This window comes from Spermophilus citellus, assembly GCF_964194105.1.
Source record: "Spermophilus citellus genome assembly, chromosome: 1".
In the NCBI taxonomy this organism is placed as follows: Eukaryota; Metazoa; Chordata; class Mammalia; order Rodentia; family Sciuridae; genus Spermophilus; species Spermophilus citellus.
The window spans coordinates 232,523,589-232,645,484 of NC_138182.1; the positions used below are offsets into that span (position 1 = coordinate 232,523,589).

General features: G+C 38.6%; 1 protein-coding gene across 4 annotated transcripts; it reads right to left on the reverse strand.

The window, feature by feature from the left end:
- Window positions 1–36,500: 36,500 nt before the first annotated feature.
- PIK3R1 (phosphoinositide-3-kinase regulatory subunit 1) lies at window positions 36,501–121,469 on the reverse strand. 4 transcript variants are annotated; one of them, XM_081289003.1, is made up of 17 exons: window positions 121,329–121,469; window positions 114,850–114,911; window positions 110,785–111,491; window positions 65,640–65,732; window positions 65,095–65,169; window positions 59,469–59,600; window positions 58,492–58,693; window positions 58,220–58,299; window positions 46,229–46,331; window positions 44,880–44,978; window positions 44,598–44,778; window positions 44,237–44,362; window positions 43,301–43,443; window positions 42,892–43,068; window positions 42,725–42,793; window positions 41,854–42,024; window positions 36,501–40,525 (listed from the first exon to the last, which is right to left on the reverse strand). In XM_081289003.1, exons 3-17 carry the CDS (start codon window positions 111,116–111,118, stop codon window positions 40,336–40,338), a joined length of 2,175 nt encoding a protein of 724 aa, XP_081145129.1. In that variant the 5' UTR covers window positions 111,119–111,491; window positions 114,850–114,911; window positions 121,329–121,469; the 3' UTR covers window positions 36,501–40,335. The 4 variants fall into 4 exon arrangements, with proteins under 4 accessions (XP_081145129.1, XP_081145128.1, XP_081145131.1 ...); XM_081289002.1 differs by lacking the exon at window positions 114,850–114,911; XM_081289005.1 differs by lacking the exons at window positions 58,220–58,299; window positions 58,492–58,693; window positions 59,469–59,600; ... (3 more) ...; window positions 114,850–114,911; window positions 121,329–121,469 and adding an exon at window positions 49,917–50,441.
- Between the last annotated feature and the right edge of the window lie 427 nt (window positions 121,470–121,896).

Sequence of the window (121,896 nt, forward strand, 5' to 3'; positions counted from 1 at the left end):
AGCACAGATGATTCAACTTTTCAAGAAGCCCATTATTAACGGATTGCTTCTGTTTAACAAGGATGCATGTACATTCCTGTGTGAATATGTATTGTTGACCTGAGAGTCATCATTAGACACTTGGAATCTCATTTTCTTAGTCTTAATGACCTCTGGTGAAGAGTCCTTAACAGCATTTCCCCACACAACTGACCAAAACCATAACACATTAACACCTGTTGTAAAAGAATATAGTTTTCCATTTTAAGTATTACTAATAGAAGGTCTGCCTAAATGGTACCTGACTTGGATGAAAAGAAGCAGGATGCTATGGACAGTATTTCCTTAAGGTATATTTCTCATTATTCTTGACAAGTATAATTAATGTTAATGCAACATTTTTTAGTTAAAAAAAGGGTGATGATGACTCCTCTATATATCCATTTAGAGAATGCTAAAATTCTCTAGATTAACTAATCTACATGTTCAAATTTTCTCTGTAATACTTGCCACTAAGACTCTTCCACCCTTGGATGTTACTCTTTCTAGGGACAGTCTGCAGCAAATATTGTTGCTGTCCTAATACCTGTCTTACCACCTCTGCCTACCTCTAATTTTGGCCACATCTCAGACCAGACTTGCTTTAAGCTGATGGTGTCTCACATCAATGACTTGGTGCTATATATATTTTCACATCTGCCTAGGACATTTTCCTAAGCTGCTTATTGTGCAGGCAGGGGCAGCCTGGAAGTGGGGTGAAGCTTAAGTTAGGGAACAACCCTCAATCAATGAGAAAGCCTACTATTATGTTTTAGATGTGATGTGTCCCCAAGAAGCTCGTGTGTGAGATAAGGCAAAGAGATTTAGAGGTGAAATGATTAAGTTATAAGACCCTTAAACCTAACCAGTGTCTTAATCCCCTGATGAGATTAACTGAGTGGTAACTGAAGGTGGGTAGGAGGTGGCTGGAAGAGGTGAGTCATTGGGAGTGTAGCCTTGGGGTATATATTTTATATTTGGTAGTGGAATCTCTCTCTGCTTTTAGTTTGGGATCCCTCAAAGTTAGAGTGTGGGATCAGAGTTTGAATTCAAGCCATCATGTGAGCCACTTCCCTCCACCATACTCTTCCACCATGATGTTCTGCCTTACCTCAAACCCCATGGAATGAAGCTGGGCTGTCCATGGACTGAGAACTCCATAACCATGAGCCTTCAAATAAACTTTTCTTCCTCTATAGTTGTTCTGGTTGGGTCGTTTAGTCATAGTAGCTAAAAAACTGACTACAACACCTACCCTCCTTCAGGTAGATAATTCTGGGAGGTTTTCTGCAAGATTCTCTGGATAATGCACATAGAAATTGGCTCCTCTTCTTTTCCTATCTTACTCCCCCAACCCTTATTTTTAATTACTTAGGATGACATCTCCCCCCCACCAAAAAAAAAAAAAATATGAATGGCTTGCATTCAAACTCTGATCCCAGACTCTAACTTTGAGGGAACCCAAACTAAAACACAACATATTCTGTTGTAGTGGGAAAGAATGTGAACTTTGGAAGTATACTGATTAACATTAGCTATGTGAACCTGGGCAAGTTTATTAAATCTCTTTGTGCTTTAGTTTTTTTCAGCTATAAAATGGGGAGAATAACATTACCTACATTATTATAGCAGTCATTGTCTAAGAACTTTTCTCTATGGTGAGGTGAAATCTTTCACCTAATACATTTCATCCTTTGGACAAAAATGGCCTAGAGCTTCAGGCCACACCACTCAGTTGGTTCGAGATGGAGGATTGAGGTGAGTTAGATTTTACTAGGTTTTCCTAAATCACTTGCTAAGTCACTTCTTTGGACCTCGTTTTGCCTCAGGCATAAAGGCCATCCCAACTAAAAATTCTTGCCCTCTTGGAGCATTGGGGCAAAACACAATGATAAGACAAATTATTTTAATGATACCTATATGTAAATAGCAGTTAATTATTTTAACAATGCTACTTAAAAAGAGATTTGATGCAATAATGTTTACCTTTTTCATTCTTTTCTTTTTATAAGTAGTGTCATAAGTATCAGAATACAATATCTAGCCGTCTGACAACCTGGGTTGATTACTGTAAATGTTCTCCTCTTGATGACAGCTGCCTCCCTTTCATATAGAACCTAACTCTATGTTTCAAGTTAATTTCCAAGTATAGAAAGGAAGTGATAAAAATCAGAGATTGAGAGGCCACGATTGTTATTTGCTGGGGTCACTGGGTAGCCCATTGTGTGCATGACAAGAAATACAGGGAAAAAATTACTACATTGAAATGTTAGGCGCCTATTCTCCCTCCCTTCCTCTCCCCACTCCTTCCCACACCTGTCCAACATTCACCTTGGGAGGCCTCTGCTCAAGGCATGGTCCATGCACCAGCAGCATCAGCATCACCAAGGTGCAGTGATCCCCAGAACTTCAGACCCTGCTGCAGATCTCCCGAAGGAAGATCTCATACTTGCTGAGCCAGCTACCAGTCCCCAAATCTTTGTGATTGGGATAATTGTCCACATCATCCCATATTGTGTCCCACCATGGCTGAAGGCAGAAATGAAGAGGAGCTTGAACTGCTTTCCCATGGGGACAATAAGAAAAGGAAGAGAACTGATACATTAAGAGGTGACAGGACATAGAGGAAGGGGGAGGAGACAGAAGGTACTTAGGATATTGAGGTGAGACGTGCGTATGTTGTGGCTACAATTTATCTTTCATTCTTTCTTTTCAGCTGCTTTAAGAGATCTTCAGGAAAACTTTCTTTTAAAATATTAATAATTTTCCCATGATTTTCCTAGATTTTTAAAAAGTAAAGCATTATTGATAAAGCTGATGTTCCTTATATTCTCCTCCCTTGTCCCTTGATGCCACCACTATCATGATTGGATGTCCATCTGTCTGTTTATACAAATTTGCTATGTGCATATTTCTAAATAGTACATTGTTTTATGACTTATAATTTTAAATTCATCCATAGCAAGAAAGAGAGATCTAGCTTGTTCTTTTTATCTCATTCTCAAAATTTGGGTTAAAAGAGCAATATTTACCATTGTAATCATTTTTATGTGTACAGTTACATATTACATTTGTAATATCTTATAACATTTATAATATCTCTGCTTCTAGAACATTTACAACTCCCAAAAAGTATCTATTAAACAGAAACTCCCCCTTACCCCTGTATCCTAGTCCCTAGTAGCTCTATTTTACCTTCTGTGTTAGTTTATTTCTTTTTAATTGCTATGTTGTATTAATCAATAAATACTATATGTAGTATCTAATCCTTTATTGGGCTAAGATACTGTATTTGTTTTCTATTATTGACTGAACAAATTACCACAACCTTAGTGGCCTAAACAATACAAATTTAGTATCTTACAGTTCTGTAGTTCCAAAGTCTGTTATGGGTCTCACTGAGCCTTGATTTTATCATGGTATCAAGGGGGGAAACATTCCTTTCAGGACACTCCAGGAAAGAATTCCTTTTTTGGTGTTTTCGGGCTTTTGGAGGCTGTTTTCATTGCTTGGTCCCGTCCTCCAACCTCAAAGCCAACAACATAGTACCTCTGACTCTACTTCCTTTATCACATCTTTTCCTCTGATGCACCAGTTTGGCTTAACTTTGTTCACTTTTTTTTTTTTTAGTAGTGGTTAGAGTCACATTTTTTCATCTTTATTTTTTATTTATTTGTTTTTATGTGGTGCTGAGGATTGAACCCAGGGCCCCATGCGTGTAAGGCAAGCAGTCTACCTACCACTGAGCCACAACCCCAGCCCCAACTTTGTTCACTTTTAAGGACCCTTATGATTACATAGGGCCTCACTGATACTCTTTCTAAAGTTACTAAGGTCAGCTAAGTAGTAACTTTGATTCCATTTGCAACTGTATTTCCACTTTGCCTTGTATGTGCCTTAACATATTCACAGGCTGGGATTAGAGCATGGACTTCTTTGAGGGAGTAATCATTTTGCCTATCCCAGTTACTCAACAACACTGCTTTTGATTTATATAAATCTTAGTGCTCATGTATGAGAGCTCTCTGGGCAATACACCCCAGTGGAATTTTCTCTTCCTTCTCTGCTCTTCAAGGTCTTTTTGGAGTCAGATTTGTTTTATTGTGGATTTTCACCCTTGTGTTTCTAATCCCCAGAGAACCCCACTTTACTCAGGTTCATATGAATGGAGGAGTTGAGCTCTACCTTCCAGACCTTCCTCTTATGTTTACTCCCACATAAGCTTTTACTTTGGAAGATTTATAGTCTGTAGTGATAATAAGAAGGAGCCCTGCAAGTTCCACAAAAGAACAGTGAGGAATTTGAAGCAGAGCTGTTTAGGCCTCGTGCTAAAAGAACTGCCTCAGGGATAAGGGAAACCTAAATGTCACTTTAGGTTTGAAGATTGGCTGAAGCAAAGAGGTGACCCTGATAGCTGGCCCCAAATAAGCCTGGGGGTGCTCAAGCACAAGGTGTGCCCTGTGCAATAGATCATGAGCATCCAGGGTACTTTCCACTTTGGAACTGATATATTTCCAAAATGCCACTGTTGATCAAAACACTTTTGGAAGTTCATTAAAAACCCAAAGCACATTATTTGGACTGTTATCAGAGAAGGGAAATCTTCACCTTTTGAGGAAAGGTTTAATTTGAAGGTAATAAAAGTACAAATGAAGTCTTATTTAAAAATAAATGAAGTTATCAGCTGAATAAAATATTTTTGGATAAAAAAATGATTAAAGTTCATTTTCTTATGTAGCCCTAGAGCAATGTGACCACCCAGCTTAGCCACCCAAGACTGGAGGTTTGTGTGGCTGTACCAATTTGTCAATAGTACCCACTGTCATTCTCAGAGTGTGTCAGTTTCTATGATAAATTCTTATGCTCTGTCTTGAAGGCAATTCCCAAAAGGTAATGACAACATGTAAGAGAAAAGCATTAGTGGGAGGTAGGGATTACGGGCCCAGCTTCCTAATATGACTACTTTTAAGAACACATTGATATACACGTGTAAGTTCTATAGATTTGCTTTTTTGGGGGGGGGTACTAAGAATTGAGCCCAGGGGCACTTAACGATCGAGCCACGTCTCCAGCCCATTTGGTATTTTATTTAGAAAGAGAGTCTCACTGGGTTGTTGAGGGCCTTGCTAAATTGCTGAGGCTAGCTTTAAACTCTTGATCCTCCTGCCTCTGCCTCTTGAGCGGCTGGGATTACAAACATGTACTACCATTACTGGCTGTATGTTTGCTTTTTAAAAAATGGTTTCAACCAGTCCACCCTCTACACTTTTCTTGACTTTATTTTAAGTTCGTGAACATACAGACCTCAATCAATAGAACTGTGGAATGATGGTGACTGGCAGCAGACTGACCTCCTCTCTTTTCATTGTCAGGATGAATCTTTATCACTCTCCCCTAGCATATTGTCCTTAGTATCATTTACAGTAATGGGGCTTTATCTCAATAATAATGTGAGATAGAAATAAAGGTCCTGGGTCCTGCAGTCCCACAGGAATGACCTTGACTGAAGGCATGGTTTTCTTCTGGGGGCCAGAAGAGCACCTGAAGAGGTAGGTTGCTCCATGACACTATAATGAGGGAGTTGTGAGAAGAGAGTGCGAGAACTATTGCTCAAAGGAGGGCAGATTATTCCATCACATTGCCGATAACTTAATCCCATACACACTCTGTCTTTCTTCTCGTAATGGGTGAAGATGTTACAGCCTCACTTCATAAATATGACCTTAGTTGTTATCATAATGTGCTTTCCTGAAAGCTGGAGAGGGCAAAAACACTTCTCAGGGACTTGTGACTTTTGATATAACATCATAAAATTCTATTAGAAACATGAAGACATAATACTGACACTTCAGACTATTTTGGGCTAAAGAATGTAAATAGACAGTGTTTCAAATAGAAACATCTCCAAACTTCTGATAACAGAAATAACAATTTTGCAACAGACCATGCATCTGGAGGTTCTAGTCACAAAGAATTTCAGAGTGGAATCACTTGTGATGAAATACAGAATCAAAATAACACAGTTTTCACTATTTTTAGAACTCTTCTCATAAGAAAGTCAGCATCATGAAGATGTTTGATCATTTCCAAAAGTCTGGCTCTCTTTGAGAAGGTAGAATAGACGGGAATGGGGCAGAACAGGTAGAAAAATCAATAATTACTTGATGAAATATTTCTTGGGTGACTGCTGTGTGCAGGGTATAGCAGAGTGGTTAAGCACATAGACATTAGATCTGCCCTCTCCATCACTCACCCCCCTCAGCTGTGCTGGTTCCCTAACATAATACCCCACTAATCCTAGGATATGCCTTATAGGTTTATTATGAAAATTAATTCATTTAAAGCACTTACCAGTGCAGTTTTCCCTTGATATCCACTTAGGATTTGTTCCAGGCCCCCCTGTAGATGACAAAAATCTGTGGATGTTCAATCCCCTTTTATAATATGGCATGCTATTTGTATAAAACATAATATATCCTCCCATATACTTTAAATTATCTCTACACAACTTACTCTCTTATACAATGTAAATGTTGTGTCAATAGTTGTTGTACCGCATTGTGTAGGGAAAAATGATAAGGGAAAAAAGGTCTGTACATGTTCAGTACAGATGCAATTATTTTTCTAAATATTTTTGATCTGCAAGAGGTTGAATCCACAGATGCAGAGCCCACAGATATGACAGGGTCAACTGTAAGTGGCATAGAACAAACATTCAAGCACCACAGTTAGGGGGAAATGGTATATCTACTGATAAAAGTCCAACTGTCAAAATGCAACAAGGAGGAAATGGTAGCCATGGCAGAATAAGGAGGCATGATTGTTGAACTGGACTGGAAGAACTTCTTACAGGGTTTGGCCAGTCTTGACCCAGTGGGAGGACAGGCAGTTGCAGAGACCATCTCAGTGAAGCCAGGAGGAAGTTTACCATGCTAATGTGAGAAGGGGATGCAGTAAATAAGCCTTTTTGGCTGGAGCAGGGGAAAGTAAGAGGAGGTGATGCAGAACTGGTTTGAGTTTCATTTGCAATAAGCTTAAATTTTAGCCAATAAAGGTGTTTGGCCACGCTGATGCATTAGTAGACAAGGTGCTGTTGAAAGCATCGTTGGGAAGGAAACAGCCAGACCAGAAGATCTGTGCCACAAAAATAACCTGTACTGAGGCTTTTGCACTTGGACATGGATCAAGTGTGAGGGTCTGGACAAGGGGAGGGGAGCTGAAAAGGACCTCTCCTGTGCATTCAGCCAAACATGATGAGTACATTATCCTTCACTTGTGCTAGCAGATGCCAAAAAGTTTTCTGGGGCTCAGGGGAGGACAAAGACCAAGGTGCAGCTAAAAAGGAGAGACTTTAATAAGATGATCAGTGCTTTCATTTTCTTTTTGCGTTACTAAATGATTTGCTCAGAGAAAATTCTTATTCATCACAAAGCAATATTTGGTACTACATATGAGGAAGATATTTAGAAGAAAAACTAAAACAGTGTTCTAACATCCTTAAAGATCTAACGATTGGAATGGAGAGAAGGGTGAAGAGAGTTTGGGAGAGGCACTAGGAGGAGGAAGGCCAAATACATGGCCTTTGGTTATTTTTAAGTATCAAGCAATGTGGATCAAGTGTGCTAATGAAAGTTGAAAGAGATTCCTAATAGGCTCCAGTGGTTATAGAAGACTGACTTGATTCTTTATCTTATTATAAATCAAGATGTTCTATTTTTAGAGAGTAAAAAACAGTCCTGTATCTGGTTGATGTGTAGAACAAATTTTTAAAATAAAATTAAATTTGAAGCCAGGCACAGTGGTGCACGCCTATAATCCCAATGGCTCAGGAGGATGAGGCGGGAGGATTGCAAGTTGGAGACCAACCTCAGAAACTTAGCAAGGACCTAAGGACTTAGTGAGACCCTGTTTCAAAATTTTAAAAAATACAAAAACAGGGCTGGGGATGTGGCTCAATGGTTAAGTGGGTTCAATCGCTGGTGCCAAAATAAATTAATAAACAGATAAAATAAAATTTGAGAATGTTATTTATAATTTTGACTTTATGCAGAATTCCATCTAGATCTTAGATGTGAATGAGCAAGGATATTTAATAATAATAACTGGCATGTATCAAATATTTTGAGCCAAGTATGATGGTATACCATTTATACATCAGCTCCTTTAATCCTTACAAATTCTATTAAGTAAGAATTTAATAATATTATTATTATCTTTATTTTATGAGTGGGGAAAGGAGCTTGGGAAGAGACTATTTCATTCCTCAAAAGATCAGCTTCACTGTAAGCCTTATTAACTGCCCCATGATTAGATGCTGATGTATTATTTCTTTTTATGTCACCATTTCTATCACTCTTTTGAGACTGCTATTTGGGTACTTGGAATCATTGGATATGTGGTACTTCAGTTCTAGCTGAGATGGACCTGGATTGGTGGTGGTGTGGTGCCATGACCATCTCAGGTTCAAGATGTTGCTAACAGCCCCTGCTGCCAGCACCTGCCCCAGAGCTTCCAGTGCTGGCCACTGCTCTGCCAAGAAACATCTCTGTGGGTTCAGGACACTGGGGGTGAAGGGTGAGGAGGAATTTGGGTCTGCTAGGGTGTGTCTTCCTCAGGCCCTCAGTCACTGTCAAGTGACGGCCCTTGGCTGGTCCTTCATAGTTCAGTTGCTTCCAGCCCTTTTGTCACTAGCCGTGTAATCTGGATAAGCCATGCAACTCTCCAACCATCAGCTTCCCTACCTGTACAATCAGGATACTAACAGTACCCACTTCTTAGTGTTGTGAAATTAAATGAGTAAATACAAAGCACCTAGAAGAATGCCTTTCATATAGTCCATGTTTGTTTACCGTTGTCTCCAGAACTTCTCAAGTCTTTATGGGGATATTGGGGACTAGCCAAACCACAACTTAGAAATGATAAATAATTATATGTTAGAGAAAGTTGCAACATGGTTACAGAAAAAGACTGACAGGTAACTATCTACAAGTAAAGTACCATCATGTCATTGAACTATAACTTGGACTTCTTGATCAATTAGAAAATAGAGCAAAAGGGAGAATGGACAGAGGTGCAAGGAGAGAACAACATGATTTGTGAATCAGTCGAGCTCTCACAAGTGCTGATCTAAGTGAAGTACTGGGTATAGTAAAAAGTGTTAACTTGTATATCCTACTGTTTCAGAAGCCCTAGGAATCCATTTCTTTCTCCCTTTTCTTTTTTCAAACAAGTACCCTGGATGACAGTTAAGTGCTTGAAAGTTTAGTTGCCATCCCTCCAAGGACTGGAAAAGAGCATCCCACTAGAATCACAGTGGACTTACAGCTAGACAAAAGCAAGCCTGAGCATGGAGGCTTCATACAACGTTCTCAATCCTAGGCCTCCAGGATGGCAGTTGACAAGAAGAATAGTAACAAATTGACTTTTAGGAGCATTTAAATTGAGTAAAGAGCATTTATCATCTTGGAATCCATCCTAGTCTGATACCAACTTTGTAAGACGCCCAGCAACAAGGGGTATGGAACTTGACAGCAATTGAATAATAATGGCAAAGTCCACTTTCCTCTCAAAACCCACTCCCTTAATAATAAAAATTACAAACAGCAGCAATACTGTCTTCCTGACACTGGAAGCCAAATGAAGCCCTGAAGCAAGAGATGTGGATGTAAAAGAGGATTAGTGAATGACTTCAGCAAAACCGTGCAAGACAAAAACCAAGGATCCACAGAAGAAGAACTGAATTAAGCCAATTTACTGGAAGACCTCTAGAGAAAGGCACCAAAATTGTGGACATCAAGTATTGAACAATATGAGAAGAATGGGGGCTGGTGAGGCCAGAAAAGATCAAAAGAGGGGATGGTCAAGAGCTACATAGAAATCACTGAAGTTCCCCTGAAGTTCCCCCATCCTATGTGGTCAGAGAAATAGACTTTCAGGAGGAATAACTTAACCTTCCCATCTCCTTTTTTTAGGAAGCTATTGGAGGATGTACTGACCAAAACAGGAGATAAGCTAAGGAAGAGGAAGACAGGGATTTGCGGAAACAGGAGATCACAAAGGAAGGAGGTGAAGGGAAATCCCAGGATGATGGCAAAGGGAAGTCCCCAAACAACAGCTGTGTGGCAAAAATAAAGAGCAAGAAGCTCAAAGTGGAGAACAGAAGGCTCTGGGAAGAATGTCTCCAGAAAAAGATATCAAAACTTACACTTACCTGCTGAGTTTGAAGACATGAAATTGTATGGAAAGCCATTATGTACAACCATAGGAAGACATGGCATAGGTTAATAAAACCCTAAGCAAATAAAAATTAGGTAATTATTAACTCCAGAAAAAAAAAAGTAATGTAAAAAAATAGTCTCATTCTCTTGGCTTAGAAGTGAACTGTCATCAAGGATAATGAACATGCTGAATGTAAATTTAACCAAAAATTATAATTATACAGAAGAAATAAAAGAGCTAAAGTGACCATATTGTACTAAATATTAAATAGTGGTAAATACCTAAAGTCACATCTGGGAGAATTGAAAGTAGATGACTTGGATGAGGGGGACAATGAAAGGTGTGTGTGTGTGTGTGTGTGTGTGTGTGTGTGTGTGTGTGTTTTGGAATTTTTTTAAAATTTGAAATTCTAAGATTTTATAATGAATTTTCTTGAAGCAGAGTGTCATACTTTCAAATGTGTTGATTCTGGAGAAACAGCGATGCTACCACCAATTAGCTCTGTGACCCTGGGAAACTGAAACACGGTATAGCATCAGTACAATAAAGATGACATGGCTGGTCCCCTGCTCCTGGAATGTGCTGAGAGTTAAGTGAGATACTCCTAATCAAATAATTGGTTTGGAGTCTGGCATGTATAAAGCATTCAGTAAATTTTATCTACTATTATTTCACTTTCAGAATTTCGTACATGTATTACTTTAGTAAAAAAACAAACAAACAAACAACAAAAACAATAAATTAAAAGAAAGCAGGCAGAGTAAGTAGAGATGCCTGACAGGGCAGCTTTTGGGAGGCTTTCGACCCACGCTAACCTTGAAACTGTATCCTGGTTGCCATGCCCGGAAAAGAACACCAAATGAATTGTTGTTCCTGTGAACTGAAAGGGAGGGAAGAATGGTGTGTGTGTGTGTGTGTGTGTGTGTGTGTGTGTGTGTGTGTGTGTGTTTGAGATAGCGTAAAGCTTCCTGATTTAAGTCATTATAAAAATCAGATTTATTGGGCTAGGGATATAGCTCAGTGGTAGAGAACACTTGCCTAAGCATGTGTGAGGCCCTAGGTTTCATACCCAGCACTGAAAAAGGAAAAAGAAAAAAAAAAAGCAAAAGATCTATTGCACTAATGTTTTGTCATTAACTCACCTCTCTTACGTGTCTGTAGTGTAAAAAAATATTCCCTTTTCCAGACCTGTATCTTTAGGGTAGGAAGGACAGTCTGTTTGGGGATTTCTCTTAATGAATCAGAACAGTTCTCTTCTTTTCTTTGGGTGGGTGGGGGGGGGGGGTACATGAATTAACAGACCTGATGACAGTGAGGTTTCCTAAAGCCCTGTCCCTCCTCTCATCTAGATGAAGAAAATGACAAGTTCAGATTGGACAGGCTAAGCTCACTCAGGGTGCTTTCCTGACTGCTGCTAAATCAAAACAGCTAATTGGGACCTTTTTCAGCTCACTCTAGGTGCAATTGGCTGAAAATCAACCATAATAGCTGATACAGCTGGAACCTGATTTTGTTTCTCCTAGAGAGAGCTGTCTGCAGGGCTCCTATTAGGAGCAAATAGCATCTGCTGACTCACTGTGCTCTGGAGCTTATCAGGCCAGCACCCCACTAAAGGCTGTCCTCCTGGGACCCACTGAATGCCAAGTGTCTGTAGTACAGCTTCTCTTATTACCCCTGGGGCAGAGGTTCATTGATGTCCCTGTAATGCTATGCCTTCACAAAACTGCACCCAGCACTGGTCACTAAGCATTACTTACTTCCTCCTGCCTGGATGGGGAAACTTTAGGTTACTTCCCTCCCTACCTACCCCAGTTATTCACTTAGTCTGTCTTGACACCCTCTGAGCACTTACCTGGAACCTAAATGGGTAAATTCTTTCTCGTCTATTCACTGTTTAATGTTTATATTAGGTTCAGTGACCTATCTTGTCCATGTATTAAGTCATGAATGCCCAACAGTCATTTTTTTTTCTTTTTGCAGTTCTCTTTGTAGTGATCAACACAGCAAAGCTATGGTCCGCATGTTTGTGTCTTTCCAAAATTCATGTTGAAACCAAATCCACATTGTGGGAAGTATTAAGAGGTAGGGCCTTTAAAAAGTAATTAGGCCATGAGGGTCGACACTTGTGTATTGGATTAGCCTTATAAAAGAGGCAGGAGGAAGCTTGTTTTCCCCTTGCACCCTTTGAGGACTTATAGAGGGCACCATCTACACAGATTACCATACACTGAATCTGCTAGTACCTTGGTGTTGGACTTTCTTGCCTCCAGAACTGTAAGTTACAACTTTGTCTATTTATAAAGTACTCAGTCTAAGGTATTTTGCTAGAGCAGCTCAGATGGTTTAAGGCAAGTAGGTGTTTCCATAGCTGCTTTTGTAAGTGAGGAAGAAGCAAAGAACTTTAAAGCTCAAATTGTGTTTGGAAAAGTAAGAGATTTGAACAAGAGAACAAGAAGGTCAACTTCAGGAACTAAAGATCATTTTGCAGAATGAAATGTGTTAAGAGTATCTTATTAATAAGAAGGAGTCTGGAGCTACAGGACTTGTTGGAAGGACAATTGAGACTTGGCCACTCGCTGACCTTGAGTGAGTCACTTGTGCTGTGGTCTTTTGATTTCCACATTTAAAAATGACAATAATAATCTATAGAAGGATGAGATAATGTTGTGGAATGCTTCAGAGAGCTTCCAAGAAAGGAGAGCTTAAACCTGTGATAGTGTCGTTTTGGTCAGTGTGAGTGAGTAGGGGGAGAAATGGTGATTAACTACAAGGTCATTAAAGGTGGGGAAATGCATTGGTTCAGCAAGGAAACAGGAGCTGGTATAACGGCATGTGTGTTTCAAAGGATAAAAGATATTAAGCCAATAACTGAGCATATAGGCCATTATATAAAGGACAGCATTTGAATACATCTCCCTACAATTTATATTCCCATCAACAAAGTAATTTGCATTACTATCATCAGTAGTCTGCAATTCATAGTGTTGTGGTTTCATGGAAAGACAGACAACCCGGCATTCTGTCCCAGACACCCAATCTTTTTTGCCTCTTTCACTCTTGATTACCTGACATCTTCTACAACTGGAGAATTCCCTTTGATTCTCAAAGAAGCAGTCACCGTACTTCACAGCCCCTTCACCTTCAGAAAAGTTTCTCCACCATACTTAAATGCCTTGAGTTCTTCCCACCCCTATATAACTAGGCCACCAAGTTCACTGATATACATTTACCATGATCAAGAAGCAGCTTAAAATACACATACTTCTAGGTGGGTATAAAACACATAAGAATCAAAGTATTTACGGAAGGCAGTAAATTTCAAAGTGTAGGCAGAAGTTTTCACCCTGGTTAGAACTACCTGGAAATGTCTTTAAAAAAAAAACATAATCAATGCTGAGACACAACTTCAGCCAATATAAAGACCTCCATAAGCGAGTCTCCTGTGAACTCACACACGTGGAGCCTTCCTACTAAACATATGATCTCGAGACCAGAGTGTAAGCATAACCCAGAAGTTCACATATGGGCCAGGTCTCGGGCCACACCTGAACTTTCTGAATCAAATAAAAGATTAACAAGATCATAGGTGTTTCATAAACATGTTAAAGTTAAGGCATACTGGTTCTTTCAGATGGAACAGCGGTTCTCAAACTTTAACCAAGCACCAGAATTACCTAGATGGCTCAGAATATAGATGGCTGGGTGTGCCCTAGAGCTGCTGATTTCAGCAGAGTTCAGGAATTTGACTTTCTTTCTTTCTTTCTTTCTTTCTTTCTTTCTTTCTTTCTTTCTTTTAGAGAGAGAGAGAGAGAGAATTTTTTAATATTTATTTTTCAGTTTTCGGTGGACACAACATTTTTATTTTATTTTATGTGGTGCTGAGGATCGAACCCTGCGCCCCGTGCATGCCAGGCGAGCACGTTACAGCTTAAGCCACATCCCCAGCCCAGAAATTTTACTTCCTTACAAGCTCCCAGGGAATTGTGTTCAGAGAACCACTAGGTGTAGAAGATTAGGAAGCAGGAGAGACTTTTCAGGAAGCATCAGTTCTTTCAGGGCTAATCATACCTCCTGCTGGCTTCTCCATTTCACCTTCAAAACTTCAGGGCAGGGAGATTGTCTTGTAAGCACCTTGGGCAGAGATCAGTAGGCTTCCCCTTTACAGTCCCTCAAAATCCCTCAATCTTTGGAAGATTTTCTTGGGACCCAAAAGCCAAAACCTAACTTCTCCTGGGGCTAACGAGAGTGGGAATGAACTTCACATGTATGTGGTGTACCTTAGCCTTTAAAAAAAATTCTTCTTTCCCTCTTAGAATCCTAGATGAATCACCAATGGCTTACACTTAACTAGCACCTGGTATCTGAGGCAATTTCTTTGAATAGTTCACTGATCCACAGTCTGTCCTTAGTGGGGAGGGTTTTGGTAACTTCATTTAATGGATGGGGCATCTGAGGCTAACTGGCCTGCCCACAGTTACTTAGCAGCTTGATGCTAAGACCTGGTCACTACCCACAGATGCCCCTGGGGCTTTTCAACAATAAGCAAGCCATTCAGGCTTGCTTGCTTCAGCTGTCCTGGGGGAAAAGTGCTACTGAGGCAAATGGAAGAAAACAAGGCTGGAGCGCAGGAAAGAATGGGTGTTTTCCAGGCCAGGGTCCTCTGCTGCTCCTGGAGGTGGCCCAGCAGCTCTGTGAAGGGTGAAGTTAAGGTCAAGGCCCAGAGAAAGTGCATGGGGAAACCAGGACAGGGTTAAGGGCTGGGAAGATGCTGGGGGAAAGGACCCAGGGACATGCCCCAGCCTTGTGTCTGTTTGGCAACAGGTGGGCAGTTGAAGATTTCACTGACCATGCAGTCTCTTTTTCCTTCATTCCTTGTTCCTCAAAGTGCTACTGCTAGAGTTGTTTTCTCAGGATGGTTGGGAGAAAAAAGGCTCCACCCTCTCCAGCTGTAAAAAGATTGAACATAGTAGATTGGCCTGGTTCTCCTTTTTTTTTTTTTTTTTTTTTTTCATATAGGGGATTGAACCCAGGGGCGATTAGCCACTGACACTCATCCCCAGCCATTTTTTAAAAAATAAATTACTTAGAGACAGGATCTCACTGAGTTGCTTCGTGCCTCAATAAGTTGCTGAGGCTGGCTTTGAACTTGTGATCCTCCTGACAGAGTCCCAAGCTGCTGGGATTACAGGCGTGCACCACTGTGTCTGGCTCTGGTTCTCCTTTCCTTATTCTTGTCTTATTTGTTTTGTCCACCTTTCTTCTCCTACCTCATGGCCAGTTGCTCCCTTCTATTCCCCCCTAAGAGTGGGCTTTATTTTTCTTGCCTTGGCCTGATGCAGCTGTCTTGAAAGGTCACACGGCCAGTACAACTTTCAATAAGTGCATCATGGCTGAGTGATAGAAGCCAGTGTAACTCTTCCTTCATGGTGATTATTTCCTCCCCAGAGAGGTTTTTTCTGTGTGGTTGTTTTTTAACAATGGCTAACATTTTCTGAGAGTTTTCTGTGTGTCAGGCACTATGTTAAGCTCTTTTTTAAAATTTGTTTTAATTAGTTATGCATGACAGTAGAATGCATTTATGCACTTTGATATATCATGCATAGATGGGGTATAATTTTTCATTTTTCTGATTGTACATGTTGTAGAATCATATTAATCATGCAGTCATATAAGTACATAAGGTAATAATGTCTGTTTCAGTCCACTATCCTTCCTATCCCTATTTCCCCTCCTTTCCCCTCCCTTCACTCTCCTCTACCTAACTAAGGTAATTCTATTCTTCCCTAGTGCCCCTCTCTAGGATATATAAAGAACTCAAAAAACACCAAAAGAATAAAGCAAATAACCCAATCAATAAATGGGCTAAGGAGCTGAACAGACACTTCGCAGAAGAAGAAATACAGTTGATCAACATTTATATGAAATTATATAGAGAGAAATGCAAATCAAAACTACTGTAAGATTTCATCTTACTCCAGTCAGAATGGCAATCATCAAGAATACAGGCAAAAATAAATGTTGGGGGATATGGGGAAAAAGGTATACTCATATATTGCTGATGGGACTGCAGATTGGTGCAATCACTATGGAAACTAGTATGGAGATTCCTCAGAAAACTCAGAATGGAGCCACCATTTGACCCAGCTATCCCACTCCTCAGTTTATACCCAAAGGACTTAAAATCAACATAGTACAGTGATGCAGCCACATCAATGTTTTATAGCAGCTCAATTCACAAGAGCTCCTAACATTAGGTACTATGTAATGTCACCATTTTATAGATGAAGAAACTGAGTCACAGAGAGGAGAAGTGAAGAATCTGTAGTGCAATGTGTTGTGTTCCAGAACCCCTTAGTTGATTCCCATTAGGGAAATCTCCAGGATAGGATATTCCAAACCCCTGATCGAGATGATTCCCAAACTGAGCTTCAGGTCAAGGATGACAGAAGAGATAGTGTTCTGAGTTATCTATTAGAAAGCTGAGATTCCAGGTGAGGCCACATGTAAAAAGGGGGCACAAGTCACAGAGCTTCATTCCTACCTCTGCCATCAGCCCTGGGGGGTTCTCTTCATTTTTAGTCCTTGGTTTCTTCAGTTGTGAAGTGCAGTGGTTGGCCTATATTACTTCCAAGATTTTTTCCAACTATAATTATGTAATTATCCAAAGGCAATATATTTTAGAAAAGCAGAAACTCCCTTTCAGATGACCAGGGTGCTTGGCCCCAACATGTGTTAGCAATTTAATCCTGTCCATGTTGCTTTGTCTCTCTGATCTGTGTGCTCTCATCTGTAGTGTAGACTGTTAGACCTGTTCTTCCTATTTTACATACGGTGGTTATAAGTATCAATTGAGATAATAAATATTGAGATAATGAGCATACTAGAGGCTTAAAGTCAGTGGCATAAAATAACCATAGATATTATGTCACATAATTTCAGAAGGTCAGGAATTTGGGAGCATTTGAGCTGAATAGTTCAAGTTCAAGGATGCCCAAGAGACTGCAGTCATCTGAGGCTTAATTAGGGCTGAAAGTTCTGCTTCCAAGATGGTGAGCAGGCTGATGCCGGCTTCCTGCAGAAGGTCTTAGTTCTGCACCAGGTGGACCTCTCCACAGGACAGCTTTAGTGTTCTTAGGGTTTGCAGCAGACTTCCTTCAAAGAAGGCCTCCCTTAAGTTACATATGTCACCGCCCTTCAGTGTGGAAGGGACTACGTGGGAACGTGAACACCAGAAGTCAAGAATCATGAGGCACCATCTGTAAGCTGTGGCTGTGGGTGTCATTAGATTTATTATTCTGAGAATGTTGCTGGAAGCTAGAACTCCTGCTAGCTTAGGTGATGACTTTGGCTAAACTTCAAGCCGTTGCCCAGCCCAGCAACTCTTTCTGTTCTCTGAACTTATGACTCCAAAATGCATTTTCCAAAGGGCATTTGAGAGAGCAGGGTTGGGGATGGGGGAGTGAAGAGGACAGGAGGAAGAAACCAGGAAGCTTCATGGACACTTAAAATAGCAGTCAGGATTGGCAAAGATGCTCCCAACTGCTCCAAGAGCACTCAGCCCTCAGCTTTATGGTCAGCCCTCATTGTTTCTGCTGTAAAACAGAGGTAGTAACAGAGTCAGCTTCAGTAAATAGTTTCACATTTCCACCCAGGCAGACCTTTAATTGGTCTTGCCAACAAAAAGCAAATGTAAGCTTGACTTCCTGTGCCTTTTCCTGAACGGCCTCTGGAAGGGGGTCAGCTATCACGGAAATGGTTAGGAACAGTGGCCAAAGCAAAGTGTTAGGCTCAGCAACCTGCCTTCTGCTCTGTGAATGGGTGGGGGTTTTTTCCCCCTACAGTAGTAAAATACAATCAACTCTCAACGGGATTTCTTGAAGATTTTCTTTCTTTTTATGCCTTAGTCAAGATTTTTTGTCAAATGCAGTATCAGAAAAGAACACTCCTTGTATGTCTGTACTTTGTATTTTATACTTAAAGGAATCCAGTTTTACAGGTATTTATATGATACCACAATGTGCCCCAGAACTTTGTGACATAATGGTGAGAATGGCGAGGGACACATAAGGAATATATTTGGGGGTGACAAAACATTCCAGAAAAAGTTCAAAAAGATACTACAATGAGAAAATGGCAGATACTATTGACTGGCTGACTCAGCAGCCATTCTGGTTCCTTCTCCTTTTCCACCACCTCCTACAGATGCAGAAGAAGTCAAGGTATTTGCTTTTCTGGTCCCACTGGCTACATAACATACACCTGGCTAATGATGTGTTTCGTCAACTGGGGGGGGGGGGTTGGGGAGAGTTTCCTTTACCTTATTAAAGGAACAGGTGTGAGGAGGGCTTACAGGCTCTGCCTCTTCCCTTCCTTTATACCTTGAATGTGAATTGACAGCTGGAGTGAGGTTGTCACGTTGGGGCTGTGACTACAAATTCCCTAGCCAAGCAAAACGTGAAAGGAACCTCAGTCGTGGATGGCATTGTTGTGCTTCCAAACCAAGTCTAGCAACTGCCTACCTCTGGACTTTTGGTAAATATTTATTGAAGCCTCTTGTGGGTGGCTGTTTCCTCTTATTTGTAGATCATTCTAACCAATGTTGAAGATAGACTTTAAGGCTAGAGGATAACTGCACTAAAAAATCAGTGGGAGGTGAATTCAAAGATAGTTGGGATGGCTGGCAAGAAGGATAGGGGTCAGTAGAGAACACTTGAAGGGACAGAAGCTTAGCAGATGGAATGAGGAATGAAGTTCCAGAACAGGTACCCCAAGAATCTCTACTGTTTGTTGTACTGAATCCATATCACCAAAGACACGGTTGTAACAGGTCACTGTTCCCTAAGAAGGGATACGTGGCTCTGAGAATCTTGTGTGACTGAGGGAAGCACAGTGCTTTCTATCAGAGCAAGGACTCCAGCATGATGTAGACCTTGCTTTGGATCCTGGCTCCAACAAGTTGTATACTTTGATCAATTTGCATAACCTCTTTAAGGTACAGGTTCCTCATCTGTAAGTTGGACAATAAAAATTAAACTATATGTAAAATGTGCAGTACTTGATACATAATAAGCCGTTCAATAACACCAGAGTATTGTCATTAGCTACTAATTATTTTGTCCATCTCTCATGCCATCTTAGGGATGCCAGCTTAACTGTAGGACCCAATTGCTCCACTTATCAAAGGGAAATACCCTCTCTCAAAGGTCTTTTACATGTTAATAAGGATCCTTAAGAAAATGTTTTCTTTGAATCATATTTGGAGTGTGTAAATAACTTTGAGTTAATTTTTATTTTTAGGTCCTTTATATAAACTTTGGAGCTAAAATTCTAAGATTTTTTCTCCCAGCTAGATACATGAATTATGTAAGGCAACATGAGTTAAAACTTTCAACAATGACCTTTGGACTCTGAAATTTTCAGAGTTGGACTTGTCTAGAGTAAACTGATTTATATTTCAGCAAGTTCTTAAGAAGTTTGAACCTTAGGACACACTCTGGAGAACTCAAGAACTGTGTCTTTTGGGGAAATCTTTGGGTATTGTGCTGTCCTGATCATCAGCAAAGGAAGTCGGATAAGTGGGAACACTGAAGTAAGACAAAGATGAAATGTCAAGAAGTAATGTAGAAACTGTCATCTGAATATGCTATTGACCTCTAGAAAATTCCCCTAGAGTTATCCAGAGAGTAGTTTTGCACGCAGGCACCTGGGCCCTCTGAGTCTCACAGGAGCACGTGCCCAGTGCCCACACTCCCATTCCTTCTTCCTGCTTCCATCTGGGTGCCTTTCAAAACCTCCCCCTTCCTTTACTCACAGTACCTCATACAAGCTTTCTGGACCCTCCCACTTAAAAGTTACCACTCCTAATGCTCCTTTAGACTTTAGCTTTTAACTTTTCAAAATTCCCTAAGCGTTCCATGCTGACTGAGGAAAAATACAGGTAAGATTACATTATTTTTTCCTTTTTCTTACTGACTAAAAATAACCAAGTAGACTTTTAAAATTTTGATAGAAAACTACTTTATTAAAATATCTCTGTATAAGGTATAGATGTATACATTCATATGTTTAATAAAATTATGTATTTGTTTTATTAAAAGTATATAAAATTATAAATACATAAATGTGAATACCTTTACATACCAATAAATAGAATTTGAAAGTATAATTGCTAATGATATATTTCTGATTTCTATTATACTATTATTCAATAAATTGTTTAGATTAATTCCAATATTAAAAAAATGCATCTATAAGCAAATTTACTTGTATATATTTACATACTTGCTCAATTATTCATTCTCTCCCAGAACTCTTAGGATTGCCATTTGAAATTTTAAAACTGAATTTATTTTTGTATTATTTAAATATATCTTCTCATTCAATTATTATTATTTTGTCATTTTCACTTTTTTTCATTTTTATTTGCAACTTCCCTCTTCTTAATGCCTTTTCTTTTCATTTCATTTGGCTGCAGGATTTTTTTGAGTAATTTTCAGAAAATTTCAGGAATTATTTTCTTAAATTTCTCTTGTCTGAAAACATGAAAAATTATAGCTGTTGTATAACATAGCTGGTATAATCCTTTTTCTGTCAGTAAGGGCTATGAACATAAATTGTTATCAATCTTATTTTTTTAAAAAAAAATATTAGTATTCTGTTGTTCTTGTTTGGCTACTTATAAAGTATGTTTTTTGAGACCTAGAAAAGGAACCAGGCTCTTACCCTTGCCACTGCTCCCCTACCCCTTACCCCCACGTAGTGCTGGGGATTGCACCCAGGGCCTCATGAATGCTAACTCTCTTCTGAGCAACACCCCCAGCCCTGGACTCTTACTTATTATTTTATATTGCTTGGGTGTTATTTTTTATTCTAATTAGTTATATATGACAGTAGAATGCATTTGACACATCATACATAAATGAAGTATAACTTCTCATTCTTATGGTTGTACATGATGTAGAGTTACACTGATCATGTAATCATGTATGCATATAAGGTAATAATGTCTGATTCATTCTACTATTCTTCTTACCTCTGTACCCCCTCCACTCCTTTCACTCCCCTCTGTCTAATCCAAAGTACCTCTATTCTTCCTAGCCCCCTTTATTGTGAATTAGCATCCGCATATCAGAGAAAACATTTGGTCTTTGATTCTTTGGGATTGGCTTATTTTGCTTAGCATAATATTTCAGTTTTGTTTTGGGGTGCTCTTGATACATGCAGGCTCAATCCTTATTCTGCTAGAGGAAATGTTCTATCAGTTATTTCCTGAGTGCTTTGCCTGCTATTTGTTCCTGGAATTCCTAGAATACAAGTAATATCTCTCCTCAATCTGTTCTCTAGGTCTTCTAACTTTTCATATAGCATGATCATCTTTTTTCTCCGTTCTTTATAAGGTTATTATTAGCGTGTATTAATTTTGCATATTAATGGGGTTCAATGTACCATACATGCACATAATGTGCACTGATAAAGTCTAACCTCCCTTTTTCCGCCCTCCTTCTGCATACCCTTCCCAATCTCTAATAGATATTATTTTACTTTTAGGTCTACTTATTTTAGCTTTCGCACGTGAAAGAGAACATGTAGTATTTGTCTTTGTGTCTGAATTCTTAATGTACTGTCCCCTATTTCTATTCATTTTGCTTCAGATGACAGACTTTCATTTTTTTTATGGCTGAATGATACTCCATTGTGTATGTATACCACATTTTCTGTATCTGTTCATCTGTTGCTAGGTAACTAAGGCCTGATTCCCTATCATGGTTATTGTGAGTAGTACTGCAAAAAACATGGTTATGCAGGCATCTCTCTGATATGCTGATTTCATTCCTTTGGATATATATCCAGAAATGGGATAGATGAATCATATGGTAGACCTATTTTTAGTTTTTTGAGGAGCCTTGATACAGTTCTTGTACTAATTTACATTTCTATCAATAGCATATAAGAATTTCTTTTTCTCCATATCCTTGCCATCTATTCTTTCTTTTTTTCTTTTCTTTCTTTCTTTTTCTTTCTTTTTTTTTTTTTTTTTTTTTTTGTTGTTGTTGTGCTGGGGATTAAACCCAGGCCTTGCCATGGTAGGTAAATACTCTATTACTGAGCCATGCTGCCAGCCCATTTTTAAATAATAACCATTCTAACTAGGGTGAGGTATTTCATTGTAGTTTTGATGTGCATTTCCCTGATTTTTTCATTTATTTGTTAGTCTTCATATTTCTTCATTTGAGAAGTATCTGTCTAGATAATTTGTCCATTTTAAAATTTTTGTTGTTTGAGTTTCTTACATAGTCTGGATATTAACCCTCTGTCAGATGAATAGCTGGCCAATATTTTCCATCATTTTGTAGGTTGTCTTTACGCACTGTTGATTATTTTTGTAGGTTGTCTTTACACACTGTTGATTATTTCCTTTTCTGTTCAGCTGCTTTTTAGTTCGATGTAATGTCATTGGTGGATTTTTGCTTTTGTTTTCTGTGCTTTTGGGGTCCTATCCAGAATATAATTGCCTATACCAATTTCTTGAAGTATTTTTTCCCCAAGTTTTCTTCTAGTTTCAGAGTGTCAGTCTTACATGAAAGTCTTTTTAACCATTTTGATTTAATGGATTTTTGTGCAGAATGGGGTGGGTCAAGCTTCAATATTTTGTCTACAAATATCCAGTTTTCCCAACACCATTTATTGAAGAGACTATCCTTATTCAAAGTATGGTTTCAGTGCTTTTGTTAAAAATCAGTTGGCTTTAGATACATGGCTTTAGATATTATTTTACTTTTAGGTCTACTTACAAGTAATATCTCTCCTCAATCTGTTCTCTGGGTCTTCTAACTTTTACAAGTAAAAGACCAATGGAATCTCTGGTCCATTGGTCTGTGTGTTTGCTTTTATGCTGACACTCTGCTGTTTTGGTTACTATGGCTCTGGAGTATGTCCTGAAATTAGCTATGGTAATATCTCCAGTTTTGGTATTTTTGCTCAAGATTGCTTTGTCTATTTGGGATCTTTGTGTACTTCCATATTAACTTTAGGGTTGTTTTTTCTAGTTCTGTGAAGAATGTCATTGATATTTTGAAGAAGATTGCATTGAATTTGTAGATCATTGTGTACACTATGGACATTTTAACAATGGAGGTCTTTCCATATTTTTGTCTTTTTCAATTTCTGTCAGCAGTGTCTTATAATTTTCATTGTATAGATGTTTCACTTCCTCTGTTAAAAGTTTATTTCTAGGTATTTTATTTTTCTGTAGGTATTTTGAATTGAATTTCTTTTATAAGTTCTCAACAAATTTACTATTGGTATGTAGAATAGCTACTGTTTTTTGTATGTTTTATTTTGTAGTCTTTTTTATGGAATTAATTTATCAGTTCCAATAGTCTTTTGGTGGTCCTTAGGTTTTTCTCTAGAAACAGGTCATCTTTGAACAGGGATAATTTGACTTACTATTTAAATTCCTTTTCTTTCTCTAGCCTAATTAATTGCTTTGGTTAAGACTTTGAGCTGTGAGTGTCTTTTAGTTTTTTCCAGTTTCTTGGCATATAAATTTCATAGTAATCCCTAATGAACCTTTATATTTCTGTGGTATTGGTTGTGATGTTTCCTTTTTCATTTCTGGTTTTATTTAATTGGATTTTCTCTTTTTCTTGGTTAATCAAATTAAATGTTTATTAATTTTTTATCTTTTTAAAAAAACACAATTCTTTATTTTATTGATTTTTTTTTTCTTATAGGCTGTATTTTATACTTCTGCTATGACTTTTTTTCCCCTTCTGCTAATTTTGGGTTTGATTTGTTCTTTTTTAAATCCTTGAGATACATCATTAGATGGTTTATTTGAAGTCTTTTTTTTTTCTTTTGATGTAGGTACTTATTACTTTGAACTCCCTTTTAGCATTACTTTTGCTGCATCCCACAGGTTTCAGTATATTGTACTTACATGTCACTTATCTTGAAGTTTTAAGATTTTTCCCTTTTGATTTCTTCAACCCACTGTTTGTTCAGAAGTGTATTGTTCAGTCTTCATATATTTGTATAATATTTGCACTTTCATGTTGTTGACTTCTAGTTTTATTCTATTGTGATCAGAAAATACACAGGATATGATTTCAGTTATTTTGAATTTTATAAAATAGGTTTTGTGACCTAATATATAGTCTATTCTTGAGAAAGTTCTACATGCTGATGAAAAGAATATGTATTTTGCAGTTGCTGGATAAAATGTTCTGTGAATATCTGAGTTTATTTAGTCTTTATTATAGTTTAACTCTCTTTCTTTGTTGATTTTTTTCCCTTTGATCTGGATTATCTCTCTATTGATGAAAATGAAGCTCCACACTATTATCATATTGATGCCTATGTCTCCTTTTAGGTCTATTACAATTTGTTTTGTACAATTAGGTGCTCCAACATTTATCTTTATGATTATTATATATTCTTGTTGAGTTGATCCTTTGATTATTAGATAGTGACCTTCTTTATCTCTTTATACAGTTTTTGTCTTAATGTCATTTTGTCAGATATAAGTATAGCCACTGCTGCTTACTCCAAGTTCCCGTTTGCTTAGAATATAATTTTACATCCTTCTTTTTTGTTCAGTCTGTGTGAGTTTTTATTGATGAGGTGAGTTTCTTATAGGTAGCAAATAGTGTTTTGTTTTTGTGTCCATTCATCCAGCCTGTATCTTTTCTTTCTAGTCCTTTTATATAAAAGATTATTAGTTGGTTATTATTTTGGTTTTCTTCTAGCTGTTTTGAATATTCTTTGTTGTTCCTCTTGTTCATTTTTGTGGTTTGATGATTTACTGTACTGATGGTGTTTGATTCTTTTCTATTTCTTTTTTGAATCTACTCTGCTAGTGGACTTTATACTTTCACATGCTTTCATGATGGTAGTTATGGTTCACTTCTGTGTGTAGGACTCACTTAAGCATCTTTCATGAGACTAGTCTCATGATCATGAATTCTCTATTTTTACTTGAGTTGGGAGAAATTTATTTCCTCATTCTGAAGAATAGCCTTCCTTTCTAGGTATAGTATTTTTGGTTAGCAGTTACTTTTGTCTCAGGACTTGGAATGTATCATTCCATTCCTTTCTTTACTTAGTGCTTTTAGAATTTTTCTTGTGCTTTTGAAAGTTTGACTATACTATGCCATGGTAAAGATCCTTTCTAGTCATTTCCATTTGGGTTCTAAAGTCTCCTGCACATGGATGTTCATATCATTCCAAAATTAGGGAAGTTATCTATGCCACTAATGTTTTTCTCCTCCTCTTTAGGTGTTCTGAAAATGTGGATGTTTGTTTGATGGGTTCCAAAGATCTTAAATGTTCTCATCATTTTTCCCCTTATTTCCTCCTATCTCACTGGGATATTTTTAAAGACCTGTCTTCAAGTTCAGGTTATTTGTTTTCCCTGATCTAGTGTATTGCAGCTATCAAATGTATTTTTATTTGACTTCGTGAGCTCTTCATTTCTAATATTTATGTTCGGTTCTTTTTCTTTCCTGAATTTCTCAATTATCTTCTGCATTATCCTTTTGCTTTCATTTAACAGTCTATTCTTTTTGGATCTCATTGAGATTTTAAATAGTCATTCTTTTAAATTCTTTATCAGGCATTTTTCCATATTGATTTCTTTGGCGTTTGTTGTTAGAAAGTTATACTCTTTTTGGAGGCATCATATTACCATATTTTTTCATGTACCTTGTGATCCTACAATGAAATTGGTATATCTGGTGGATCCGGTATCTTTACCACTTTTATGAGGTAAACTTCTTAGCAGCTTTCTACTGAAAATGTGTCTTGGGGTATTGATTTATTATGAAATATTAGCTTTGTTTCCAGCTGGGCACTGTGGTATAATCTCTCTATAGCTTCTTTGGCTATGATTAATGACTTTGGACACAGTACATACTGTGGTGAAGTCAGAGCAGCACTGTATCTGCAGGCCACAAAAGAATGGAGACATTCTAGCTGTTCAGTTCGGTGTCAAGCAGATAGCAGTGATCCTGGGCTGTTCATTGTATGGTTACCCCTACAATGGGAGTGGTGGTCCCCATCAAGCAATGGGGGTTTCTTCAGACAAGATCAAGCTTGCTATGCTACTATCAAGGGCCTCTAGCACTGGCAGCCCCAGCAGTGATGAGGGGCCTGAATCACCTTTCTTTCAACCAGCCAGTGGTGCAGGCCCACAGGCTGCACAGGGAGAAGTGGTGGCAGGAACCAAACTATTCTCTTGCGGTACTTATAAGGCATCTAGGCAGCAGTGCATGGTCAGACAAGGTGTGGGAATGGGGCGGTTGTGGGAACCACATAGGTAGGGTGACAGCAGAAGTGTGGTGTTCCTCTTGCTGGTTCAGTGGTAGTGCCTGCCCAGAGCCAGACACCTTGGCCAGAGTTGGGCAAGTTGTGTTCAAACCCCCTCCCTCTAGCACACAGCTAGCTCTGTGTGCCTGAGGTTGGGAATTCAGAGTTGCTCAAGGATCACTTAGCTTGCCGCTGTGGGCAGGGCAGCAGTAGGGACTGCAGTGTCCCTACCCTGCCATGTTCAGTAACAGGGACCTGAGTACTGCACAGGCGGGGGTGGGGGTGGGAACTGCATGAGAACCTGCCTGCTGTCCTTACACTGTCCTGAGTATGCAGGTGACTGACCACACCTTGGGTCTCAGAGAGCAAGCACCCTAATCTCCTACCTTTTGAAGGCATTGTCCTCAGTTCCCCTCTGTCTCACAAAACCCATCCCTTCAGTGCAGGCACCCAGCAGTTTTAGACCTAAGGCACTTTGCTCCAGCGAGTTGAGTTCACAGGGCAGTTACTCCCCCACTCCCACCCCCACCCCCTCACCCCGGCGCCAAGTCACTGCAACAGAATGTCTATGGAGTCCCATAGATGTAATATGGAGGGATTTTTGCCCCTTGCCCCCAGGGCAGTCCAAACTCAGACAATACTTTTGTTCTCTAGATGGGCCCTGGCTACAGCACCATGGGTATTCACTAGGAGATGATGTGAGATCCTTTTCTAAAGCAAGGCTACTATGAAGATTTCAGGTTACTTATTCAAGTGGACGGCAAATCTGTCAGGATTGTGAAACTTTTTACAGTAGTTAGGATTCCTAGCATCAACATTGATAGAGTTTTCTAGGACCTCTTTCACCCTGCAAAGGGGAGACTCTCCCCTCCCCTGGATATGGGGCTGGGGTGGCAGTTGCCAAGATATTTTATTTCTTTTTATATTGTTGTGCCAGGCCTCTGAAGTTCACAAGGTTCAAATCTCTCTCTAGCTGATTTCACATGTTCTGCAGTGTTCTTTCATGGTCACTCAGCTCAAAAAGCAGCTATATGCCTGCTCCGTTAGCTCTTTTTTGTTGGGGAGGAGGTGAATGCTGGATGCATCTATTTAGCCATCCAGGATCTCCCCTTTCTTTCTCTAGATTCTGGGAGAGTATTTTGAATTGTTCTTACTAGTTTAAGTTTCTATAGTACCTAATTTGCTTTTTATTGACAATACTCCAATTTAAAATTTACTAATAATATATTTATTCCATTTCATAGCAATGAGGCCCACACTCAGAGAAATAACTTTTCATAAATACAAATTTCTCTCAAATTTCATAGTGAACCCTCCCCCCCCCATTTCCTGGAGTCAGTTTGTTTTACGACTTTCTGCTCTCATCTTGCAGACATGTCCCCTTCATCCTAGTTACTAGAACTTTCCCATGCCTGGTAATTGGCTGTAGAAATGTCTGCATTTGGAAGTCTGCCTGACTTAGTCCTGGGATTATGTAGGTCTATGTTCAAATATTTTAGTCACAGATATGGAGGTGGGCATGAAGAGTTAAGTGTAGTTTTTCTTTTTTTTTTTAAATAAAGATTGTAATTACAGGGCTGGGGTTGTTGCTCAATGGCAGAGCACTTGCCTCGCACATGTGAGGCACTGGGTTCGATCCTCAGCACCACATGAAAGCAAATAAACACAATAAAGACATTGTGTCCATGTATAACTAAAAAAAATGTAAATTGTAATTAAATATATTAGAATTTTAACTACAAAAATATTAGAATTTTAACTATCTAAACTTTGATTTTTAGAATAGGGGACTACTTTTTTCCCCGTGATAGGATAAAGCAGGTCTTCTGAAAAGCATGGTCATTGCTTCAACATATTTAGTTTCCCACTCTTCCTCACCGATTTTGTTAGCCTCTGAGTGTGGGGCTATTTATGCTTTTCTTAGCAATTGTCCTACCAAGTAGAAGCTGTACACAAGGCTACAGCTAGTCAGTGCATGATATCTGATGCATCCCCCAAATTTCCTTCAATTTAATATTCGACCACTTCCAACTGCCATTTGTGTGATGGAGCTGACTCAGATCAACTCATGAGCCAATTGCTACATTTTTGAGTTATTTTATAAGCTAGTTGTAATACATAGTTATTCAAAAGTAAATGATATGAACTTAAAATCAAATAAATTATAATTCCAGGTATCTTTAAAAATCAAAAAAAAATTATATTCAAATACTTAAAACTTATAATCAAATACTTAAAACTCATTAGTTCCTAGTTGTTTTACTATATTTTATTATCAATATTCTCAAGTTTATTTTTTATTCATTGTATCTGTATGGTGGCAGTATTGTATATTGGTGTGTGACTGTGCATCTTTTCCTGACTCTGTGTTGAGCGATGTATGGAAGAGTGGGTGGTTGAACATTATCCAGCACATTCCTGCTGGCACACTCTTACCTCAAGCCTCTTTAGACTGGGTGAAGAGGCGAGATGGATTGAGCAGTTCTGTTAAGAATTTACAACCTCCAGTCAGAATGGTAATTATCAAGAATACCAATGACAAAAAAATTTGTTAAGGTGTAGGGGGGAAAGTACACTCATACATTGCCAGTGGAACTGAAAATTAGTGCAATCACTCTGGAAAGCAGTATGGACAGTCCTCAGAAAAGTTGGAATGGAACCCACCATTTGACCCAGTTATCCCACTTCTTGGCATATATACCCAAAGAACTTAAAATTGGCATACTATTGTAATGCAGCTACATTAATATTTATAGCATTTCAATTCACAATAGCCCGGCTATAGAAACAACTTAAATGCAATTCAACAGATGAATGGATAAAGAAAAAGTTGTGTATATATAAGTACAGTGACTTTATGACTTTTGCTGGTAAATGGATGGAACTAGAGACTATCATGCTAAGTGAAATAAGCCATTCCCCCCAAAACCAAAAGCCAAATGTTCTAATATGTAGATGTTAATATACAACAAGTGAGGGAAGGAGGGAAAAATAGTTCAGTGAACTAGACAAAGGGGAATGAAGGGAAGGGAGGGGCAAAGGCATAAGAAAGAATGAATCCGACATGTTTCCTATGTTCATATATGAATACACATCAGTGAAACTCCACATCATGTACAACCACAAGAATGGGATCCTAATAACAAATTAGAATAAATTTTTTTTAAAAAGGGATCCTAATTAGAATAAGTTATACTTTATATGTGTACAATATGTCAAAATATACTGTCATGTATATCTAAAAATAACAAATTATGAAATGTTCAAGAAAAAAAATAATTTTCAACTAAATGCTTCCCAGGGACACTTTCCCTCCAAATGCCTTAATCATAGCCTGGTCAAAACTTTCTTGAACCCAACCCTATCCTCATAAGTTTTTGTAGGAATTCCTCAAAAGTTCTACATACTAATAACAACCCCTCCCTTTAGGAATAGACCAGAAAATTTGGACTTTTGTGGCTGTTACTAAAATGTATCATTGAATTCTATCCTTGAGGGATGAAGTTAAAAAGGGGTGGGGGTGACTTGGGAGTGTAGCTCAGTGGTTGAGCACTTGCCCAGCATTTGTGAGGCCCTGGGTTTAGTCCCCAATACTGGAAAAAAAAATAAAAATAACAACAACAACAAAACAGTAAAAATAAAGTAGGACAATATATTCCATGGGAGAGTGATGAACAAAATGTGGTGCTGTATTTTCACAAAATAAAATCCAGGCACTAGACCAAGCTGTCTGGATAAGAGTGTGCAGAGTCCAGCCTCCCATGGCTTTGAGACTTGGCACTGCCAGAGATGTCACAAGGACTTCTTGAAAAGTTGCATTAACTTTTACTATTACATGCCAAAACTAACATTAGGTGGCAAGAGATTCTCCACTGGGCTTCTGGCCTGTGACAGTTGAGCACATGAGCAGTGGTTCCTGATTTTCTTGGCCTTTCCTTCTGCAGAACTTGCAGAGTGGCTTTCCTGGGCACGTTGAAGCAAGTGAAGTCCAGAGGGTGCTAGGAAATGGACAAGGTGTCCCTCTAGCACAATTTTAGAGGCAAGCCACTGAACATCCTTTCCAGAACAGTATTCAGTTTCTGCCACAGTTGAATAAGAATGCACGGTGTAAGGAATATATCTGGGAAAAGTTTTTAATCAAGAAAATTGTTAAAGGGGCACTATCATTTACAAAGATGACTTTGACAGATACCTCTCAATATTGGGGAGAGGGAAATTTTTATCTCACAATGAACTAAAAACAAAAACTTCCTTCTATGGAGCATTAGTACTAGGAAATAGCCATGTAGTTTTTCTTTTTTCTTTATTTTTTTGGCCTGGCTGATAGGAAGGTTCATTTTCCTTCAATTATTGGAAATTTCCATAGATATAATTTTTACTTTTAGTAACTCTCCCCTTCCCCTCTACCTTAACCACTTATTTTGTCTTTTATTTTGGCCACAGTAAGCACTTATGTTTAATAAATTAAATAATTATAGTTTTAGAATAATTAATAGAATAGCCAACCGTGCATGGACCAATGATTTTTTTTTCAGTGTGTTAAACCATAGTAATCCAATGAAGGTGAAATACAAAAATATTTTCTGGAAGTGGGTAAAGGTATGAGAAATTATAAATACTTTTAAATAATTTTAAATTAATATTTTCATTGATTTACAATATATTTAGCCCTGTGCTAATGGTTACACTAAGTCAAAAGTGGTAGATACAGTTTTAGGGAATCTAATTTTATTAGTTGTCAAGTCTTGCCAACAACCATGTTTACTGGCTTCCATTTACTAGGTGCCAGTCATGTTCCAGTTGCCTTCTATATCATTTCTTATTTAATCCCCACCCCCATTTAGTAGGTCTGGTTTCCTATTAAATTGATACTTAGATGATTCTAATGCTCAGCTAGGTTTGAAAATTCTCATCCAGGATAAAAGGAACAGGTATAACTGTGTGCAGATCAGATATATTCCTTGCACATCATATGCCAAGTGAAGCCCTGGCATGTGTCTCTGAATAGGGAGGACAGGGGCCTGCGGAAGGTGAGGGGTATGATGTCAGCTATCTGAACTACTTGCAGCATGGGAACCACAGATGGGGACATTTACTTCTAGAAGAGACCTCATGATGGAGATGGTGCCTTGAACACATCACCTGAAAGGGGAGGGTATTCAAGAGGGGAGTGGTCTAGCCTGGGCAACACGAGTGCCCATGAAGGATGGGAGTAGCAACCTCCCACCGGGAGTACAGAGCCCATTTCTCTAGGCCAGGTAACATCTGAAATGTTATCTCCCCTCTGAAGCTTTGCCTCTCTCCTTTACCCTCTGGCCTCTTGAGGCTTACAGCTCAGTTCTATCTATTATGTCCCTACAATAGATGGCAGTTATTTGGGTTTTCCTTCACTAGAAGACTGACATCTTTGAAGGAGCCAGTTGGCTTCTTTATCATTAGACCTCCAGAGGGAAGTAAGGTGTCCTACACACAGTAGGTGCTCAATAAAATTTTGTTGGCCAAATCAATAAGCTAATGATGCATACCCTACTCTCTTGAGTCCAAAGAAACAGATCACTGCTGTTAGCAACTGCTGAGAGCCACAGCCGAGTCGGAATGGCCCCTGGCATTTTGCCAATAGTATTGGTTGAGAGGCAAGCCATTAAGATGATGCTGGATTGATTCAGTTGTATATTAGACCTTTACTGTCCGCCTCAGCCTGCTACTTTGGAGTTCTCATGGGGATTCCCGGAGAGTTCCCATTGGTTGGGGAAGTGTGGGAGGAGGGATTTCTGGAGGAGGGATATTCCGGTGGTTGGTGGTTCCTGGAGGAGCCGCGTGGTTGGCGTTTGGAGAGTTTGGGGGGGGGGGCGTGTATGGAGTGTGCTGGTAGAGTTCAGAAATAGTTTGTTCCTGCTTCAGTGGCTCATGATTTGTGCCCAGCCAGACTGCAGCAAGCAACTACTAAAAACTCCAAACCATGTGACATAGGACCTCTTTAGATGACAATAAATATGAAATAAAGTGACTGACACATTTTTTTCCTTTGTGATAAAATTATCCATATTTTTTTCTTTTGGTTTGTGAGTGCTTGGATTATAAATCATTTAGCTCTGAAATGAAAGCTCTCTAAATAAATTGGTTCCAGTGGGTTAGTCATAGAGCGGGTGGTAAATTTTCCAGTCAAAACCATAATTCTAATGAGCCGTCCTGGTGATGAATGGAGTTATCTTGTAACTTTGTCCTTAATGCAATGAGCGGTGGTAGTTGGAGAGTGAGAGTCCTGTTCTCGTATTAGAAGCCAAACTTTTACATGTGCCCAGCCAGGTAACACTTTAGAATGTTTTATTTAACAAGTTAAGCCTGAGGTCATGCTCTAGACAGTTGTAACTGAGTGTTGCAGAGAGATGGGAATTTCTACATTTCCTTTGCAAAAGCAAAATGCAGATAAGCATGTTACTCATTTATCCCTTTTTTTCTTCCTTCCCAAAGCATCTCAGCAGTTTTCTGTTGAGCTGATTTATGACATCAGTACCAAGCTGGAGATTACAAAGAGCAGTATTTGAGAAGATAATCTGAAGTTTGGATAGTGAACAATCAATTATATCAATTTACACTTAAGATATCACAACAGGATCCTCATTTCTAGATAGACTTTTTAAGGAACAAGTTCAGACAAAAAGGTTTTTGTTTTTTTTAAATGGACTGATACCGTCTCGGGTCTTAACAGACTATATTTACCCACCACCTGCTATGCCCCAGAGAATTTTGTAGGCTACATTCTCTTAGTGCCTCATGCTGTAGACAGACATGACAGGGTCATTTCCAAATACAGTCCCCTCTACACTGTTGAGAACTCGGCTGCCAGTTTCCATTCACCTGATGTGTAGCTTTTAAGATGTCAGCAGGACCATTTGACCCCACTTCTGCTAAAGCTTTCACCTGGCCATCTCACTGACAACACAAAGGGCCTGTGCTCAGTCAGCTGCAGAGTAGGCTGCAGTCTCCAGACCCCCTAGTTATGGTTAGAACTGCTGCCAAATTGTAAACCAAGCATTGTGGGATGGGAGATGGAGTAGTTTTATCCACTACACCAAATCACAGCGTGTGCTCTAGATGGAGTCTCAAGACTGTCTAGGCCCAGAATTTGATTTCACAGATAAGGCACTGGTGCCCTGGACTATTGTCCAGTTGTCCAAGTTCCCACAGGGACAGAAATAAGGCCAGGCTGAGTGTCCTAAATTGCAAATCAGTATATTTCCTTTGTGCAATGTATACTATGAACATACATTATATCATAAAGTAACATATCACTCATTAGTGATGATGCTTTTTAATTAAAATACTAGAAGTACTATTTCAATAATCACATGACTTAAGCAGCGCTCTTCAAATCTTGGTGTGTATAAAGGTCACCTGGAGGACTTGTTGAACCAAGTTGCTGGCCTGCTACTTGGTGAGGGATGGAAGCTGTGAATTTGCATTTGAAGGTGTTACCAAGTGATGCTAATGCTAGAGCTGTTGGTCTGGGGACTGCACTTTGGGTACAGTGGTCTGAAACTCATGCTAATTCCTGCTATTCCTCATGTCCACTGAATACCAATTGAGTTACATGGTTAGCTCCCCAGCAGGAAGAGTTATCAGTGAATTTTTTTTTTTTTAACTCAAGAGTGCACTTTTCAATGGATGTCTGTTATATTCTGGTACGGGATGAAGAGTTTGACTTGAGTCAGATGCCCTAGGTACTCGGCTCAGGGCTCTGATATGCTACATGATCTTAAGTCATTTTACACTTAGGCTTCAGTTTTCTCACCTGTAGAATGAGGATAATGTCTTCTAACTTGTATAATGTGAAAAGATTGAATCAGGTAAGGGATAAGAGAATTTTAATGGATAATTATCACAGAAACCAGTCAGGAGAACAGAAATTATAGCCATATTCTACTTGATATTGTTTCAATCAACTATGGATCACATGCATAATGGTGGGCCCACAGGATAATAGTGGAGCTGAAAACTTTCTGCTGCCTATTGACATTAAACCCAGCACATTAGCCACTTGATGCTGGTGTAAACCTACTGTGATGTCGGTTATATAAAAATATAGCAATTATGTGTAGTGTGTAATACTTGAAACTGATAAAAAATAACTGCTACTGATTCATGTAGTTACTATACATAACCTTATAACCTTTTTATGGTTAAAGATTACTCCTGCTTATAAAAGTTTACTATGTAACAGGATGTCATGTCATACAAGCAGTACCCTCCTGTACCTCATGTTCACTGCACCGCTTGACTGCATTGCTTGGCTTGATTGAATTTCATGTTTTGTTCACGAGTGGCTCAAGTGTGCTATATCACACATAGGCACCCTGTAGCCTAGGCATGTAGTAGGCTTTGTATCTATCTCCACAATGTTCTCCCAAAGACAAAAATCACCTTTCTCCTGTCATTAAGTGATGCATGATTATACTCTAAATCTTACAGAGAACATTAAATAAAGAGAACTACTCAGATGACAGAAACATTCAGAAACCAAATGGATGGTGAGGGAAACCAGAGCTTTAGCAACAGCATAGAGCTGGGACCACTGCTTGAGTGAGCAAAGACAGGTGGAGGCAAGGTTGCCAGAACCTCCTCTGAGATCTGGGGTATAGAGGATTGCTCAATTTGGAAAGAGGGTCTGTCCAGCTGGAACTGTCACCATGGAGGAGACTCACTTCCTAGAAACTAGAAGGCAAAATACCTGGGGAATATAGAGCTGTGCTACCACACAGAACAGGGGAAAGGCAAGAAGAGTCTCAGCTGCTGCCATGTTTAACCAATGCTAGTCATTGTTGCCACAACAGTAATTATTTGTGTGCCCCCACCTCTGTTCTTAGACCATTTCTCCTACACATCAAGGATCCTCCCTGTGCCTATATGTAGAGAGAATGTCATCTACGAACAAGGTAGCATGGTCATAAGTTCTGTCAACAGGAAAAAAACAAAGGTAACAGTTGTTTCACAGTAGGAGCTGTTGCTTGACCAAGTGATACTGTAAAACCTGCATTTATAGTATAGTTTAGCTAGTTTATACCACTGTCACACCACCGTGTACTATCCTTGCACTGTGTTCAAAATATGCAAACCATACAAGAGACAAAACCAGAGATCATCAAAATCCAGTTACTAGAAGATTATTGTCAAGGTTTGGGGATGAATGGTGGAGGGGAAGGGTACAGGAATAGAGCATTCTTGTTTTTTTTTGGTAGCAAGAACCTACCTTGAAATGACAAATACAAGCATTTCTTTTCCTCATTAAGAATATAGTGAAATTGCCAGGTGCAGTAACCCCTGTAACCTCAGTGGCTCAGGAGGCTGAGGCAGGAAGATCATGAGATCATAAGTAGCCTCAGCAACTTAGCTAAGCCCTAAGCAATTCAGCAGACTCTGTCTCTAAATAAAGTATAAAAAAGGCTGGGGATATGCCTCAGTGGTAAAGTGCCCCTGGGTTCAATCCCTGGTTAAAAAAAAAAAAAAAAAGTGAAATCATGGAAATAACATTGAGAACATTCATGTGGCTGTTCAGTTTCTTCACTTTATAAAAATGAGATAATGTGATGATGAAATAAAAGGGGTAGGTAGAAATCAATGAAAACTAAAACATTTATAAATTGAGAAGAGAGTGAGCTGTTTGGGGATATTTCTTAGGTGACAACTGAAATTTCAAACCCAAACTTAAGTTTCAAAACAACCTTTATTCTGTTGAAGACCTAATACAATGCATCAAAGCAACTTAAAACAAGACATAGCTCCACTGAATCTATAACTTGAACAAAATGTCAAGGAGGCACACTCCCCCCACCCACCCACCCTAGGTGCCTTGTAAAGGCAAAATTACAACTGACCATGACATCCTCCCTCTCGTCAAAAGACCAACTTTATTTTAACAATGTCATATAAACAGATTTGTAAAAACATCGAACAGATTGTAGCTTTAAAAAATACACACATATAAATGAGAATTTTTTTGTTTTGCTTTTTTTGTTTTTTCCTCTTTTAAATAGCAGCATCCTGGGCAGCTAATGCTATCTCATGGTGACAAGTTTAACATTAAGTTGGATAGTCTTTCCAATTAATCCAATTCCATTCCCTCTCCACTCATCATACTAATATGTTATATAACTAGATTTTTAAAAAATAATAATTTGGCATTTTGGAACTTTGTCCCATGTGAGGCATTGTGCTTTAAACTGCCCCTTCCTTAAATGACCCTAAATTCAAACAGATAGCAGAGTCTGCCTTCCAACTGACTTGGATACCATGCATAGCAAAAGCAGTTGTTAAAACCGGCAGAACTTTTTTCCCCAATAAGGAACATCAGTAGGACTTCCCAAACACATTACTAGTTCATAACCAGCTATATGACAAAGTAATTCGTTCCCCACAGTGACAGCTCACATAAACACACTTTGACTTGACACACTGAAAATAAGGATTTCCAAGATAAGTCATCTAGACCTGCTCCCTAAAAGGAGTAACTTCTAAAAACCAAAGAGCCAAAGAATTATGAACTTCTCACTTCACTTGCCAACAATTTTCACCTTTTATAAGACAAAGCAATCTCAAAGGAAAAAACAACCCATACACATATACAAGAACTGTACTAGACATCTGCTTGTTATGTACTTGAACTCAATGACTGTGGATCTGTCTTGGCTGAAAGGTGTACTGGAAACAGTCCATGCACATATACATATATACATATACCCAGGGCCGTGACATTGTCAAATGTTGCCAACATATGCCTTTTGCCTTTTCACATGGTTATGATCACTCTTGCATGGAGTATGAGGTCCCACTGCTCCCACTTCTATAGCCTTTTCACAGCTCTCTGCAGCCTAGTTTCTGGCTTTGACTTTAGGATGCTACATTGGGTGGGAAAAAATGAATGCATGGATAAGAATCACATAGCAGGAGTGGCTCTGCTGTCTCCCTTCATACTCATGAGCCAGAAACCGTTAGGAGATGACTGAACCCACAGAGCCCTGATGGTCAAACATCCACAAGGACAAATTTGGTGTGCATGCTACCTTAGGTCAAAAGGCATTTGACGGAATAGGTCTGATGTAACTCGCTGCCACACAGAACACCGAATCCTGTCTTCTGTTCAAAGAAAAATCTATTGCACTTCTGCTTGTGAGACACAAAAATGAGGCAACTGTCTAAATAGCATGTTGTTTTGCAGAATGTTGAAGCAAAAAAATTGTAGCTTTTAATGAAACATCCGACCTCAGATGTATTTTAGTAATTAAATGAAAGTTATTTGTATTTAATAGCATACATGATGTGCTACCAAAAAACAAAAAAAAACAAAAAACACCAAAACCCCACAAGTCTAGTTTATCAAATACTTGTAACTAACAAACTTCATTATGATGTGGCAGGATATCACCACTGGAAGTTTTAAAGCAAAGACGGACTAAAACCAGGGAATCATAAATTGTCTGGCAATGAGAGGGAGATGGTCAGATCAGAAGAGTCAAGTCTGAGGGCGGCAGTCTGACCGAAGATAAGACTTTTGCTCTCGGGTAATGAGTAGCTTCATAAAAAGAAGAAAAATAATACATTCTACAGAGATTAACTCAGGTGCTAGACTGATTCTTCCAAACGATTTTTTTTAAAGGAACATTAAAACAAAACACCCTCATCTTAGTATTTTATGAAGAGAGAAATAAAGTTGTGGGTGAATCTAATATTGAGAAAGGGAAACTGAAACTGTAAGATTCCATTTTAATCCAACAGGGTAGTGACCATGATCATCATCAGCCTTCGCCCCTTCCGCCATGGGTACAATTCCTGCTGAACAGTAACAGCTTTTGCATATGTAAATCAGGGAGGGAGACTCTCAACCTCACCCTAAATTGGAAAGATGTCACCACAAAATTTTTCCTTTCCCCACCCTCAAGTACAACACACGATTATTGGGATGAATGACAAGGACTGTCATCTGGATTCCTGCAATGACCACCACGACTTGAACGAGCTTGAAGGAACTCCACACAGCCCAGAGCAGCAACCAGATGCCTGTGTCTACTTGCTTTATGTTCTAAATTGAATAGAAAGCTAGGAAAATAACAAGTATCCAATTGAAATCTCAGGTCATGCTTTTTCTAAAATGAACATTTGTTGGTTATCACAACTAATGTTAAAAAGAGAGGAAAAAAAATACATTTTCTAAATGCACAGATTATACCTTGAAACCAGTGTGCTAAACCAAGGAGGGTGGGGAGCATTGTTCCAGGAAACCCAAAATGAACTCTCAGCACTTTCTTCATCAGAACTGAAATACCTGACCAGCTGCACTGGGTTAGAGTTACAGTAGGTGTGTAATTATCATTAATTGAGAACAACTAGCAAGTCAAAGTGGGAAAAGACTGAAGCAGAAGCAACTTCACTTTGCAGTTATTCGCCACTTGTCTGAATTGTGAGAAAGTGCATACCACCCCTCCCACCACCCTGCCTGTTACAGCCCCTGGCTATTCCTCCCCCCAACCCCCAGATTCAAGAAGTTCACAATTCATTATAAAACAAACATTGCCAGGTACCGTATTTTAAATCTTAAAACAACATTGTTGGACTCAGCGATACTTTGTCATATTCATACATCTTTTTCTTTTCTTTTTTATTGAATAAAGCAGCTTTGAAGCTTATCAGGCACTGCCCAACAAAACATTTAGTCCAAAAAAAAATCTGTTATGAACTTTTTAACCTTGGGCTAACCGCCAAGTACTCTGTACAAGAAAAACTGTAAAATTATTTCATAGTTTTAATTCTGAAGCCATTATTTTAAAACTGGCATTCTGTACATTTCTTCTTTAAAAAAAGGATAAGAATAACAAAAGGAATATTAACAAAAATCAGAACAATATTTTCAAGCAACAAAAACTGGGAAGGGGAAAGCTTATTCTGAAGGTATATTTTTAAACTGATAACAACTTAATGAAAATTAAGAATTGCATAGCGCTGTGCATTTAGCCTTCAGCAAAACAAAAAAGAAGCTATTTGGTTTTGATACAAATCCATCTATTTGATAGTTAGTCATCCGATATTATGTACATATTTTATATACTTAATGTCATTTTAACTCCTGTTTTCCACGCTCCATTTTTGTTGGTAGGTTGTTTTTATCTTGACAAGTTTAAACAAAACATTTTATGGCACTTTGCTACAACAGATTTCCCCTTGAACATACATGAACCGATGTTCTCCCAAGGTGCCCCTTGTGAGCAAAGTGCCTTTCTGCTACATATCGTTCGGTTGTTAAGAAATGAAATAATCCACAGTGCGATGCGTCTGGGCCCACTGTGCACAGCGACACCCAGGCTAAACCAGGCTGGACCCAGCATTCTCGGGTGTGGGCTCCTCAGCCCTATTTACCTTCTGGTCTCCAAAGTCCCAACTTATAGCTGGTAAAGCTTCAGAAAGCATTAACAAGCACCATGGTTAAAGGCCTCTTTGTCCCTGCACGCAGAGATTTTTGCATTTCTTTTTCTCTTTGTGTTGTGTTTGTGGCTTTAAATTAAACCAAAAAAAAAAAAAAAAAAGATAAGAATAAGCAGTCTGGGTTAGAAAGATCTGATCATCCTGCAGCTCTAGGTTGCGAGTGTTCCCCTACTTCTTTTTTGTCCAAGAAAGCTCTAGTCCCATCTGAAGACTGACAACTTCCTTTCTGCAGCTCAATTCACAGGTCAGGCTGGAGAGGAGCCCTTTGCTTTCCAGAGGCCTCAGGGTGGCTGAACGTCAGGAACAGGATCAGAGGGTAGCGCTTCATCGCCTCTGCTGTGCATATACCGGGTATGCTAGTGTGACGTTGAGGGAGTCGTTGTGCTGCACGAGGGAGGTGTGTTGGTAATGTAGCACCAGTTCCTTCAGGGAGCTGTACAGGTTATAAGGCTCCGCAAAGCCGTAGCCAGTCGCTGTTTTGTTGATGACACAATGCTTGACTTCACCGTCCACCCTGGAGAGGAGACAAAACAACTGCCTTTTGAGTATGCCCAGGACAATTCACAGCTCTATAGGGCATCTTTAATAAGGTTATCATGGTGAAAGAGCACATTACATGGGAAGGTGAAACTGTCCAGGGTGCTGTCACTTATTTACTGGCTAAGGGTCTTGAGTAGGGCCAAGCTCTGGGGCCAGCTTCATCTTTAAGATGGTTTAACAGGAGGACAAGAGTAACATGAATGTAACAGGCTGAGGTGGTGCATGTGAGGTGCTTGACAGAATGTTCGGCATGCAGTAAGCAGGCAGCGAAGAGAAGAGCCGTTCCCAACCGTTGTGACAGTGAGTGCAGCCCAGTGACAGCAGCACTCTCTCCCTCCAGTCACAACTGATAACAGGATTCCTTCTTTCAGCCCTCCTCAAAAGGTCTACACAACTTTCCATGTCTGCATCTACTCTGAGTTCTCCTGTTCTCCTACTCCAAGTTCTGTGTCATTCCTGAGAGGAAGAGTAGTTCTGCAGTAAATGGAGGTCAGCCTTGGAGTATACGGTATTTACAACTTTTCCCTATTAGAGGACGTTTATGTCTCTGACATGGTGATGCAAATGGTGACACCAGTGACCCAAACTCACTCTTCAAAGGACTCTACACAATAGTAAGAAGTAAGTGGGGAAAAACAAAGAAAAACAGGCCATGTGACAGAACTAGGTCTCAAAGCCAGACAGGGAAGGGGTCTTTCCTCGTGTGGCTCTGACATGTAGATATTTTATCTATAGGAGGTGTTCTTATGTGAATGACCTCAGATTCCAGCGGTATTAGCCTTCAGAGGCAAAAACAAACAAACAAACAAAAAACCATGGGGCAGGCATTACTATTTCCATTTTAAAGATGAGAAAAGACTTAAAGACGTCTCATTCTCTCATTTGCTGCCAAATTGGAAAACAAACTCCAATCTTCTAAATAAAGGGCAGGTTTCTTTGGTAGATCTTTTTTCTTGGTGGGGGTGGGTACTAGGGATTGAACCCAGGGGTGCTTTACCACTGAGCTACATCCCCAGTCCCTTTTAAAAACTGGTTTGAGACAGGATCTCACTGTTTTGCTAAAGCTGGCCTCAAACTTGTAATCCTCCTGCCTTAGCCTCCTGAGTTGCTGGGATTACCGGCATGTATCACCAAACCTGCTATGAGAACTTAATAGACATAATATCCAAGTCTAACTAGAAGTGTCTATTTTATTTCCTCTTTTGCATTACTATACTATAAGATTCAAAGCTAGAACTTTTTCAAATCCTTACCCTTAATGAATAAATGAAACATAAAAACTAGTTTGCCAGAGATACATACACTACGGAGCAGGCGTAGCAGCCTTGCTTACTGCTCTCCCGGACAAGAAAAGTGCCATCTCGCTTCCCTCGCAATAGGTTTTCAGCTTTGTTTCGGTTGCTGCTTCCAACATTCCATGTCTTCTCATCATGGTGGGGTAAATCCTCATCGTCTTCCACCAGAGAATATTGGCTACATAGACAAGAGAGAAGGTTTCTGAATAAAAAGTGCAGGAACCCCCAGCATGCCTCACTTTCTCCCCGCAGGGCCCTCTTACCACTTCCACCTTGTTCTGTCCGACTCCAACAAAGTCAGAACAACCATCAGGTAGCTAGATCAACCCTGCTTCTCTGACCTGAGTTTTCTTATTAATGTTTAGCCTCCAATGTCACTCCACAGGACAGAGTTAGCAATAAATACTATCTCTGTCTCCAAGTCAGCAACCACACGGAGGTACCGAGGCAGAGGGAAAACTATTAAGTTATCCTGTTTATCCAGTTTAGATCGGGAAATTAATTAAATAGGAGGACTGCCAGTTTTCAAATAATTCAAACCAAACATACACTTAACCTTCAAAATATACTAAACATAATTTTTTTTTCATTGAAGCTTCCAAAAATATTTTGGGATTTTTCAGATGTTCAGGGACATCATTATGGACACAGGGTCATTTTACACAACTATGAGTAAAAATAAATCCAAGTCCTCCTTAGCTAAACTTTCCTCTTTTTAAAATTCCAGATAATGACACGGAGTTTATAATTTTCTCCTATGAGATGTTCCAAACTCAGTAACTAACTCCTCACTTGTTATGAAAACAAAATATGTCATGAGTCTTCCTAAAATGAGGACAACCTTTTGCTCTCTGTCATCTTAGTAACTAGCTACTTACTCTTCAGTATTTTCGTTGCCTAGCCACTCATTTAGCTTCTTTTGCCGGACACCTTTTTGAGTCAGCCACCTGGAAAACAGTTTTGAAAAGAAAATGCATTAATAATTTGTCCTTAACCTTAGCAATCGCCAATCATCCCCTACCAGGGTTTTGTTTCAAATACTTACATCAAGTACTGGTCCCTGGTCTTTCTCAGTTGAATGAGGTCTGGCTTAATGCTGTTCATACGTTTGTCAATCTCACGATACTCAGCTGCCTGCTTCTTCAAGTCTTCCTCCAACCTTCTTCTACTGTCAATAATTTCACTGATTCGAGACTTTAGCTTATCATAATTATGCATAATCCTATAAGATAAGAGAAATGTTATCTGTATTTACTTGGGTACATCAGGTAAGTTCTCCCAAATTTATGAAAAGTTTCACTATTGTTTCCTGTAAGTTTTCCTCTGATAAAGAATGTCTTCCTATCATTTTAAATTATCCAAAGCACAGAAATTGAGACCATCAGTTTAAGCAGTCTTAAAAGATTTTGGTTATTTCTAGAGAGAGGAGGAAAAAAAAGTCACAGTTCACCCACCTCTGTATTTCTTTTTCATTGCCTTCACGTTTAAACTTTTCTATATATTCTTTGCTGTACCGTTCCTGGGTTTGGCACTGTTCTTCAAATATTTTTATAGTTTCATTAAATGCTTCAATAGCTGTCCTTTTCATTTGGATTTCCTGAAACAAAAATTTAAAAAGACAATGTCACATATTTCATAGAACAACCTCTTATTGCAAGATAGTATCAGCATTTTTGACCTATATCATCATCTAGCTTGGAAGAACAGTTGTCCTGGGGTATCATGGAGGTTGGTTCCAGGACCTCTCTGAGATACCAAGGTCAGTGGATGCTCATGTCCCTCATATCCCTTATATAAAAAACAGTATTCAAAAAGAACCTGTATATATCTCCTCCTATGAAAGCTAAATCATCTCTACACTACATATATATATAATGTAAATGTTATATAAATAATGGTACTATGTTAGCAGATTGGGATGTGAATTTAAAAAAAAAAACCACTGATAGAATTTCAGAGACACACATTTCCTTTGAAGAATTTCCTCAATCTATGGAAAATGATTATAGCTTCCATCTTTTTAAGCCATTTCTGTTATAGTATCCAGGATGCCTTCTCTCCCAGATGCTTCAGGGCCTAGCTCTAATCTCTAGAAAAACACTGTGGGCAAATGTACCCCTTTTCTTTTGGCAACAGGGCACATGAATGTGAAACTTTCACATTAAATCAATTTAAATCTCACAGTAACCCCTTCAGTTATCATGTGATCTTAATTTACCATTCTGATAACTATAGGTTTCATTCAGTAGGGTTAGAAGTTCTATGCTGGAATAATCAACAATGACTCACAAATAAATGACCTCCCTCCCACTTCATCCCCCAATCACAGCCTTTCTTATTCTTTTTTTTTTTTTTTTTTTTGAAGCTGTCCAGATTTCACAAAAACTCACCTGGGAAGTACGGGTATATTCTTCATATAATCTATCATATTCCCGACTTTTTTCTTGAAATTGAGTGTTATATTCATGTAATTTTTTCCCCACAGCTTCAATATTATCTTCTTTGACAACTTGATCCTAAAAAAAAATAAATTTAGTTGGTAAGGTATTTAATCAAATTACTACCGTTTAAAGATTTTTTTTTCCATGTTGCCAATTTTGTTAATCTTGCTATTTGATTTAGCAATTTTGTGGCATGTGTAAAGTTTTTCAAACATGATTCCATGTAATTTATGTGCTTTAAAATTTTCTATAGATTTGAAAGTATCTTGTCTCCACATTATGATAATATGAGGAATTCAGTTTTGATTACCTGTTGGTATTTGGATACTGGATAAAGTAATTTCACATCCAGTTTTGGATTGTACTGAGCTAGAGATTCATTCCGGTAGTGGTTTATTAGTTCAACCACAGAATTGAAGGTTAATGGGTCAGAGAAGCCATATTTTCCATCTCGGTGAAATATTTTGATTAATTTGTTATTTCCTCCTTTCCTGTAAATACAAAAGAAAAATAACAGTATTAAAATTTCTTAATAAAGAAATATGATTTTATGTCACAAAAACCCCAACTGCAGCTGCATTCTGAGACTCACCTTAGTGTAAGAGTATAATCGCCATGCATTTTAGTAGAGGCATCTCGTACCAAAAAGGTTCCATCTGCTGTATCTCGAAGTTTTTCATTAACTTCTTCCCTGGAATGAACAGAACACAAGACAATGCTTACCTTTTGAATTCAGTAATCATAGGTTTACATTCTTTCTAACACTTTTTAGTTGTTTTTTTTTTTTTTTTGGACCTTTATTTAATTTATTTATATGCCGTGCTGAGAATCGAACCCAATGCCTCACACCTACTAGGCAAGTGCTCTACCACTGAGCTTCAGAGCTACAACCCCAAACCCTACATTCTCTTATATATATATATATATATATATTTTAAGTTGTGAATGGAGCTTTATTTTACTCATTGATACATGGTGCTGAGAATCTAACCCAGTGCTTCACACATGCTAGGCAAGTGCTCTACCACTGAGCCACAACCCTACCCGCTACGTTCTTTCTTAATAGACTTTTTTTGCCGGGTGGCACTGGGCATTAAATCAAGGGCCTTGTGCATGCTAGGCAAGTGTTCACTCAGCAGCAATAGACTGTTTTTTAGAGCAGGTTTAGGTTCACAGCGAAACTGGGCATCAAGTACAGACAATTTCCATATTCTAACCCCTTATAGATTTATATTTAGATGTTATGTTTTTAGAGTTTACTAATTCCATATTTGTTTATAAGGACATATTAATTCCAATGTCATTAAAAATAGGTACATGAGGGCTGGGGGGTACAACTCAGTGGTAAAGCATTTGTCTAGCATTTGCAAGGCCCTGGGTTCGATGCCCAGTCCAGTACTACAAAAAAAAAAAAAAAAAAAGAAAAGAAAAGAAAAAAAGTATTCACTTTCATATTGGTATATCTATACTACAAAGATTCTACTTATTTTTTCAATCAATGTCCCTGACAAACTAGCACAAAAATTATTCCTAAAAGGCTTTCCTCCTACCACTCTCTACTCTCCAAAAAAAGCTAACTGGGGAAAAAAAAAAAAAAGACATTTTATGTTACTGTGTTTAAGAAAATAATATTAATAATCACAGTTCTGCTCAACAGAGAATGCCTCTACATTTTGCCTTAAGGCAGTGCCATGTCACCTTGGTGCTTCCCTGACATCTTTGTCAATAATAAAACTTCCCGGTTATTAACTTCCTGGGGCACTGAGCTCCCACAGTGCTCTAGCGCCCAGGGACTTTTTTGGTCGTCTTTGGAAAAGAACCAACTATACTTCATGCGTATGTTGGAGGATATCCTAAAAATGGAACTTAGCAAGCTGGTGCTTTTCCTTCTCTTCATGTAAAACTCTGTATCGACTGAAAATGAAGAGTTCTGGGTCTTACCTCGAGATCTCTCCCCAGTACCATTCAGCATCCTGTAAGGAAATATTGTTGTTCATACTGTTGTTGGCTGCAGTGGTGGGTTTGGGCGGTTTAGGAGGCAGTGCTGCAAGTGAAAGAGAAAGGAAAAGTTGTTTGCAATTCCAACTCCAACTGAACATTTAAACTTAGACCTATTTTTTTTCTTCAGATAAACATTTCCATTACAACAAAGAAAAAAAGAAATTGGAAATAGACACCCAGTAATTCACAATTCCATACACGATGAAAGACAGTTAAAAGAAAAATCTTAGAGTGTGGCTCAAAAGGAAACGAAACTGAAAAGGAGAAGAGGGAGACTGACAGGCACAGAGAATCTAGAGATGAACAAATAAATTGGGCTGGCCATGTAAATAAATTTCAGAGTAGACCCAGAGTCATGAAATTTTCTATACTTCTAGATTTTTAGCTATATTAAAGTTCTGTGCCTGGTCAAATCCATCTAAAGTAAGAAACTATGAACATGAGCAGCAGCAGTAACATGACTTGGCTTTAATTTTCTTCTTACTTAAGTATAAAAGACAAATTTGGTCTCTGTCTTCCACAAATGCTATTGCACTAATAAAACATACTGCTATAGATGAGCTTTTTTAAGAAGAGGAATTGGTTTTCTCTAATCTTAGTATTTCAGGCACTGTTCTGCCAAAAGCCACTTTAAGAAATTCATCTGTGACCTAAATCTCCTTAGTATTCACGTTAATATTCTGCTGGATAAATTGTGCTCTATGTGCCAGGTCTGGTTAAAAATCCTATCCCCTTTCTTCAATGTCAAATCAGTATTCATATATGAATTGGTGACAAATAAAAAAGGCTGCAGTGTTTCTTAATTGGGGGGGCACTAACATTGAAAGAAAACAATTTAGGAAATAAATCTAGGATTTGTAGCTAAATTTAAAGGCATAAGTTTTAAAGAACTGTTATTATTTTAATTTATATAAAAATTATTTCAGATGTTTATCAAGAACATTTTACAAAGACCGGGACTAAATAATGAAAAGCCACCTTTTTATCATATAGTATCTTAATAAGAAAGAGAATAAGCCATCTCTATATCTGACTTAAAATAGTTTCTCAACAGTTTCATTGAGAACTAAGTTGTAATCACTGCCACATTTTATGTGCTTTCTAAAGTACCAAGTGTTATCACTGCAAAGTACCACACTGTTCTCATCCACTGTCAACAGAGAAAAGCAACACAAAGGATGCATCCTTTTAATTAAAGGAACAATATACTCCAACTAGCAAAGGATCACAATTAACAAAAGACACCAGTAAAAAAGTGGAATCTAATTCAGATCCTTTCAAGTAAGAATCAGCATTTACCCCACACAGCTTGAGCTGCTTCCTTCCCCAGGCAGTCAAACAATCTGTTTAATTTTTAAATTATAATCAAACTAATTTTTATCAATGGAACAAATAAATAAAAACAGCAATCTACAGAGGATCTGTTATGGCAGCTTCCAAAAAATTAAAAAGCCACAAATTTAACTGACTTGCTCCATTAATACTGCAGTATTACCTGGTGGATCCATTTCTATATAAAACATCAAGTCTGTGCCACAGTTTATATCTGTCTTGGCATATTCTAAATCCAGGTCTTCCATATTCCAAACAGTGTTGTACATTTGTGCGAGAGTTTCCTTGGCTGAGCTCAGTTATAAGAAAAGAGTCCGGCTTTCTTTGTAATGGTGTCTTGGAATTCATTTTAAAACCTATAAGGGGCTGCACTGTAACCTATTACATCACACATCCCAGCCAATCAAGTCAGAAAAATGTCACCAGACCACTCCTGCTTCATCAGTTCTCCTCTATGCCAGCCTTCACACAGTCCCAGCCTCACCAAGGACCCACACGGAACAGAACTGCCAAGTACATAGGCTCAGCCTTTCCAAAGGTGTTTAATTTGACTGTTCTCCTCTAGCAGTGAGTTTTCTAATTCCTTTTTTATTACTCCTTGCAGCATGGTACGCTCCGCTGTTGGCAGGTTGACAACAGCTGATACACTGCAGCTCGTAGCTTTTTTTCCCCCTAGTGCATCTGTGTTTATAGATAGCCTGGCCATTCCTTCATGTAAAAATCTTACAAAGGCATCAAAAGGTTATCCTTAAGCTATACTTTACAGTCCTTAAATACCAACCATATATATTAAAAGCAGAAAGGATTGAGACTAGCTTTTTAATTTGAGTCCTCCAAAATTCGCTGAAAGCTTAGAACTTAAACACTCATCATTCTACCATATTAGAAAGGGCAATTAAAAGAAAATGCACAGAATTTTTTCCTGTATCAAACATGCCAAACTTAAAAATGAGACTTCATAGAACAATGAAAATTCCGAATTTTACTGTAGAAATGAAGATGCCTGTTTGCAGAAATAATAAACATAATTGTCAACATTCCTTATTAATGATAATTTTAATGTAACTATCTAACATAACTGGGAAAAAATGCTTCTTTCAAAAAGAAGCCATGTGTCAGACTGTAGAGTTGAAGAACAGTGATCTTTCCAAAGTATTCCACTGATGAATCCATCTTCAGTACAAGCTGCTTGAAGGGGAGGGTGATGTAATCTTTTTTTCCCCCTTCTAGATCAAATGCCTCACTCAAATATTCCTCCTTAGCAGTATTTAAAGAAATCACTTTTCCTACAAATCTAATAATTTTGGTTCTTAAAAAACCATTCTGCATATAAGTCTGTCACCCTTACTGGAGTCTAATGGACATTCCCACTGTGACCCAATCACTTTTGACATTTACAATATATGTGTGTGTGAGGGAAACCTTCTTACAATGTAAATGTGGCTCATTTAAAAAAAAAACTATAGCAGGGCTTTGTGATCTATGTACATATGTATGTCACATATTTCTGTGACAATTTAAAGAACACAGAAGCCCTTAAAATTTAGGTTTAGACTTTCTATCAAATTTGGAATTATAAAACATATTAAAAAGCAAACCAAGGCACTGTATTCTCTGGGCACTGTTCACTTGGGTCCCCTACTTCGTGTTCCCCTATTGGAGAAGACAGGCTCAACCTATTCCCTTCTACTTTTTCCCACTCAGCACTTTACCTAAATGCTTAGGCAAATAGTAAACTCAAATTCAAGTAAAAATGGCCAAAAAGATAAAAAAATGGTTGTGGTAGGATATGTCCTTGGGTAGGATTCAGGGGAAAAAAATTATAGTTTAATAAAATGTTGACCCTCCCTCAAAAGTAAGGAGAGAAGTCCTCTGGGCACTGCGACCATGTAAGTCAGCCCAGAGGGCAACCCCCATGAATTTGGAAGCACTTGGTGCAAGCCTTTTGGGTCGCTAGATCCCAGACAGCAAATGAAACCCAGCAGCAGGGAAGGGAGACAGGTGATTTTTCCGTGGTCTATGTACACCCTGGACTGCCAACAACTTTCAGCTGATCACCTTGTAATTACCTCTTTCCTAACTTCCAACCTAAACCCCATCTTTCCCCCCAACTGTCCCCCTGCAGGACAGTAGGCAGCGTCTCTCCTAATCTTTCATCTGCCTTCCTCAGGCAGCGCTTTGCATGAACACGCACACTCCAAGCACGCACACCCACCCTGAGACAAATTACAGAGAGGAACCATTCGCAGATACAAAGCCACAGTGCAGAGAAGTGCACAAATGAAAGGCAACTTACTTTGCAGGTTATGCATTTCAACGGTTACCCTTTGAAATGTCTGTATCCGACAATGAAAAAAAAATCCAAAAAGCTGTTCTTCCACCCAGTGGGCCAATCCCGGGTGTCTCCCCCCTCCTGCTCCAGGCGGGCAGTGCTCGAGCCCGGCGCTGCGAGTGCGCGCAGAGGTGGGGGCGCAGCGGACCCTCTGTTCACACCGCTGCCGGCTGGGCTGCGCTGCGCCTGTCCCTCCGCCCCGCGCCCCGCCCGCCCGCCCGCCAGGCCCAGTGAGTCCGGCCCCAGCAGCTCTTCCCCGCAGCCCGCTCACTGCCCGCTCCCCATTGAGAAGCCAACTGGATCGCGCTACTGTACAGGGGAGGGAAAAAGCCCAGGCGCTCGCACGTCTCCCTCAGATAAAGATCGCAGCTTCATGATTAACTTGGGCAGGTTCAAATATTTGCTGAGTTAGGGATTTCAGGAGGGGGAGGGGAGCCAAAGTCAAAGTTGTCATGGGCTGACAAGTGGCCAGTGCAAGACTAACTTGCTCATTTTCACCGAGGAAATGAGAAGACCATTGTAAGGGGGCTGAAAATAGTCTAAAAGGCTGTGGCGGAGCTCACTGGCTGGCTGACTCCCGGGGCTCAAGTAGCCGACAGTGAAGCAAGGCACTATGCACAGCCAAACACAGGAAGTGGCTGAGCTAGTTCAGCAAAAAATAGAATCAAAGCCTCGCTTGTAAAAGCCTGAACCTCTCACCACAGCCCAGAACACAGTGCCTTGCTCGTGTCCACCTCCTCCCCCACACTTGCACAAACTGCCCCACAGGTGTAACAGGAAAGCCCTTCTAGAGCAGCTCAGCCTGGGAGCATATCACTCAGTTGCTCACAGTAGTGGGAGGGTATCCTCAGGAAGACGATAGAATCGCACAACGTGCCATACTTCATGACCACGAGGCATTAAGAAGAAGAAGAAGAAAAAATACTGTGGCTATTTTTATGAGATCAACTTTGTCTGATGTTTAAACAGCCATAAGATTTTCTAATAATTAAATGGTGTGCCTGCATTTGGTTTCTGTGCTGGCTACGTGGGGCAAAGGGAGAAGGGCAGAAAAGGGCATACCTTTCTAGTGGATTTTCGTCCTTTATTTGGTAAAGTTGCAATGAACCAGACTTAGCAGTGCTGGCTACTCTTTAAAGAATTAAATGGGTTTTTCCCCCCCTACAAAAATTTCCTGTTGCATCAACATAGATGGTTCTAATGTTATCCTGGAAACTGTATTACAATGAAAAAATCACAGAATCACCAGGCTTTAAAATCGGAGAGTAATTTAGATTATCACTTCAAATAATTCCTTGCATGCTTCAGGAAAAATAACCCACACTTCTAATGTTTGGCCCTAAACTCTTTTCTTTGCCCACAGTCCCAGTTCCTTGCTTCCCTCTGCTAGAGAAAGTAAAGGTTGACAAGTGAAATTGAAGTTAATTTCTTTTGAGCTGCGTGCAAAAAAAACTTCACACCTATAAGGAAACTCTGACTTTTCCTGTCTTCTATTTTCAGCTTACTTAAATATGGGTTCTGTAAATAATACCCTCATACTCTGTATGGGAAGGTGACCCAAGGGTCTCACAGAGTGATAAAGGAGATGCGGGTGCTGACATCAAGTCCACACAGGCCACCAGCAGGAACCAAAAGACACACTCAAAATACCTGGCAAGTGGTGCTAATCCACAATGAAAATTACTTTACAATATTCTTTTGGTACAAGTGATAGAATATTGAAAAACTTTCCCAACAGAAAAGTCTATAAGTGAATCTGCCAATTGTCAGGGATAGAGAGGGTTAGTTCAGAGAATACCTTGTATGCTGAGCTGCATAATCTTGCCCTCCTTTTAAAAATAGCCCTCCTGAAGCTAAAAACATCAGCACATCAGTTTCTTAAGCATACCTATTTGGATTCAAATGATGTATCATGACAAAACCTAAACAGTAAGTCCAACAGTACATTTTCTATTTTAGGAGAATATTATCCACTGAAAAGCAGTGTGACTTCTAAAAGAAAGTCTTAGATTTGGAAACTTTGCTTTAAACAAAAATCTTACAATATGTATAATCATCATCTAAGAGGTTCTACTACATTACTGAAAGTTTGAGTTCAATCTTTTCCCATTGAATTTTGGTCTTTGAAAAGTGATTTGTAAGACCCATGCTCTTTATTAGCTTAAAAAGAGAGCCCTCTGCTGGCGCCATAGAGTAACTTCGGCTTGGAAACTGTGTATATTTTGTGCTTCTCACACTATGTCCAAAATGACATACAAATAAGTATAATTGTACAACTGTCATTTAATCCATATGATTCACTAATAAAAGCACAGCTGTCAAAATACTTGAGAAATGATTTTCATGTGGTTGCTAATCTCTTGTGGGAAAATTTGTGTTTTAATGAAAGCATTTATCTGGGACCTCAAAGACCCATCCACGTTGGAAATCTTGGCACATGTAATTAAAAACTAACTTTTCTTTCTGGACTTTTATAAAACAATGTGTACCTCCTTCCCTTTCCTCAGTGTTTTGTAAAAATCATTTCAGAAGCAAAACTAGGCCATAATTTCAGTTTTCAGCAGATTCAACCTCGTGGCTCCATCATTAAAATGTGTTAAAGTTATAGACTGGGTACTGTCTCTCAGATGCACAAGTCACCATCAAGTAGCAAATGCCACAAATGACTTTCAACCTGGAAAGCTTCTTAGAGGTTTTTGTGGGTCATTATTAATGAACAACAGACCATTAAAAGGGGAGGCAGCCAAAAAAACAAAAGAAATAGAAAACACACACACTCACTCTCTCTCAAATGAACAAAAATCTTCACTCATGAAGGGAAGCATTCATTTTACACTTAATTTTTAACAACTTAGAGGGCCTTTCAGGATGATGCAAATGCAGTACTTTACATCCAATGTTCTTAATGACCCTGCACTAAGGAAAATGCCCACTTACATTTATAAATAAACTCAGGTTTACGTACACACAAACTCGGACACATTCTACAAGGTGTCTGAAAGGGCAGGTCCATTGCCTAGCAGAATAAAACTCTTCCCCTGCAATTTCCCTTCTGGCCCCGTCCCTTAAGAAAAGGCTGCACTGTGAAAACAAAAACTGAGCATTCCCCTCAACACATGCACACCAAAGAGCTCACATCTCTTTTTCAGAGCTCAAATAAAATTATTTTTTGATGAAACTTAGAGCGGCTTGCCTCTGTTTATTCCTACCCATTTCAATGCATCCAATTTTTTTTTTCAAGGTTTCATTTCTCACCGTAGAAACGACCTTCTAATGTCAGACCACATTTTAAACCCAATAAAAAATAAATCAGAGAAAAGTAAAACTCTTTTTTGAAAGTCATTTCCCTGTACCTTAGTGCTTGCTTTAGTCTTGGTTGGAAACCAACCCACAGCATTTAAAACAAGATTTATGAATCAGGCTCTTCAGGATGAATGTTTTGCAATGTGTTGGTGGTTAAAAATTAACTTTGACAGGTGTAGAAGGGCATGGGGGAGAAAGAGTCATTTATTTTCTTCTCTAGGCTTGAGGGTACAATATTAGACTTCAATTATGCTACATTAATATTTCTGAATATACCCATGAAATCTGAAATATGTAAATACACTTATAATGGGTGGCATTCAAAAGCACCCTGCATTAAATGAAGCTGTTTTTACTTTGGTTGCCCTATAGAAATCTATATTAGCTACCTAAGTAGCGCAGCTATAACACATAATGATTCCAGAAAACTTAGCTATATTTTAAGGTGGTAAATAGTAAGACTTTTTCTTTTTTTTTTTTTTTTTTTTTGTACTGGGGATTGAACTCAGGGGTACTTAACCATTGAGCTATATACCCCAACCCTTGTTTGTATTTTTTAACTTAGAAATAGGGTCTCAGTTGCTAAGGGCTTTGCTGAGTTGCAGAGGCTGGGTTTGAACTCGTGATCCTCCTGCCTCAGCCTCTTAAGCCACTGGGATTACAGGTGTTAAGATTTTGATTAACAAAGGAAATGGCAAACTATCAACAAAGCTCTGAAAACTTCCTTTGTATGGATCACCTTCCTAAACTTTAGTTTCTCTGAATGTTTATCAAAGAAAAAAATTAATATATTTAGATGATTATTATGCTGGACCTAGATCTTGGGAAGAATTAGATCAAAAAAGAAGGAAAAAAAAAAACTACCTTTGTCCTTGCCCTGCAGAAAGGTAGTTGAAGAGGTTAGTGAAAAAAAAAATTAAATTTAAAAAAAACCTACAAAATGATTAAGAGGGAAAATAACTTAGGGCATAAATCTATTGAATATGTCAACTTAACCTTCATAAAAAGCAGATAAGGACCTACTTGGGCAAAGACAAAGTGGATGGCACTGTTTACGAACACTATATATAATTTCACATTTTGTGCACTGTGTACAACTGGGCAATGTACATGGGGAGTGGCACTGAGGCCACTTCACCCAGCAAGCCACACACAGGACAAGGCATCATACGAAGGCAAATGCCTTGCTCCAAGCAATGCATCCAGTGTGGCTACATTTACCTAAAGTATCTCTTTCAGATTTGCATTAAAGCCCTATCTATGAACATGGAGTCAATGGGGAGAACAGCACGACAGAATTCAGACAACCAGAAATAGCAGTTTGAAGAATTAGAGTTGCAGAGTGAGCCTAGCTTTGGCAGGGTCTGGTTTTTGTTTGTTTGTTTGTTTGTTTGTTTGTTTGTTTATTGGTTCTTTTTTAGTTATACATGGTAGAATCCATTTTGATTTAATTATACAAGCATGGAATATATCTTATTCTAATTCAGACCCCAGTAACTCTCCTTCCCCTCCCTACTCCTTTCCTCTATTGATCTTTCTTGGCAGGGTCTGAAAAGCTACAGTTAACACAGTAGAGTCTTGGTATTTGTTAGCTCATTCATCCTCATAACAACCTGAGCAAGAGGTCTTATCCCCATTTTGCAGTCTGGAAAACAGTCTGGAAAAGCTGAGTGACTTGAGAAAGCAGGTAAGTAGCAAAGATGTGAGCTTCAAATCCAGATATAGCCAATTGAGAAATCCTGGCTTCTTTGCACCACTCTGTTAGATGTGCAGTGGAAAGGCTTACCCTGAAAGCTACCAACATTGCCTTCTGTGTCTTTGGTATGTGACCTGTAGGAACACACTCATGTATTTTTAGCTTCTCATCTGCTGGAAACCTCAGAGGACTTTGTGGATACTGAAAGCAGCTCCATTGCTTAAAAGGTTCTGAAAATCCAAGTAGCAGGGAACAGGCTCGAGGGGTTGGGGGAGATGACTACTCTCATTCTCTATAGGCTTTAGTATCTTCATGCTCCAAATGACAGAGTGGGACAATGCTTTCAACTCCAAAATGATGTTTTTTTTTATGATAATGTCACTTAAAATATAGTCATGTATTGCAAAGTCAGGAACACCTCCTGAGAAATGCATCACTAGGGAATTTCATGGCTGTTCAAACATCATAGAGTGTGCTTATACAAACCTCGATTTTATAGCCTACTACATACCCAGGTTAGATGATATAGCTAGCACCTTATATGAGACCAATGTTGATCAAAACATCCTTATGTGGCACAGTACTATATTACTGCTTTTGTAAGACATAAAGCCATTATTGTTGTACTTTGCAATTTACTTAAAACTTTAAAGTCTATGAATCAAAATGCTATTTCTCCTTCCCCTATTCAAATTGTACCTATCTTTCAAGGTCCAATTCAAGTCATATTACTTCCATGAACTTTTTCTATCTATTCAATTGCCCTAAAAAGTCACCAGATACATCTCCGAAGTTCAGTATTTAATTAGATACTATGTGCTTATGAATCTTATTTGCATTGATATCATGCCTTTAAACATTATCAGCTTTATCGTTTCAAGTTCTACCTGGTAAAAACTAGAAATCATGTCTATTTGGCCCATAATAGACACTTGCTTTTTGTCCCTTTTAAATAGCATTCAGGTACTCATTTCTATGCACAGTAACAAAGTTATTACAAACGATTGATTTATGACCATTCACTGGAGATGTGCCAGAGCTGTGCTTCCATGTACCAGCACATGCTGGGGTAATGATGAAGGACTCCGGTAAGGTGTCGCAGGCCTAACAAATCATTTCTTTACCTAGGGATGCTCTGTCAATCATCTGTGCTGGAGTCATTCCCAAATGCAAAGGTATTCAGGGTAAGGGCATTTTTCCCTAGCAGGTGGGGAGTGCAATGTTTCCACAAATGAGAGACACTGAGGCATCCATTGAATTCCAAGGGGCCTAGACAATTTGCAGAGTGGCTAAGAGATAGCACACAAAGGGGAAAACGGCTTAAGACTAGGTTTTAAAAATTACTTGGATTTAATTTTTTTTTTTTGCTGGGATGATCCAGCAAATGTTCAAGGCTTTGTCATTCTGTAGCAGAGCTGATGGAACTAATCCTCCTTTGAAACTGGCACACCAGTTTTTAAGTAGAGGAACACAGGGTCCTTTGACACATCAAGCAGCTTTAAAGGTACATTATGAAAATGGTTGCTGATAAACTTTTACTTTGGTGGAATTAGACTAAGACTGATAGAAGAAACTTAACCAGTTCATACCAGCCAGACTGATCAAACTCCACCACTGATTCTACTATACTTTGTATAGTAGAAGTTCTCAAAGGTTCCATGTGACAAATTTATTTGTAGGTGTCTGGCAAATTCTGTCTGGCTTTGAGATTCCACATGTCCCCCTGATGGGAATGGCAGAAGATCACTAAAGAAGACCAGGGTCACTAAAGAATCCCTAGCTCTTTACCTTAAGCAGGGCTCCACTTTCTCTCTCTAATATATACTTCAACACTGGTCAGAAGGGAGTGAAAGGTCCTTGCTCAGCTCTTTGCCTCAGGGGCCTGCCTATTCTTGTTGGTCCTCTTCCTTCCCAGCCTATGTGATTCATCTAGGGGTGCATAGTGAATAATGGCTCAAGTGCCATGTTCCATGCCCCACTCTCATTCTTTCCTACTAAGCCTGAATGTCGACACAGAGCTCTCAAGACTACAAATGACCCAAGTAATCATATGAGATGAAATCTTTTGGCCCCCACTGGACTGAAGCCTAAGGCATCTGTTGACTGTCTTTTTAGAGGCAGTTTTCCTACAATTCTGGGCATGCTAAACATTCTGCTTGCTGTAATTTGGAGCAAATTACTACTGTTGCTTGCCTTATCTACTAAACCTGATGCCTCTCACTTTTGTTACCATTTTTTGGACTTGTTCACAATAGAATCCTGTAGAAGTTCTACATTTTGAATGGTAATCTCCCTCTCTCCATGTCCAATCCCTGCAGATGGGGTTTAAGCCCAGGTCCTTGCCTCTTTGGGGATCTCCCATCTAGATGTAAATAATCAAAGCTGCCTCTGCAATATCTGATAGAAAAGCACAACTTAACTCTATTGCATGACAGTGGTGCCTGGGTCCCCAGGCCTGTGAATACAAAGACAACCACAGTAATCTGCATGCATTACCTATAATGAATAATAAATTCATGGTGCTTCATTTAAATTCTATTTATAAATCAAGACTACAGGCAACACTTTCTACTGGTCCTGAAATTTCATTTCGCCTATAGGTTCTTTATTGCTATTCTAAATGACCACACTCTACAAGTGTATAGCAAAGTGAGATCTTTTGGACTCTTCACAGTTTAAAAAAAAAAAAAATCACTTTAAATTACATAGCCTACATTTCCTGCTTTGTTAAATGGCTAATTGAACACCAGCCTGCTTTCAAAGAAGTACCTGGCTTGCCCTAACTTGCTGCAGTGAACACCAGGCTTTCACGCTGCTTGCACTATTGAAAATGTTTATTTTGATAGACATTTCTCAGCATACTCACTTCCAAAAATCACACTCCAAAATGTTTTAAAATTATATAATAATTATAAATCCTCTACTTTAGAAGTATTAGAAAGAAAAATAAAAATGTCAACAACTAAAATGAACTCCATAAATTTACTCAACAACTAGAGGTCCAGAAGTTGGTGGGTCTAGGGAACTCACCCAACTCTCATCTAACACCAAGACAACTCATAATCTGCAAATGCTGAAACCTGGGTGTTTATCGTACTCACTATCATTCTGTTATTTTTTTCTATGAATCACAAGTAAAATATTACTGTGGATTGTAATTCTACCATACCAAAAACTTACGTTACTTCAGAGGAAGTCTGAAGCCACTGCTTTTAAGGTTTAAAAACACCCACACAATGAGAGAATGTTGAATGTCACAAAGCCTTACCTGGTGCTGGTTGTCGTTCATTCCATTCAGTGGAGATTAAAATTTCTATAACTTTTATGAAGTGTTCAGTATTATCAGAGCTGCAAGAAAGAGAGTTTTGTTAGAAACCTCATCACTAAAAACAAATTCATTTTCATTTATACATTCAAGTGATGTTTGTGGTAAAAATCTGCTCATGTTTATGAAGCAGTTTCTTTAGAACACAGTTAATGATGGATCATTTTAGGACTACCCTCCTCACCCCCAAGTTCATGAGTCCCTTTTTTACTTACCTTGCTGCTGGGAATCTAAAAAGCATAGGGCTGAAAATTTCAGAGAGCACTCTTGCATTCAAGAAATTTTTGCTGGAGGTTTGAGAGAGCTTGAAGAAATGTTTTAGCAAATACTGAAGTGTAAGCCAATACTGATGAGGTATGTTAGGCGACCTAATAAGCTTCTTTAACAGCTGGGTATAGTCTTCGGAGCTTTGTACTTCTGCAAGTTAGGAAAGAGAAAGAAAAAGAGTAAGACTGTTTCTGGGTATCAGTTAATGCATACCAAGACCAGTCCTGTTCTTTCCTTTAGCTACAGAAGGAGTCAATTAAAAGTCTTCAGGAGAAGTACATGGGACGTTTGTTCTTCTTATTAGAAAATGAATTGTGAGAAAGAAAAAAAAAATAGTCAAATAGAAATGCAAGAAACTCTTTGTGTAAAAAACCACAAGATGTTCAGGGTGTGATGGTTGAAACCTGCCCACTATTGAGTGGCTTCAAGCGATTGGTTAATTCTGAGGAGCAGATAAGTAGCACAGGTTTGACTTTGAAGGTTATGGACCACAATTTCCTGTCCCCAAAGCAGTGAACGGAGACTTCTCTAACTGAATCCTCATCCTTCAGTAAAAATTGTTATGGGCACTTGGGAAAGATGGCCAAGAACATCCCTAGTCACTGGGTTTTATCCTGCGTCCCTGAATCTCACACTGGTATTTGGAACACCATGTCCTTCAGATAGAGTGATCTTTGTTAATACTGATCAAAGGTTAAGAATTAGCCAGTTCAACATGTGGACAATCTTATAAGCAAATGAGACTCTGGGTCTTCTATTGGATGCCCTGATAAGGAAGGGAATTCTTGGTGGTAGTGAGAGGGAGAGGAGGCTTACTACTGATATTTCCTAAATACCATCTCCTTATATGCAGCACTTCACAGAGTTTACAGCATATCCAGAACCCAATATATGTTGAAAGAGGTTTTCAGAAGAGAAAACAAACCTTGGGCTAAAGAAATCATTTCACTGTAAACAGCTACTGGAATGACAGGATTTGGTAAGTCCAGGAGATAGCGTTTGAAAGCGTCTGCTAAAACTTGCACATCGATCATTTCCAAGTCCAAGGAGGCGGCATCTAGGAAAGAACCATTTTAAGAAATATTTCAGACATTTATCTAACAGTTGGGCCAATTTTCCAAATGTGGGACTTAAATGTGACACAGGAAAGGAAGCAAAATGAGGGCAAATATAAGACATGGAATATTTATTAGTAGTGTTTCTCAGAGGCCTTGCTCCTAAATTTGGGGTAGAACGATTTTTCTTTATGTAGATCTACCCCATGTGTTGTAAGCATTAAGCATTTTTGGCTCCTTGCCATGATGCCAACATATTCCCAGACTTTGAGGCAATGAAAAAAAATAATAATGTCACTGTTACGGGTGAATTATGACCCTTCCCGATTCATATGTTGAAGCCCAAACCCTAAGAACTTGGAAAGTGATTATATTTGGGGATAAGGCCCTTAAGAGCCAGGTGATTTTGTTACAATGAAGCCATTGGGGTAGGCCCTAGTCCAAAGTGATGATATCTTTATAAGAGGAGACTAAAACACACAGAGAAACAAGGATGTGTGCACAGAGAAAAGACCACATGAGGACACAGTGAGAAGATTGTCTTCTGAGAGCCAAGGAAAGAGCCCTCAGAAGAAAGTGAGCATGCCTACACCTTCATTTTGGATTTCCAGCCTCCAGAACTGTGTGAGTGGCATTTCTGTGGTTTAAGCCACCTAGTTTGTGGTATTGCGCTATGGCAGTCCTAGCAAAGTAACATAACCCCACATTCCCAAATACCCTCTGGAGGGTGGGTCTGCCTGATTGAGAAGGGAGGATGAGTCACAAAGAAATATTGCCCAAAATCACAAGAGCAAGATAGATTGTCTCAGACATAAACTGATACATACTGCATCTCAGAATTAATATAAATCTAACCTAACAGTGTGATAGATTAAATAGTAAGATACTACAGACTTTCAGCTGTCAATCAAGAAAATCCATAAAAATAATTTGAACAGTTTCAGAATGTTTCCCCCTAATGGTGACTGTTACTAATCCAACCTGTGGGCATCAGACCATCTCTGAAAAAAAGATAAGTTAAGCATATCTGCCTAATAGATCTCTCAGCTGGAAAAGAGGTCAAGCAATTCAATAAAGGGGTGATGCTAATCAAAAAACCGTCTGAGCACTCACTGTGTATGATGCTCCGAGTCCTTGCAATAGAAAAAGGCACTATGCCCAGCAGAGAGGAGGAGTACAAGGAGCAGTTGTTCATAGACATCTAAAACAAGGACAGGCATTTGGCCACTATTGAAGGATGCTCACTGGTAATGAAGGATAACTTGAGGAAAGTTATCTGGGACTCAGGTATTCAACAGAGAACAAGTGGGTCAATGTCCAAAGCACTACATTTTTGTACAGCTTTTTTAACTGTAGAGTTAAGAGTACACTGGAAAGGAGGGCTGCTGGAAGTAAAGGCATTGGTTTTGGTAATGAAGCAAATGGACGGGGTCTGAATTCTAATGCAGATAGAAGCCAGCAAGCCATTATCAAGAAATAATGCAACTGGTAACTGGATTGGGCAGTGGACTGAGAAAGAATGAGAAAGTATCCAATTATCGAGTTGCCAGAGAGTTAGTGAGTAGAAGACCGTGTCCTGGGGACACTTGGACTAAGTATGATATTATAAATCCCCCTAATATGAGACCAAGGCCACTGAGATTCATTGGACACATCATTACCATAAGCCAAACTTGCCTCACTAAGTAGGTGAATGTTAGGAAAGATAACTACACAACACTACAAACTTCTAAGAAAAGCGAATCTGGTGTAAGTTGTGGCTAGGTTGGTTTGAGAAAAAGGTGAAGAGGCAAGGGGTGGGGGTGTGGCTTAGTGGCAGAGTGCTTACCTAGCACGAGTAAGGCGCTGGGTTCAGTACCCAGCACCAGAGGGGAAAAAAGAAGGTGAAGAGACAAAAAGTGCTATATCCCTTAAATATCCTATTAAGAGCTAAGCAGAAATACCTGACACCTCTAACAAGTAAGAGAAGGACTAAAGTAGGTCTTTGCATACAGAACCAACATTGAAAGTGTGCAAATACTAGTGTAACAAAATATTGTTCAATAAAACTGTGTATCATGACAGGAACTCTCCACAGTCATCAACTGCTTGGCAAGCCTCTAGCTCCTTGTGTACTTCACCCCTGTATGCTTCATTTAATATATCTTTGCCCAGCAAATTAATATTACTGAATTTGCTCATCCTGAAAAATGTGTGAAGCCATTTGGCTATGGTGTATGAACATCAAGACTAAATCTTCACATGTCCCTCTGTCAGGCAGGGTTCCCTTCTATTCTCCTACAGTGCTGATGAGCCATGCCTCCATCAAGACAGCTAGCAAACAGTATGGTAGTGATGCAGGATGATGTGTCTCCCCTATCAGACAGAGGGTGCTGCAGGAGCAGGCAGGGGCTGTAGCTCTCACCCGCTCTTCCTACATCCCTCAGTCCAGCACATAGAAATGTGCTATTTGTTTGTGGATTGAACTACATAGTCCTCAGAGTGATGTTAATTTCAAAGCCCTTTCCTATGACACGTGATATGTTTCCCAAGGAGCTATTACAGTGTTTGAAAGAAATTATCTCACACAGGTCTTTGGCTAACTCACCACATGTCAAATTCCACTACAGTTCATGGCGCAGTATATTGTATTACTTTTATCATCATCATCATTATTTGTAATATAACTTCTAAAGTTTCTTGGAGTTTCCAACTTCTAGGCTATGAGACTCCTTTTCTACATGAAAACCATCTCAACACGCTCTTCCAAAAGCCACCACAGCTATTCTGAGATGACTTTTGAAAAGTCACACAGTCTTTACCAACACCTCACCCTACCTTTCCACTGGAAAGATGCCACCACCCCACCACTGGGGGGGGGGGGGGGTTAGTGGTTCCCATTGTGAGTGGGGTGGGTCGGGAGACATCTGGCAATGTCTAGACATTCTTGAAGGTCACAACTGGGGGAGGTAGGCACTCAGTGGGTGGAGACTGGGGATGTGGCCAGACATCCTGTAATGCACTGACGGTGTCCTCCACTCTTCTTGACAAAGAATTATCCACCCTAACATGCCAAAAGTGCCAAGGTTAAGAGCCAGATTCCTGTTAAGAGGAACCAGAAAGTGTCAGGAGAAAATTCATACTATTAATACTCAAATTGAGAAAAGGAGAGAAGAAATGATTCATTTTAGGGCAAAATAGTGGGGAAAGAAAAAAGAAAAAAAGAACAGAACAAGGGCTTTTGGAGCCAGAACTGTTTGGCTATAACACACAGCTTTACCACTCAGCCACTGTGCAATGTGAGTGAACTTACCTACCTAAGGGTCAGCTTCCTTTTCTGGAAGTTAAAGTAAGTAATGCTTACTTACTTTAACTTACTTGTAATGCTTACAAGGTTAGTGTGTGGCTGCTGTCCCCTACATTTGTTCTTTTCAGATGCTAGAAATTCACAAGGTTGATTTAAAGCTATGATTTTTTTTTTTCAGATTTATCTTGGAGCTTTCTCCAGAATATTACAGTATTTTAATGTATTGAACAATTTTAAAGCTGGAAACAGAATTAGCAAATCCACTTCCAAGTCTGCTTACTTTTCGGGGGCGGAGGGTAGATTCATTTTTTTATAGCCCAGAATTTAAACGAAGGCAGCTTTTCATATGTATATCTTGATTTCAAAGGGGGAGGAAAACTGTCAGTCAAAATACATTGTTGACGTGAATCTTGGTTGTTTACACCATCTCAAGGTGGTGTGAATTTTTTTTAAGCGAATGTGCATCATTTTGTATCGGTCACATTTAAAAACCTAACCACTATTTCATCAGTTTCTGAGGTCTAAACATTTCCTGTGACTTTTAACATGTTCAATTTGACCAACTTTCTGACCAGAACACTTATCTCTATGTCAATTGGTTGGGGACAAAATTCATTGTTTCCTTAATACACTGGTAATATTGTTGGAAATACAGAAAAACAAGTCTTTTCACCTTGAATTTTCTGCCAAACAACTTGTAATGACCTACTCTGTGGGAAGTATAGAAGACATAGCAGCAAAGAGGATTTGCACTGTACGTTCAAGGCTGATTTCCAGGTACAAAGGGGAAATACAATTTAAACAATTTTTTTTTCAAAAAAATGTCAAAACATTTGTGCAGTACATTTTAAGTGAAAATATTTATTGATGAAGAATTAGACTTGGGCTGAGTTTGTAGTTAGCGCAGTGGTAGAGTACTTGCCTAGCTTGTGTGAAGCACTGGGTTTGATTCTCAGCACTGCATATAAATAACTAAAATAAAGGGCCATTGACAACTTAAAAAAAAAAAAAAAAGAACTGGTTTCATTCTTTTCTCCAAGAAACATCTTTTAAAAAAATTTTCCTAAGTCAGCTTATTCTGAAGCTGCCTTAAATTTCAATTCTCATTTACTAAATACCACCACATAAGCAGTCCTGTACAGTTGTACTTCTAAGAAGCTTCATTTAGGACCGAGTTTTACTCTTTTTTTTTTTTTTTTGGTTCAAGCATTCAAATTCAGTTGAAATATCATGTGAGATTGAAAAGTGTCTTTCTAAAAAGAATAAATATACCATGAGGGAATAAAGGACTTGAGATATTATAGAAGTTGACATGAGAAAATTATCCATGTAAATGACAGCAAGTAAACCAATTGTACAGTTTTTTTTCCTTTATGGCAAAGGAGGGAGTAAGCAAATATAAAGCCACCACTTGGCTGAATTGGTGTCACTTGCCCAATGGTGTGCTGGCGCTGGTTTGTCCTGGCTCTTAGGCGCCAACTGTCCTCAATTCTCCCCAGCTCCACATTCAGTGACATCACGTTGGTTAGCTTGAAATCAACCACAGTGGGGATATTTATGCCACAGAAATGGGCAGATGTTACAAACCAGGGCTTCTTTCCAGAGAGTTGATTTGCCAGTACGTGACTGAATAAAACAATCAATATCATTCTGTTACTTGATGCATGTATGTATGCATGAAAAACCGAGCAAGCAAGAAAGGAAAATAGTACGTCAGCCAGCCAGATGGGGCAGTGGGTGGGGAGAGGAAAAGAAGAAAGAAAGGGGAATGAAAGGAAGAGGATGTCAGATGGGACACCCTCATATAAACACTGTTTAGCTGATCCAGATGGGTTTAATGTGGCCAACAGAAAAGTCAAGGAAAGATGGTAGATGTGCAGAGCCAGAGAAATCCCAAGGTCATTTCTCTTCTCTGTAATTCTTGGAGAATGCAGGGGCCCATGGCTGTGATGATGGTCAACATGCCAGCAGGCAGGTGTACACACACCCCAACTCAGGGAGACAAACATCAAAGGTTCATACTGGTTTATACTGTTAACACAATAGGGTGGAGGGAACTGTGCATGATTTGAGTTCCCTTCAAAGGGGCAATGTCAGAGTGTGTGTGTGTGTGTGTGTGTGTGTGTGTGTGTGTGTGTGTGTGCATTACCTGAAGCAGCAAGGTGAGACCTACCATGTCCCATTTGCATGTGTAGCTCTGTGACACTCACCACAATCAAGAAGCTGTCGTAATTCTGCAGGGTTGCTGGAGCTTTGTGTTCTGTATAGAGTCGAACATTCCAGACCTAGGGCACAAAACAGAACCATGTATGCCAAACACAGCTCTCTGGAGAACCTGTGAGCCTTCTGCCAGAAAGACATTCCAGTTTCCATGCTGTATCTATTCTAGATGTGTACCAAACATTCTTGGAAGTCAACTCCTACTATTAATCTTATCTAGCATGTCAATAATTTTGGCAAAACCAGCTGGCCACTAAGAAGCAAGTTAATCATGTTTATTAAATTATGGAATACATAAGAGTTTCCATACAGTAAACTACATGTTAACCTAGAGCTAGAAATCACAGGCCAAGATTATTTCCCCAGTAAAGACACCTAAATAGCTGGGGGGGAGGGGGGGGTCTAGCAAAGTATCTTCATATTTCAGGTAGTAAGAAATTTATTTAATAAATGTCCCAGAAATACACATAAATTGTGGTATCCATGAAATAAGGGTCTCAACAAGTGAACTGACAACCTCTAGCAGTCTGGTTACCTTTCTTTTCAATGGCTTCCACGAGCTTGATGAGGAGAGGAGGGGCAATGTCAGGAGGGGCAAATTGTTCTGCCAGATCCGGAAGGGTCAAAGCTGCAAACAAACAAAATCCCACAATTATATTTAATTTAGGAGAATCAAACACATTAGACCACAAATAAAGACTATTTTAAATATAATTTAATTACATTTGACAGTAGCAAACTTAGGTCCAAGTAAGAGAGACCCCCACCTCAGGCTGTACACTTTCAGGGCTAGGGGAAATGCCCATTTCTTTTCTCCTAGGATATATTCAGAGTACCAGACTAGAATCCTATGATTCCCAGCCACATGATCTCTTAAGACCTCTCTCCCTAGGGCATTCTCCCCAGGACTCCTGAACCTTCCATGTTCAGGTGCACCCCAGAATTCAGAGGTGGGCTGAATCTGGCAGGGGTCTAGGGCGGGACTGGAGTTTGGATGAGCAGGATAAGCCAGAGAGGAGCCGGGCTCATGCTCTCCCTGTATCACCCTGCTCTGGAGCAGTATTCTGAGGAGCCTAAGAAATTCAAACTGGCCTCCTGGTTATTATGAAACAATCCTTATCCAGAGGGGAAACAGATGAGATTCTGTTGAATGTTAGCATGATTTCTAACTAAAATATTTAGACTCAGGGTACTTGGGCATCTTTTTGCACTCCACCTCAAACCCCACAAATGCAAGGAGTGGCTGCAAGCCAATACAAATGATCACTGTCCACTTGACATCAAATTAAGTCCCTGTGTTATTGCTGTCAAAGCCCTTATTTGCTTACATATATTTTGGGCAGTTAGTAGTTTAAGAACTGTGAAGCTTTGATAAGCTGTTTCTCCATGCTTTATTTGTATGATTTGTATGTTTTACCAATTGTAATGACACAGATAAATCTGATTGAATGACATTCACGAACAATTTTTTTATGATATTACACTGATGGCTGTATTATTACTCCAAAAAAACCACAAAAGTTTTAAAGTAAAAATAATTTTCTCAAAATATGCCAGAAGAGGGCGCTGAATATATTCACCTGAATTTTTTCAAACTTCAAAATATGGGTGACAGTCTTTAAGAAAATGTCTATCTGTGCAACCTACTTATTAGACATCTATAAATAACTTTAGACAAGTAAAATCTACATTTTGCACTCTGACCTAGGAATAGTTCATATAATCTAAGAAAGACTAAATAGTTGCAATTTTGTTTCAGTGAGATTTTAATGGTATAATTCTTTAGAACTATGTACCTGGTTAAGCAGATTTCTGATTAAGCCCATATATCAAGTACTAAGAATTAATGTTAGTTAAGAGTTAATGACAGATTCATGATTCAAAAATACAGTTGTGTCACTAAATTTTGACCTCAGAACTAAGAATGATTTAAGTAAATTATGTTGCAAATCCTAAACACTCTGGTTTAAGATCCTTGAAGATTGTACTATGTCCTATAACAGACATCATATATGATTTTGCACCTATCTCTATCAGCCATTGCTACAACTCAGGATAAAATGAGAAGAGCTAAATTATAACAGGAGGAAAATCCTATAGCTGTGCTGTCTGATAAAACTTTTCTGCAATGATGAAAACATTTCTATAGCTGTGCTCTTAATAAAGCAGCAACTAGTCGTAGTGGCTACTAAGCACTTAAAATGTAGCCATTACAAAATCCAGGGACTGAATTCTTAATTTTAATTGATTTAGATTGAAATACCAACATGCAACTAGTGACCACAATATCAGAGGGTACAGTCTGGTATCCTGCATAAGGGAAAATATCATCAATGACAGATGAAAGATTTCTGAGTCATTGTGTGCTATCTCTGAGATAGCATCCTGACACAGGGCTAATCAGTATTTGGACTTGAGGCCCTTAAAAGGTCACCAGTTTCTTGGGTCACTTTAAACAACTGCAAAATCACTCTAACACCTTTTGGTTAGAACATAAAGGCAAAACAGGTAATGCCATTAACAGGCACCATTCAGAGAGATGGGTGGGAACCTCAGCTCTCCTAACACTGATCACCACCTGGAGAACATTATGGAATGCAGATTCCCAGGATGCACTACATCCCCAGAATTAGAATGTCCAGGAATGGGGCTAGTAGCTATATGGAGTAATAAGTTTTAGGATTTACTAATTTAAAAAATTATTGTATAGTTGTAGATGGACAGCATGCCTTTATTTGTTTAGTTTTTTATGTGTTGCTAATGTTCAAACCCAGTGCCTTACACATGCTAGGCAAGCACTCTGCCACTGAGCTACAGCCCCAGCCCTAGGACTTACTATTTTTGATTAAAAAAAAAAAATCCATGCAGATGATTCTCCTGAAAAAAAAAATCCATTAATGGTATCTCCAAGTTTCTAAATGTTAAAATGTGAATGTATCTGATAAGCACTCAAAATACAAACGTCTTTAAAGTTTCAGTCTTTTTAGTTAAAAGTGTTGTAAAATTTAAAAACACTCTAATATGAAAGTGTATACCCTTTCATTTTCTTTGATAAACAATAAACCATTTCTGTTGGCCTAAGTGGATGTTCAGTTCACAAAAGGATCCTTTCCCACAAATACTTTATTTTTATAGTGAGCAAAACAAACCCTACTCTATCAGCATATGTAACAGAAGGGAAACGTAAAGGTAGGGAAATGGTATAGAGAAATGCTACTGAGTATGTACTTAGCTCTATCAAACCAACAGATCTGAGCACACTCCCAAATTCAGAAAACTGAAGATGGATTAGTGAATATACAATACACATACCCACACAACACTTATGCAACTGACAGGCTGATTCTGCTTTCCTTTCTCTCATAAATTAGCATTTTTTTAAATGGAAAAAAAATTCTACGCTGGCACTAAAAATGGAATTACTTAATAAAGCCTTATCTCCTTCCAGAATCTTATCAACATGATCATTTCTGAAGGCAAATATGAAAGTTAAATTAAACGATAATTAAAAATTTCATCTAATTGTGATTGAAATGTGCACCCGACAGTTGTTCTAGTGCTGGGTTGGCAAATGCTACCTGCAGGTTTCCACCCTTCTCTCTTCACTTGAACTGAAGACATTTTTAAAAAGCAAAAGCTTACTTTCTTTATTCTTCCCATGCTTTTTTTTTTTTTTTTTTAAAGAGAGAGTGAGAGAGAGAATTTTTTAACATTTATTTTTTAGTTTTCGGCGGACACAACATCTTTGTTTGTATGTGGTGCTGAGGATAGAACCTGGGCCGCATGCATGCCAGGCAATGGCGCTACCACTTGAGCCACATCCCCAGCCCCCCCATGCTTTTTTTGTCCATGATATTAGTTTACCTGCACTTATCCTGAGCTACACAATAGCATTTGTTTTACTTATACTGGAGTTTTATGAAGTTTCTGAAACCATTGTGAGGTCACTGAGAGTATTTCATACTGCCGTCAGATTATCTAATAAAGAAAAAAAATTGACACACATATGGAAGGTAGAGCTCTTTTTGTAATATATTGAATTTTAATATTAAAAAGTTTATTGTTCAAAGGCATGAATTACTATAGCTGATCAAGATTTTAAAATGGGAGTTTGAAAAGTAAAATTTACAAGAGATGATTAAAAAAAAAAAAAAAACAATTCAAGGATTTCCTATTCCCTAGTACAATATCAGTGATTCAGTCCACTTCCCCTATGAAATATTTAGACATAGGGAATATGGCAGCCCTACCCAAGAAGTTTGTAAGTTCATTTCACTAACTTTGGCATCAGAATTAATCAAAACTCTAAAAGATATTCTAAAGTAAAATATTCTTACAAGAATCCTAAAATCAATTATTCCTTTCATTCCATTGTAAAATTTAAAAACATTTAAAAGCATTGTAAAATTTAAAAACACTCTAATATGAAAGTGTATACCCTTTCATTTTCTTTGATAAACTATAAACCATTTCTGTTGCTAAGTGGATGTTTAGTTCACAAAAGGATCCTTTCCCACAAATACTTCTCTTATACTGAACAAAACAAACACTACCCTATCAGCATATGTAACAGACGGGAAACATAAAGGTAGGTCTATATTTTTTTCATAAATTTCATTTTAAGGGATTTTAATGGGAAATGGCAATTTTAGGAATTACCAAACTTGGTAAGTTGTTCTTTGACAAGTTCATAATAAAGTATCACATCTACAAATTGATAAACCAAAACATAATTGGAATAAAAATATAAAATATATAGGGTAGAGTTATAAGTAAAACACAAATTGACAAAGTGTGATCCTTCTAAAGTTTACATATAAATTCTCATTGGATTTCATCTGCTAGCATGATTTTTATACCAGAATAAGAACTGCATTTTGGTTTTGAAGGCAGCTGTAGCACATTATCTAAAGTCTGGAGAACCAGGTCCATTCTGAAGAACCTGGCAGAATTTGTAGATTCCACTACTACAATCCAACCCCTTTTGTCCACTTAATTGAGTTTGTCCCTTTATTTTTTTTTTTTTGTTTTTTTTTTTGATCAAAAAGAAATCAGTATCAGGTAAGGAAAAATAAAGAAAGAAGAGCTAAAAGGTCCAAGAGTAGTGAATCAGAGACACACACACTATTTCAAAAGAAAGGAGGAATCATTTTCAACATTGACAAGATCACCAGGGATCCAGGTGTACCAAATTGTAGAAAGAACTTTGATGACACATCAGAGGCTGCATCTTCCACTGATGCCACCACCCCCGCAACCCACCCACCCATCCTGGTGACAGCCAATCATATGCAACAGAAGAAAGCCTTCTTTTCAAACTTAAGCCTTCCCAAACCACTACCATGGACAGGCCTCAACAGTCCTTGGGCACCAGCAGTGTGTGGGAGAGAGTGGCATTCTTTGCACTAAGCGGTGCCAACACCGCTGTGAAGTGCAAGATGAAACCAGCACACAGCTGCACCTTTGGAGGCGTTCTCCATTAAAAAGAGATATTTTAAAGTTAGTGCCTGGCAGGGCCAAGTGGAAAGTTTAAGCTGAAACACTGGGACTCCAGAGATGGCCCCAGCCAAGTATTTCATTCCTGATGGAAGCGGCTTGGAAGTGTGTGAAATTTTGCTGCTTTCCTCTAAAAATGCAACACAAAATACACAGAAATTATATATGCAAACTTGGATCAATATTAAATCAAGATGTTAGTCTTTCTAACTGCCACTGAATCAAAACTTTGTTTCTGCCTGAAATAATCTGTTTCATGACTTCAAATGAAATATTCTGATGGGCAAAAGTTAAACAAATCCCAATTCTTTTTCTAAATAAACCTATAAACACATTTATAGTTTATACCTACATTAGTTAGTACCCTGAATTTTAAACTTCGTAAGTTCTATAGGCAACACCACCTTAAACACTGTACTTTGACGCTAAAAAACAAAAACAAAGCACAACTCCAACTATGGATCCTTATTTTTGGTACTCACTTGATAATTGCTTGTGATTAAAAGTCATAGGTTTGAAGCCAGAGGTCTGCATGTTAATCCTGATGGTAGCTCTTAGTATAGTGGGGAAGTCAGTCAGCTTGGACCCCAGTTTTTTCATTTACAAAATGGTAATTACATGAGAAAATAAGATTAAGTAAATTATATATGTATGTGTGCATGTATTGTATATACAACTTATATATGTATGTACATATATAATTTATGCATATAAATTAGAGTATAATATAACACACACATATATATGGTAGGTATAGCTTCCAGTGTACAGATAGCATAATCCTTATCAATGTTAGAATTACTCATATAATCTTGATTAATACTGCTAACAATGTTTTGAAATACTTAATCACAATGGCAAATTTTAAGACAAAAACAATTATAATTAAGACAGCAAGAGTCTTCTTGATACTTTTTAAAGGAGGCATGTTAGAAGTAGCTTGGATAGAGTAGATGTTAATATTTTGCCTTTGTTCTATAATATTCGATATTTTTTCAGAAGTCAACTCAAATATCATTTTCAATTTATTACACTTTTCCTGTGATACTAACCTCTTTGAGTTATTTGACTCCAGTTTTCTGAATGAGGAGAAAAAAATGAACTAGGAATGATTATGTAATAAATTACATTAAGCTTGGCAGAAAACAAGGACTTTTTTGGATGAGGAGAAGAGAGAAAAAAGTATGGGCAACTGAAAATAGGAGTAGAAAGAGTAGATGTGAAAATAAATCTTCAAACATAACTGCATTATTTTCAGAGATAACTAGTAGGAGGAAATTAAAGGAATTGCCAACAGATTTAAACTTGAAGTCTGCAAATCTTTTCAGATACCCCAAAGTTAGTAGTCTTTAATATCTCCAAGTTTATCTTCTGCCACTTCATCTCTTCTGATCCACAGCTTAAAAACAAATGACAGGGATGTGAGACCCTCTGCCCATCTGGTTTTATTTCTAGACAACAGATTGACATCAGAAACAAACGGCAGGCAAAGATCTTCTTATTAAGCATAAGCAGACATTATGGCTTCTCTTCTGATGGCCTTGGCTAAAGCCTTGGAGTAAAGAGATCAGGAAATGCAAGATTACACTTAATCTTTGACAGGTAGCCTAATTAACTATGATTCTTATCACCTAAATTGGAATCTGATTTAAAGATGACAATTTATGGTGTTTAACAAATTAAAATGCTGGGAAGGAGGTAAATGGAGAAGAAAGGGATTCCCCTCCCCTCTCCCTACCCAGAAAAGTAGTTGAATCTGAACTGGTCTGTTGGCTCAGAAAGATTTCATATGACACCTGACCCAGAAGCTTCAGAAAGAACAGAAAGAAAGGAAGAACACACACCATATATACAGTGGCACTTGCTGTTTGTTGAGTGCATAAATGAATATTATATCAACTAGGAGTGCATCCCCACACTATTTTACAGACATGGTTTTATTTTTCATAGCAGATCAGAGATGGATAGCCTTTATTTTCCTCAATTTACAGGCAAGGGGACTAAAATGAGAGAAATGAAGCCATTTGGCCAATGTCACAAAGCTCATAAACATGAGTTCAGCATGGCTTCCATCCATCACAATAGAAGAGTCACAGTCAAGAAAAGAAACCTATGACACATTTCCCAAAAATTCCTGTCAAGGTCTCTAATTTAAGGGAACATTACAATGAAGGTGTTATTACCACACAGATATATGCTGCTCATCCTATTCTATAAGGGAATAGCCATCATACTTCCTAGTGGGTTCAAGTTGATAATAACAGTGTTCATATTCCCTTCCCCAAGTAAGAAAGTCAATAAATACATTCTTCTTAACCACAAACTCCTTTACATGTGGATAATCAACACTATAAACAGCAAAGCAGTGGGAACCCCCATGGGTAGCAGAAGGAGGTGAAGCACTCCAGGAGAACCACACAATCTCTAACTGGGGGCGAACTTGCAGAGGCAGAGGCGCTCACTTCTTTCCCATGCAGACTTAACCATAAATTTCAGAGTCAAACTTATAAACTGTAATGTTGTAAATGCTTAAACAGAATAAACCAGAGAACCCTGATGTCAAAAGCAATTGCAGGATCCCCTGATGGAGAGAAGGCTGGGGTAAGGAAAGGGACTGGACAGAAAGATATTGCTGGAGCCCAGACAGAGGTGTTGGATCCAGGCTGGAACCTCACTGACAGGATGGTCAGCAGGCATTGGCTGACCAAGGAGACAGCTCAAAGAGAGAGGGAAGAGCTGCCAAAGAGAAAAACCGATCCAGCTGAATAGAACAGGCAGTTTTAAGACAGCTTGGATGAAAATCAGAGGCAAAAAGAACCACCAGATTCCATTCTAAATAACTACAGAGAGCTGGCTTTTTTTTCTCTGACATTTTTAAACATACTGAAAAGTTGAAAGAACTGTTCAGTGAATGCCCATATGTCCTCCACCTTGATTCCTGCAATTAACATTTTGTCATAAATCTGATAGATATTTATCTTTTTAAATGAATTTCAAAGTAAGGCATAGAAGTCAATTTCTGTGGGCTGAATCATGTCTCCCACACAAAGCCCTACCATCCAAAGTGACGCTATTTCAAGACAGAGCCTTTGGGAGATAACTGAGTTGAGATGAGCTCATAAAGTTGGGACCTTGGTGATAGGACTAGTGCTCTTATAAAAACAGACATCAGAAAGCTTGTTCCCCATTCTTCCCATGCAAGGACCCAGCAGGAAGATAACCATCTACAGGCCACGGAGAGAGGCCTCACCAGAACCCAACCATTTTCATACCCTAACCTCAGATGCAGCCAGTAGAAATGTGAGAAATGTTTCTGAGGTTGCAGCCATCCAGTCTATGCTAGGGTAACCTGAACTAATGCATCAGTAACTATACCCAAAGATGGGGGAAAACCTTAACCAAAAAGTCATTATCAAACACAAACTGTATAGGTATTTAGTAAAACCTTCTCTGAATGTCAGATATTCCCAAGGGTACAGGTTTTGGGTCATGCTTCTGAAGCTTTCATGTGTGTATAAATAAACCTGCTTCAGAAGGCCTGGGGTGGGGTGGGGTCTGAGATCCTGCATTTCCAATAAGCTCCCAAGTAATGCCCTGATGGTTCTCAGACCACATTTTAAGCAGCATGAATTAAGGATGAGCCTACCAGTCACAGAGAAAATCACTGTGGGAGACAGAATCTGTGATACACTTTCATACTGATAACATATGCCTGCATGCCTTGGGCTTCACAGGCTGGCCTTTCACTGGACTCCAGTGATCAAACATCTAAACTTGTGTTGGGCAGATGATGCTGAATGAGTCGAGGGTCTAGCTGTCACAGTGAATTAGGTCTGATATCCTCCCTAATTAGGGATCAACAGAGAAAAGAGCTCTGTGCATCTGGGTACCACTGTGTGGGGAGGAATGGTGTGAACAAGGTCCCACAGTATGTTACAGCCAAGGACTTGGCTTCTTAAATTTGGAGTGTGGTTTGGGAAGGAGGTAGAGAGAAATTACAAGTTACCTCTCCTCCTCCTGATGGTTCCCATGTATTGAACACTTTGCAATGGAAACTATGCTCGGTGCTTTATCTCAGTTAATCTGTATAACCCTGTGAGTTTTAACTGCCCCGCTTCTTACAGATGAGGAAACAGATTAAGAAAAGTTAAATAATTCGCCTAAAGTCATGCTAGTACTAAGAGTGGTAAAGCTGAGATTGTAAAGAACAAATTGACCTCTAGGCCAACATTAATCACTCCTTGAATCTAGTCTACCTCCTGGGACAGACAGACTGCATGACAACACTCTGGAGGTTACAAAGCCAAAAGAGGTTGAAAAATCTTTTCAGGATGCCAGTGGAAAAGCATTTGGTGACAGTCACAAGCCATGATGACAAGACAGGCATTTGTTCAACTTGAGCTTGTACTGTCCAGCCAGCTTCTCACCATCACTTCTGCTTTATCAGGATGGAACTCTTGCCAGCCCACTCAGCCAGGCTAAATATTTTCAGGACAGCATTTATTAAATATTTTCTCATAAGGCTAAACTAAGCACATTCTTCCCCAAGGATGTAATGGGTTTTATTCATCTAAAAATAATCTGCCAACTTATCACTTCCAATAAGGTATAACAGACTCTTTGGGTTAATCATCAGGTAGGGAAAGGACCCTGCAAATAACTTTTAAGAATATATATTTTGTGATTTATATTTACAAGGATTCCAAAATGAAATCTTAAGAGGTATATGAAGGGAGTTAAAGGGTCCCAGTTGGGGAGGCAGGGGAGTAAAAATGAACTGGGAGTGGAAGTAGGAAGAAAAAGGGGGAAAAAAAAGAGAAAGACAAGGGGCCTGGAAATACTGAACTAACAATTCCTCCAGCTAATGCAGAAGTAATTCATGAGAGAGCGTTCAGTCAGCTTTTTCTAGTTACCAAAGTTTTCAAAATCACCAATATAGAACTGAGCTATTTATACATAATATAAGGTACAGCAATTTCAATGTAAAAGTAAACACAACCTTTAACAATCGTGTGAAGGGTTACAGTTTTAAAGAAATGATGCAATATACTTTCACCACCTCAGACAGAGATGATTAATTCTGGTGTGCTAATAAAGTCTCATATTTCACAAGATACCATGATCATCAGTGCAAGAACAGGAGACTATTCACCTCTTCAGCTAAGGAAATTCATGGATTTATTCTAGTATGATTTTAAGAATTTTAAATGGGCCAATTTGGACCTTTGATTAAATTATCAAAAAAAAAGCTCAGGATGATAAACAGTTCTTGGTTATCAAAAGTAACTTGTGCTAGACCAATCTATTTTTTTTTTAACTGAGACATCCAGGAGGAGCTATAGATAGAACTGACGCAAAATATAAAACATACACTGATCATATCTGATTGTCAGAAATGACCTGACAAACAGGTGATATCTCAGAAGCGACATATTCTAATAATTGCTTGAAAGTCAATAGGGTAAAGTGCTTCTGTTGATATGAACTAGAGCTAACTGGTGAAAGGAAAGGAGTGAGGGAAAGATTAAGCTGGACTCAGGTAACTGTAAAATCAGTGATTTTAATCAACACTTGAGATTCTTGATAGAGGTACTCTGGTAACAACCTGAAGACAGAACACTGCGGAAACTTCCTGGCTGAAAGTGGGAATGGTGAGAAAGTGTAGGTTTTCTATAATGGAAATACCTGTGATGTTGTTAATGAAAAAGTGCCCGTGACTCAGGCCACAGAGGGCCCAAAGGTGAAAGCAATCGTTATCCCTGCGGGGTCTTCCTTTCTGCATTATCAGCTCAGAGCTGCCTCTTTCCTAACGACAGTCACGATCTATGCTCCACTTCTCCGCTGGGTCACTTCTCTATTCGGCTGAAAAGGAAGTGATAGGCCCTGAAACATAAGAGGGAGTTTTGTACATTTTGTTCTATCAGATCAGGCCTCAGTAACTCCGTGAATTATGAGCTGTCAACTACTTTTTCATCTGCTATAGAATATGCTTCTTAGAAATTGTGGCTATAAATAAAACAACAGATGTTTTTTGTTGGCTCCAGTAGGAGCTTGGGTGATTTTTTTTTTTTTTTTTTTTAAGGGGGGTTAAAGAATTAACCCAAAAGGTTGTATTAGGTTTCCCCCTGTTGGTCATTTTTTGCATCAACCTTCTAATGACCCATTTGTTTTCCTTCATGAATTACTACTGTTTGGGGCCATTTAGTGTAACCTATACAGAAAGCCAGTAAATGGATCTATAGCACAATTGCATCCTTCTTATGACTTCTGTTTAAAAACAATAAGTATGATTAAATATCTTATTTAGGCACAATTGTCACTGTGTCCTATGGGAAATAATCAAAAAACCACTGTGCAGCAGTAGGAAAAAAAAACAAAAAAACTAGACAATGGGTGAGGAGTGTGCTCTAGATTGCTTTGCTAACAGGTTGGGTAACTTTGGGGGAAACAACTGGGCCTCACTGTGCAGATCAGTGAAGTCATCAAAGTTTAGCTAGATGTCCTAAAATAGCCTCTATTTCTTAAATTCTGATTTGGAGAGGAAGTCAAGGAGAGCATATGGCCAATCCAAAATTATTAAATTTACATGTTATCATGGATTACTTTTAAAATAACTGTATGCTTCATAGTCACCATGCCATTGCAACTCCAGCAAAAAAATTAGAGGATATTTGGAGTGGGCACCAAGCATGAATAATTTCAAGTGTGGTGGGGTGGGGGGAATAAATAAAGTTCAATAAAGTGAGACAGTATCAGCATTCATTTATGTCATAGGTTTCATTCACCTATAATTTCTAATCTGAAGCATGGAGGGTCAAATAAGTGTTTTCAGCTTAGATATAAATTTTCATTTGGCCAGAATCAACAGTAAATTCAAAAGGACTGCAAAATTCCTCTGACCTCTGTAGGTAGACCTAATGAAAGACAACCAGCCCTATGTTCTTAATTCCACAGTCATGAATGCTACAAATTAGAGAAAATGATTTTAATGCGTTTCTAAGCATAATGATTTTGAAGGAAGGGAAGATCATGAGACAAAGCAACAGGAAGCTGGCCAGGCGAAGGATGTGGGGGTGGGGGACGGTCACTGACCTGGACACAACACTAGACACTTAGGGCCCTTCCTCTAGTCATGACAGCACATCAATCTCATTTTGTGGTTAGGAAGGACTGAGAGGTGAAGCAACCACCTGAAGGTCACTTGACCAGTGTTTGGCAAAGCAAACACTGTTTGTTTACATGGACCCATAGATCTTTCTCTTTATACTTTGTTAGATTTCTCCCCAGTTCTCCTTCTTCAGACTTTCTGAATTAAATCACTTCTCAATGCAAATACCTTTTGGTGGTTTTAGATTTTTGACCATGTACGCATAGCACTGCTGGGCTCTAAGAGATGGGAAGTAGGGAAGAAAATTATCTCATGATCTTCAGCCAGTGAGTAGAAACATCAGTGACAGAACACCAAAGGGGGTTACCTAGAAGTCATGACACTCAAAGGAAACTACTGTTCCCCAAAAACCTAGATCTTGGTAAGTTTATTCTTTCCTCTCTGAATAACTTGTCATTCAGTTATTTCATTCTTTGAACATTCTCAAAACTGTTGCTATGTACATCTGTGACTATATCATAGTGAATTTCACTTTTATATGTATCTACAAAGCACCAGTTAAAAAAAAACAAAAACAAAAACAATGAACAGAAGGGGGAAACATGGTAGTGGGAAATAACAACAAATTATATGAGATCAGAAACAAACTAAAGACTGCCCTCAAGACTCTTGCTATAAAGATGCCAATAATCGTGACTCATGTTTTGATGTACTTTAGGCATAGTCCCCAAAATAATACAGTCTTTTATAATACCATGAGGATGGTTCTATCATTATTCCCATTTTAAAGAAGGAAAAAGTGAGGCTCAGAAAAGTTAAGTCGGTTGTCCAGGCTCACACAGCTGTGCCAGTCACAGCCAGGATATAACTGACAAGAGGTCATTGAGTTTAGAGGCCACAAAGGCAGCACCCTTCCAAGGGATCCTAATGGACTAATTAAATATTTGGGAAATGGACTGTCAAGAGCCAGATAATAAAGTTAGAAAGAATCCTCTAGCCAAAGAACAGACCTAAGAAGTAGAGCTCAAGAACAGTCACTTTAAAAAAAAAAAAAAACTGGCCTATTTCTCTATGTAATGTATTTTTACTAAGATATTCACAGAGTATTTAGCATACCTGATTTATGCCAACCAAATGAGAACAGAACCTGCCAGTCCTGGTGACAGCAAACCCTCCTCACTCTTGAAAATCACAATGAGACCAACTGTGTCCATAGTCCTACCTTCTACCAGCTGGCCATTAATATAGAAGAGAAAACACCACTACACATGAAAAGAAATCAAACAAAATGCATAACACAGTCATCGAATAGAGTTTGGACCAGGAATTCAGAGGAAGGATGATTTTCTATAAATAGAGGGGTCCACATGTCGACCACATATCTAATTTTCCATTTTCTTGCTGCCACATTACAAAGTTTAAAAAAAGCAAAATTTAACCTTTTAATCCTTTGTTTAGCATCCTACATATGCAAAATACTATCATTTCAACATATAATTAATAAAAAGCTTTACCTAGAAATTTTGCAGATTTAATATGTTTTATTTCACACTTGTGGAATATCTCAATTTCATAGCAGCCATGTTCCAAGGACTCCGGTGGCATTCATGTGTGGCTGGTGAACGCTACACCGAGTGGCACAACTTTTGGGGTCTTCTGTTTCTCCTCAGTGTGGTTTGGTTATCTGGAGAATGTGTAAGCTTTGAAATCAAAATTATAAACACATGCAAGAGAGGAGCCACATTCCTCAATGAGAGTTCCGTGTTCTTGTCCTGTTTGCACATCAAGAAGAGGAGCTTGACTCCTCCCATGAAGGCACTGTGCCTGAGCTGACTGGGAGCTGAGCAGTAGTGTTCCTCACAACTTAAGAACCTGCTCAAATGCTATTAGTAGGGTCTCACAGTGTTCGTCTCAGTGTCTGGTTGGAGTCGGCATAGTAAGCAAGCCTGTAAAGTGGGCTCTTCAGAAATGGTGTGATTAATAACATTGGTGCATCTGAGGGCTCTCCATCTGCTCCTGGCTCTCCTTAAAATGAGCATGAAGTGTGTCTGTGTGCCTCCTGTTCCAGACTGTCTGCTGACTGCAGATGACAGAAGGTTCAATTACCAGGGGAAGGCTGGCATCATTCAGCTATTAAGTCAAAAAACTCTAGGTCTGCTTAGGTTCACATCTGGACAATATGGGCTGCAGTAATTTTATTTATAAAATTAGAGGTCATTAACATGTCTGATATTGCCTACAAGACAAATGAGCAAAAGTTACAATAAAAAGAGTAGAGGTAGAAATGTCTACCCAGCATAAGCAGCAGACACAGGCACCTTAGGAAGCCATCTTCCTTAACAGGATGGTCCAACAGTGTATGTTTTTGTAGCCCAGCATCCTCAAATCCAGTCTCTAGCACATTCCCTTTTTAGAACATGCAGGTTAAAAAAGCAGAAAGAAAAAAAGAAAGGATAGAATGGATTAAAAAAAATATATAGGTTAATGAATGTGTTCTTTTTTAAAAAATTATTTTTTCAACTGTGTTGGTTACAATAAGAATGCTTCTGGGCTCAGACTCCAGCTATAAAAGGCTGTGAAGGGAACTGAGGCCTTCAGTGATACCTCATGCAATCAACCATTGTCTTTCTTGCTTTTGGTGCCTGTGCTCTCTGGGATCAAGCAGAAGGCCTGTGAAGCTTCAACCCATCTCCTACTAGACACATCGAAGCAACAGTAAGTGGCACAGCTCATATCCAGAAGAGAGAGTTGCCTTCAAAAAGCCAAGCTGCCATTGTTTTTCTCTGAATATAAGGTGTTTTATTTTTGTTGTTGTTGTTTTTCCTGGGTGGCAGAAACTGGAAGTAGCAAACAGTTTCCAACTCAGATCATATGATAACAATGATAAATGGCTAAAAGGCATTAATAATAATAAAAATTATCATTCAGGAAAGGCAACAAGAATAGAGCATTACATTATCCACAAGGGAATCTCCTTTGGAAATGTCAATTCCTGGGTAGCAGATGCCATATGCAATAAATGTTTGAAAAGACAACTAAGAGAAAACAGGAAATTCACATTACAGACATGGAATCTCTTTGGAAATAAGATTTCTGGGTAAAAAAAAATGCTATATACAATGAATGAAAATGTGAACTAAGGTTCTCCCTTAAAATTGTTTAACAAAGGAAGGAGAACATAATTTTGCAGCATATCGATGAACAAAATACATTCTAGGTATAACCATCCCAACTGGCTATCAGGACTACATTAAGCTGAAGGGGCAAAATGACCAACATGAAATCAGGAACACCAGCTCTAGATAAACGGGTTACACCTCCATGGTTATCCCTGCATTCCAGCCAGTTTCCTGCTACACAGGAGGCGTGAGATTTGTGGGTCTTGGGAAATTCTAAGGAAGCAGCAGCTCCTATTGTCCACTGTCCATGTTTCCTTTTGCACTTATAATTTAAAATGCTAAAGGGAAAAAAAAAAAGACAATAAAAGAAGAGGCCTATGAGATATGGGGGTGAGCTGAGCTTGGCTGAGTGCACAGTTTCCACCTCAGACTAAACCACACAGCATCCTGGGTCCCTGTAGAACAGAAAACAACTATGGCCAAGGAAGCCCCCATAAAGCACATCTGCCCTCTCACTGGAGTGGCCCTACCTGAGGAGGATATTCTGTACTATAGGACAAGTACTAATGTACCACCCACTGCCCACTTGTGCTTCCTGGGTCACCAAGCCACGACTGGCAGGTGAATGTACCAACATTCAACCCAACCAGGCCCAGCAAAGCTGAAGAACATGAGGCTTGTCAAGAGCATCTGCATCATCCTTTCCAACCATTTCCCCCAATTTGGTAATAATTTTCTTTCTCCATTATCTCCTCCTCCTGATGAGCATCCTTTCCAGTCTATGAGACTGCTCAGTCCCTTATGGTCTCTCTGGTCTTTCCTCATTCAAAAGCCAGCCTCTCTGAGGAGGATCTGACACTGATGTGAAAACAAAAAATGAAATTATGAAATGTAAAGGACCCGTGAAGCTTTCTGCTTTACATATCATGTGGTGATGTTAACAGGCCTTGAGCCAAATTCTTCTAATTATACCATTTCAGTTACAAACTTCCCTGAAAACAAATGCCCACATATGTGGATCTTCAGAACTTTTTAAACGAATGGATCATTGGACTGGGTCACGTTAAGACGACTAAAACACTCCAGTCAACTCTGCACAGCTGAGGCCAGAGATGGCTCAGGATGCCTAACCATGACCACAGCTAGGGCTTCAAAGACCATCAACTTCAAGCCACAGCGGAAAAGAAGTGGAGCAAGGATACCTTAATGTATGTAGCACTTAAAAGATTACCAAATATGTGTGTGATCAAAAGAAAAACAACAACTTCTCAAAGAGAAAAGCAGAGTGGGGTGGTCGGTTGTTTTCATTAAAGAACAGAAAAACATCTAGTTGGGGAAATCAAAGTTGCTTTGAACTCTGTGCTATTTTGCATCAACAGATATTTGGTTTTAAAGACTTCTGTGAATCCACCCTTATGAATTCAGGGTCCCACTCCTTGCAAGCAGGTGCTTCAGAGAAATAATAAAACCACACCACAAAGGTACTCGGCTACTCCACCTGCAAAGCCCAGGCCTTTGCGGTTTGTGAAGGTGTTACTAGCATTTTTAAATGCAATATCTTGCCCATCAAAATCCCAAATAATCACCCCATTTTAGGAATTGCACAAAGCATAATCCTCCAAAGGGCATAAGAACATCATGACTCTGCATGTTATACTCCCTCCCCTACACTAACCATGAATAACAATAGGATTCCAGTGCTGTATAGGAAGTAGGCATTTCATACTGACAGCCAGTATCTTTCACTTTTACCCTTTGATTTCCTCCCTTTAGAAGAAGCACAGTGAAGCTGACGTTAGACTGGCATGGTAAAAGAATACTAAGAAAGTAATGAGGCTGAGACTTAAAATGAAAACTGAAAGGTTTTCTTCCACCCCCATTACTAACCCATTTTTCCCAAGGACTATTTTGCAGAGCATGACTTCAAATTAATGCCTGATCTATTGGGTCATGAAGAAGCAAGTAACAAGTGAGTGACATTTGTTTACCACATTGCTGAAGTAAGAGGCTGCATTGGAGGCTGACCCAGGTATGACACCATTTGTATACAACTTTGTCAAGAATGAATATCTCCAAAGACTCTGGAAAAACTCTGAATCCACCATTTGCTCCTATACCCATTTCCCTTCATCAGTAAGAATGAGTTATTTTTCCCCATCCATGGCATGAAAAAATTCTTTATCTGATAAAATTTTTGACAGGACTGAAAAAAAGGGGGGGGGGGGTTTCCTTGCAAATCAGGGATTGAAACGATCCTCCTTTGGTAATTTTAGAAAAGCAGATGCTGCAAAATTTCATCACTCATTTAGAAGTCTCAGAAATTAAACTCTAAAGCAACCCAAATGATTAAAAGTGTTCTAGGTCTTTCCAGATTTAATCCCCTTGAAGGCTCCCTCCACAGCAGATTCTGCCTCAGAGCAGCATCTTGTTTGCTCATGTCCTGACTGGTGTTAACTAGGGACAAAGGCAAGAGAAGGATTTGGAGGTTACCCAGTGGAGAAATTAGGAATAAGATTCCAGAACCTCAGGAAGCCCTGATTTAATTTAAGATACTGCTTTGTTTGCCTCATTGAAGAAGAAGAAAAAGACTGTATTGATGCAATCTGCTCCCCTCCCTGTATTATATAAAATTTAAAACTTAAACATGATTATGGATATAAAACACAGCTAAGTACTTCCAAGGGTGTCTTCCCTTGAATCATATCAACATTGGAAAAAGTAAGCTACAACTTCTGACTGACCAAAACACTTATCAGTCCATTTACACCAGCTCCAAGATTAAGAGCGATTTATATATTAAACCAACATTCAGAGTACATACCACAACCTGGTCCTTAGAATCGCAACACTGTGTCTTTTTTCTTTTATTGAAGGTTTCACTAAAATAAAGTCTGCGTAAAAACACCCCTTCTCAGGGGCTGAGGGTGTAGCTCAGTGGTAGAGTGTTTTTTTTGCATAGTTAACTTGAGGCCCTGGGGTTCAATCCCCAGCACTGGAATTGGGGGGAAACCCTTTTGGATAAAGATCTAAGATGAAAATGACTTGAGAAGATGTCTCCTTTGGGAAGAGATTCCAATGTCCTACAGCATCATGCATCTTTTTTAGATTTTTTGCTTTTGAGGGAATAAGAAATGGGAGTAGATGATCCCTATGGTGCTTTTCAAATCTTCAATCCCATGACTCAAATTTCTTTTCAGTAAACCTTTGATGTTCTATTCTAGTGGATGGCAAGAGAGGACAAGAGATGGGAACTAACCATATAAAATAATAAAGCACCCAAACAGATGATATTTTGGTTATAGATGCAAAATCATTCATTTCTAAGGACTGTCTCCTTTGTTCCAGCTCTAGATATGGTGATTGCAGGATGAATAGGGAGTTCACAGAGGGACCATCAGAAGTTTGCTCCCACACTGATTGGTCAACTGATTTATATCATATTTGAGTGTGAAGATTATTATTTACTGTCCACATTGATAACCAAAAGATCAACATTTAAACATCATTCACAATGCTGGAAAGATTACTAAAATGCAAAAACCAAAATGAGATCCATGGGAAAATATAAAGAAGATATTGAATAGCTCTTTCCTGGAGTGGATATAGATGGGCCCATGGTTGGTCGTTTTCATTTTTCTGAATGAATAAACTTTCCACCTGCTTACTTAAGTGCTCAGAGTACAGACTACATGAAAGCACGTAGGAAGCATGTGTCTCATTTACCATAAAGAACTCTAATGAGGCAAATGGGTGCAGCTGGAACTCACTTGTACCAGATTTCACCAATTCCCCAACTCGCAGTAGATATTTGCAAACACCTCTATAAGTCCCAGCTGCTTCAATTAATAACTCATGCTGGCAGCCTCTCACCCAACTTAGTAAAATACCATTTTATTTAAAATAGGATTCTGAACATTCTTAATAAGGACTAGATCCATTTATTTTCAAGTCAAATAAATAACCCAAAGATAAATTTAAGCTTGGCTCTTTTAAAAACAGTAATATTTCACATTGAATGTGCTCCTGAGGCCAGAGGAAATGTTCTTTCCTTTCCTAAAATTTCTAGCCAAGTACTCACAAACCCAGTTTCTTCCCAAGAATTTTTTTTTTAATTTTTTTTATTTCTCAGACTCTACTTTTAAAAGGCTGGAACCTTTCACAGGACAGAATAATTTCATTTGCTAGTTGACTCTTGCTCCAAGTCCAACTTAAACCCTATGGGACACATAAATCTTTGTCTGAAATGTAGGATAAGTGTCATGAAACATACTAGAAAATTGTTAAACCACAGGTCAAAGTATAAATACAAAGATAGAAGTGAAACTAACTTTAAAGTAAAACTGACAAGCAAGAATAGCACCAGACATTAATTCTTTAGCCAAAGTAACAAAACATTTGTTCAAGGAAAAAGCAGACATATTATGACTGATTTAAGGAGGAAAAAAAGATTAATACAGACAATTAGTATTTTTAGGAAGAAGGAACAAGGTAGATGAATTCCTATTCACCATCAATTTCTTCAGCCAAAGCAGGCATGGTGGTGCATGTCTATAATCCCAGGGACTTGGGAGGCTCAGGCAGAAGGATCCCAAGTTGGAGGCCAGCTGGCTTCAGCAATCTAGCAAGACACAGTCTCAAACGGTCTCAAAGATAAAGAATAAAAAGGGCTGGGAATGTAGTTCAGTGGTAAAGAACTCCTGGGTTCAATCCCCAGTACCAAAAAGGAAAAAAAAAAAAAAAAGAATTTCTAAAGCCTGTCACATAGTCAGTTTTTTTTCTGTCAATTACTGTTGCAGGGGCTGGGAATAGAGTCAGTGGTATTTTCATAGAATATGCAAGGCCCCGGGTTTCATATGCATCACTTTCAAAAAGAAAAAAAAAAACTATGATGGAAAGTATCTGGATAAGAGCAGAGAGGTTATAAACTGTGGGAGAAAAAGTAGAAAAATGTGTATTTTGTAACCACTGTGTTGTATAACTAGTCACCACTGGATGGCAGTGGGGTTTTACCTAGCAAAACTGCTAATAAGGTAGGATGGGTCATTCAAAATTTTCCCTACATGCTGGGCCTCCAAAGCTTTATGGAAATATAAGTATCTCTTATCTACCAAAAAAAAAAAAAATTGGGAATCTCTGGCCTAAAATTACAATTTCTTGTTCTACTTATCATTGAAAATTACTAATTTACTATCAAAGTATGGAACTGGGGACTGAAAGAATTAGAAATTCTAAATAATTTCTAGGATTCTGAAATTTGGAGAGCAAGTGTGTGCACATGCACGCACGCACGCGTGCGTGCACACACACACACACACACACACACACACCTGCAGTTTACTATTGAAATACAATCATGTTGAGCCCAGAACAACAAATTGAAACCACATTTTATTCTACTTTTTCTTGTTAACTTGATGGCTTCACCACACTTTTAAATGCTACACTCTCCCCTCCCTTGGCATCTGATACTTTTTTTTTTTTTTTTTTTGGTGAAATCAGTAATCTCACCAGTGACAAGCTTTGCTTTCAATAAGTAGATCTGCCAACTTAAACAGCATCTCCTAAAGCAATGGAATAATGAAAGACACATGTAGGCACTTGCCCTCATCTCATGCAAGCTCAAGTCTGCCTGAAATCGGGCCTATAATTCTGCTAATCTCAGGTTCAGGATAGTGTGACCCAGAGGGTCTAGAATGTGGCCCTTAGTTTAAGCAGCAGAAAAGGGACCAAGGGACCAACCTCTCTCATCTTGTGGTGCTTTTGACCAGCCTCAGCTCCTTAGTTCAATGGAAAGATGGGAGGATCGCTCAAACGCTTGGCAGCCATGAGGTCTTCAGACACCAAGCCGTGAATTCTGCTACACTCCTGCTAGTGAACTTGAGGAAGTGCTTTCCAAGCCCTGACTCAGGATCCAACCACAGCGTCTCAAGTCCACTCCTCCCACACACAGCCAGGAACTCCCCCGACCCTGACCCCAGCAAGCTCCAGATCTGTGAAAGTCTACAGGTGACCATAGTTTGTACCTTTCCTCGCTCTCAGAATTCGGTCAACTGTATGCTTTTCCTCTGTGGATATCTAAAGACTTTTGAAACATGCAAAGTCTGAAGAATGGAAAGGAATGACAAGACTAGAAAACACGAAAGAAAGGAGTTGTAGTTCTAGTCCACAGAAAAGCTCCCTGCCCTCTGCAGCCAGGCCTACCATCAGGAGTCATTGGTGGCTGATCCAGGTGACAGGAATCGCCGCTGTTTCGCCTCCACTTAGAGACTGACTGCTTTTATGCACTTCCTGTGTCAGTAAATGGTCATGTTCATGCATGACAAAGCTACCAGAGATGGGCTGCAAAGGTCTGACCAAGAACACAATGCCACTATGCATTATTAAAGTCCTGTATTAAAATCAACTCTAAAATCCTGGTATTTTTACTTCCATAATAACAAATACCATGTCAGTCAATCACAGTGTCATCTACCTTACAGAATCTCTTTGGCAAAATCAATCAATCACTCAATCCCAGGATAGTCTAAGTAGGATTCCTTCTCAGAAAATGGAACCCACTCTACTCCACCATTGTGAAAATAACTCTTTAATACCTATGAGTTGATTGATGTATTTGGAAATTAATCATTTCCCTTACTTCCCTTGTCCCTTAGAGAAGTCACAAGGCAGCCAATGTGGAGCATTGTATTTTTTTTTAAGTATTTATTTTTTAGTTGTAGTGTAAAACAATACCTTTGTTTTATTTATTTATTTATTTACATGTGGTGCTGAGGATCGAACTCAGGGCCTCACATGTGCGAGCACTCTGCCACTGAGCCACAACCCCAGCCCAGTATTGGATTAATTTTAACATAGGAATAAAAGGTAAACAGACAAAGTCTTGTTTTAAAAGGAACTTTTTAAGGATAGGAAGTACACTTCCTTTAGCTCAGAGGTGTTGGAAAACAGGTTTTGAAATCTTATCTCAAACCTAAAGAACTTCAATAAAACCAATTCAAAATCCTCTGGCAATGCTACTTTTAATACTGAGGAGGCTGGAGCCACCTAAGCATGCTCACAGAGCTAGGGCCCCCGTAGCATGGATGATTGTTAACAACTTACATATGGATTGTGTTTCCAAAACTCATTTGTAAGTTGGCGACATAAAACTTGGAACACATTTTCCCTCAGAAATGTTATAAATGGTGGCTAGATCTCTACGTAAGACTATCAAAGTCTACTTCATTTGAGCGACTTTGACTATGTTGGTGATGACTGCAAATGGGCATATTTCAATAATGTGATGAGTAAATGAAATATAAATTTGGGTAAATGAATTCAGAAATCTAACTCACTTATTATAGTTTCTATTTTACATCTAGGTATGCCAAGGCCAAAGGGAATAATCTTATCTTACCCTGGCACCCTTCGTATTTGATGTCAGAAGCAAGAAAGCTGACAAAGCTGGGGGGAATTTAAGAGCCAGGAGGCAACATGGGATGCATGGCTATGCCAGGGAGCAACACACGGGTCTCCACTGCCTTCTCGTGCTGGGGCCTGTCACCAAGACCCAGATTCTCTGGGAAACACATACCTTCCTCATGCCCCAACAATCTGAGGAGGGGGCACGGAAACTCCATTCCATAGGCCCCAGAGAGAAACTCGACCATGCAGGAGAGGCAAGTGGAAGGCAAAGGAAGACACATCATCCTAGGAGCCAGGTGTCCCCGCCCAGTTCCCAGGGGATGGTGCCCGCCCATCTGGGGGGCTCCCTCAGCCCAGGTTCTCTTGGCTTTCCTCCACTGGGGTTTGAGTTTTGCTCAGGGCATGAGGAACCTCTTCATTTCGGTGATCCTAGCACCCTGCCCAGCATTTGGCACAGTGTAAGTACACAAGTAAATCGCCATTCTCTAGATAACTTCTGAAGGTCAATGGTAGAAGACGGGCATTTTTCCAGTTTTTCATTCACTTAACACATTGCCTATCCACAGTTTTTTATGTGGGAATGTTCACATGGTTGCTTGACTGAGAAAATAGCTGTGTTAACTTCTTCTCCCAGCAGTTTCCATTCAGAGTACTTGAAACACTCAGTAAGCAACACCTATAAACACCTATTAAAAATGCAGCTTTATGGAAAGTTAAATCATTATCAAGGTAGCATGGTTTAAAAAAAATGCAAAAAAAAAAAATCCTAGAATGGCCTGTTTGCTTAACCTATATTATTTGGGGGAAAGAAACAGTTTATAGTTAGGAAGTCCAACAGCCCAGTACAATATTATTTTAAAATAAAAGTGGATTTAAATGCTTCAGTAATGTGTTTAAGTACTGGATTTCTGTGAGAGAACCATTAAGTTCCAGGGTAGACAATTTGGGAGCATTTTAAAAGACTGATATATCTGCTTTTATACAAATATAATATAGAAAGACCAAGAAAATACAGATTTGATGTATGATAGGGTAAAAATTTTTAAAAAGTGGTAAAAGTTGGATAGCTGGGAAAAGCAGAAATAAAAGAGGAATAAAAATTTCATATGTGCTCAATTGAATTCTTCTTTAATGGTAGGAACAAAAGCAACTGGAACAGGAAAATGACTTTGAATTTTAAATAATGAGTAAGCATATATTCCTTTTCCTAAAGGAAGGGACAAAAATAGAAGAGAAAGAAGGTATCATTACTGGTAAATGGGCAGGTCTTTACAGAAGGAAATTACACAGCCTGGTTGTAACAATGCATTGCAACTTTTCTACATAAAATGTGCATGTCTTAAATTTCTTGACAATACTCACAAAGCTGCCTTTTCATCTTTATCTCATCTTTTCAAATTATGCTGCAATACCAAGGATAAGCCTAATTCTGACATTCATAAGAATCTTCTGGAAAGTATGAATGTTCCACTTCCTTCAAAAAGTATCTCCTGGTTTATTATGGCCTCACTCCAATGACTCTTCTGCTTGGCTTTTGCTTTTATTATGTTCTACTCATTTAAATTCACCAATATGTTGCTTTGTAACAGTTTATATTTTTTCAAACATATATAGGTGTACTACGTAAAAAACTGAAGCAAATAACATATGGGGCTCCCAGTTTCCCTTGTACCAACACTTTCTTTAGCTTTATGCTATTTAGTTCCCAGTGGAGGGCAAATAAATTTTGCCAAATGAATTAACTGAACATGTAATGACAAAAGAGGATATCAAATGATTATTTGGGTAGTACCTAATATAAAAACGTATAAAATTCCAAATATGAACAGACACATAAGGGAAAAAAAATAAGGACACCATATCAGAATAATGGTGGCTTTATTCTTAATTTTGTTAGGATTACCTACCAATACACACACACAGATGAAACACTAATGTATATAAATTTCTATTGTTCTCAAAAGTTGCCAGTGTACATACTGGGGATGATGGTGATACATGGATTTAAAATGATATATTACTAAAAATAAAATATTGCTATGCTAGTGTTATATATTTAAATCCAAGTCATCTTAATAACTGAATTATGTATCAATCCAATAATAGGGGGAAAGCTGATAAAAATAACATTTTCCCAGTTTGGAATCTCATGAGAATTTTAACAAAAAACTTTTTTTTTTAAATCAAATGCACCTTATAAATGTTTAGCAACTCTAGGCAGATAACATCACTTAAGATGGTGGTCTTTGTATAGTGCCCATGATCTGAAACCAAGAGGCACCAAAGGCCAATGTCACCAAGTCTGTCCCACTTTGCCCACGCCAGAAACACTAGATTCCAAAGGCTAAAGGAACTAACCACAAAATTAGAAAAATGTTTTCAAATTTAATCATCAATATGTTTTCAAATCTATCGTCAAGCTTCCAAAATTTTTCCAGTTAAAACTACATTTAATATTCCATTAAAATGGAATTCTGACAGTCTCAAAATTATATTTTATGAGACCATGAGAGCAATACGACTTCTCTTCTCAAATACCTATTAGGACTTAAAGAGATGGACTATAATAAATTTAGACCATAGGCATAGGTTCCTAAACAAATCATGCATTTTCAAATATGTTAGTCAAGAGCATCAAAGAATTCTTTGATCTCCACCCCCACACACACACACACACAGACCTGTAAGATAAGCAAGCATCTGTTAGTTTTAGTTCTTTCTTTTTACCAATAGGTGGCAGTCTTTATTGCTAAGGCTATTTAAGCAAAAGATTCAGATTCAGAAAGACTTCCCTCCTCCCCAAAACAAAACAAAACAAAACAAAACAAAATTTACTAATGAGCTATTTTATAATTGTTTAGTAATTATAGAGGCAAAATATTTGTAATTTATTAAGCTTCTTGCAATGCTGGTCCTGTAAGAGGAAAAGTTGTCCTGAAAATCTCTTGCAAAAGAAGAAACACACCAAATGGACACAACAAAAGAAAGTGGCAGAGAGAATCTGCACATAGTTTTGTCAATATTATGACCTCTGAATATGGCATATTGAAGTATACAGTAAGTATATAAAACATCCATACAGCATACTAATGACCCTAGAATGGCACATCAAGTGGCATAAGTAATGAATATGATGCAAAAAGAATAAAAGAGTCTACCAGGAAATATTTTCCAAAGGACAAGACTTATAAATGCAAATGGAAATTCTGTTTCAAGAAACAAACATTATTCCAGCAGGCTTTCTGTTTCCGTATGTAGCAGCTCGGCAAATGTATTCTCCCCCTCATTGAAAGTGAAGAGAACACCCTTGTGTGTGTCTTAGAATTGGTCAGTATAATCACCATTACTGTCTAACTCATGTAATTCTGTTGTAATTTAACTTCACTTCTCCTTTGAAAAGCCTCAAAGAAGGGAAAGAAGAGTTCATTACTATTTTCTATAAAACACTGTTTTGTGTAATTCTCAGCTGTTTAAACTGGCCCTTGGTCTTCACTTCCTGTGGCTAAACAATTTCAATTCCTTTCATTTTTTAGGTCTAAACACGTCCCTTAAAGTCTAAGAAACAATTTTTGTGTTTGTGTCCAATGAGTTTTTCCATTTTTGAATATCACCATCAAATACTGGGTTTCTAGTACTCTAATTAGAATGTGCTAGGGGCTTGGTTGTGACCGTGATGCCTCCCTGAAATTCTCAGCTTGGCAGAGTGCCATCAATTCTATTTTACAGATGAGAAAACCAAGGTTAAGTATATTACCGTCTTTAGGTCATACAACAAATTAGTCACAGCAATTAGGACTAATGGTTGGCCAAAGGCATCTCTGAGATGTTTGGCCTGTTCACAAATGCTCCACATAACCAAGAATAATGAAAAGGGATGCTGAATGCATTAGTGATCCTAAAACAACCGTAACAAACTCTGTCCTATGTCTCCTGCACATGCCTACAATAACCCATTCAAATTCAAAACACAACCAGCTAAAAAAAAAAAAAAAAAAAGCATATTTGTCCAAATTCTTCAAGAGGTGCCATCACTACATTTACATTGTGGTCAAAGAATTACAAAGTACAATAAGGATTCACTGATGTGCTAAAATGGTTCCATATTTTTTTTTCCTGCAACCAGGAAGCTCTTGATTAGAAAATAAGAGATACCTAATAAGACCTATCACATATGTGTGCTGTCTTCTTTTTGGCTGCTGAAGTGTATTTCTTCCTTTTGAGGACCATAGTTGAGTCTTAGGATCAACCTAAGTAGAGTGACTTATATGCCTTAAAATCTGTCCATTAACTGTGAATCACTTCACCCCTCTGTTTTGCCCCTTCCCCCAATAACAGAGAAATGATTCCTTGTGCAAAGGGATGCAGGTTGATAAAGCTGCCTACTACCCCAAATTTCTTAGAAATTGTCTATAAAATCCACGGATGTGTTCTGCAATGGAATATTACAAAATTTTAGATGAAGTTAAAGCTATTATTTCTTACCTCCAGTCCCACTAATTGTCACATTAATTTTGAGAAGCTCAAACAAGTGCATTTCTAAAACATACATTACCTTATAACTGTTATTGGAAATCAAAGAAAAATTTAAACTAACAATGAATGTGACCAGTTAACCACTCAACAAACAGTAGCAGTAATATATTCAGCATGAGTTATGATCATGGTTACAGCTAAAACTGTTCTTTGTGCCCAGAGAAATTTAACTTATTACTTGACATAGATTATGCAGTTAGAAAAATTTTTTCAAAGACCACTGAGTGAGCTTAATATTTCTAATTAAAATAAATAAATCCCAAAGTTCTTAATTATGATTAATTTACACATGATTTCTACTAAATTCCACTGAAAAACAGAATTTTCCATCACTTAGACCTGCCAGGTCTCCAGACAAACATAGCTCTTACAACTGTTTCATGCTTCAGATTCTTTTTGTTTCTATCTGCTGGGAGAAGTCAAGTTAAATTATGTCAATTTCTAAAGTTTTAATGTATACAATAAATAAAAAACCCACTAAGGATCAGTGGTTAACAGAACTTTGGTTTGCCCTGGATAAGTACATATTGTTGCTATATGCATCTGTCAAATTGGTAAGAATTTAATCTCAGTAGAGAATATAATTAATGCAGCCACAGAACACTCTAAATTAATGCTTTAATTTAAACTACAGCTGTTTAATCTTCTCATTGTAAGAGACCAGAATACCTAATGCTTGATTCTAGAGGAGCAGGAAGTAAACAAGAGTAAAGAGAGGAAACTGAAGTTACTCAATTGTCCATGAAGCTTAAGGAACCATCTTAGGTAGTTTCAATTAAGCAGTCCTCTGTCACTCTTGTCAATGTGACTGTGCAGAGGCAGACCATTCAGAATCTGGATCTCAAAGGTAACCTCTCTCTGTTTGTGAGCCACCAAAATTAACCGAGCACCTGCTTTATGCTGAAGCCACTGGCTGGGGGCAAGTCTTAAGGTTACAGAGTCTTTTAGGTTTTTTGTTGTGGGTTTTTTTTTTTTTTTCCTGTTAGCAAATTGAACTATCTCTAAAGAAAAAGAAAGGATGCAATGGAATAAAGATTTTGGGAAGAAAAGAAAGGTATAATTATGAGTACAAATTCCTAGTGGGGTCCCAGACTCCCTCTCTCCTCCATTATGAACTGAAATCCGAATTCTGCAGACACGTTGTCCCCAATTACTGGAGGACTCAGGCTCCACAGAGAAATGGTTCATTCAGCCACAGCCCCAGTTGAACAGAACTTTCGGCTTCCTCACCTCTTTAATTCACTGCAACTCCTCTTGAAGAATTTTCTAGGTTATGACCTCCATAGATGGTTCTTCCCAGAGCTAAATTCTCTCTGAGGAAAATCCTCTCATCTAGCGGGGAATCCCAAGAGACCACACTTATTTTTTTGAACAGGAAACAGAACATCAAAACTTCCAACGTATTATGCGTCTAATCACAGCAGCATAGCGAACCTTTTCTTAATTGAAATTGTACTTTAGCAGTTGGAGACTCTAGTACATTTTACATGCCGATCAGAGAGGTCCAAAAAAATAATAATTCTTCCAACACCAAGAACAGAAACACACATTTCACATAACAAGAAGCAAAGGGCTTAAAATGGGCCTCCCTCTTTCATCGTGCATGGCCTTTTGTAAAAATTGCGACAGTAGACCAGTGGGAATTCTGGCAGGAAAAAAGTCCCATCAGAGACTGGCTTTTTGTTTAAAAAGAGAGAGAGAAAAAAGCCTTGCTTATGCAGAAAATTCTTACTTTTTCCATTATGTGGTGTCTGGGGGAGGGTGGGAAGAGGACGGCTTCTTTCTCTATCTGTAGAGCACTGTAATTTACAATGAGTCATGAAAAACATAAATGAAACCGTTAACCTCTGAGGCAGGGGTCAGCAAATTTTATTCCCACTTAGGTCCATCTTTTCTGGCAAACTTGACTAAACCCAAAACAGGGGCTTTCCCTGGATAGACACAGTCCAACTTGACTGAACATGGAGGGCCAAGTCTGAAAGATGGGAAGCGCAGGAAGGAGGCCTCCACAATAAGTTCTTGGTCACTACTGAGCCTATGGAATGGCCTTGAACTGTCCCTTCAACCTAGTGCATCTTCCACTTCACAGGAGGGAAGTTTTCCCTAATCATAGCTATAGGGGACACCCTAACTCCTAAGAGATGGGGTTACACCATACCAAAGTGGTTGACTGTCTCCAGGTCCAGCCTGGGAAAGCACTTGGGTATCTATCTACCCATGGAATTTCTTTCTCTTTGTCCCCCTGCCTACTGGAACTAGCACTTTGAATAAAATCATAAAATCCATCTTGATTACTTCAGGATCCACTCTTCTTTCACCTTCATATGTTATGACCACAATGTGAACCAAAGTCAGACCATTGTGTTCTGAACAAGACTCAACTTGAGGCCACATGAAAAAGTTCACTCCACGACCCAGGCTATGGCCCCAAGTGCTCAAAGTTCAAGCTTTTTTTTTTTTCTCTCTAGCAAAGATTCAATTTTTTCCTCACCAATCAAATAAAACACAACCACCTTCTATATTAGACTTGCTATACAAAGGAATCTGAATTCAAATTATTAGGTTCCAAAAGTAATAATATATTAAAAGCACAATACCTTTCCAGAAATGAAATGGGGTCATTTTTCTACATCTCTATTACTATGCCACTCTTTATTGCAATGAAACTTTGAAAGGAGTTGATGCATTTTGCACAAATGCATACACAAATTGCCTCAGTGTGAGTGATATGTGCTTCGAAAACATGATTTTGACAGAACCAAGTTATTGACCAGCTGAGCATGTTTATTATCCATATCTGTGAGACTTTTTAAATTAGCTTGAGAATAATGGGAATACAGGCAAAGATTACAGAGGTGTGAGACTTTATTTAAAAGCCCACAGTTCACAGTCTAGTACTTGGTTAATACCATTAGAGGTTCCTTTCCTTCAGTCTCACACTGACAGGGTGCTGGGCTGCACAGCAGCCCAGCACCAGCTACTAGGGGCTGACCCTGAGTCCGTTTCTTTTTCTAAGCCTCCACCAGCAAATGGGACCAAGTGAGATGAGGCAGAGCACACAACCTGGTGCCTGGCTCACAGCACACTCTGGATGTCTGCCTGCAAAGGTACTAATAGAAAAAACCATGTTGAAGAAGTTTCAAACTTTCCATCTCAGAAGTAAAACAGTTCCTTCCAGGTAGTTAAGAAAAGGAAAAGGTAGCACTTGTATGTAATGAATTAAAAATGTAAAACAAACAAAAACCCCTGCAAATACCACCTTTTCAGCAAACTAAAAAGTCATGTAACTGTTCAACTGCATGCCCATAAAAAAAGGTCCAGAATAAGGTAACAAGTTCATCAGAACCTGCACTGCCTTTAATGAAAGTAAGAAATATTAACTCTCCCCTTTACAACTCTTTTTCTTTTTTTTTTTTTAATTTTTTATTGGTTGTTCACAACATTACAAAGCTCTTGACATATCATATTTCATACATTAGATTGAAGTGGGTTATGAACCCCCAATTTTACCCCAAATGCAGATTGCAGAATCACATCGGTTACACATCCACAATTTTACATAATGCCCTATTAGTAATTGTTGTATTCTGCTACCTTACAACTCTTTTTCTTATATATTTATTTTTTAGTTGTAGTCAGACATAATACCTTTATTTTATTTATTTATTTTTTATGTGGTGCTGGGGATTTAACCTAGAGCCTCGCAGATGCTAGGCGAGCACTCTACCGCTGAGCCACAACCACAGCCCCTCCAACTCTTATAAACAAAAGTTTTTTTTTTGCCCTCATGTTAAAAGTCTGTAATAACTGTAAATATTAACCACTCTCCCCATTTCCTTCTCTTACAAAAATATACATAAGCCAGGCCTGGTGGTACACACCTGTAATCCCAGGACTGGGGAGGCTGAAGCAAGAGGATCACAAGTTCAAAGCCAGCCTCAGCAACTTAGCAAGGCCCTGAGCAACTTGGTGAGACCCTGTCTCTAAATAAAATATAAAAAGGCTTGCAGATGTGGCTTACTGGTAAATCACCCCAGGGTTCAATCCCCAGTACCAACAATAACACACACAGATGCGCACACACACACACATATATTAAATCTAAAGATTACTAACTACATTTGGTAGAACATAGGATTTATAATTTCATAATTTTTTTCAAAATGAGAACTAAACATAGCACTGAATTCTGATAAAAGATGGCCCCTTAGGGTCTCACTGAATCAAGAGACTCTTATAATCTAAGCAAAGTCCTCTACTAGATAGTGAGTACTAGAAAATAGAATGAGCAGGGCTGTCTGAGAGGTAGGGAGGGACAGTAGTTTTGCATTTTGGAAAGAATTATTGTGAAACTGATTCTTTTCTTCTACGGTATGCTAAATGCAACTTGTCTCACAGCTACTATAACAAATTAGAAAGATAGGAGAGAAGGAGGGAAGAAGGACAAAAGGAAGGAGTTAAGGTTGTTTTTTACTCTTAGTCAAAGAATATAAATTACTCAAAATATTAACATCTAGGTTTGGGAATAATTGTGGAATTCACTAAAAGTAGTTAAGGGAATAATAAAAAAAAAAGTTGACTGATGACAGTTCACTTATTTGATTAAACTATATTAGGCAAAGAGGTCTCAGATGTGCTGCAGACTCCGGATCTGGCAAAGAAAACAAGAGCAAACATTCTTATTCCTTGTGAAACTTTTCCTTAATGAGGATCAAAGTTAGATAATTTAGATCACAGAATAGTGAGAAAGATGTGGTCTGACAAGAACCGAAGTTTCAGCTATGCAACAAAATTTAATGCTCCAATATATTTAAACTTCCTCTAAATGTAAAAGCTGCCCAGGTTTCTTAAGTTTCTCTTAAGGGGAAGGTATAATGATATGTGACAGTTACAATGTAACTGTGCATGAAACACCAAACAATGAAGTCTAGTAGAGTAGCAATTTAGAGCTAGCTTTCAATCCAGCAAAAATCCTTGAAACAGCAAACTCAATTGTAAAGGTGCATTTGCATAATTAACACAACAATAACTTTCCTACGTGGCCTGAAATACTATACTATCAGATACATATAGATAAAATTTCATATACGTTTTTACAAGAACTATATAATGTACATACACCTGAACATGAATTTATATATAAATGCTATATGTAAGTACTGTATATATAAATGTTGCAGCATTACATAAACCTATAATGTTAAATATAACATTGAGAGATGCTTCCCAAGTGAGGGCTTAAGATAGTTAATATTTTAACCATTTAAGACCCACAAATTCCAACATGCAGAGTTGGAACTTTAAAATAAATTGCCGCTTCCCACCCTGTTGTTCTGATGTTCTTTTGCTATAAGGTAGAATAACTCTCATATCTGCTTCATACTCCAGTTTTACTGGAGTCAATTTCCTGAAAGAGGAAAAATCCACTTGTTTAACTCACTTTGTCCTACCAGACCACATCAGAGGTCATTGAAAAGCCAGCTCCCAGATGACCAGGAGTGAGCAGTGCTGTATAATGTGACTTCACACCTGTCTGTGGCAGTATGGCACAATTTCTTAGTCACTGGGTCAACAAATGGACCTTTGAGGTCATATAGAACTCCACCACCAGCTGTGACCTTGGGCCATCACATAACTAAACTTTCTTTATCTTTACAACAAGTGCAATGAGATCAATGTCATTGAACTGTTTAATGAAAAATAACAACACAGTACAAGGTTAGCAGAGCCCCTGATGCATAACATGTTGACCATTCAAATATGGGTATAAATCCAGTTTCATATCTATATATATGTATACACATATATGTACATGTATGTATTCCTTTTTTGTTTTCATTCATGGTAAGCATTTTCTCCATCAGTAATATTTTTATACTTTATTGACTGTCTTGTAATACACACTGCATTTCTAGGAATCTGGAAAATGTGTATATTATGGTTTTATCCTTCTGGTAATTACTTTTTCGGTTCATCCAAATAAAGTATTTAAAACCTATGAGTTCTAAGTGTAAAGCTTAAGAATGAAAAGGCAATTTTTAAGTCCTCCCATGTAATGCAAGGTTTAATACATCATTTCTGAGCACTTGCTGATTAGAGAACATCTCTCAATTGTATGTCCCCATAAAATACAAAGAGGCAGCTCATTATGCTCTTAAGTCACCATCTCTTACCCTTTAAAACAATTGAAGTCAGTCTGCCATCTTTTGGTATTTTCTGTATAAAAGGAGAAGGAAGATACTTTTGTTCCTATCAGATAGCAAATATTTTACCAGATATTTTAGCAAGGTATTTTAATATTATGCTTACAATTAAAAAGAGGCCAAAAGAATCCAGAAGTGGTCCCTCATTGATTTCACATGACAAATGTAGAGGTTGCTTTCAAATCTGCACACATGCATGAAAGCTTATCTTAATTATATTATTCTGTTTTACTTGGTACCAGTTCCTGTTTACTAGCACTTACAATTCTCATGCTAGATCTTCTCTGTATGTATTCTCCCCCTCATTTTAAATTTCTTTCTCTTTTTGGATTCTGAAGAGCTTTAACTTCCCTTAGCCTCACAACACATTTGTTTTAGCTGTGTCAATTCCTCTCTTTGCTGACTTTGATGTGGATTTTAATGTGCTACTATATTTTTAGTTTCTTTAATCATTTTTTTTTATTGTCTTACTTCCATTTCATCCCATCCTCCCATCTTTTCAGCTCCTGATCATCTGACTGCTTTCTGCCCCTTTCATGAGAGTCATATCTTTCTGAAATAATCAGTTTTGGAGGCTTCCTCTCCTTTGGATCTTCGATCTGATCTTCCCTTTCCTGTATGGAGCAGTGGTTTTCAGTAAGGCTCTGTTAGGTTTTTCCTGTTTATTTATCACTAAACAAGGAGAATCTCCCAGACCTGGTGTTGCTCTGAGCCTCCCCTTTTTATCCACTTGGGTGTCGATTTCAGATCTAAAGTCAGTAAGCAGGTTGAAACAAACAGTTTCCTGGCAATTCCCAATGTAGTTTTCATTTTGACATAGTTTTGCTAGCCTGAAAGAAAAAATTCTGCCTTCACTGCCTGCCTTTCTGAGGCTCCTCTGAATGACCAAGCACTTAGAAAACTCAGACCCTCTGTTAACACGTGTCTTCCTAACTCTACCCCACCTGCAACACTTCTCTTCTGTGGAGTAGGATTCTCAGGCTACCCCAATTCTAACTCCTATTCTAGCCTCCCAGCTCTGCCTGCCTATTTCCTGAGTTGTAACCTCCCACTGAATAAAAAGGCAGTGTTGGGGAGAAAAGGAAGAGGAGGAGAGAAAATGTCCCAGGGACAGCTGCCTAAGCCTTTTCTGAATTAGGGGCAGAGAATCAGGGAAGGCATGGATCTGCCTAGCTATTTTTATGCAGTCAAAACTTCTTCTATTGTGTTTTTAAACTTGAGTTGTTTTAATTTACAGTACATGCTGCTCCCCACTAGTTCCAGTTTTTATAGACATGTTTATAAGCATGTATTTCCCCAGCTTCTTAGGAACTGCAATAAGAGGAGGCTCTCTAAAAGGACTTTTTTTAAAAGTCAGAGCTTTTTAAACTCTGGAAACTCTTATATATGTTTCTTTTTAAATTGAAAAACAAAATAAGCAAAATAAAAACATCCAAAAAGTTTTGCTGGTGGTGACTCACTGCCTTTGAGAAGCTATCTCTATAAAATATCACATTGTTCTTTTAAACACCTAGAAATAAAATCCACCTGTGTCCTTCATGTGCCCTCATTCATTCTTCTGTCCTTAGAAGCCAGGTAACAGAAACACAATATTTATGTTATAAACTTGGCAGTGGCCGACTTTCCTGAGAAATAAGGTTTGACATTCAAAGGAATTTTGTAATTTACTGAGTCTTTTTAAAATGGCATTTACTGCTAAACTTGACATAATTCAGGTACAAGACTTTAGATTCATTTGAATCAACTTGAGATATCTTGTACTTAAAGGTTTCAAGCAGCCATTATCCACATGCCAAAACACACAATTCTAACTCTGGATATCCTCAGGTTTTTGGCTTTTAAGTAGGTAATAACCAGCCTATGTTCCATTTTAATAAAAAGAATATAAGGCAGAAATAAGAAAATTTGAAACTCAGGAAACCATCTAACATTGACTTCCTCAAAAATAATAGAAATGGAAGGCAAATCTATTTATAATGCTGTATAACTTTTTAGTTATCTGATCGAGGTAAACTTCATCCTGGGAAAAACTGCATATACATACACATACCCAAAATTGTCTTCATTTTGTGGCCTTCCTTCTCAGTCTTTTTATAATTCAACCCTTCAATATATTTACCAGATATAAGAAAATGTCATAAGTCATATATAAAGTGAAGATAATCTTTTGTAGTTGTATGAATATACTAGCTAACAAAACTTAACAGATAAGACAGACATATTTGAAAACCACCCAAAAAGCAGAATTCAGTTACTGATAACTTCTCAAAGAACTGTTGAGCAAAATCCACACTTCTGTGACTGCCTGTCCCCCTTGGAGTATTCTTGAACCCTGTATATGGTCTGTCCCTTTTCTTTGTAAATATTCACATGATAATCTAAGTTTCAGTTTCTCAATCTCAAAATGGTTAATAATATGCTATTTTTGCTGGGTGACTAGGAGGATCAAATTTTTAAAAAGTCTATAAAATGCTAGCAGGGCAAGTAGTTAAGTCTGCAAAATTTTAATGTTTAACTTAAAAAAAGACATTTTCAGCATGAAAATAGACTTATAGGGAAGTGTGGGACAACAACTGTAATATGTTCTAACAAAATTCATCATATCTCATTCCTTGGTACTCAGTAAATATCCAATATTATTTTAGCAATAAAGTCATAGCACTCTAACCTCTTTAAATGCTTTTTCTTCAAAGATAAAAAAAAATTACTTTTACTACCTAAGGACTTAAGTTAGTAATGTTGTAAAATACTTTAAAATTAATAATGACAAAATATTTAATTATATTTTCTATAGTTGGGGCACAGGGTAGTGAGAAATGACTACTTTCTGATAAAGAAGCAACATTCTTTAATATTAAGAATTATTTAGGGCTGGGCATGGTGGCACACACCTGTAATCCCAGTGGGTTGGGAGACTGAGGCAAGAGGATTTCGAGTTCAAATCCAGCCTCAGCAAAAGTGAGGTGCTAAGCAACTCAGCAAAATCCTGTCTCTAAATAAAATACAAAATAGGGTTGGGGATGTGGCTCAGTGGTCGAGTGCCCTGGGTTCCATCCTCAGTACTGCCTGCCCCCGCCCCTCCCTAAAAAGAATTATTTAGGGGTTGTGGATGTAGCTAAGTAGTTGAGCACTTGACTGGCATGTATGAGAATCTTAGCTTAACCCTAGGACAAAGTGGGGGATGAAGATGGGATGCAAAGAAAGAGAAAAGAAAAATATTATATAGAATAAAAATTTAAAAAGTCATATTCAGTGTAGGTTCACAACAGTTGAAAGGTAACATCTTATTATTACAATAACTAATATTACAAAATCAGTGTCTTATTAACACCCTTAAATAATTTTGAAAACTGCATGTACCAAACACCAGTAGTAAAGATGGAACTAACACCCACTTTTTCTTGCTGTGGCACTGGTCCCATGTGCTGGGTCTGAGAGCATTATATGGGTTTTCCCATTTAGGGTAAAGCTTGAAAGATCACATGACCATCCAAGACAGTCACACTGGCTTTATCACAGAGTTTTGCTAATGCCTATCTTAATATGTTATCTCTTAGGTGGATTTGAAGAAGTCCGAATAAACAAAGCTTGATACTATGGAATAAACAATTACTATAATCTACTGATCTTGGAAAATTAAAAAACAAATAAACAAAAAACACCAAACATCCCTAGGAATGTCTGAGTATATATCATGTCACTGAATTTGGTTACACTGCACAGATACAGTACAAAAAGGCATTCCATTAATATCTTTTAATTCACTCATGTAGTGCTACATGTGAACTGAAACTGGAAGAGTCTCAAACAGATGATGCCAGTAATAGCTGAGTGCCCATAAAGAGGGGTAGAACATAAATATTTCAGATTGGTGAAACATCTTAAAATCATATATGATGTAGATTTAAAAAAAACAAAAAACAAAAACAAAACTTGGTACCATTTGGTTCCAACACCATTAGTAGCAATATTCTTAAATAATCCCAGACCAGTCTCCAATTAGATATTGCGATAAGGTCATGTGACACATCTTTCCAACCAGCATTTGTCTCACTGCATTCTCAAGTATCTCATTACATTCCCTTCCTCCCATTATAGAGGGCTTCAGAGTTGCACTACTGAGGAAATACTACTAGTAAAAACTTAGTTTTCTGTGTTTATTTCTCTAACGATTCCTATGAATAGGAATGGGAAGGGTAAAACTAAAACAGACAAAACCAGAAGGCAGTGTCTGGCTTTTTTATTTTATAATTACAGAACACTGGGATTAGAATGGTTAGGGATAGATAGGCTACAAAAGCAGGGTGGAATTTATGACTCCAATAATATATCACAAAAATTTACATTTCATTTATGCCTACATTATTTCCAATCTTAGATATAAAACTTGATCAACAAATTAAAAAGTCTGACAAATACTGTAATTAATTCACAGTCAGACCTTCAATATGCATCAAACTGACAGGACAGAGTAATCTACAGGTATTACATAATACATGCTACCAAGTGAGAATAGATAAATGGATGAATACAAACACTGCAAATGCTTCCAAGCAAGAAACAATCTAGAGAAGGTATTCCTAAAAATGATAACCATACTTGGGATGGCATAAAGCCACTAGGAAAAAGTTCTGCATACATAATTAAACAGAAAGATCTGCTGCTTGTTGTTTCTAATTGCGAAGTTATATTTTAACAATGTATGTTATACGTTGTACCACAATGTATGTTTGTTAATACTGCCAACTTATATTTTAACAATGTATACATATTATGTATTGTATCACATATATATTTTTAGTTGCCATGTTATATTTTAGCAATATTTCTACTTCCATAGTAGAAACAAAATATCATGGTCCTTTATATAAATTTTAAGTAGAAATAATACATTTCTAAAACATTCTGACATATTTTGTTAAATAACTAACTTGACATTTTAGGGAAACTGTACCCAAGTAACTGAAAAAAAACAACAACAACAACAACAAAAAAAAACACTTTCTAGTTAACTTTTTCCTCTACTTTGATTAGTCTTGTTGAAAGACTAAAATTGCTTTGATATTAAATGCTATAAATTCAATCAAGACCTCACAACTTAAGATATTATCCACCATGCAACTATGATTTTTATTTCTACTTATTTTCTCCCATCTCAGTCATTAGACCAATTTTACAGGCTTGCTCATGAAAACTTGTTAACAACAAAGAGATACATATATACGACAGTCAGTTGTACTGCTAACATCTGTTTTTTTTTTTTTTACTAATCAAAATATGGATGTGTATGTGGCAAAATATATTATGCACTATTATTTGTTATAGGCACAAAATTCTTCCCCTTTCTTGTGTGCATCTACTAATACGTAACAACAAATCCCATCATTATGTACAATTATAATGTACCAATAAAAATGTGGGAAAAAATCAAATCTGTAAACTATGGCTTGCAGGTTGGCTACCTCTCTTTAACAAACAAACAAACAAACAATAAATAAATAAATAAAGTTTAAAAATAAAGTTGTAAGGCCTCAAAAAGAAAAGAATTTAAACAATAAAAATTCTGACTTCTTGGTCAAATTAAAAAAAAAAAATCTTCCCTGTTTGGATGCCACTTAGCAGATGTAAGGCACCATTTATTCTCGAATTTCAGATTCTAATGTATATTTTTAAAAATTTAAGACTTCTTCAAGAAGTGCTTATGTATCAGAATTCCTGTTTGAGACAAAGATACATTCACCTAGAAATCAGAAATGATTGACATCAAACTTACCTAAGAAGCTACTGACAACTAAGCTTAAAATTTTTTTTAGCCTATAGGATGTTTTTATGACAAAGGGAGTTTTTTTTTTTTTTTTTTTTTTTAAGAGAGAGTGAGAGAGGAGAGAGAGAGAGAGAGAGAATTTTTAATATTTATTTTTTAGTTCTCGGCAGACACAACATCTTTGTTGGTATGTGGTGCTGAGGATCGAACCCGGGCCGCACGCATGCCAGGCGAGTGCGCTACCGCTTGAGCCACATCCCCAGCCCACAAAGGGAGTTTTATTAGAATAGCAATGTCAACTTAGTTGCTAGTAAATAAAATAGGCCTTAAATTGTTTGAGTCACAGGTGCAAGGGCTTCATTCAGAATGTAGCTACTTTGGAAAAAAGCCAAAATACATAAGTGTCTAAAGACAAGCTATAACAAAAGCATCTTCTAATACATTCTAATGCCCTCAGTAGATGCCTGAAACCACACATAATTCCAAACCCTACATTTATTGTTTTTTTCCTAAGCATACATACCTAATTTATAAATTAGGCACAGTAAGAGATTAACAATAATAACAATGATAGAAAAAATTTAACAATATACTGTAATAAAAGCTATGTGAATGTGCTGTCTCTCAATATATGTAATTATTCAGTGATGTTTTCAGACCTAGGTTGACCTCAAATAACTGAAAACCATGAAAAGCAAAGCATGGAGAAGAGGAGTACTAGATGTCACTTAAGTAAGAAAATGTAATTTGCCTACATTCACCCTGTGATTCCAAAAGACACAGGTCAGGGTAACCTGGCAGAAAGCTCCTCCTCAAATAATATCAAGCTGAACCCAACTGTCACCACAGCTCTAGGGAAGAGAGAAATAGTCCTTCCTTTTGACTAACTTCCTGCAGAAGGAGGGAGCAAGCCTTCCTCTCTTCCCTGGGAATACCCAGGGTAGCCCTGCCTGACTCATAGGCCCCTAAGGCTCTGACTGTAAATTCTGAACACAGCTGAGCCAGTTCAGGGACAGAGTCCTCTCTCTAAAATACAAGCAAGTTGGGAATTCTTTCTCTTCTCATCAATTTTGTTTTTAAATAACTGTGGATATACAAATTATTGAGTTCACCATCCCTCCTTGTACACATTTCCAGGGAAAACAATGAACTTTTAAGTTAATAGGGAAAAAAAAAAATGTTAACAAATGAGGAACTCAGTAACGAGAATATAAATGCTGACGGTCATGCAAGGGGGAACTGTGTTATAAGTAAAATTTAATAAATGAGCAATGTATTCTGTGATCACAAGAGAACTGATTAGGCTCATCTGATTCTATTAAAAATAATGATTACATTTGCTGTTTCCAGACCCACTCTTTTAATCAAGTATTTTGATAATATCTTTCAGAAATATATCTTATTTCCTACTAAAACAGAGATGGCTAAAACAAACTTTAACACCTTGGTAAAAGCTATAATGTACTGATGGAGTTTTCTGGTTGGTCAGAAGTTAAGAGATGGGGCCCTGTTTGCAAAGATCCTGTAACTAGCCCGGCTTTCTCGTAAGAACAGTGTGGACAGTGAGCACAGAATGGGCACACAGCACCAGAAGTCACATGTTTAACAAGACAGTTCTCTAACTTCACAGGGAAATCTCAATTAACTAGGAGGGAAAGTGGCTAAAGTAGAAGGCATACTCTGAAATTAAACAGAATTTGTATAGGCAGGAATTTATGCAGTAAGCAAACCACTTGCACAGGCACTATTTTTGTTGTCTCAAGGAGAGAGCCATATGTTATGACCACAGGACCCAGCCAACGAATGTCATTTGGGATCAGGTCGCTATTTTCTGTGACCTCTTTACAGTGTAGTCAATTTATATGATGTATTACAGCCTTGCTTTCTAGACAGGGAGTGATAACCATGGAGGGACATTCAAATGCAGAGTGTGGAAAATTAAGAATAACATGCCTTGGGAAACCATGAAAACAAACACCAACTGCAGGCCGTTTTCTTTTTTTGTTTAGAAGGGATTTTCATCAAAATTTAAAATAGGCCATGTCTAGTGCATGGTTTTTGCTTTATATGTGAAACTTGCTGTGACTCGCTGTCAAGAGTCTACAATAGGAGCTGGAGGAGCTGCAGAGGTGTGAGGGTCATGGATGGTGTGAATGTGAACGCCAGCTCACCGGTGACCTCTCAAGTTCGAAGATTTCAATGCTATACCTAAACTAACATGATCACAGAAATTCACTAGCCTACGTATTCTACATTAGCATAATTTTAAATAAAGGATTTCAAAGTATGTGTTAGAATGGCTGTGCTGAGAAATAGCTCCTCCAGTTTACACATGAGAGATACATATTTTTATTCTCCCTTATCCCTAATTCTTACTTCCAACTGATTCCTTCCATTGTGTAAAAGAGGGAATACAGGACCCCAGCTCCCATAAGATTGCATATAGGGGAATGGAGTGCCAGAATCCAAACAGCTGGGAGCCAGAGGACCACTTCTGACAGCATGCATCTTCTTAGGACAGTAACACACACCTTGCACACTCATCACAAAGGGAGAGACAACAAACAGCAAATGCAGAAAATTATATTGTAGATTAGCCATTAAATACTTTGCAAAAATAGAGGGTGAACAGGGCCAGTTTCCATAACAAAGTTCTGAACAAAGAGGTCAGAGTGGGTCAGCCAACTGGATGCTCGGGTTATGCACCATGACAGAGGTGACAAAGCCCAGCCATGAACTGGGGGAAAGGCAAGAGAGGAGAGATGTCTTGGTTTCATCTTTTATCATTGCTCTCTAGCACAAAATAGGGACTTAGTTCATGTTTACTAAATGAACTTAATGCTCCAAACCCAAAATTATACAGTAAATAAACTCATTTAATTTATAGGCCAGGGCTTCTTAAATAACAGCATGCAAAATGTATTAGCAAAAAGTATATTTTCCTGAGAGGATGTTAAGTTATCTTTTTGTTGTTGTTGTTTAACTTTCTTCTCTCCCCTCAACCAAAAAAAAAAAAAAAAATTTACAGCTTTATTTCTAGAAATATTCTAGAAATATGCATACAAAGAAAAAAAGTGGATAATAACATTGTATAGAAGGAACCTCTCAGAGTTTGTGTATGTGTATGTGTGTGTCTAGGGATTGAACCACGAAACTGTGCATGCTAGACAAGTGTACTACCACTGAACTACACCCCTAGACCCCTGAGTCCACTTCTGACCAGAGTCTAATGACAACCTTCTTTTAAAAACAGAATATAGCCAGGCATGGTGGTGTGCATGCCCTAAGTCATCGTTACTAGGGAGGCTGAGGCCAGAGACTCACTTGAGCCCAGGATCACTTGGCCTGTACAACACACCAAGACCCTATCTCCAAAAAAGAGGAAATAAAAAAGAGGGGATGGGGGAAGGCTTGGCAGCATACAAGAAACAAATGATTAGCTGCAGACTGGTCTGAGACCCCTCAATCTTACCTCAGGACCTGTTAAAGACTATGCCATAAGACATAAGAGAACTGTATGTGGTTCTTAGACCTAAGTGGGGAAGGAGGAAATCTAAATAAAATAAAGGGAGTCAAATGTGAAAAATAGGCTAAGTCAGACGGAGAGACTAAAAAAACAAAACAACAATAACAACAACAACAAAACCCTAGAAAATTCAATCACTATAAGAGGAGAAAAGAACTCTCCCTTCTTGCCATCACACATTTTTTTCACTACAAAAGCTTTTCAAATAAATATGCACTTAGGCAAAAGAAACTGGAGCCTCAGGGGTTCCAACACATAAAATTTGTCATTACAAATATTATCCATAACAATTTAACATGGGACTCATAGTTACAACTATTACCCATAACAATTTAACATGGGAGTTATTGAATTCTCACTTCATAGGAATCACATTTAAATGAGAATATGACTAACATTTCTAGAAAATCTAATGTTTAGTATAATACTCTCCACATAATCCACCTACTCTGCCTTTCCAACCTTTAAGTTATTCCTAATTTCTCATTTATATTCATGCTGTAATATTTTCATGCACATTATCATGGATCTCTTCCTCGAATTCTGCTAAAAATTTTCATTTTACTCTTTCCATGTATTAAAAAGAAAAAATGAAAAAGCTTTTAAAAATCTCAATTGTCACCCATAAGAAAGCAAGCATTATAAAATAGTTTAGCTCCTAAAAAGAGAAAATTATTTTTCTTGTAAGACTTGCTTTTCTGAATATTATATCTAAATAAATATACCTAATGGCAGTCATCAAATGCAATTTTGTTTAGAAACTATTTTTACAAAATCTTCTTGTCACTAATCTTGACAAGATACCCTTATTCCACCTTTTAAATCATTTTTTCTGATTCAACTGAGATGTTTTTTAAGATTCTGAAACCCTTTGTATTTTGGGTCAAATTAAATCATTTTTTCCTTTGGAATGAGCCTACTTAAGAAAGTGTTTCTAACTTACAAAAATCAAAAGTCAAATTAAAAACATGTTATTTGGTGGAGAAATATAATTATGTATTTGTCTTCAATCTGCTAAGTGAAACTGCAAGAAATTCAATGGTTGACAAAATTACAAATACAGGTACAGATTCAAGGTTTTCTGATTCACCTGAAAGGAATTTATCTTTTGCTTTTTTAACTTTATAATACTACTCAAATAATATCTTCTATTATAAAGTATAGTATAACATTTATAAAACAAGTATCCCTTTTAGGTCTAGTGGGGGAGAAAAAAAATTCTTTGTCTTTCACACAGTCCTATTACCCAATGCTAAAAGGCAGCTCTTACCCTATTCTGTATTCTGTATCTTTATTCTCATTATCTCATTTGATTGTGTGAAAATAAGCCAACATTAAAGAAAGTGTAATACATTAAGTAGTATCAGAACTGCTTCCAGAAATCTCCTGGGATGCTACTCAATACATAAACAAGCAAGTCAGCTTCACCTGTTTTATATGTATCTTCCCATAAACTTTCTTAGTCCCAGAGATTTAAAAAAAAAAAAAAAAAAAAAAAAGCTTGAGGTTTACTAGTGAGAAACCAGTATTTGACAAAGCTGATAACAGCAAAGCTGAGCATAAGGCTTATCTCAATGAGAAACTGAACAGAAGATCCTAAAACTTAACAGTTATGCACCAAACTCAAGTGTGAACCATCTCCAATAAATTTTAAGTGGGTTTTGAATCAAGGAGGTTTCCAGTGAATATTGTTTTCCCCTCACCAGGGCCAAGCGGACTCTAGGTATTAATTCTACAAGTGATGTTGTGCACAAAGGAGGAAAAAAAAATTTTTACTTTTATGCTAACTCCAAGGACTGGGGTTTGGCTTAAGACAAAGCGTTCCGGGGCTGGGGATGTGGCTCAAGCGGTAGCGCGCTCGCCTGGCATGCTTGCGGCCCGGGTTCGATCCTCAGCACCACATACAAACAAAGATGTTGTGTCCGCCGAGAACCAAAAAATAAATATTAAAAATTCTCTCTCTATCTCTCTCTCTCCTCTCTCACTCTCTCACTTTTAAAAAAAAAAAAAAGACAAAGTGTTCCAAGACAGGGAACTGAGAGGCAGATACAGGATTAGAAAAACAATTATCTTTTCTCTGCTGAGCTTTTTGGTCATTTTATAGCTTATTTTCTTCCATACAAATCATATTAATGTTAAATATACTTATATTAGACTTACTTTCTCAAAGTGATTATTTAGATACATAATACCAATTACAAGAGTAAGAATACAGTAGGTATTTAATTTAATGGTAACTTTAAATAGTGCTTACAGATAGATACTCACTGAACAGGTCTCAGATACCATCTCCCTATTTTTATAACAACTCCTAACTCCACAGACAAAACTTTCTAGCCATGTCATGACTCAAAAAGCTTCTTGTACATACCATATATCAATTCAGATAAAGTTACCATGACTACTTCTACCCAGAGCACAGCAGCCCAGCCCAAACCTAAGACTTTGCAGGAAAAAAAAAAAAAAAAAAAAAAAGGAGAAGTAGAAGAAAGTAGAGGACATTAAGCAATTACACATTGATCCTCACCTTGTTGCTCATTGTCTGCTTCAGTTTTTGAAGAACCTGGTGCAACAGGAAGGGGTCGAGGTGGCCGGGGCTTCGGAGTAGGAGGTGAGATTTTTTTCCTTCCAATATATTCGACATAAGTTCCAGGGAAGTCTCCCCTCTCCCCGGTGGTTTCATTATAGCCATTTAACCAGCCAATGTCTTCAGGCCGGGCTTCCTGTCCATCACTGAATCCATGTGCTAGTAAGGATCCTTTATTCACAGTCAATATGTCACCCAAGTGCAAGTCAATGTCTTCTTCCCTCTCTTTCTTGTAGTCATACAGCGCTCTGTACTGGTACCCCTCAGCACTCATGTTTGCAGATCTGTTACCATGCAACAGATGAGTCTGGCTGGGCACTGTAGTCTAATTTTATGTTTTAATGGAAAATGAAATCAGAGAGTGTATTAAAAATCCTAATAGGTGTCCAGCAGAGGACAAAGGACCACTCTCCAAAGGCTTACAAGGAGAGCTGACTGGCCATTCGGCTGTCCATCTGTCCTCCATCAATGGTGTGACTGCAGACAGGGCTCTACTTCCTGTGTGTCACAGTCCTCCCTGGCTTCCTTTTTAGCAACTTGTCAACACGTTGACTCTAGGCTGACTCTCACAGCGAGGCCCAATCCTCTGTGCAGCTCCTGTCACACTGTCCATCTGTCGTCTGATTTCACTCCACACTCAGCTTCACCTAGTGAAGGAAAAACAAGACTTATGAATGAACATCACACTTCACCATCTGTGTGCATTTGAATTCCTACTTCCATTCAACAAGTACTTAATAGAGCTGGCAGACATACACAGGCCAGTGTGCTGCTGCCTGACACGGTACACACAACGAAGATTAGTAAGAGCGTTGCCTTCTAAGAACACTGGGCGGGAACAGGAGGAGGAGTGTTGGCGGGTGTCGATGTCTCAGAGATAAGACTGGTACACAGGGAACCAAAACATTAGGTAAATGCCAAAAGAGAGGCCAACTAAACACTGCAGGGTTCAGGTGAGGGAGGGACCACATCTAATTGCAGGATTCTAAAGACAGAATGAAATGTGTGGCATGATCCTAGGTACAGAAGTGATTAGGCAAATGTCATATTACAGGAAGAGTTAGAACAGTCTGATCCATCCAAAATCAGGGAGGGAACAGCGGAGCTGCGTTACAAAGACAGATAGGGCTGTCTGACATCATGAGAGCCTGTGCTGAGTTTGTGATTTAGTAACTGTGGAATGGAAAGCACTGAGAGGGCCTGGGGAAAGGGACCAATAGGATCACAGCTGCACTTGAGGAATCTCAAAACTAACCACAGAGTGAAGGAGGTAATGCCATAGAGAGAGAACAGAGGTGAGGCAAACTGAGAAAGGTGTATTGCAGCAGGGCCACCAGGGCCACCAGGGCCACCAGGGCACCAACCAAGGAGGCAGCAGAAGGTGTGAAAAGGGAGGTATGAAGTAAGAAACATGATGGGATGATGAGGTAAAAATGTGTAGGGGGAGATAAATGTTTAAATGGGGAGCAAGGAAAAGAGGAGAAACAGGTGCCTGGTTCTCCACTACTGTGAATTTTGTACTAATAGTAAGCAAAAGGAAGCCAGGAGACTCAAATGGGCTTATGGGACTATGAACATCCACCTGCAGGTGTGCCAGTGGCTTGCTGAAAGCCTGGGCTGTGACTCAGGAGAAAGGACACACTAGAGATTTGGTAATCAGCTGCAAACAAGGTAAGACCAATAAATGAAATGGCACTCATCAAAAATCAAGCAATCAATAATTTAAAAAATTAAAAGTTTAAAAATGATCTAAGGACTACACATTGAGGTTCAATAACTCCCATTGAGGAGGGAAATCAAGGTTTAAAGACAAAGAATGTCCCTGAAACAAGGGATAAGAATCAGGGAGGAACAGGTGATCCCCCTTCAACAAAGTCCTGCAGAAGCACTCACACAGGGGACAATGATAATTGGGGGCTCTGCTTATCATGGAATCATCATACACTTTTTAGAAAGCAGAACTCAGGCCAGTAGTAAAGACTAGTTATTAGATTTTTAAGGAGTTAAGAAATCAGAAGTAGTAGTAATGGTTGCTGCAGAGGACTCTATATGGCTTCACAGACAGGGAAATGGGTAATGGAAGTATTTTTCTTCTGCTTTTTGCTTTAAAGCATAGGGGAAGCAGAAGAATTGGAGAGTCAAAGACTATAAGTTAGAGAATTAGAAAGTCCCAGTAGATGGCTGATAGGAAAGCTTGCACACACATACATCACCTTCCACTCCTCAGTTATCTTTATTATAAAGAGTAAAAGCAACCTAGAGGCCTCTGTGAAGCTGATTGCACAATAATGCAATAAAACAATACCTACACAATTTCAGGTTGTGAAAGCAAAGAGCTTTTATACTTCTTGAAAAGTGAAACACTTTAGAAGTTTAAGATTATAGGCTCTCCTCAGAATGGCATTTTAAGAAGCAAAATCTAATCATAGATTAATTGGTATATTGCATTCAGAAGTGTAAAGTAGTCAACTTTACATGGTTAAAGCCTCTTAGCTGTAATACAATAACACTCTTAGGAGATTCACATATTAAAGGAAGCAAAAACAAACATTGGAAGTCTTTGTGGAGCAAGAATATTAATTTGGGATAGTACTCTACTTTGCATTTTAGTCATCAGAGAAAAAAAATTAATGCAACCAGTGAAGCATATGAGAAAAACAAGCTATATTATCCATTTGAAGAAAGCCTCTCCTTTCAAAAGATCCAGAATCAAATTAAATACTTATTGCATAAATTCACACAAAAATGTAGAACTAGCAAATCTCATTTTTAGTACTAACGTACTCTGAACAAAAGAGATGCAGCACTCTAAAGAACATGAAAATTTACATATCCCTAAATGCTTAGAAACCAGGCAATAGGCCTAAGAATAATTTTAATTCCTCCAAATCTGCCTTGAAATTTTTGTTAGCTTTTCCTGGCAATGTATGTCATTTTAGAGGGAAAAAAAAATCCAACCAGTAAGCTGGGTATATCTTTATGCCAGTTGCTGCCTAGCACTTCCTCAGTTTCAGTCACCCACTGGGCCAGTTTGGTGGGATTCGTACAGAATGGAAAGCGTAACAATTCCCTCCAACCCCACAACTATCAAGTCCTTGTCACAGCACACTTCTGTAGCTATGCATGTTTCTTGCTGGGGGACACATTTCAGTAAGAAAAAACTTCATGTCTTTCCAAGGTTTTACAAACCTGAAAACTGTGCTTGGATATGCCTGAGGATAAATCTGTGCAAAGGGCAAAAGAACCCTGAGGAACCTAATGACTGTAAAGAGGCTAAACTCCAGGGAAGCCTTCCTGGCACTGAGTGCCAGAGACCTAGAGGTCTCTACGTGCTCTTTTCCTTGCCACTTGTCAGAAGAACCTCATTTTCTGACAACTAAGTGGTTTGAGAACAAAGTCTAGCACGCATGAGGCACTGGGTTTGATCCCTAGCACCACATAAACTAAATAACAAAATAAAGGTATTGTGTCCACCTACAACTAAAAATATTTTTTTAAAAAAAGATGAAGGAAAACAGACAAGCCATTTTTTGAGGTGTAGTCACTTGATTACTTGATGTTAAGATTCAGAGAGTCCTGAATTGGGCGGAGGCAGCATACATCTCTACCTGACCACACACTGCACACTTTCTCCTGACTGCCATGCCCGTTTTAGTGATTGTCATTATCATCACCACTATAGTCATCTAATTCTTATTGGAAGCTATATGTGTATTAACCCATTAGTTCCTCATGATAACCATGGAAGGTAGGTAGGCACTATTAATTGTCTCACGTAATATTTGAGGAAACTGAAGTGCACAATGTTTAATATTTGACCATGATTTACACTCAGCAACTGAGAAACAGAAACTAGATTCAGGTAGTCAGGCTCAAGAGCCCCCACTTTTAACACCACCATAACCCATTGCCTGAACTCAACTTGCCTGGATAATCAAGGGCAGCCTAGATATGTCAGTAGTACCAGTGATTCTTTGCCTGCCCAAGCTGGCTTCTGAAACTAACCTTGAACATCTCCCTTACTTTCCAGACAGCAGCCTTGTTGATAGTGTTTGGCTCTCATGCACCTGCACAAAAAGAAACCATTATAACTCAGCAGCGGTTCCTCCAAGTCCAAGATGTAGCATCCCAGCCATGCAAATTTTCTTCAAAGAGACTTCATTAAAATGCATCCTTGCTTGCAAAGTCCATAAACTAGTGAATAAAAGAATCCTGGGAATACCACTTCTGGAAGATTGCCCATTCATCTCTGTGAACTTAGCTTTTGCCACCAGTAGCCTTCTTGGCACCTCTGCCCCCTGCCACACTCCTGGGCCCCTATTGCACAATTTCTAACAACTCAGCTCCTCCCTATGGGATATGTGAAGCATTAATCCAGAGTCACAAGGATTGTCACATCCAGAAGACACAGTGGCCTGAGGCATTTGGCAGTACCTGTGTAACCCTCCTGAGACCAATTTGAGGCCCTAACAATCCAGACTGACAGAATATATTTTTTTCCATATTAACCAGATTTTGCCTCCATTCTCTTTGACTATAGACACCTGTTCACCGAACTATTTGCATCTGAATCCAACCTAATTATTTATGTAGTAAAGGTTTTTATGTGGATATTCATCATCTACAATTTATCATTTTCAAATAATGAAGGCAGTTTTATGATAGAAATTCCAAGCTAATGCATGCATAAGTTACTGTAACAAAGGTATAGTGGAATCCTCTGAACAAATAACAAATTAAGTTACTCTTGTATAATATTATGTAACAATTCAAATTTTCCTTCAAGGTAATTATTTCGCTCAGTCTTTCAACCCTTTTAACAACTGCTTGCAATGCCATTAATTGGAAGTACATATTCTTTATCTGCAAATAATACTGAGCAATTATTCTGTTTCTCAAGAAAAAAAAATTGTTTCTGAAGCTTGACAAATAGCAATCTATACTGCTTAACATACAACTGTTTACAAAATAGATTTTCAGTTTAATCCTAAAACCTGCAGGCATTATGGCAAAAAAGCAAAGAAAATTCTAACTTTGTTGACTTGCTTCATGCCCCATTTGATGAAAGACAGGATTTGGAAAGTTTTTCAGGGAGTCAAGAATAAAGGATATTTTTAGGGGAAGGAAAAGAGAGATGCTGGGGAATGAAATTGACCAAATTATGTCATGTATAAATATGTAACAATACAACCCACCATTATGTGTTGTTATAATGCATCAATAAAAACTAATGTTTTTAAAAGATATTCTAACATTACATTAAATAATTTGAGAATGTATTCTAGTCATGTAATGCCATTCTGTGATGAAATTAGCAGTGTGGCACTGGGTGGTGGCACAAAATGGATTTTTTTCATAGAGGCAAGGAGGGTACACAGGGTCCTGTGCTGGCAACACCACCATCCTATATTCCATACCCTCACCACTCAGTGCTAGCTTCAACTCTGAAAGAACCTCCTAACTCAACTAAACAGTCTTTTAATATCATTATTTAAAATCTTTTCTATCTTTCAAATTTTTGGAAATCATTATAAAAAACAAATATCCTAGCAAATATAGTGAGTATGGCACCTTTGATTTAAAATGATGGTCTTAGGGTGAATTTTATCTCAATTAAAATAAAATAAAAATGATGAACTCAGTCGTAGCCCAAAGACTTTTGATATTTCAACTTAATAGACTTTAAATATCTCAATTTATTTTCAAAATAACTGGCTAATTAGAACATACTTCCTGCTGCCACACTATGGGTTGATGGGGTTAAGGAGGCCGTGTGGGTTGCAAATGCTGCCCACAAGCCCTTGAGGGAAGACAGCCTGACCAGGTGATACAATAAGAAAATGAGGCTCTTCAGAAAGAAGTCTCACTAATGGGTGCCCTGAGCACTGCAAGAAGAGCAACGGAAAGAGGAACACATGTACTTCGGAGAGAAAGGGTAATGCAACTTACAGGACATGAGGAACAGATCCTCTCACCCAGAAAAGGCTAGAGGGTGATCTGCCTGGTTCTTTGCATCACCACAGTAGAGAATGACTGAAGAAGTGGCCATGGAAAGAGAGGACTAACAGAGATGACCTAAGTCCCTCTTTTTGTTTAAAAAAAAAAAAATTCTTAAAATTCTTAGCAAGAATTTGCAAATAGGGGCAGCTGCTCCCATCAGTGCCTAGATATATAACCTAGGGAAAGTCACTGAAATCTCTCTTTGAAACAGTTTATCACCTGTAATAAAGAAAAAATAAGCAAACCTATGCCTTATAGTGTCATTATGAGTACTAAAGGAAATCACACATACAAAGCATGGAAAACTGCATGCCTGACAATAAGAGCTTAATATAATGAACATCAGATCAGTGCTTACTATGTGCCAGGCCCAGTTCTTAAGAGTTTTACATATAGTGACTCATTTAACCCTTGTAATCACCCCAGATACACTTATCATCCCCATTTTGCAGGTGAGAAAATAAGCCAGAAGAGTTAGATAATGTGCTTAAAGTTATAAGTAAACTGTAGTTATGGTATTACTATTTCTACTGGTAGCATGTACTACTAGTACTATTAGCACTGAATGTTACTTACTGCCATTTTTACAACTCAGATTTAAAACAGGAACAGACATTAGTCAGGAATTTTCTCCTGTAGTGCCTTTAAATGCTGCAAACAGTTCTAAATGAATCCTGAAGCTAGCTAAAATAAAACTTTCTGCTGTAAACAGATATATAGATAGATAAAGGCTGAAAATGGACTTTGCCCAAGTAGTTCTCTCCCTACCTGAGGTTGAGGGTGGCTGTATAGAGATCAGGGCCAAGGAGACCTGGGAGGGGCTGGGAGTGTGTGTATGTAGTTTGTAGGTATACAAATGTGAGGGGATAAGGAGGGGTGAAAGAGATATACTCCTCTCCAGCAGGGTTTGGTGGTTGCTTCCTGGGCTGTTCTCAAAGAGAAAAACACAAACTCAGTAATGCAACCCCCTAGGGACTGAAAGCAGCTGTGTCCTCTGGTAGAGCCCCAGTTTCTAGGACTAAGCCCCAGATGGAGACCACTGAGGCATCCTAGGATGAAGGCAAGGAGCAAGCCACAGCCAACAGCCAGGCACCTGGGCTTTATCAACTCACTACGCCCACTGGTGGAGCCTCTCCACACTTGGCCAGACTCCTGTGACTTCCAAACTCTCTAGGGTGATCATTAACCTGAAAATGATTTTGACTACAGGTACCTATGGGTACTTACTTGATTTACTTTAAGGAAAACAATTCTGGCAGAAGAAAATCTCTGAAGATGTTCTTATAGTAGACTTTTATTTTTTTTTAACTAAAAGCCGTGCTACATTCATTCTACTCTACTCTTTCACAAAACAAAAACAAAAACCTAACATTGGCCAAACAGATGAGTTTATAAGTAATTACACAGTCTATTTTTCAATTCACTTGGTTTAGCATACATGAAGTGGTCTTTAATTGCCACTCATTTAGGCAAGTAATTTCAATAACAGTATTGGCAGAACTGTGGCAAACATTAAGATGACTAGGATACAGTTGGATGAGACTGGAGACATAATGCAATGAATAATATGAATACTGTAAAAATTAACAACCTGAGTTTTTATTGAATTGTTGTGATATAATTTATATTATGCTTTATAAAATGTAAGCCAAATTGATAATCCCTTCCACTGATAAGTAACATGCTAGTCTTCCAGGCCTTCACTTTGATGCTTCATGTTCTTGTTTCTACCAGCAAAACCCTGTACTCTGCATAAGAGAGCTCTGTGATCAGCCTGTCTAAAACGTATAAGATGCTGATACTTAAGCACTTCTCATTTCTTCTGCATTGGACCAAATATTAAAGAATTAAAAGTAAGAACTCATGCAAACATCAACTCAGCTTGTTATGTTCTACTTACTCATCAATAAAGGACATTTTGCAAATTACAAAATGCAAATATGATAAAAGCTGAACTAGAATTGTTCCCATTTTAGATGGCCATGTGGACAATCTTTCAAAGTGGATGCTTTTTTACAATACTCCCTAAACTACCTAGGCTAGAAAAAAGGAGGGGGGGGGAGATTTAAAACCAACATATCAACCTAAAAATTACAAGGTATTCATGGAAAATTTTCATTAAAGGAATGGCCAACACTTTTAACAATTTGGGTAAGTTGAATAGGTTTGCACTTAGGATTCAAAGCCCTCCAAAAATCAGTTTAGGTGAAATCAATATTTCCAGAAGATAAACGCATACAATCATTATCACTGCCAATAAATGAACTATATATCCCTTTAACTTATTGTAGCAGTTTAGTTTCCCAAAACTAACTTTACTGTAAATGTATTAAACTCAAGAAATTGCTAAAGAAAATAATATATTTAATCAATAGAAAGTGAAATGCTCTTTACATTGACCATATAGCATCACAGATGTGAAAAGACACAGTACAGATAAAACAGCAGATTAAGAGGGTGTACATTGCAGAGTTCTGTTATGCAACTAAGAACAGGTTCAAAATCAAAACGAACATCAAAAGTAAAAGGACATAACAGTTTGAAAGATGAAATCAGACACATAGAACTTTCTTCTACTCATAAGATCTATACATTTCTTTGGAAACAGTAGTATGACCCCTCTAATAACTACCAGCAACTGGCATATAAAAGCTAAAGAGTCCAACAGTGACATTATCCACAGCAAAGCCTGGCACTTCCCCCTGTCCTTTCCAATTTGACTCCAAACCAACAAACTTTAGAGGCACACGTGAGGGGACCTGGACACACACACACACACACACACACACACACACAAATTATTTCATATTTTCTTTGTGCTGAGCAAAACACTTGTTTTGCAAAGTTTTAGCAACTTTTGTACATAGGAACACTATTCTTGCTTATGAGTGACTTATTTCAAGATCAGTGTCATCTGTCAAAAAGTTACAGCTTGTATGATGCTTTTTTCTTTTTTGATGATAAAAGGGCTTGTGGCCCTCTCCTGTGCAGGAATCACCAAATTCCTAATGATTTATACATTGAAGATCCATTACTCTGATAACTTGAGTCAGAAATGACCCTGTCAGTTACCTACTCCAATACTAACAATCTTTAAGGTTGCCAAAAAGTAACACAAGCTAATAAAATATTAAAACATGATTCCACAGAAAGCCTAGGTCAATAAGCATTGTGAATATCCCCCCTAACAACTAAACTTGAAACTCATCACACTGAAATGACAATCACATGCTACATTCAAAACCCGGAACTGCTTTATCCATTCTTACTTTGCACTGACAAAGAGGAAAAGAACACGGGGAGGAAAAATGGAAAAAAAAAAAAACCCTAAAGTCATTAACCCCTCCACCCCCACCACCCCAAATAAAAGAGTAAACTCACACTTGGACACCAACAGCGCTGCAGCTCCGCCGGGAATTAACGGTGGGGCTGAGACCTTTCCGGTATTTAACAGCGCCCAGAAGCATAATTCCCCCAAATCCAATTCCTACACATTCTGCATTCAACATGTAACAGCCATTCTGCTCACACTCTTGCATTTTTATGTTCAAATTCTGGTTATCAAAATACATTTCTGTACAGGGATGCCTGGCCAGAGCTTGTCTGTTCTCTTTGTCTCGTGATCTGCCAGGCAGTTTCTGCCCTTGGGAAGTGAGTGTTCGAGCTGTGGCTTCCAGACAATTCCCCTCGATGTTTTAGCTCCAGCTTGCACGCTCGCTTGTTCTCCTGGCCGGCTCCATATTGCTGGGCAGGTCCCTCCAGTCTCGCCCTGCGTTGCAAAAAGCTGGATTTCCGGACTGTGCCGGGACCCCATTAAATAAGCCTCCAACAACCTGCCCAAGCCTGGCCAGCACTAGAAGCTGAGTTAGGGCCCCAGCGAACAACCGCCCCGAGGCGCACTTCCCCCACCCCGGAAGAGGAGGGCGGCAAACTTCGGAGGGCGGGAGCTGGGGGGCGAGCTCTGAAGACCACCGTCGCCCGCCTAAGGAAAAGCGCAGACTGCGACCCTGCCTGCTGCTGAAGAGCCGGCGGGGAAGGGAGCGCTCCTTTACGCTAATGTAAAGGCAGCGGATAAGGTGCTCTCCTCTAGTGAAAGGCCCCAGGAAACTGCAGCACAGGCGACAGGGGAGACCCTCGGAAGCGTGCGGAGACAAGGGCTGGGAGAGAAGCCCGGGTTCGTTGGCAACTCCCGCGGCGAACGCGCCCGGCAGCGTGCGGAACCGGCTCGGAGGAGGGCCGGGAAAACGTGAGCCAGGAGGTGGCCGGGAGAAACAGGGCGCTGGCCACGAGCCGGGAAAAGCTGCCTGGCGGCTGGAGGATGCGGACCGCGGGGGCGCCGGCAGCCGGCCCGCTTCCCCTGACTGGGCTCTGCAGAAGGAGAAGCGGCTGCTGGTGACAGGAAGAGAGCCGAGGCAGCCGCGCACGAACGCACCACCTCCCCCTCCCGAGCACACACACCCGGACCCGTCGCCTCAGCCGCCTACCTTCCCGCCTGCCGGCTTCCTTCCTCTGCTGGGCCGGTGCTGTAGCGGCCTCCGGAGCTCACGGCTTCGACGTGCCTCCGATCCAGCCTGGACCGACTGCTCCCGATCCTAGCTCTAAGTCTCCGACCCCCTAGTCCACTCCGCTCCAGCTGCTAGCTATTCCTCTCCGTGCACTCGCAGCTCCAGCAGCTCCAGCTCTTGGCTTAGGCCCCGCCCCCGTGCCCACCGAGCTCCCCGCCCCTGAGCCCGCACCAATCAGCGTCTTCACACTCGCTACTCTCCTCCCTTGCCGCGCCCTCCTCTCTGCCACTCACCGCGCCGGCCTCAGATCAGGGCTGCGGTGGTGGAGTGGAGCTGGGGCTGTGCCGACCCTTCCTGCAACCGCCCAGATCTTCCGCCCCCAGCTGCGGGGATGCCCTGGGCTGCCAGCGCTCTAGCTCTCCGCGCCCGGTGCTGGTCTGGCTGGCTGGGTGTCTCCTGGACAAGAGGCAGAAGGACAGGGAGGGGACCGGGACAAGTTCAGATCTCCGTGGAGGCTGGTTGCGTTTCTAAGTCGAGTGTCTTGCTA

Bases quoted from the DNA above. Each gene is read 5' to 3' on its own strand.
- PIK3R1 (XM_081289002.1), bottom strand. From the start codon at position 111,118: ATGAGTGCTGAGGGGTACCAGTACAGAGCGCTGTATGACTACAAGAAA. The intron at 59,601-65,094 runs GTGAGTGTCACA...GTTCTTTCCTAG, and splicing joins ACGACAGCTTCTTGATTGTG to ATGCCGCCTCCTTGGACTTG. The intron at 43,069-43,300 runs GTGGGTGAACTG...CTTATCTTATAG, and splicing joins AATGAAAAAGAAATACAGAG to GATTATGCATAATTATGATA.